The 116463-nt window shown below is 48.9% G+C and overlaps 1 protein-coding gene and 1 long non-coding RNA gene across 10 annotated transcripts; one reads left to right on the top strand and one right to left on the bottom strand.

The window, feature by feature from the left end:
• The first annotated feature begins 260 nt into the window (after window positions 1-260).
• LOC103349171 (uncharacterized) lies at window positions 261-61083 on the top strand. 8 transcript variants are annotated; one of them, XR_007921682.3, is made up of 5 exons: window positions 261-449; window positions 12870-12960; window positions 22534-22646; window positions 45690-45753; window positions 47717-61083. It is a non-coding gene; the product is annotated as an uncharacterized LOC103349171 (long non-coding RNA). The 8 variants fall into 8 exon arrangements; XR_016215044.1 differs by lacking the exons at window positions 45690-45753; window positions 47717-61083 and adding an exon at window positions 45490-45508 and having other exon boundaries at window positions 262-449; XR_007921680.3 differs by lacking the exons at window positions 45690-45753; window positions 47717-61083 and adding an exon at window positions 39834-43880 and having other exon boundaries at window positions 262-449.
• Window positions 18151-90814, bottom strand: RAB7A (RAB7A, member RAS oncogene family). 2 transcript variants are annotated; one of them, XM_008260198.5, is made up of 6 exons: window positions 90634-90814; window positions 36592-36652; window positions 35130-35256; window positions 23437-23655; window positions 23123-23251; window positions 18151-19589 (listed from the first exon to the last, which is right to left on the bottom strand). In XM_008260198.5, exons 2-6 carry the CDS (start codon window positions 36642-36644, stop codon window positions 19494-19496), a joined length of 624 nt encoding a protein of 207 aa, XP_008258420.1. In that variant the 5' UTR covers window positions 36645-36652; window positions 90634-90814; the 3' UTR covers window positions 18151-19493.
• Window positions 90815-116463: the final 25649 nt, after the last annotated feature.

Genomic DNA, 116463 nt, shown 5'->3' with positions numbered 1-116463 from the left:
GCAAATGGCGACTTAACCCACTGTGCCACAGCACCGACCCCTAAATCTCTACTTATCTGAGAGGCAGACAAGTATCTCTCCCCCGCCCCTCTCTCTCTCTCTCTCTCTCTCTGATTTTTCAAATGAATAAATTTTTTAAAAAGTTTAGCTGAGTTAAAACTCTCGTTTACCCACAAAGTGGTGCTGTTTCTTTAACTGTCGGGAGATACGCCCACCTTCCCAGAGCGACCTGTCCCATCCGGGACCCCCAAGCCCAGCTGCCTATCACATTGAGGTACCACCCCCTCCCTTATAAATAGAGGCGGAAGTCGGAGAGACGCGCTCTCTACGCGCAGTGGGCCGACGCTGCTCGCTTTGGTCTTTCCGCTGTGGGACACGAACTGGGGTGAGGCTCTCGTTTGCTCACCACCGACCCGGCTCGGACGGACCTCTTGCATTCTCGCTCAGAGGTACTATTTTCAGGTTTTTCGCTAAGATTTATGTATTTATTTAAAAGCATAGTTAGAGCGAGGTCTTCTATCCGTTGGTTCACTCCCCACATGGCCACTGGGGCTGGGCCAGGCCGGAGCCAGAACCAGAGCCAGGAGCTTCCCCGTAGGCCGTCCTACTCTGCTCTGCCCGGGCCGTTAGCAGGGAGCCGGGTCGGAAGCGGAGCAGCTGGGACTGCAATCCATGCCCGCGCGAAATGGCGGCGTCGCAGGCAGCGACAGCTTCACCTGCGCCGGCCGCCCTGTTGGCAGGTTTTTCTTCCTGGTGTTGACGACCACCCTTGGGCCCGCTCAAGTTGGTGGGGCAGCCCCCACCAGCACCTGTGGTTGTGTTTTATTCCCTCACTGTCAGCTAATTCCGTTCCTGTTGGCATTCAAGACTCGCCTCTGCTTGGTGTTCTGCGGAGACCAGAACCTGGCTTGGGAATTGCCCACGTCATATCCAGGTCTCCTGTGTGGGTGACAGGGACCCAGCGACTGGAGCCGTCCCCGGGGCCTCGCAGGGTGCACATGGGTGGGACGGAGCAGTCGGGAGCAGGAAGTGGTGCTGAGCCCACCTACTCCGGCGTGGAACGTGGGTGTCTTCCCTGCAGGGCACAACATAAGCACCAAGGTGTGAGTGTTTTTTGTTTATTTTTACCTGTTTGAAAGGCAGAGAGAGAAGCATCTGCCATCTCCTGTTTTACTTCCCAATGTGCATGACAGCCAGGGTTGGGCCGGGCCAAAGCCAAGAGCCAGGAACACAGCCCAGGCCTCCTGTGGGGGCGGCACATCTCCATGTGCTTGCGGGGTGCCCACCAGCAGGAGTGTGTATCGGAGGTAGGCCGGGCACGCTTGTCGCTGGCACTCTGATGTGGGGTGTGGATGGCCCAAGCAGCAGCTCACCCCACTTTGTCACAGCGTCCAACCCAGATTTTGTTTTTTAATTCTTACTCTGCTGGTGAGTGGAGGCGGCACTACAGCCTTGGGGCACACAGGGACAGTGCCTTGGCAGCTCAGTTCCCTGCAGCCAGCCAGAGAGGGAAGCTGGGATGCTGGCGGGGACCCCAGCACCCTAGTGTCTGGCCTGGCCGGGGAGCCACGGAATTCCCTGGGCCCTAGGGGTCGGTGTGTCTACCCGGTTTCTGAGTCTGCGTCAGGCAGCAGGGCTGGGCGGAGCTGCTGACAGGTGTTCTGAAAGCCACAGGATCGAGGAAATTGGTTCAGCCTGCTGCTGCTTCCCGCACCCGGTGAAATCCCCAGGCGCCCTCCTAACTCAGCCGTCTCAGACGTCCGAAGCACAAGGCTGAGTGCTCGGGACTCGGCAGCTGCTGCAAGGTGTCCGGCGCATAACAGATCTTCCCAGGCAGACGAATCAATTAATTCACAGGCTTTTATTGGGGTTCCGCTCCCGGGCGAGGTTCCACGGCCCCAACAGAGCAACAGAGCAGGGGCCGGGGAAGTCGCGTGTCAGAGGCTGGGAGGGCTCCTTTTATAGATTCAGGGCATGGGGGTTAAAGGTTAAGGCGGGTCTGATCCTCACTGGTTGACCTTTAGGCACCTGCAGGGACCCTGACAAGGACTTTTCTTCCCCAGAAATACAGGTAGGGACTCTCCATTCTGGGAAGTGTAGGCCTTCCCTCCATGCGGATCCCAAAGCTACCATCCTGACATTTTGATGATAGGAAAGGGGGCGACGATGAGTCTCTCTGGCTGCTTCCTGCTGACTGGGGACATCGTCTACAGGGGCCCGCTGTGGGTATCTTGGGGCTCCGCAGGGACAGGCATGTATGGATGGAGAAGCACCTGGTTGACTGCCTGGTTTCTGAAGGCCTTGGTTCATTCCATTATCACCTGCTGTAAACACTTAAACAGACACTGTAGTATACAAGTCAGGGTGAGAATAGCAACCAATGATCCTAAGAGTGGCATTAACCAGGTAATGAAAGGATTTCATAGAGAGGAAATGAGGGGGTCTCTGGACCCTTGTGAGGATTGTTTGATTGACGTGGTTTAAATCTGATCCCAGCCAAGACTGGGAGAAAGGCCACTCAACTTGTGCAGGTAGTGGGGTTTGTCTGTAGAGAAATTCTGAATAATCATACAAATTAAATGGAGGAGAGGACCGCCAGTACACACAGGTTGGGAGCAGAGCCTTGATGTTAGAGTAGAGGTTATGATTATAAAGGAACGAGACCCAAGCGGGCTAGACAGGGTCTAGAACAAAGGACAGAGTCATTATTAGAGGACCCAAGCAAGGTGCTGTCTAAGCCACCACTAAGTTTGCTGATTGAGAGGCAAATAGAACCTGACAGAAGGGGCTTGATAATAATCTGGTGGGCTTTAGGCCTTGTAAGTTAAGAGGTCCAGACCTGTCTCTTGATAGGGTACATCCTAAGGGAGGTGTGAACCTCCTTGGGGAAGGCACCCTGTTGACTTCCATTACCTGGCTGGCCTGGGAGGAGAGCTGGCCAGGTGAAGGCAGGTGGCAACTCCAGCAGGAAATTTACAGCTCTGCTTGCAGTGTTGCTGACCCTACTTGGCCTTCTTCTCTCAGCAGCGGTGGTCACCTCGGAAGCTGGGCTGAGTGAAGGGCTTTTCAGCTTGGAGCCAGCAAGGTCTGTGGCTCTGACCTGAAGTCTTTTGACTCCAGGGCAGTTCCATTTCCAGTGATCCAACTCTTGGCTGGCCGAGCTGCCAGGGCTCTTCACAAGCTGACTACTTCTGAAGCCCAGGCTTACCACACTGAAAGCCACTGCAGTAGACTGGCCTGTTGGGTCTCCTTGAGGGCAGATCACTGTGCAGAACAGCCATTAATAGGCTGCCACCTATCTTTCCATTTCTGATGCCCAGCTTTCTCTTTCTCCTGATTTTTGTTAAAGCAGACCAGAGGATGCAAGTCAAGGGGGTGCTCAAGTCCCATCTCTAATCTAAAAATCAAATTGTGCACCTTGGAGAGTCCTTCAGAATAGAATTAGTTTTCTACCTAGAAGAGAATAGAGACAAGAGAGAACACTTTGGACTTAGAATACAGAAATGGGGGTGCCAGTCCCATATCACTTACTGACAATAGTGATATCAAATGAAAACTTAGAAAGCAGTTTCAATCATTAGATAATATAGCAGTTTCAATTAAACTTTAACTGTTTTTTAATTTACCAATTGATTCAAATTACTTTCTGCTCTTAGTAACCTCAGCTAACCATACTTTCTCTCAGTTGGTACCTGTAATACATTATTGGCTTCATCTGTTTACAGTGCCATCCCAAAATACTGAATACAATAGATGTGGCTGGAAAAAGTCCATCGGAACCTGTAAGAGGACAGCTAAGCACAGAACCAACAACGCTTTAGTTTTATGAGCAGCAAATCTGATATATAAAACTGTGACGACAAAAGACTTTCAGTTGCCACGTTTAAAATTACGAACTCATTATAAACTCAGCAAGTGGCATTTGCTTACTTCACATAGCATTTTTGAAAGCACCTGTAAGATTTTACAGACCATTTAACTCTTTAGGCCTCTGTGGCTTTCTCATTAATATCCAAGATTTCTTTTGTAGCCTGTTGTGATTTCCACACACCTTCTTCAACTTACTTGAAACATTCCATCATTTCCATTCCAGTCTAGAGTAAACTAGCCATCAGGATGAAGTCAATCTTACAAACTTTGTCCTTCCTTAATTCAAAATAACTCTTTCCTTTTAACCTTCCTTACCAAATGCACATTTCTATAACATTTTTAACACAAATTTAACATGCTGAGTATACAAAGTTTACAATAAATTAGCAGTTACACCTAAATGACTTAAGATGCTGATATTAAATATCGCTCTCTGAATTCAATTAAAATTAAAATTGCATTCATTTAAAACAAATACTAATTACCCATTGTTGTTTCATTGAGTACTGATTACCAGGAAACCTGTTAAAATAAATTGCAAAATAAGTTCAGCAAGTTACAAAGCGATATTTTCAAAGGTAGTGATCTTCCTAGATTCAAAGAAATTCCTTCAAACTCAGTGTCTTTTTACAGTTACAGTTGCCTTTATCCTAAGAACACCTTAGGCCCATGATGTCATTTTCAGTTGGCCACGTGGGGCTTAGGCACTTGACCTAAAACCCAGCAGACCAGAGGGGTGGAATGAAGAAGGGAAAAAAAGGGAGGAGGAGAGTGTAAAAGATAAGAGAGGAGAGGAGCTAGTGAGGAGAGAAGAGAGATGAGAGGAGAGAGCCAGCAGGAGAGAAGAGAAAGGAGACCAGAGGAGGAGGCTAGAGAGCCATGTGTTTAGGAACAGGTCCTTTTAAAACTTTGTCGGAGGGCAGTCAGGGAAGCAGGAGCAGTGAATCCCATTAGGATGGGGGTGGGGAGGAGCTTGAGACCGGTGGTTGGGCCATGTGGCTACCTGGCTTCCTGCAATGGTGGCGGGGAGAGGCAGGACATGGCAGGACATGGCGTGGGGCGGAAGAATGCACATATGGGGGCGGGAGGATCCTGGCTAGCTGTGGGATCCCCAGGAACTCAGGAGGGTCCAAAAAGGTGGAGGGTGGAGAGTTTGGCAGTAACACAGAAGAGGCGTCCTTAAGAGGTGGGGGCCCGATCTTGGCCAGCAAGACCTGGGCTGTGGAGCAGACAGAGGAAAGTAGAGGAGAAGAGGGTAGGACGGGAGCAGAGGTCAACAGCCTGGACATAAGGGACCTCTGACCATTTTCTCTCCCTGCGACAGAAAATCTCAAGGTCATTAGGCCATGCCTGGGTGGAGTAGAAGATTAGGCGTTTACGCCGTAGGTCCTGGGCTAGTCCCAGTTTCTTCAAGTTCTTTAGGAGGCAGGCCGGGGGGCATTTTGAATCCCACCTTCGGAATTAGCCAGATCCCATGGTCTCCCTGGTAGCCCGGATCTACTGAAATTTGGTCAAGGCGTCCCCTGTCCTGGACTTCAGCAGACAGATTAGAGTCAGTCCTCTACGGGGCCAAGCCAGTGGTGGGACATCTCCACAGCCACTGGGAGGCTAAACAGCGGAGAACAGAGCCCATGTGTGCACTATTTGGAGGTCTCTGTCCAGATGGAGAGCTAGCCAGAGATCGCAGAGACTGGGCCAACCCAAAGGAGGGAGGGAGAGCAAGGGAGGAGTTACTAACAGTTGGTTGAGCGTGCTCCGTCCGTAGTCAGCCTGGGGCACCAGACAGGTTCAAGGAGCGAGGGGGCCTCGAACCCAGAAAGGGGAGGCATGAACCCTCAGATCCCGGGTTTCGGTACCATCTGCAAGGTGTCCGGCACGTAACAAATCTTCCCAGGCAGACGAATCAATTAATTCACAGGCTTTTATTGGGATTCCGCTCCCGGGCGAGGTTCCCCGTCCCAACAGAGCAACAGAGCGGGGGCCAGGGAAGTCACGCGTCAGAGATTGGGAGGGCTCCTTTTATAGATTCAGGGCATGGGGGTTAAAGTTTGGGGCGGGTCTGTTCCTCATTGGTTGACCTTTAGGCACCCGCGGGGACCTTGACAAGGACTTTTCTTCCCCGGAAGTGCGGGTAGGAACTCTGCGTTCCCGGAAGTGTAGGCCTTCCCTCCTTGCGGATCCCAAAGCTACCACTTGCAGCCTGGCTCGTGAGCCGGGGTTCTCTTCCTCTGCCTTGGATCTCTGGCTGGGAGCGGTGCCATCGTGGGCCACCAGGACTGCCGGGGGAGGCGCTGAGGTTTTGTGTGAAGAAGCCGCATTTTCAGGTTCCTTTCCTTCAGGCACTGATGTGTCTTTGAGTCAGTAGACTTTTTCATTTCAGAAAATCATGAAGTTGACCATTGGAACTGTGTCCAGTTCCATAGCACCGAGTGCATGCAGGGTTGTGCAGCCCCCACTGCTGTTTGTTTCAGGAGATCTGACAGTCTGAGGTGGGCATCCCAGGCGGTACGTGCCCCTCAAGTCAGTTTCTGGATATGCTGTGAGGTAGGGGTCCAGCTTCCTTCTCCTGCATATGAACATGCAGTTTTCCCAGCATGAGCTGATGGAAACACTGTTCTTCCTGGGCCAGTGCTGGGGCACAGCAGATAAAGCTGACACCTGCGATGCTGGCATCCCATATGGGCGCTGGTTTGAGTCCTGGCTGCTCTGCTTCCAGTCATGCTACCTGCCAATGTGCCTGGCAAAGCAATGGAGGATGGACCAAGTGTTTGGGCCCCCTCCACCCACGTGGGAGACCCAAATGAAGCCCCTGGCTCTTGTCTTTGGCTGGGCCCAGTGCTGGCTGTTGTGGCCATCTGGAGAGTGAACCAGAAGATGGAGGATCTCTGTCTCCCCCTCTCTGTTATCTGTTACTCTTTTTTTTTTTTTTTTTTTTTTAAGAATTGACCTTAGTTCTTTTTATTTTTTTAATTTATTTTTTAAAGATTTATTTATTTGAAAGTCAGAGTTACACAGAGAGAGGAGAGGCACAGAGAGGTCTTCGATCCTATGGTTCACTCTCTAATTGGCCTCAATGGCTAGAGCTGTGCTGATCCAAAGCCAGAAGCAGGTAATCTTCTGCTTTCCCAGGTTATAGCAGAGAGCTGGATTGGAAGTGGAGCAGCTGGGTCTCAAACCAGCACCCATATGGGATGCTGGCGCTTCAGACCAGGGTGTTAACCCGCTGTGCCACAGCGCTGGCCCCTCTCTGTGTTACTCTTTCAAAGTATATAAATAAATCTTGGAAAAAAAAACACTGTGCTTTTCCCATTGAATGGTCTTGGTGTTCTTGTTAAAAATCAGTTGACCAGAGATGTGAGGGTTTGTTTTGTGCTCCCCATTCAGTTTGATTGGTTTGTCTTTAGAAACAGTGACACAGCCCTTTGATTACTATCGCTTTGCAGTAAGTCTAGAATTAGGAAGTGCAAGTCCTCCAATGTTATTTGTTTATTTTTAAAACTTTTTAAAGATGTATTTGAGAGGCAGAGTTACAGAGAGAGGGAGGGAAACAGATCTTCTATTCTCTGGTTCACTCCCCAGATGGCTGCAATGGCCATAGCTGGCACAGGCTGAAGCCAAGAGCCAGGAATTCCACCAGGGTCTCCCATGTGGGTGACAGGGGCCCAGGCACTTGGGTCATTTTCTGCTGCTTTCCCAGGTGCTTTAGCAGGGGCCTGGTCCTGAGTGGAGCACCTGGGACTCAAACCAGAATCCATATGGGATGCCAGTATCACAGGCAGTGACTTAACCCTCTGTCCACAGCGCTGGTCCTGTCATCAAGATCGTATTGGCTGCTACTCAGGGTCCCCTGATTTTCCATATGACTTTTAGGATGAGTTTTCCTATTTCTGCAAGAAATGCTGCTGGGATTTTCATAGGGATTGCCTAGAATCTGAAAGTTGTTTTGGGTGGAACAGACATTTTAAAAATGCTAAGCCTTCCAATATGTAAATATAAGACTGTCTTTGCATTTGTTTAGGTTGTCTTTAATTTCTTTGAACCATACTCTTGTTAGCTTCCACTGTACAAGTGTTTGGGCCCCTTAGTTATATGTATCCTTGAGTATTTTTTGATGATGCTGTTGCCAATGGAATTTTTCATAATTCAGTTTTGGATTGCTCATTGTTTGTGTATAGAAATGCCACTCATGTTTCTGTATATGTATTTTGCTTCTTTCAACTTTGCTGAATAGTTGATTATTTTCAGCAGTTTGCTGTTTGGTTGGTTCTTCACGGTGTCCTATATGTTAACGTGTCATCTATAAAGATATTTTTATCTTTTTCTTGCCTGCCTGTACTTTTTTCTTTTTTCTTTTACAGATAGAGTTAGACAGTGAGAGAGACAGACGGAGAGAAAGGTCTTTGTTCTGTTGGTTCACCCCCGAAATGGCCAGTACGGCTGGCGCTGTGCCGATCTGAAGCCAGGAGCTGGGTGCTTCCTCCTGGTCTCCCGTGCGGGTGCAAGGCCCAAGCACTTGGCCATCCTCCACTGCCTTCCTGGGCCACAGAGAGCTGGACTGGAGGAGGAGCAATTGGGACTAGAACCCGGCACCCATATGGGATGCAGGTGCCGCAGGTGGAGGATTAACCAAATGAGCCACAGCGCCGGCCCCACCTACCTGTACTTTCAAGAACTTGCAGGACTGTATGGAAAGCAGGCCTCTTTGTCTTGTTCCTGATCTTGGATGCACAGCCTTTTACTTTCATCATTTGGAGTTTTTATGTATGGCCTGTATCAAGCTGAGGAAGTCCCCTTCTGTGACTGGCATACTGAGTGGTGTTTTGTTGTATTGTTGTTGTTGTTGGTTTTTTGCTGTGAAAGGGTGTTGAATTTTGTTAAATGCGTTTTCTGCCGTGAGGCTACCATGTGACCCCACTTTGATTCTCATAGCCCATTCCCTGGATTGGTTTGTGTTGAGCCATCCTTGCATTCCAGAAAGCCCAGCCACAGAATTGGTGACTCAGTAGAATTTTGGTGCTCTCCAAGACACTGTGAATTACTGTCAGAGTTGGAGTACCTATGCTGCAGCAAGGAATGACAGGTGACAAGCTTCCCTGGCCTCCACAACTCTTTTTTTTCTTTTTTAATATTTATTTATTTGAAAGGCAGAGTTATAGAGTCAGAGGCATAGAGTGAGAGATCTTCTATCCAATGGTTCACTCCCCAAATGGCTACAATGGGTGGAACTGGGCCCATTCGATGCCAGGAGCTTCTTCTGGGTTCCCATGGGGATACAGGGGACCAAATTCTTGGGCCATATTGTGCTGCTTCCCCAGGCCATAGCAGAGAGCTAGGTGGTAAGCAGAGCAGCCAGGACTCTAACCGGTGCCCATATGGGATGCCAGCACCATAGGCGGTAGCTTTACCCAATATGCCACAGTGCCGGCCTTAGGTAACTCTTTTTTTTTTTTTTTTAAAGATTTATTTTTTATTTGAAAGTCAGGTAACAGAGAGGCAGAAGCAGAGAGAGAGGGGTCTTCAATTCGCTGGTTCACTCCCCAGATGGCTGCAACAGCCAAAACTGCGCCAGTCCGAAGCCAGGAGCCAGGAGTTTCCTCTGGGCACTGTAGGCGGCGGCTTTACCTGTTATGCCACAGCGCCGGCCTTCGTTGACTCTTGAAGTAGCCACGACGGGGAGATCTGGGCCAGGCTGAAGCCAGGAACTCTTGTCTTGGTCTCCCAAATGGGTGGCAGCAGCCCGAACACTTGGGCATCTTTTTGCTGCCTTACCAGGTACATGAGCAGGATGCAAAATTGGAAGTAGAGCAGCTTGGATTCCATTGGGTGCTCTGACATGGGATGCTAGCATCAGAAGTGGTAGCTTAAACTCCTGTGCCGGGACACTGGCCCCTTTCCAATTTTTATGTTTTTTTTTTTTTTTTTTTTTTTTTTTTTTTTTTTTGAGAGAGAGACAGGTGTTCACTCCCTAAATTGCCACATACCACAATGCCAGACCCTCTTTTTCCAGTTTTTAAAAGGAAATCTAGAAAGCTGGTTTTTGTGTGATAGTTTCCCGTGTAAAAAACAGTGGTTGAGGGGCCAGTGCTGTGGCGTACCGGGTAAAGTCGCCATCTGCAATCCCAGTGTCTTATATGGGCACCAGTTCAAGTCCCAGTTGGTCTACTTCTGATCCAGCTCTCTGCTTATGATGGCCTGGGAAAGCAGTAGAAGATGGCCCAACAGCTTGTGCCCCTGCACCCGTGTGGGAGACCCTGAAGAAGCTCCTGACTCATGGCTTTGGATTGGTCCAGGAAGGGCAGTGCAACTCCGGCTGTTGCAGCCAACAGGGGAGTGAGCCAGGGGGTGGAAGACCTCTCTCTCTGCTTCTGCCTCTGCCTCTCTGTAACTCTGCCTTTCAAATAAATAATAAATCTTAAAAAAATAAAAACAAACAACAACAACAACAAAAAAAACAGTGGTTGCATGTAGGCAAAGTGGGTTCAGCAGTGTGTGTGCAGGGCTGCAGCTTGGTGGCAGTGGTAGGACGCTCAGAGTAACCACTGGTGATGTGTGTTCATCATTTTAAAGGCCAAACCTCCAGTGTCTTAGGAAGCAGCAATGGGCTTTCCATATTCAAAAGTCCAGTCCCTAAAATAGTTTTTATCAGCTAAACTCTGGCTGCCATCAGAATCAACTGGAGGGTTATTTTTTAAGATTTATTTATTTATTTGAAAGGTAGAGTTACAGAGAGGCAGAGAGAAAGATAGAGAGGTCTTCCATCTGCTGGTTCACTCCCCAGATGGCCGCTACAGCTGGCGCTGCGCTGATCCAAAGCCAGGAGCCAGGAGCTTCTTCCAGGTCTCCCACGTGGTTGCAGGGGCCGAAGGACTTAGGCCATCTTTTGCTGCTTTCCCAGGCCATATCAGAGAGCTGGATTGGAAGTGGAGCAGCTAGGATTCGAATCAGGGCCCATATGGGATGCTGGCACTGCAGGTGGTGGCTTTACCCACTATGCCACTGCACTGGCCCCCTGGACGGGTTTCAAAAGGCTATCTAGGCCCCACCACAGGTCTCTAAAGTCCAGTAAAGCAGCAGAGGCTCCCAGGTGACTGACACCCAGCCTGGCTTGGTAGACAAGACGTCTCCTGGCCAGTTGCAGGCAGCTGATGAACTCTCGATCAGTTTTCTTCTCTATAGAGGCTGTACCTCAGCAGGCTGATAAGAATTAAAATGAGTCATGAGAGGGGAACCCAGGGCACAGGAAAGAAAAGTTAGAGTGAGAATGACAGGGAGCGAACAGGTAGACAGGCTACAAGCTGCCTTGTGAACCCCCTGAAGTTCAGTGTTGAAGGCCCAGCCTCTATACCCCAGCACAGAACTGTCGTTGGAGATAGGGCCACTGAGTTTGTGATAAAGGTGAAGTGAGGTCTGTGGGTGTCCCCTAAAGTGACCAGTGTCCCGATGGGAGCTTGGGACAGACACAAGGGGAAGACATGAGGAGAGGCCTACGAAACAGCTCTGTTGATACCCACCCTGGCTCCCAAATTGTGAGAAAACAAATTTCTGCTGTTGAAGCACCATGCGGTCTAGTGTTTTTTACAGTAGTCCTGGCACAGGATCCAATCACAGGATGAGTCAATGAAAAAGTGGGATCTGGACGTGGTTTGGGACTTGGTCATGGTCAGTGTTAGGTTCAGGTTAATGACCATCAGAGTTACGGGGAAGGTAAGAGCCAGGGTCAAGATGGTGACAAGATCATTTAAGTGTTAGATGGGTTGAAGTGTGGATGGCAGCTTGTGTCCAAAGGATGATTACCAGCAGGGTTGAGGTACAGGTCAAGGTCAGATAGCAGCATCAGGACTACAGCAGCTATTTCAAGGTCAGGGAAACTGACATAGTCAAGGCAAAAATGTATTGCAGGGTAGAGGTCAGATTTAAAGTCAAGTTCAGAATGAAACCAACCGTAATCAGAATGAGTAAGGTTAGGGTCCGGGTCCGTTCAGAGTCAGTGGCAAGGAAAATCCGAAGTTCAGTGTCACTTCACTCTTGGGCCTTTAAAGGTAAGGGTGGCTCAAGGTCAAGCTTGAATCTTAATGTGCAACGTGGCAGAATGCTGGTCAGCACCACAGAGAAGACTAAGTCCAAAGTCACAAGGACAAGGCTGGGGTCAGGGTGAAGGTTATTTTAAGGCCGAAGCAGCTCAAGGGGCTGGCATTGTGGCACAGTGGGTTAAAGCCCTGGCCTGCAGTGCTAGCATCCCATATGGGCATCGGTTTGAGTCCTGACTGCTCTACTTCCTATTTGGCTCTTTTCTATGGCCTGGGAAAGCAGTAGAAGATGGCTCAAGTGCTTGGGCCTCTGCACCCATGTGGGAGACCAGGAAGAAGCTCCTGACTCCTGGCTTCGGATCAGCTCAGCTCCAGCTGTTGTGGCCAATTGGGGAGTGAACCAGCGGATGGACAACCTCTCTCTGTCTCTCTGGCTCTACCTCTTTCTGTAACTCTCAAATAAAATATATCTTTGAAAAACAAAATAACAAAGCAGCTCAAAAATAGGACTGTCATCTTATGACAGGATGACTAACAAGGTCAGGTTCAAGATCAAGAATACCATTGTAATCCATAAGTCGTACTTTGGAAATTTATATTCATTAAATAAAAGTTAAAAAAAAAAAAAAGATCAAGAATAAACTTAGGGTCTGACACAGCCAGGATAATGCTCAGGCTGTTTCAAATTCGAGGCCACGAAAAACATCAGGGTGTTGGGTTCAGTACGGCAGTTCAGGTTAGTCCTGTCGTTTGGATGCAGTTTGGCCTCCAAGGGCTCCTGTGTTGCAGACTCGGTCCTTAATGTGGTGACGTTGGGAGGAAGAGGTGGACCTGGAGTAGCTGTAGCCTCGCAGGTCACTGAGGTTCTCGTGGGCCTCGGGTTCGTTCTTGCAGGAGGGTTAGGAAGAGAGTAAGCCTGGCCTGGCCTCTCCTTGCCCTGGCTTCTTACCTGGTCCTGTTCTCTCCCTCTAGCATGTGTACCTGCCAATGTGATGCCATCTGCCGGGATGTCCTCACCAGAGCCAAACCAGTGCTGACACCGTGCTCTTGAACCTCCAAAACGGTAAGCAGAGTGAAGCTCTGTTCTTGAGAAAGTCACCCAGTTTTCAGGTGTCTGGTTTTAGTAATGAAAAATGGACTAATACACTTTGTATGGCAAGTTAGAAAATGAGGGCAAAACATGGTCAGGGGAATGCTGAGGGTGAGGACAGGGGTGTCCTCATTAGGGCCAGGATCAATTTCCAAGGCAGAATAATGTCTGTTTCAGGATGTCAGGATTAAGGTCCAGGATCATGGTTAACTCTTGTTCAAGACACGGAGGTCAGATGCTCATGACTCAGGTCCACGTCAGGACATGTGTGGATGTCTCAGGTGAGGGCCAAGGAGTGAGAGAGAGTCAGTCAGTGTGAGAGGTTGCCAAGATGTTCAGAGTTAGGATAAGGGTCAACTTCAAGATGATCAAGTTCAAGGTGAAACTAAGCACTGGCTGTAGTCAGCATGCCGGCCTCAGGTCAGTCTCAAGGTAAAGATCGTTAGTTGGCATTTAGTTTTAAAGTGTGAACAGTAACGAGAGATGGAGATAGATCTTCCATCCATTGGTTCATTCCCCAAATGACTACAATGGCCAAGGCTGGCCAGGCCAAAGCCAGAATCAGGAGCTTCTTCCAGGTCTCCCATATGGGAGGGGCCCAAGCACTTGGGTCATCTTCTACTGCTTTCCCAGGCCATTAGTGGGGAGCTGGATCAGAAGTGGAGCAGCTGGGATATGAATTGGCACCCATATGAAGTGGCAGCATCCTAGGTGGCAGCTTTATTGGGTACACACAATGCTGACCTGTGATGCTTAGTTTCAAATTCATGTCAAAGTCAAAATTGGAGAAATTCATGATTAGAAAGACAATCACAGGGTTAGAACTTGAATCATTTAGAATTTAAAAAAAAATATTTATTTATTTGAAAGAGTTACAGAGGCAGAGAGAGAGAGAGAGAGAGAGAAGTCTTCCATCAGCTGGTTCACTCCTCAGTTGGCTGCAACAGCCATAGCTGCGCGGCTCCGAAGCCAGGAGCCCGGAGCTTCTTCTGGGTCTCCCCCGTGGGTGCAGGGGCCCAAGGACTTGGGCCATCTTCTGCTGCTTTCCCAGGCCATAGCAGAGAGCTGGATCAGAAGAGGAGCAACTGGTATTAGAATTGGCACCCATATAGGATGCTGGCGCTTCAGGCCAGGGTGTTAACCCACTGCACCACAGCACTGGCCCCGAATCATTTAGAATTAAAGTCAATTTTGTTAAAAAATTTTTTCCTTAAATTATTTATTTAAAAGGCAGAGTTAGAGGGAGAGACAGAGATCTTCTGTCATCTGTGTCACACCCCAAATGGCCAGGACCCAGGAGATTCTTCTGTGTCTCCCATGTGGGTGGCAGGGCCCAAGCACTTGGGCTGTCCTCTGCAGAGAGCTGGATAGGATGTGGAGCAGCCTAGACTTGAACCGGTGCCAGATGGAAGATGGCCCAAGTCCTTGGGCCCCTGTACCTGCATGGGAGACCTGGAAGAAGCTCCTGCCTCTTGGCTTCCAATTGTTCAGCTCTGGCCGTTGCAGTCATCTAGGGAGTGAACCAGCAGATGGAAGACCTCTCTCTCTCTGTCTCTGCCTTTCTGTAACTCTGCCTTAAAAATAAAATAAATCTTTTTTAAAAAAGTGTAAGTTAACTTAAAATTTAGGAGACATGGTCAGAGTCATGCTGAAATTCAATTTTTTTTTTTCTTGACAGGCAGAGTGGACAGTGAGAGAGAGAGACAGAGAAAGGTCTTCCTTTGCCATTAGTTCACCCTCCAATGGCCACCGCGCTGATCCGAAGCCAGGAGCCAGGTACTTCTCCTGGTCTCCCATGGGGTGCAGGGCCCAAGCACTTGGGCCATCCTCCACTGCACTCCCGGGCCACAGCAGAGAGCTGGCCTGGAAGAGGGGCAACTGGGACAGAATCTGGTGCCCCGACCAGGACTAGAACCTGGTGTGCTGGCGCCGCTAGGCAGAGGATTAGCCTAGTGAGCCGCGGCGCCGGCTGAGATTTAATTTCAGGGTCAAAGTTGTTAGATGAGGTGGAAGATCATGGTGTAGATGAAGTTTTTTTTTTTTTTTTTTTAAACATGCTTAATGTTTATTTTCATCTGCTTGAAATGAAGAGCAATGGAGACATAGAGAGAGTGGGGGGTAGGGAAGAGAACGACACCTGCAGTTACCAGGGCTGGGTCAGGCTGAAGGCAGAAGGCACACCCCATCTGGGTTTCATGTGGGCGGCAAGGACCTAAGCACTTGAGTCATCGCTGCCTCCTAGGAGGCATTAGCAGGAAGCTGCACTGGGGGGCAGAGTTGCTGGGACCAGTATGGGATGCAGGTGTCCCAAGCAACTTAACCCACTGTACCACAGTGCACACCCCTCCCTCCAGAAAAATTGACAACACACACCGCCACCCTCCAAAAGGTTTTGTGTTTTTTTTTTTTTTTTTTTTTTTTCCCATTTTATTTGAAAGGCAGACAGAGAAAGATCTTCTATTTGCTGGTTCACTCGCCCAGTGCCCCCAGCAGCCAGGGCTGGGTCAGTGCAAAGCCAGGAGCCTGGAACTCAGTCGAGGTGTTCCCCATGAATGGCAGGGACCCGAGTACTGGAGCCATCCATCATTTGCTGCCTGCCAGGATGTCCATTAACAGAAAGCTGGATTGGAAGCAGAAGAGCCAGGACTTGAAGTGGATACTCTGAAATGCGTGTGAGCATCCCACGTGGTGGCTCTAACCCCTGTACCAAATGCCTGCCCCGTATGAAGTTCCAAGTCAGGATTAAACAAGGACAGGTTCAGGAGGGTGACCAAAAGGAGTTTCAAGGTTAATGTGATGTCCATGAAGATTTCCAGAGTTGTGATGGAGAGCTGGTTCAGTATCAAGGTCAGGTTCATGTTAAGGTAAGAGTCAGGGTGAAGCCATGGTCTTGGAGTGTGTGTGGTAGAGCATCAGGGTCTAGATCAGAATCAGTGACTCAGAGTGAACATAAATGCCCCCTGGCCAGTGCCGCGGCTCACTAGGCTAATCCTCCGCCTGCGGCACCGGCACCCCAGGTTCTAGTCCCGGTCTTGGCGCCGGATTCTGTCCCAGTTGCCCCTCTTCCAGTCCAGCTCTCTGCTGTGGCCCGGAAGTGCAGTGGAGGATGGCCCAGGTCCTTGGGCCCTGCACCCCATGGGAGACCAGGAGAAGCACCTGGCTTCTGGCTTCAGATCAGCGCGGTGCGCTGGCTGCAGTGGCCATTGGGGGATGAACCAATGGTAAAGGAAGACCTTTCTCTCTGTCTCTCTCTCTCACTGTCCACTGCCTGTAAACAAAAACAAAACAAAAACAAAACAAACATAAATGCCCCCACAGACATGGGCCTCAAAACAAGCTTACAGAGTTAGAGCCAGTTAGGATGAGACTAAGCGTTAGTACGGAAAAGAACTCGTACTAAATGCATGCGGGCTCCCCTGCTGCCATCTGACACTGGTAACCCCGCACGGCATGGTGGTACAAAGCGGGAGGCGCGTGGCACGTTCTTGCTGCGAGATGCATGGTGGGATACGAGGCACATCCTGCTGCACAGCCCTAGACTGTCATCAAAGGTCACCTCTGAGAACTGGGTGCTGTTAAGTGACAGCAGCTTAAGCAGTGTGGCCTTAACGCGAAGAGGAATTAGAAGGAATCTGAGGAAGAGTTTAGATGAGAATCCCTCTTAGTACGACGACTTGGGTATTCCCAAATCCAACTACTCCTAGCTTCCAGGGGCAAAGCAAAGTGAGAGTAAGCCCGGCGGCACAGTGCACGCTGGGCAGAGGGCCTTTGCGTCACCCAGGAGGACCACGGAAACACATCTGGACTCCTGCTGCTACTTCCAAAAAGTAGCTTTACTGCCTCTCAGCAAACTGAGCTGAGAAGGATGCAGCCGCAGCTACGCAGACTTACCTCGGTTCACATCCTCGCTCTGAGGAAAAACACTCTCCAAAGAAGCTAAACCAGTCTTAGAGCTGTCAAAAGCAGGGCTCATTATCACGGCCGACTTAACTTCCAAGTCATGATAAAAGTCCCATTCAAGGTCATTTCAACAGGAATCATGTTAGGATGATGGGGGTGAAGATCAGGGATGAGGCAAGTTTAAGGTTAAGGTTAAGACCAGAGTCAAACACGGTAATGATTGAGATCAGGGTCACTTAGAAGGTTTTGTTCAAGGTCACTTCTAAGTTAAGGCAGGTCCTTTTTAAAGTGATCATCAGTGTTAGGATGAGGGTAGACATCAGAAGTCCAGTCCATTTTAATGTCTCATTCTAAGTCAGGACCAGAGGAACGGTACCCTGATTCATGGCTGTGGGCATCACTGGGCCCTAAGCTGGAGGGGACTCTGCTCCCCTGGAGACCAGTAACAGCCGGTGCAGTCCAGCGTGAAACTTGGCCCTGGAGAGCACTGAGGCAGTGCATGGCAGCCAGCCTGCAGCTGTGCAGCTGTAGGTGTGCGTGGTCGCCTGTGGGGCAATGCTCACACGTGAGGTGTGCACCGTGAGGCATGAGCAAAGGCACTGAGGCACCTGAGGGAGGTGGAAATGGAGACAGACACAGCAGAGGAGAACCCAGGGTCTGAGGCAGTGAGGCACTTCTGCAAAGCCTCTGAGGTGGCTTACATGTGTCAGAACACAGGGCTTTGCCGCTGAAAAACACAGAAATATGTGGTATCTAAGTGTTGGTAACCAACTCAAGGAAAAGACACGCAGGGGCGAGTGGTGCAGCACTTGATGCCCGTGCCCTGTGTCAGCGCCCCTGTGGGTGTCTGGGTCTGCTCAGTGTGCATGCTGGGGGGCAGCAGGTGTTGGCCCAACCTCTGGGTCCCGGTACCCACGTGGAAGATCAGGACTGGGTTACTGGCTCTGAGCTCTGGGCCTGGGCCTGGGCCTGGGCCTGGCTGGCTGTTGTTGCCTTGAGAAGTCTGCTTTTTAAATAATGAAAACAGACACCACAGGGCTATGGTTGTAGCTACACCTGCAGGCTGTGCCTGCCTGTGGGTCAGCAGCAGTTCGCTGCTGCTCCATTCAGGGTTCCCACATCTCACTGCTAACACTGAACTAGGGACAGGTGTCAGGACTGGCCGCCTCAGGGCAGCCTGTGTGTCCCGCAGCACCCCAGTGCCTGGGAAAGCACTTGCTCTGTGAGCCAAGGCTCTGGCAGAAAGAAGGCAGAGGCAGATGGTCTTGTTCTGGTTAAATTTTATTGGCATCACGTTCATCTCTTTACAGAAGAACTCAGCCCACACCCTAGAATGTAGACCTTTGGAAAAGGGGGAAGTGCTCCGTTAAGCAAGCTACAACGCAGGGCAGGTCCTAGGAGGGGGACAGAACTGTCAGGTTCCAACCAAAGAAACAGGTGCATTAATGATGGGCAGTTGTACGGTGATGGGGAGGAGAGGAGAGGCATAAGAGGTCTGCTAACCTAAGGACACCACAACCCTGAAAGGAGCGCCTTCTAGAACAAAGGTAGAATCACCAGGACAGACGTTAGGGTTTCCCTTCCCTCCTGCAGCAGGATGCTTATATAACAGGGGCGTTGTAAAGGGTGGAGCAAGAAAGGAAACGAGAAAAAAGGGAAAATGAAAACTCCAATTTTTGCAGTAACAGCTGTTTATCCATTGCACACACCACTGTATTAGGCAAATCAACCTTTCAGAAAATTTAGACACAGAAGGGATCGAGACAGTTTCCCCCGGAGAGACGAAGAGCATTCTGGCTCTCCAGTCCTTGATAAAGGCGCCATCATTCGTGCATCTACTGTACAGAACACTGCCACGATTGGATGTCCAAGTCCCGAGGTGCTGACACTCTGTAATCCAGACAGGGTTCAACCCTCCATCTCACACACCTGCATTACAGGACTTAACACATAATCCAAGAATTTCTTACACTAATTTATACATTTTTAATTGGTTGCATATATTAACATGTACTATAAGATTTTTTTCTAAGAAGCATTACATAATAAATGGATACTGTAAAAAGATCTGATTAGTTAAAAGTAACAAGCATTAACAGATACATACAAAACTCAGCCTGATGAGACTGGGTGTGAGCCTGTAACGAAGCGCGGGGCACCAGCCTTCCCAAGGGGCAGCCTTCAAGGAGGGGGCGGGGTATAGGGTAAAAAGACCACAAGACCGTTAAAAAAATCAGATAACTAATTGGACAGATTAACTGTAAACAGTTCTCTCTCTCCAGTGGACACAAAGAATAAGCTTCCAATGCTGACTCCACGTGAGAACACGCTGTGCGGCCGGCCTGTCCTGCAGCCACACACGAGGGCTCATGTGGTGGGCGGGCAGGCCCCTAGGAGCTGCCCCAGGCATGGGCTGGAGTTTGCCTGCTCGCATCAGATCTGTGTGTGAGAGAGAGAGATGTGTTGGGCGTGGCTGTCTGGAGGGTTTCTTTTGGCAGCTGGAGGTGGGAGATGACCTGTTGGTTCAGGAGAGGAGAGGGGCTTGTGTCTGAAGGCCTAAGTGTGTTCTTGCTGTGAAGACTCTGTGCTCTGCTCTCGCTGCCTCTTCAGCAGCTGCAGCTTTCTGCGGAGGTCTTGGCCCGGTCGTTCTTGTCCAGTTTGATGGGTTCCGGAAATTCATTGTACAGTTCCACCTCCGTTTCCTGGGCAGAGAGAGAGGGGAAGGGGTTGATTACTTAAGACCCTTTCTATGCAGGAGTCTGCCCAGGGAGGGGAGGAGGGGGCACTCAGGGCGGCTGCCAAATGAGTGTGAAGAGGGAGACTGGGGCGGGAGCAGCACCACCGGCACAGGGCGCGCAGGCTGCCTGGGGTCACACGGTGCTTCCCGTATGGTCTGCAGAGTGTCTAACTCGCCAGGCAACCCTGGTGGATGTGCTGAGGCTGGGCGCTGGCTGCTCCTTTTGCTCCCGGAACCCCTCTGCACCTTGCCTTCCTGCACTCGGCTGTCAGACGGATGCCCGGTGGCTAGCATTGCCTTTTCTTACAAAGGCGTAACCGACGTGGGTGTCCTGAACGCCGCCGGCTGAGCGGCACGGCCGCGTGTTGGGTGGACCACGGCGCCGCGGCAGAGCTCTCGCTGAGTGAGCAGGTTTCCACGGAGGAGCAGCTTGCTACTCTGGGGTGCAGAGAATGCGCCCCGTCAACACCACGCACCAGTGTGAGTGGAGGTAGAGCTGGGCCGTGTCTATTCACGGCAGATTCTCTAGAAGAAATGACTGCAAGAAATGACTGCATGCACAGTAGCCATGGCAGTAGCAAGCCTCTAGGAACAGTTTTAAACTCCCACGCCCAGAGCTGTGCAGTTCCCTGGCTGCGCGTGTATTTGCGAAGCTGGCAGCCATCACACATCAGTACTCCTCAGTGGTCACTCCCAGTGCACCACCTACCTCGAGTCTCATAGCTTTACCTACTCTAGACATTTCACTTAAAAATGTTTTTAGAAACAATTAAAAAGAGTTGGGGCTGGCATCCCATAGGGACACCAATTGGGAGTCCCGGCTGCTGCTCTTCCTCTGCTGTGGCCTGGGAAAGCAGTGCAAGATGTCCCACGTGCTTGGTCCCTGCACCCACGTGGAGACCCAGAAGGTCCTGGCTTCGTTGTGGCCATCTGGGGAGTGAACCAGCAGATCGAAGACCTTTGTCTCTCCCTCTCAATGTCTAAAACTCTGCTCTTTCACTTCTCAGGCAGCCGAAACGGCTGGGGCTGGGCCAGGTCACAGCTAGGAGTTTTATCTAGGTCTCCCATGTGGGTGGTGCAGGGGCCCAAGTGCTTGGTGGTCCATTTTCCACTGCTCTTACCAGTTAGGCCCCAATGCTGGACTGTGATTTAAATTTTTAGTTATTTGGCAGGAAAAAAAATTGAGGCAGAGACAGATCCTATCTTCTGGTTTACCCCCACATGTTAGGATCACAGCGGGAGTGCACTCCAGATCTCCCACATGGGGGCAGGAACCCAGTTACGTGAGCCCTCACCACTTCCCACTGGCGGCAAAAAACCGTAGTAGTCAGGTCCAGAGCTGGCTTTTGAGCCCAGTAACTCCCACACACCACCCAGGTGAAGGGCCTAACCTGGAAAACCTCTGAAGTGTTATTTCTCATGAAGCAGAATCCTGCGAGACAGGCTGCTCACTTCCCTGAGCACGCACGCTACAGCAGGTGCTGGGCTGAACCCCATGGCAGGGGTTGGGGAACCCAGTTTTTTGTTTACTCATCAGCTGATGGACTTACACACAGTGACAACCACATGTCCTAGTCACCCAGTACCGCAGAAGAGCCAAACACTGAAAATCTTACTGTAGGCTATGAAACAAGACCTATAAGCTGTGAAGAAGAAATGTTTGTGTCTCCAGTTCTTACGTCCAGGGAACGCGCACAGCGAGGCTCAGCGTCCTCGCCACGAAGAGGGCTCTCAGGAAAACCCGACTCTGCCAGCACTGTCAGCCTGGATTCCAAAACCGAGCCAACAGCATGTGTGCGTCCCAGCCCTGCGCAGGGACCCTGGCACAGAGCCTGAGCGCACCAGTACAAGAGCCGAGACACAATTCCAGTCCAGCTCGCAACAGGGTTTTATTTGGGGATGAATATAAAGGAGAATGAAACGACTACTTTAAATGGAAAACCAGAAACAAGAGTGAGTGAGGGACAGTCTGTCTTCGGCACTACAGAGGCGGCCCGGGCCGGCACAGGAGACCAGAAATAGATCCCAACATCCACAAACACTGAGGACAGCAAAGGTCACGTTGTGATCCGTTTATGTAACAAGGGACTATTAATATCTGAAACAACCAGTTCTCTACCTCCGAGAAGAAAGCCGAGTCCCTTACTTCCTGTCCTAGGCAACGTGTAACCTCCAGGAAACCTAAGACGTTTAACACGACGTACCTGCCTGGAGACTCCCTCGATTCTTCACAATCAGCTGGCTTGTAATTATTTATCCTTATTTCACTGTTAATATGCCAGGAACGCACAAGAATGGCCGGGTGTCCAGCCAGGTGCTATGTACTGGGCCTCGGCACCACCCAGGTGACTGCTGGCATTGGACAGGGATGCCTGCTGGTAGAGATAGGGACTCGCAGGCAGAAATCAAGGAATCATAAGGTGACAGGGACACAGTCACCAAAACCAAAAACTGACAGTAACGCCGGGGAACAGGTGGAGAAATTTCTTAGCACACATTAGGATTCTCATGCGATTACATGAACATTACAGAAAATGCAAGTTATTAAGCGAGGTGTGGGGTGTGGGGTGCCCTGATCTTCATTACTGCAGAGCCTGCTGCGCATCTGGGGGAGTGCAGCCCTCAGGGATGCCAAGATTCTCCCAGGAAGGACAATCTCCCTACCCACACAGCTGGTGGTGTGGCACAGTGGGTTAAGTCGCCACTTGGAATTCCGGCATCTGGGACAGCAGCCAAGGATGGACTGAGTGTGTGGGCCCCTGCACCAGTGTGGCAGACCCAGAGCCGTTCCAGGCTCTTGGCTCACCCCAGCCATGGCAACCATTTGGGGACTACCTTTCAAAAAAACTTTTTTTAAAAAAAGTTACCCAACAGCTATGAATAAAGTTTTTCCGCCTTTTCTTTCTTAGGTGCCTGTTTCCAGGCAGAAAAGTTACTTATTGACAGCTAGTCACTCTGAGCCCCGGGAGTCCACCTCATTTAACCTTCGCAGTCACCTGGTCAAGCAGCTGTCATTTTACAGGTAAGGTGACGGAGGCTCAGATGGGCGGCAGAGTGAACTAAAGTTTATCTCCTCAAAAACAAGCAGCAGGGGCTGGTGCCAGGGTGCAGCGGGTTAAAGCCCCAGCCTATGGGTGCCGGTTCGAGTCCCCATTCCTCCACTTCCGATGCAGCTCCCTGGTAACGTGTCTTGGAAAACATTGGAAGATGGCCCAGGAAGAAGCTCCAGGCTTCGGATCAGCTCAGCTCTGGCCTTTGTTTGCAGCCATTTGGGAGTGAACCAGCAGAGAGAAGACCTCTTTCTCTTGTCTCTACCTCTCTTCAAATAAATAAAATCTTTAGCAGCCCAATCAGGAGCCTCCTAGCAAGATGGCGTCAGACTAAGGCTTCACTGCCCTTTCATTTCTAGAAGCTTAAGTAGAACCTTCCCAGATAAACACAGAGGTTCTGCTGGCTACACAGGTGGAGGCCGGGCTGGGCTGGGCCCGGGGCACCCACCTGTTTAAGTGCATTCCGTGCAATCGTCTGGAAGGCCTGCTCCACGTTGATGGCCTCCTTGGCACTGGTTTCGAAGTAGGGAATGTTGTTTTTGCTGTAGCACCAGGCCTGTGCCCTCTTTGTGGCCACCTGGAATAGGAAGCATGGCATGTAACATTCTGCCTCCAACCTGCAGCCATTTTTCAAGGACTGAGTCAATGACTAAATCACTTAGGAAGGGGAGATCAATGGTCAGAACACACACTAGTTAGAACTAACAAACGTGCCTAACATCCAAGAGAGCCCTCCAAATTGGCCCCACCTTTAGCACTTACTTGTCTGTTTTCGAGGTCGATCTTATTTCCCAACACAACAAAGGGGAAGTTTTCCGGATCCCGGGGACTGGCCTGGATGAGAAACTCATCTCTCCAGCTATCAAGCGTTTTGAAGGTGTTGGGGGCGGTCACGTCGAATACCAGAACGCAGCAGTCTGCACCTCTGTAGAAGGCTACACCGAGAGACTGGAACCGTTCCTGTCCTGCTGTGTCCCAGATCTACAGAGACAAAACAGGCACTCCTTGGGAGATGCTGGGCAGAGCAGCAAACGCGCATGTCTGTGTTTTGCCAGATAATGGCCTGGACTATAGGGCTACCCGCAAAGACAAGTGACTTCTGAACCAGAGCACCCCCACAACTCCCACTGTGTGTCTGGGGGGGGGGGGTCGTCACACTTGAGTGCAAACACTAGGGTGCTAGAAACATTTTGTCACGTGAACAGACAGGTAATTTTTTAAGAACTTACTTGAAAGAATTACAGATAGAGGAACGCATATATACACACACAGGCACACACACAGATCATCTATCCACTGGTTCACTCCCCTATTGGGCAGGGACAGGCTGCAGCCAGGAGCTTCACTGAGGTCTTCCCACAGGGGTGGCAGGGGCCCAAACACTTGAGCCATCTTCCACTGCTTTTCCCTGGCCATTCGGCAAGAGCTGGATTGAAGTGGAGTGACTGGGACATGTACTGGTACCCATATGGGATGCTGACATCACATTCACCTGCTATGCCACAATGTCAATTCCCATGGACAGAGATGTGAAATTCAAACTTAAGATTCACAGATTCCAGGAACCTTCAGGAGTTGATGGAAATAAAGGGAGGCGATTACTTGAAAGGTACATGTGTCATGTATGAAAAGCTCAGTATGTTTTATTTATATAGTGCAATTAAAAAAACAACTAGGGCTCAGCATTGTGGTCCAGATTAAGCCACTGCTTGTGATGATGGCACCCTGTATCAGAGCACCAGTTCAAGTCCCAGCTGCTCCACTTCTGATACAGTTCCCTGCTAATAATGCACGCGGGAAAACAACAGATGATGGCCTGGGTAACTACGGCCCTGCCACCTAAATGGGAGAACTGGATGTATTTGTTGGCTCGTGGCTTAGCCCTGCCTATTTTGGCCATCTGGGGAGTGAACCAGTAGATGAAAATTTCTGTCACTCTGCCTTTCAAATAAACCAGTAAGTGTTAAAACAACAACAGGGGCCGGTGCTGTGGCGCAGCAGGTAAAGCTACCACCTGCAGTGCCAGCATCACATACGGCTGCCAGTTCAAGTCCCGTCTGCTCCATTTCCAATCCAGCGCTCTGCTATGGCCTGGGAAAGCAGAAAATGGCCCAAGTGCTTGGACCCCTGCACCCACGTGGGAGACCCAGAAGAAGCTCCTAGTTTCAGACTGGCCCAGCTCTGGTTTTTGTGAACATTTGGGGAATGAACCAGCAGATAAAAGACCTCTGTCTGTCTGTCTCTATAACTCTGCCTTTCAAATAAACAAACAACAACAAAATACCCTGTTAGAGATCAAGAAAACAGTGACAAGAACATAAATAATGGAGTAAAACTGGCCAAAGACCAGCACCTCGCTTGGTACCATGCTAGGTTCCAGAAAAGCCTAGATCTCCTCACTGCTGCAGATCCTTCGTGGTGTAAGGATAAAGTGCTATCAAGACAAACTAGCCCTTTTTTTTCCTGACAGGCAGAGGGGACAGTGAAAGAGAAAGGTCTTCCTTTTCCGCTGGTTCACCCCCCAATGGCCGCTACGACCGGCACACTGCACTGATCTGAAGCCAGGAGCCAGGTGCTTCTCCTGGTCTCCCATGCAGGAGCAGGGCCCAAGCACTTGGGCCATCCTCCACTGCACTCCCGGGCCACAGCAGAGAGCTGGCCTGGAAGAGGCCACAGCGGCCTTTGGTGGGAGAACCAATGGAAAAAGGAAGACCTTTCTCTCTGTCTCTCACTGTTTCTCTATCTGTCAAATAAATGATAATAATAAAAATAGGGGCTGGTGCTGTGGCGTAGTGGGTAAAGTTGCCACCTGCAGTGCCAGCATCTCATATGGGCACCGGTTTGAGTCCCAGCTGCTCCATTTCCGATCCAGCTCTCTGCTATGGCCTGGGAAAGCAGTAGAAGATAGCCCACATCCTTGGGCCCCTGCACCTGCGTGGGAGACCTGGAAGAAGCGCCAACCATTGTGTTCATTTGGGGAATGAACCAGTGGACGGAAGATTGCTCTCTGTCTCTCCCCCTCTGCCTTTCAAATAAATATTTAAAAAATACACACACAACCAGGACCTAAATCCAGGCTTTGACAAGTTAGAAAACGGGCCAACACTGGCATAGCAGGTTCCGCTGCCACTTAAAATGCCAGCATCCCATATAAGAATGCTGGGAATACCCACTGCTTCACTTCTGTATTTTTTTTGAAAGATTTATTTGAGAGGCAGAGTTACAGAGAGGGTTCTTCCACCTACTTCGCCACACTTCAGTCCCAGCTTCCTGCTAAGGCACCTAGAAAGGCAGCAGGTGATGGCCAAAGTCCTGGGGCCCTGCACCACGTGGGAGAACTGGAAGCAGCTCCTGGCTTCGACCTGGCTCAGCCCTGGCTGTTGTGGCCATCCGGGGAGTAAACCATTAGATGGAAGACTTCTCTCTCTCTCTCTCTCTTGATCTCTGCCTTTCAAGTAAATAAGTAAGTAAATCTTAAGATTTATTTGAAAAGCATAATGAGAGAGAGAGAGAGAGAGAGAGAGGTGTCAAGATCTGTCTGCTGGTTTACTCCCCAGATGGTCACTGCAGCCGGAGCTGGACCAGGCTGAAGTCAGGAGCCAGGAGCTCCTCCTGGGTCTCCCAGGCAGGTGCAAGACCATCTTTTGCAGCTTTCCAGGCCATCAGCACGGAGCTGGATCGGAAGTGGAGCAGCCAGGACACAAATGGCATCCCTGTGGGATAAATGCAGGCCTCGAATCTGTTGCCGTTAGTGAACTACATGGTTATTTGGAATTCTGTTACAAAAAGATGACAACCAAATCACATTAAAAAGCTGGAAAATTTAAAAATGTTTCAAAACTGTGTCTTACATAAAAGGCAGAGAAAGGAGGAACACAGCTCCCACTTACTGGTTCACTCCCCAAATGCCCTGAGGAGTGGGCACTGGGCCAAGGCCCAACCAGGAAATGGGTGCAGCTCAGGCCTCCCATGGGTGCAGAGTAACAATTCTTTGAGCCATCACTGCTGCCCCCTCGGGTCTGCACTGGCAAGAAGATACAGTCAGGACCTGGAGCCAGGAGTCAAACCCAGGCAGTGTGGATGTGCAACAGGGCACCTTAACCAACAGGCCAGACGTGACTCACTGAACACCGTCATTTTAATTTCAGTTTCTCTTCCTTCTTCCAGTAAATGACTCCTGAAGAAACGTCAACTACTTCTACCCTCTACTATCTTTAAGTTCATTTCCAAAAGCTATTTATATATCTATACAGGATAGTCCCTGTCTTAATAGTTTGACTTAAATTTCTGACTTCAGGATGGTATGGAACATATGCATACAATCACTCCCATTTTGGGGGCCGGTGCTGTGGCGCAGTGGGTAAAGCCACTGCCTGCAGTGCCGGCATCACATACGGGCACCAGTTCAAGACCCGACTGCTCCATTTCTGATCCAGCTCTCTGCTCTGGGCTGGGAAAGCAGTGGAGGATGGCCCAAATCCTTGGGTCCCTGTAGCCATGTGGGAGACCTGGAAGAAGCTCCTGGCTCTGGATCAGCTCAGCTCCAGCTGTTGTGGCCATCTGGGGAGTGAATCAGCTGATGGAAGACCTGTGTCTCTCTCTGCCTCTCATTCTCTGTGTAACCCTGACTTTCAAATGAACATTTTTTTTTAAAAAAATCACTCCCATTTTCAGTGCAGTATTCATGAATTACATGAGATATTAAACACTTAAAATAAGATTTGTGGGACCAGGGTTGTGGCATAGGGGTTAAATTGCTGCCTGTTGAGGCCGGCACTGTGGTGTAGTGGGTAAAGTGGCTACCTGCAATGCCAGCATCACACACAGGCGCTGGCTCATGTCCTGGCTGCTCCATTTCAGACTGAGGTCCCTGCTAACGGCTTGGGAAAACCAGTGAGAGATGGTCTGAGTGACTGGGTCCCTCCCACCCACATAGAAGACCTAGAAGCAGCAGCTCCTGGCTCCTGGTTTTTGGCTTGGCCCAGCCACAGCTGTTCTAACCATTTGGGAAGCAAACCAGTGGATGTAAAACGTCTTTCTCCCTCTAACTCATACAAATAAATAAATAAATAAAATTTTTAATAAAATAAACTGCCGTTTCCAATGCCAGCCTCCCATATGAGCGTCAGTTTGAGTCCCAGGTACTCCACTTCCCACCCAGCTCCCTGCTGCCTTGAGTTCATGCCCACCTATGTGAAAAGTTCAACTGAGTTCCAGGCTCCTGGCTTCAGCCTGGCCCAGCTCAGCTGTTTCTATACCACTGGGGAGTGATCTAGCAAATGGAACAGAGTCGTCTTTCTCGCAAACATTTTAGGGGCTGGTACTGTGGCTAAGTGGGTAAAGCTCCCGCCGGCAACACCAGCATCGCACACGGGCACTGGGTCAACTCCCGGCCGCTCTACTTCTATTCCAGCTCCCTGCTAACGTGCCTGGGCAAGCAACCGAAGATGGCCCAAGTACTTGGGTCTCTGTGCCCACAGGGGAGACCAGGAAGATGCTCCTGGTTTTGGCCTAGCTCAGCCCTAGCTGTGTGGCCATCTAGGGAGTGAACCAGTGGATACAAGATTGTTTTCTCTTTCTCTCCCTTTACCTTTCTGTAACTCCACTTTTCAAGTAAATAAATATTAAAATTTTCTTTTAAAAAAATAAAGTGTATGAGAGAAAGTACAGAGGATGCTGGTTTACAAGACCACATCCCACACTCGAGTGCTTGGGTTCCCCTCCTGCTTGTGGCTTCTGGTCCCAGCTTCCTGTATGCGGATCCTCGGAGGCAGCATGGATGCCTCACGTTGGGTCCCTGGCACTCACAGTGGGAGAGCTAGACTGAGTTTTTTTAAGATTTTTTTCTTCTTTTTTTATATTTCAGAGTGGCAGAGAGAGAGAGAGACAGAGACAGACGGACAATCTTCCATCTGCTGGTTCACTCCCAGATGGCTGCAATGGCCGGAGCTGTGCTGATCCAAGGCCAGGAACCAGGATCCTCCTCCAGGTCTCCCATGTGGGTGCAGAGGCCCAAGGACATGGCCATTCTCTGCTGCTTTCGCAGGAGCATTAGCAAGCAGCTGGATAGGAGTGGAGCAGCTGGGACTTGAACTGGCGCCCACACGGGATATTGGCCCTTCAGGCAGCTACGCCACAGCACCAGCACTGGCTCCTGGACTGAGTTTTTGTCTGCTGGCTTTGGCCTGGCCCAGCCCTGGCTACTGGAGAATAGACTAGCGGACAACCGCTCTTTCAGATTCTCAGAGAAACAAATAAAATATATGGGAGAAGCCTGGGCAGGGGAGACAGCACTTAAGACATTGTTTGGGACACCCACATTTCCTATGGGGTCCCTGGGTTCAAATCCTGAGCCCAGCTTGGGAGGCAGCAGCTGATGGCTCACGTGGATAGGGGAGTGAACCAAGAGAGGTAGATCTGGCTCTCAAATAGTTTTAAGAGATACAGTAGGATGTGCACAGACCATATGTAAATACTATTCCATTCTATGTAAGCAGCAGATTTTAGTATCTGAAGGGATCCTGGAACATCACCCATGACGCTGAGGAAGATTCAGCCAGGGAGTTCTGTCCTCTTAGTATCACAGTCACAATTATAAAACAGGTACGTACATACGCCAGAGCGCACTCCCCCCGCAGCCCTCGAGGTTCACCCTGTGGCACTCGGGCACCCCCAGGCCTGTGGAGGGTCAGTGCAGTAGGGACTGCTACGCTGCCTGCTGCTTTTGGAACCTGTGCTGCCTGGATCACTGAAAGGTGGCTGTAGTCAAGGCTGTTCTTTCAAATTCGGCTTTCTCCACTGGCTGCCTCTCCTCAGAACCTATTTAAATGTTTCATTATCATCATATAGACTTCTATTTATCCCTCTTTAGAATCTGGGCTTCCTGAAACTGTGGATTGGTGCCACAGCAGTTCTGGAAACGTCTTGACAAATCTCATCTTTAATCTCTCTCTTCCCTCTGAGAGGGATTAAAAGTAGGTCTCTCCTACTCAATGAATCTTGTTTTTACCTTAGCCAGCATCCCATGAGTGCCAGTTTGAGTCTTTCAAATAAAAACTATTTTGTAGAGATCTTAATTCCCCGGGTTGCAGGTTTCTGCCTATGCCTTTCCTCCCCAGATCGCTGTAGCTTGTTTCCTCGGCAGATTTAAGGCTGTCTTATTTTCTTGAGGCGAATTGACAGAACATTGTTCACACATGATCTATACACTTGTTAAGTTAGAATCACATCCCTCTGAAATCCCTACAATCCATGACACAAACCTGCGCATCAGGAAGTTCCTTCCTTCCCTTTTGCTTGTTATTTGTGTGATAAAAACACTCGACGTAAGATCTAAGCTCCCAGCAAACTGTGACGCTTACAGTATAATTACAGGCGCTAGTCTGCACACATGTGTCACTCAAACAGCCTCCTGACTTCCTTACACATAAACAAAATACTCAGAAAAAGTAGGAAAACTCCTTGTCACGATGCCTTGTTTTCTCATTTTGAGCACCTGCTGCTAAAAGCTTTTGAAAATTCCTCAAGAAGTACAGTGACAAAGCCTTTGTCCAGACAGTGGCTTTCACGTACATCCAGTCTTGGAAACCAGCGGGGGAAAGCCCAAGACCCAGTTCGTCCACTTTCCAGACGTCACTTACACCCCCTGGGGCTCCAGCCACGGTCTCTTCAGGAGTGAAGCAGTCAAGGGTCCCAGTGTCCTGGGCATGTGGGGACTGACCATAATGACCCTGACCCAGCAGGGGTTGGGCCCTGACCTCTGACCCCCTAGCCTGCATGGCTACTAAGCCAGGGTTCAGTCTGGCAGACTGTTAACTGGGGACAGCTTTGAGCTCTCTAGGTTACGTCCTTTCCCAACGTCACTTCTCCCAGAACCCTGCAGTTGCCGTATGCCCTTCTGTTGCTACGGAAGACTGTGTCAGTCTAACTGCTGTTCCTTTTCAGGTCATCTGGCTTTTCTCTATAGTTGCTTTCAGGATTTTATCTTTTGCTCTTATGCAGTTTTATGTTTTGTTTAGTAAATCTGCTCAATTCTTAAAGTTGACCACTTTCTTGAGCTGTTTAATCTGCAGCTTAGCTGTTCATTTAGTTTATTTCTATGTGATTTTTTTCACTTCTTCAAGATCTACTTTTCCATATCCTCATTTTCTTTAGTGTCCCTTTCCATCGTGGTTTCTGTTCCTTTCTGAAATGTTTCTAATCATTGCAAACATTACTTGTGGTCCATCATTTCCTCATGTGCTTCTAAGTGTCCCCATGGTTGCCTGCATGTTATCTTTGTTTCTGCCAGGAGTGACAGGGGTTCGTGTCAGATTACTTATTTTTAAAGATCTATTTATCTGAAAGAGTTACAAAATGAGAGGTAGAGGACAGATCTTCTGTTGTTTCACTCCCCAGATGGCCAAAATGGCCAGGGCTGGGCCAGGTCAAAGCCAGGAGTTTCTTGTGGGTCTCCCATATGAGTGGCAGGGGCCCAAACACTTGAGTCATCTTCCGTTGCTTTTCACAGGCCATTAGCAGGGAGCCTGATCAGAAGCAGAACAGCTGGGACCCGAACCAGTGCCCATACAGGATGCCAGTGTCACAGGTGGCAGCTTGACCAGCCACACCACCACGCTAACCCCTCCTGTTAGATTGTTTAAGACAAAGATTCTGTGCCACATGGAGTAGAAACTTAGAATCCACACATGTGGATCGCAGGACTGAGATTTTCCAGCCATGAAGCAAAAAAATCCCAGTCCACACTTCAGTCACAGTTCCACCACTTCCTTAGCCTGCTTTCATTTCCTTCCCAAGTCCTAGACTGTGTGTGTGCACGCACGTACATGTGTGTGCAAGGAGCTTCCCAATGCCAGTGCCTCTACCCTGTGTACATACCCTGCCCCTACGTAACTGGTAAAATTCCCTTCTGTCTACAAACTCCAGTGCACCATGGCAGGAGCCTCCGAACTTCCCATTCCCTCCAGTCCCCTTTGTTCTTGTAAGCTGCAAACTCCTTTTCTCTCAAGCTGGACCAACCAACTGGCTGGCTTATTTAATTATTTATCCTTATTTATTCACTTACATTTATTTGTTTATATTTCAAAGAGAGAGGGAGAGACACAGATATGTCTTCCACCTGTTGGTTCACTCAGCAAATATCCACACAAATAGGGCTAGGCCAGGCGGAAGCCAGGCGTCAGGAACTCAGGCTGGGCCATCCTCTGCTGCCTCCCAGGCACATTAGCAGGAGCTAGATTGGGAGTAGAGTAGCCAGGACTCAAACGAAACTCCGATATGGAATGTGGCCGTCCCAGCTTAAGCCCCTGTGCCACAATGCCTGCTTTCTGCAAGTTGCCTTAAGTTTTAGTTATATTTTTTTCCTTCCAAATATTTTATTTATTTGAAAGGCAGACTTACAGAGAGAGGAGAGGCAGAGAGAGGTCTTCCATCCACCGGTTCACTCCCCAGATGGCTACAACAGCAGGAGCTGCACTGATCAGGAGCCAGGAGCCTCCTCAGGATCTCCCAAGTGGGTGCAGGGGCCCAAGGACTTGGGCCATCCTCCACTGCCCTCCCAGGCTATAGCAGAAAGCTGGATCGGAAGAGAAGCAGCTGGGACTAGAACCGGCGCCCATATGGGATGCCGGCACTTCAGGCCAGGGCTTTAACCCGCTGTTCCTCAGCGCCGGCCCCAAGTTTTAGTTATATTTTTAAGCTCTTTCAGTGTACGTGTGATTGAAGTGGGGAAAAACTGTCATGGAAAAATTTCAAAATGCAAGCTCTGGGGGCTGGTGCTGTGGCGTAGGGATAAAGCTGCCGCCTGCTGTGCCAGCGTCACATATGGGCGCCGCTTTGAGTCCTGGCTGCTCCACTTCCAATCCAGTTCTCTGCTATGGCCTGGGAAAGCAGTAGAAGATGGATCAAGTCCTTGGGCCCCTGCACCCCTGTGGGAGACCAGGAAGAAGTTCCTGGCTCCTGGCCTCAAATCAGCGCAGCTCCAGCTGTTGCAGCCAACCGAGGAGTGAGCCAGCGGTTGGAGGACCCTCCCTCCTCTCTCTGTGCCTCTCCTTCTCTGTGTAACTCTTTCAAATAAATAAATAAATCTTAAAATCAAAATGCAACCTCTGAGCTAAAGTTGGGGGACATCTCAATGGAAGGAGACGTGACAGCAGGGCTTTGCTGGAAGCAAGGGCGCAGGCAGGAAACGGTGAGCAGTAGCTCTTCCTGCCGTTTTTCTGTGGCCATAATGGTACACGTGAATGTCCTGGATCAACTCTCAAGAGCATCAAAAGTGATGGAAAAAGAGGCAAACGCCAGGTTCTCATGAGGCCACACTCCAAAGTCACGGTCAGTTTCTAACTGTGATGATGACGCATCATTACACTGGCGGACTTGAAGTCACTATGATCACACAACTGGGAAAATCATTCTGAACCTCACAGGCAGGTTAAACAAACGTGGAGTAAGTGGCTGAAATTTTAAATTAATTAACTTAGTCTTATTTTAAAGATAGAGCGAGACAAACGCATGCATGTACACACAAAGAGATCCTCCATCTTTTGGTTTGTTCCTCAAATGCCTACTACAGCTGGAGCTAGGACAGGCCACAGTCAGGAGCCCAGAACAATCTGGGTCTCATGTAGACAGCAGGGATCCCAGGACCTGAGACATCACCTGCAGCCTCCCAGGAGCGGCATTACCAGGAAGCTGAAATCACAGAGAGCTGGGTCGTGAACTCGGGTGCTCCCAAGCAGTGTCCTGACTTCTGTGTCAAACGTCCCTGCTCGGCCCTCGCCAAGACTGGATGTGTAACTCAAAGACTGAACCAGCTGACAGCATGGCCACACAGGCATTCAGGATGAAAATACAGCACAGGGGCAATCTTGGGATTCTTTTCCAAAGGATATTAAGCGTATTTAAAAATAAAATACCTTAACAGAAGAGGGGAAAACCACTCAGAAGTGAATAGTTTATAACCGGAGTGAAGGCTTTCAGAAAGTCATACAGGGGTGGGTTAAGCCTCAGCTTGGGACACTGGCATCCCGTATCAGACTGCAGGTTTCAAGTCTGAGTCCTGACTACTGCACTTCTAATCTAGTTCCCTGCCAATGCGCCTGGGAAAGCAATGGATGATGCCCCAAGTGCTTGGGTCCCTGCCACCTTCGTGGGCAACGCCATGGCCCAGCCCAGACATTGTGGGCACCTGGGGTGTGAGTCAGCTGTTCTCTCCCCCATCACTCTGCTTTTCAAATCTATTCATCTGTCTGCCTGCCTACCTACCTACGTACTTAGTTGAAAAGCCATACAAAGGGATTTGTTCAGAAAGATTCAAGGGCAACCCTTGCGGCATTAGGCTGATACACGAAAAAACCAGCCAAGCTTCTGAGGAACACACCTTGTGGGGTCAGACAGGCTAGATTAAAATTAGAAAAATAAGGCAACAACTTTCATGAGTCCTATAAGAACACAGAAAGGATGCAAAGATTTTTTGACTTAAAACACTGGACAAGTACATTAAAAAAGGGACAAGTTATAAATTCTAGACACAAAACAAGGACCTGCAGGTGGCCAAACTTAGCAAAAACCAAAACCTTAAAGAGCAACAACAACAACCCAGGGAGTTCACTTAAATCTGAATTTTGGAGAGGTAAGAGCCCCTGCGATGCTGGCGTCCCATGTGCACGGCGTGGTTCATGTTCTAGGTGCTCCACTTGGGAACCAACTCCCTGGTGATGGCCTGGGAGGGCAGTGGAGATGCCCAGGTGCTTGGGCCCCTGCACCCACATGGAGACCTGGAAGAAGCTCCTGGCTCTGGTCTGGCCCAGCCCTGGAAGCTCTCTCTCTTTGAGTCTTCCTCTAACTATGCCTTTCAAATAAATAAATCCTTAAAAAATTCAATTTCACAAAAACCATGAAATACTTTTGGAATGTATTATCATGCAATATTTGCGACACACTTATACTAAAAAAGTATTCCCTGTTTATCTGAAACTGAAATTTAATTGGGTGTCTTGTATTTTTTTAAAGCTTTATTTTATTTGAAAGGCACAGTGAAGGGGAGGGGGGTGCAGATCTTCCATATGCTGGTTCACTCAAATGGCTGCAATGGCTAGCGCTTGGCCAGACTGAAGCCAAGAGTTTCTTCCAAGTTTCCCATGTGGGTGCAAGAAACCCAAACACTTGGGCCATCTTCGGCTGCTTTCCCAAGTGCATTAGCAGGGAAAGGGAACAGCTAGGACTTGAACTGGCGTCCACAAGGGATGCTAGTGTTAAGAGACAGTGGCTTTACCAGTTACGGCACAATGCTGGCCCCAGTATCTTGTCTTTTATCTCACAATCCTCCCTCTTACCAATTATCCATGAATACAATAGTGGGATTTGAAGACCAAGAAAGGAAAATTGCTAGGCATGAAAAAAGGATGTAAACTAAATAAACTGGCAAAGCCTGGTTGCCTCAGTTAGAAAGTGCTTACCTGCATCGTAACTAGCCTGTCATCCACCATCACCTCCTTGGTCAGAAAGTCTGCTCCTATTGTGGCTTTGTACTGGTTACTGAATTTCTTGTTCACGTACTGGTTCATGAGTGATGTCTTACCAACTCTGAAATTTGAGAAAAACCACGGTATAAATTCAAATGAAAGAGAATGAAGCCAACTTTGACATTTGCAGTTTTGGTAAAAGGAATCTGCCTGTGTTGAAGGAGAACAAACAGCCCTCAAAGCAAAGGCCGGCGGGAATCACCCATCGAGACCTTCTCCTGGGATAAAACATGGGTCCAGATGCGGTCTGATGCTAAACAACCTTTTGTCAGTTTTGGTAGAGGCAACTCAGATGGCAAAACCTAGTATTATTTCTCTCCTTCCAGGAGAATGCCAGCCCTCGCTTCTAAAAGGAGCTTCAGTAATAAGATCATTTCACTCTTCCAAAAATATCACTGCAGTCCTGGGTGTTTCTCCATTTAGCGGTTGTTATTCAGTTGGATGAAGTAATACAAGGCGGAAGCAACTGGCTCCGAGCAGACACACGCTGCGCAGCCAACTTGCTGCTTTACAGCTTCAGGTCTGAAGCAGAGGAAGAGCCAGCAAACCACCAAGCCAGAGTCCACCTGAAGTATGTTCTTCCAATGATGTTTTTCAGCAAGAACACACTGTTACAGGACGCCATCCTCGCACAGCCGGGAGCAATGCTAACCAGCCCACACCGCCTCAGCCAGGACTGCCAGAGGCGGGGAGGTGGAATCTGTAATGGAACAAGGTCTGGTGATTCGTTTTAGACAAGTATGGGTAAGGCAAGCCTAGGAACACCTCTCCATGGAGACAGCAGGCGGGGACAGGGGAGTGACCATGCACCTTGGCCCTACCTTACTGGCCTCTGACATGGCAAGCGGTAGCTTATAAAAGGTTCCTTGGTGATTTAACTAAGCCAGCCACACCAGGAACGTCACCAGCTTTTTAAAGGAGTGGCAGGAAGCTTTGAAATAGAGGCCCACACACCTGCATCTCCTGTTGTTGCTTTAATACGGGCGTCTTCAGTGAGACAAGGCATCAGAGGTCACTGCAGATGCCAATTCTGCAAAGCTCCCAGACACTGCCGTTAGTTACCTGGTGAGCAGCACACCTAGAACCAGGGGCTCAGGCTTTCACACACAGATCTGAGCCAAACACACCAAAAGGAGGCACAGTGGGCACAAAACCACAGATGCAAAGCAAGATGCCAAATCTATGGAAGCAGGACTCCCTGCCTGCCGACTTGGGAGTTCCATGAAAACGATGCTCTTTGTAGAGCTCAAGCAGTCATCCTCCCCCAAATCATGATGAAATCAGAGAACGGGGGTTACAGAAGATGCCCCGATTCACAGGGCCTGACACCCCGTGTGGTAGCACAGAGGGCTGAGCTCCAAGTCAGTCTTAGTTCCAATCCAGGAGAAACACTTACCCAGAATCTCCCAAGATGATCACCTTCAGCAACACTTTCTTCCGAGAGGTCATCTTTCAAACTAAGTGAGGAAAGGAGAAAGCACCGTGAGTATGACGACAGTAACAAGAAGCCCCTCCTATGGCCCAAGTGCTTGGGCCCTGCACCCGCATGGGAGACCAGGAGGAAGCACCTGGCTCCTGGCTTCGGATGGGTGTAGTTCCAGCCGTGGTAGCCATTTAGGGGGTGAACCAACGCAAGGAAGACCTTTCTCTCTAACTCTGTCAAAAAAAAAAAAAAAAAAAGGAAGCCCCTGCTTTGGCGCGGACAGCACAGGTGTAGGCCTTGCTCGCCTCTTTCCCAGCAGCTAGAGGGCCAGGAAAGCACAGCCCAGTTAGGAGAGGTCAAGGCTGAAGCTACTGGATCAGCATTTGGATTAATGCTCCAAACGGACTCAACAGCCTGTTCCTTGCTTCACTCAAGTCCCTGTGGGAATGCTGAGAACACTTCCACCCTCACCTCTGCTCTCCATCCCATTACCTTGCTTTATTTTTCTTCAGAGCAATCATTTTTATGTACTGTATTTGTCATCTGTCTACCTTCTCTTTTCCAATAATCTCCATGAAGACAGGTTTGTTTTGTTTGTTTTTTAAATGATGGGGATGGTGGGGAGGGGGTGGGAGAGGCAAGGAAGGGGAGAGAGATGTAGAGCAAGAGACCCTCCACCCCTGGTTCACTACACAGACAGGTGTTTGGGCCACCACCACCTTCCCAGGTGAATTAGCAGGAAGCAGAATTGGAAGCAGAGGGGCCAAGACTTCAGGCAGGCACTTGAACCCACAGTGACTTAACACCCACCCCAAAGACAGTTTGGTCCCGCATTGTACACTTGGTGTCAAGCAGAGAATTACTGTCAGCTTTTGTGATGGCGTGTGAGTACTGCTCCACTCTGCAGCTCCAGGGACCACCTTTTTTCCGGAAGACCTTTCGGGCAGGCTTCACTGCCTCTGATCAGGCAATATGGTGATACCTATCTGGGCTCAGTCCTCTTACAGCACTTGCCACACCATGCTCCAAGCACTTGTCAAGGCCCTCTTTTTTTTTTTTTTTTTTTTTGGACAGGCAGAGTGGACAGTGAGAGAGAAAGACAGAGAGAAAGGTCTTCCTTTCCCGTTGGTTCACCCTCCAGTGGCCGCTGCGGCTGGCGCACTGCGCGCGGCGCATCGCGCTGCTCCGATGGCAGGAGCCAGGTACTTATCCTGGTCTCCCATGGGGTGCAGGGCCCAAGCACTTGGGCCATCCTCCACTGCACTCCCTGGGCACAGCAGAGAGCTGGCCTGGAAGAGGGGCAACCGGGACAGAATCCGGCACCCCGACCGGGACTAGAACCCGGTGTGCCGGCACCGCAAGGTGGAGGATTAGCCTAGTGAGCCGCGGCGCCGGCCGAGGGCCCTCTGTCTTAACTACCTCTCAGCTGACCCAGCGACCTTTAGGGAAGGAGCAGGTGTCAGAAGCACTGCTTGCTCCTCTCAGCACTGACCACCCAGCTTCTTCAACATTAGACTGATGGTGTCTACAGCACACTGATGCTGAACCCAGACTGCTGGGATTTGTATTCTGGCTTTGCCAACTACCTTAGGCGATTTTTTTGCTGGGGAGGAATAGAGACGTAAGACTGTTTCCGTCCTAATGATGTGGTGGAGACTGAATGAGCAACACGCTCAAGTCAATGACTAGAATACACTAAGTGGTTAGTCCACATTGACCGCTAGCTACTGTTTCAATGGGAGCCAAATACAGAAATGAATAAATAACTGAACAGAGTCCAAAAGGGAATGAGAGAAGCAGAGGATGGTCAAGGACGAGGTAATTAAGCCACACCCTCCTTCCAACTCTCCTTGTTCAACTGCACGCAAGACCACAACTAAAAGGAAACATTTGTCTTGACTACCATGCCACAGGGCGCGACAAGATGGAGAACCCCATGCTCCCGAAAGTGCCCATCTTCCACAGCTGCAAGGACAGTGGGTGTGGGCATGGGGCTCGGCCCCACCACCCACCCCTCGGGGGCAAGGCCCCCTGCCCATGCCGGGTCTATGAGGACTCCGCATCCCAGTACAACAGCAGTTGTCTAGAAAGCTCCTACTAGCTAGTGCTGGTTACAGGGCAGTGGGGGAGCACTGGAGTTCCAATAGCTGGCTTCCTTCAGTCTTCTGTTTTGTTAGTTTGTCTTATTCATCAATGGGGTTAATTCCCCAAACTATCCATTATATGCAGAGAGCACTGGGCCCTACCTTCCTTCTCAGGGACTACCATGACTGACCAAACGTTCAGTCTCAGCTAAGGTCTAGTATTACATTTCAAGCCAGAAATCACATTATGACAGCTGGGGCAAGTTTCAAACCCAAAGAAGGGACGCAGAAGTGTTGAGGAGGCTGGCATTGTGCTGTACGGGGTAAGCTGCTGCCTGTGATGCTGGCATCTCATATGGACACTGGTTCAAGTTCCTACTGCTCCACTTCCCATCCAGCTCCCTGCTAATGAGTCTGGGAAAGAAACAGAGGATGGGCCAAGTGCTTGGGCCACAGTACCCACATGGGAGACCTGGAAGAAGCTCCTGGCTCCCAGCTTTGGCCTGGTCCTGCCCCAGGCAATGTGGTCATTTGAGGAGTGAACCAACATATGGAAGATATCTCTGTAACTCTTTCAAATAAATAAATCTTCAAAAAAAAAAAAAAAAAAAGGAAGAAAAAGGTTTGCTAAGTTTTTTTTTTTTTTTTTTTTAAGATTTATTTATGTATTTGAAAGGCAGAATTAGAGAAAGCAAAACACAAGATAAATCTTCCATCTACTGGTTCACTTCCCAAATGGCTGCCAATAGCCAGGGTTGGGCCAGGCTGAAGCCAGGAGCTTCTTCTGGGTCTTCCCTTGGGTGCAAGGACCCAAGCCTTGGGCCATCCTCCACAGCTTTCTCAGGCACATTAGCAGGAAGCTGGATGGGAGGTGGAGCAGCCAGGTCTCGAACTAGTACCTATGTCAGATGCCAGCGCACTGGCAGTGTCTTTACCCACTATGCCAAAGTGCCAGCCCTGCAAAGACATTTGTAACGAAAATATATTAAAGTCAGTAATTTTGAGATTGGGAAAAAGGATTTGGATAACATGATTTGTTAATAAGCTTTTCATGACTAAACCAATGTTAGTTAATACTATTTTAAAAAATGAACAGAAATACACTTTTGCATCCATGTTTCCACACAACAGGTTTCATGTTGCTTTTCTGTGCCGTGTGTTTCTGCCCCACGGAGGCCTCCAGGAAGTGCCCATGTGGCCACCTTACATGGGATGCAGAGTACGACAACCCAGAGTCGCTTCCTTCATTTTTAGTCCCTGTCACAGTAAGCCCAGAAACCACCGAAGGACGAAGCCCTGAAGCCACCTAAATCAGCACTACAACAGGCGCACATCCTAAGCATACAGTTTGGCATTTTGTTCTTCCTACATTATCATTCATCTTTGTTTCTAGCGCTTGTTTTCCATTATAATCTTAAAGTCTAATGTTCCTTTGAGTGAATTAAGCATTCAAACAGCCATTCTTGTTCTTCAGTGTATCAAAAATACAGAAAAACTGTCTATAATAAATAGAAAAAAATTTCTTCCAATTCATCTACCTGTTAATGCACCTGGGAAGCAGTGGAGGATGGCTCAACTGCTTGGGCCCTGCCACCAATGTGGGAGACTTAGATGGAGTTCAGGCGCCTGGCTTTGGCCTGGTCCAGCCTAAGATGTATTTGTGGAGTAAAACAGTGGATGCAAAACCATTCTGTCTCTCCCCCTCTGTCACTCTGTTCTTCAAATAAATATAAAGAAATCATCTTTTTTTTATTTTTTTTAAATAGGGAAACATTTGGCCTAGCAGTTAAGAGGCTGGTTAAGATAACTGTGTTCTACACCAGAGAGCCAGGTAGAAACCTCTCTGCTCCTGACTCCAGTTTGTTAACGCAGACCCTGGGAGGCTACAGTGATGGCTCAGGTGACTGGGTTCCTGAAACCCACACAGATCTGGATTGAGTTCCTGGCTCTCAGCTTCAGGTCCCAAATCAGGGCACGGCAGGCATTTGGTGAAGCAGTGATGGGAGCTCTCTCCGCCTCTCAAATAAATAAATAAATATTTTTGAAAACATACAGAAAACACTAACTATGGACTTATTTCCTTGGGATACAGCAGTATCTGGGGGATGAAGTGGGGAGATCTTCCCAGACTGCGACTCCTAAGACTGTCACTGCAGCACCCTGCTGATAAGCACTGGCAGAGGGTCACAGACGGCAGGCAGGGTAGCAGTGCCAGCTCTTGCACAAGACCACAGAGCCAAGGGCTCAGGCACAGGGAGACTGATGGCCTCACACGTGACGCGGAGCCCCGCTTCCACAGGTAGCCACTATCCCTTCTGCAGCTCCTCAGGCTCCCCACGAGGAATTTGTTTTTTAAAGATTTATTTATTTATTTGAAAGTCAGAGACCCAGAGGAAGTTCCTAGCTCCTGGCTTCGGATTGGCTCAGCTCCAGCCACTGCTGCTGTTTGGGGAGTTCACTGGCAGATGGAGGATTTCTCTGTCTGTAACTGCCTTTCAAGTGAAATGAATAATAATAATAATAATAATAATAATAATAAAATACCCGATGCCTGCTCAGTGGAGGTGAAGACTATGCTGCTGCTGCACTTGGTCTGAAAGCACAGTGTCTGTGAAGCCATCAAGCCAACAACGTAAATGCAGAGGACAATACTGAAACAGGAATTTATCACATCCAGGCTCACAGAGCACAAGTGGCAGAACTGGAATTATCACTTAGTCACCACACCGTTCTGCAACACCAGCTCCTACCACAAAGACTAATTCGCAGAGGAACACACCTCAGGTTTGGAAACCACTCCTGTCTATACCACCGTTTCCGTTTATACGTTGTATCTGATACAAAGCTACAATGATGGCAGATTATATGAACAAGTATTCAAAGCTCACAAGGCTGAAACCATTAAATCAGTTAATATTCCATAACTCAGTAACTTTTTGAAAACATTTATTTATTTGAAATGCAGAGTAATGGGGAAAGCAAGACGGAGAGAGAGATGGATCCATCTTCCATCCTCTGACTCTGCCCCAAACGGCTGCAACAGTCACGGCTGGGCCAGGCCAACCCAAGAGCCTGGAACTTCACCTGGGTCTCCCACAGTGGTGGCAGGGGCCCAAAGACCTGGGCCATCCTCTGTTGTTTTCCTAGGAGCATCGGGGAGCAGGATCTGAACTGGAGCAGCTGGGACTGGAACCGGCACCCATATGGGATGCTGGTGTCAGGGGTGGGTGGCTCAACACCAATCCCCTGCTTGATGTTTCCAAGCTGCCCATCTAGAACAGTTGGGCCCTACCCAGAAAGTTGACTCTTCCTTTTTCCCTGGACCTTCAAAAAGGTACAAAAAGAAGACAAAAAGCTGCTGATAATCCTATCTACTGGCAGCAGTCAGTATTAGTATCAGGGTATATGTCTTTCGATTTTCCCTCAAATGGTTCAGGTTAGACTGTATATTAACTTTCCACCCTATTTTTCTACATTAAATAAGCATATGGATATTCTCAGTCCTTCCCTTGTTTAGAGTACAGGTGTTGGAGCCGGCGCTGTGGTGCAGTGGGTTAACGCCCTGGCCTGAAGCGCCAGCATCCTATATAGGTGTCAGTTCAAGACCTGGCTGCTCCACTTTCTATCTAGCTCTCTGCTATGGCCTGGGATAGCAGTGGGGGATGGCTCAAGTCCTTGGGGCCCTGCACCCATGTAGGAGACCCAGAGTAGGCTACTGGCTTCAGATCAGCGCAGCTCCAGCCATTATGGCCAATTGGGGAGTAAACCAGTGGAAGGAAGACCTCTCTCTGTCTCTACTAAACTCTGTAACTGTCTTTCAAATAAATAAAATATATTTTTTAAGAGTACAGGTGTCTTCAATTATGAAATAAGCCTATGCATACATGGGTACTTCATAAAGTTTGGAAAATGAAATTAAAAGGTAACTTGGGTGGGGTGGCTGGTGTGGCAGCTGGGACACCACATGTGACACCTGCATCCTACGCCGCAGTGCCTGGGTTCAGTCCCAGCTCCTCAGCTTCTGATCCCGTTTCCTGGTGACGTGCACCCCAGGCGGCAGCAAATGCTGCTTCAAGAACTTGGTCACTGCACCCACGTGGGAGACCTGGATTGAGTTCAGGCTCCTGTCTTTGACCTGGTCCTGTCCTGGCTGTTGTGGGCATTTGAGGAGTGAACCGCAGAAGGGAGATTTCTCTCCATCTCAGTCTTCTGAACAGAACAAAAATCAAAATCATAGATGCTTATTTTTGTGAAAAAATTTTTTTGAAATCCATGAGCAGTTTAAAGAAAGCATCATGGGAACACCGATTTGGGCAGGATTTAAGTAAATTCAAAAGGACCACTGTAGACGTTAGCCAGTTATTGATAAATATCTCTCCATCCTGTTTTCTTCCAAGACTACAGGCTGTGTACCTGACCACAGAAGTCAGTCATTCTGCCCTCAAAACAGACAGAGGTCACAGCGCAGAGGGAGGGAGGCAGGCAACAGCTGCTCATGAGGTTCTGGCCAAGCTCATGGGGAAGCGACCAGAATGCGTTCCAGATCACAAAACGCTACTGCCCTGGTCTTCCAGCTGAACAGAAGGGTCTGCTGTGCACAGAGACTTGCCAATGAAGAATCAAATGAGGGCCTCTACTGTGGAACAGTACAGCCCTCAAAACAATGACCATTACTGAACTTACTGAACATGCTCTGGGCCAGACACTCAAGACTTTACTGAGGCAATAATTTAATTCTCACAACAAAGCCTGTAAGGTAGACGCTAAAAATCCCCATTCAACAGATGAAACAACAGACAAACATACAAACGTGAAGCTGGAGCCTAGAAGTCCTTACAAAAGCTTGCATCTCAGAGGGCCGCACTGTGGCGTAGCTGGCGGTGCCCACAACCCTTGTGGTGCCAGTCTGAGTCCCGGTTGCTCCACTTCTCATCCAGGTCTCTTGCTGTGGGATGGGAAAGCAGAAGATGACCCAAGTGCATGGGCCCTGCACCCATATGGGAGACCTGGAGGAAACTCCTAGCTCCTGGCTTTGGATGGGGGCAAACTCCATGTGTTGCAGCCATTTGGGGAGTGAACCAGTGGATGGAAGACCTCTCTCTCTCTCTCTGCCTCTGCCTGTAACTCTGGCTTTCAAATAAATAAATAAATCTTTAAAAAGAAAACTCAAAAAACAAACCTACATCTCAGCCAATACATTGGGTTTACTGCCACGACCAAAGAGGCACTCTGTGCTTCAAAATAATTCAAAGGCTGAGAGGCAGAAAAGACACAGAAGGACTGGCACCACTGACAGCTGAGGCTGAGCAATGGTGTCTGGGAGTGTAACTCTGTTCCCACTCCTTCCGTACGTATTACAGATTTCTATGGTAACAAATTTAAATGCCATCTATGTATTAATAAAATAACTGGTTAGAAAAATCTAGCAAATACCTTCTAAAAAGGTGTAAATAAAAGATCATGTTATGGTTCTGACAAGCACAGGTAGCTTGGAACTGAACTGGCTAGGTGCTGTCATTTGTTTAAAGATCTGCTCTTGCTCTGACCTTCCTATTTCCATCTTAGGCGGGAATCCAGATTGATCTTTTCTCTCCATTCTCTCTCAGACTGATCTTAGAAGCAGCTACTTTTTTTTTTTTTTTTTTAAAGATTTATTTATTTGACAGGCAGAGCTACAGAGAGGCAGAGAAGGGAGGGAGGGAGAGGGAGAGAGAGAGGAAGAGAGGTCTTCCACCCGCTGGTTCACTCCCCAGATGATAGCAATGGCCAGAGCTGTGCCGATCTGACGCCAGGAGCTTCTTCCAGGTCTCCCACATGGGTGCAGGGACCATAGCACTTGGGCCATCTTCCACTGCTTTCCCAGGCCATTAGCAGAGAGCGCAACTGAAGTGGAGCAGCTGGGACTCGAACTGGTGCCCATATGGGATGCCCGCACTGCAGGCAGTGGCTTTACCTGCTATGCCACAACGCTGGCCCCTGAAGGGAACTCTATTAGTGAATCGTGGTCCTCTAACAGAGTTCCATTTCTACCCAAGTGATTCTATGAGGTTATAAAAAATAATTCTTTGAGATGCTGAAATTTATAGGACTTGAAATACACAGTACATTAATAATGCTTAATGGGGCCAGCGCTGTGATGCAGCAGGTTAACACCCTGGCCTGAAGTGCCAGCATCCCATATGGGTGCCGGTTCGAGACCTGGCTGCTCCACTTCCGATCCAGCTCTCTGCTATGGCCTGGGAAAGCAGCAGCAGATGGCCCAAGTCCTTGGGCCCCTGCACCCGGGTGGGAGACCCAGAAGAAGCTCCTGACTCCTGGCTTCGGATCAGCACAGCTCCAGCCACTGCGACCAACTGGGGAGTGAACCATGGGATGGAAGACCTTTCTGACTCTCTCTGCCTCTCCTCTGTGTAACTCTGACTTTCAAATAAATAAATAAATCTTTTTAAAAAATGCATAACTTGTATGTGATTTTACTTATTTGAAAGTCAGATGCATGCGCGAGAGGGAGAAAGAGAGATAATGAATGCGAATCTCCCATCTGTTCTTGGCCATGGCCAGGGCTGACATCCAGCTGCTCTCTGGAGCTGACCCTTTGCAGACTTGCGCTTTCCCATGTTAGTCCCTTAGCATCTTTACCATGCCTTCTGGGAACTTCTCTGGAGTTTGTTAAGTGACCAATAACAAGTAAAACTTCCTGACCAGTTATTTTTGATATGCTAAATGTTTTCCTTAGGCATTACACCTATAGCTGTCTGGTCTTTCTTTTGAAAATGTTCACTACCAGGGCCCGCGTGTGGGACACACAGAAGAAGCTCCTGGCTTTGGATTGACCCAGCTCCAGCCATTGAGACCATTTGGGGAGTGAACCAGTGGATGGAGGATCTCTCTCTCTGCCTCTCTGTAACTCTGCCTTTCAAATAAACAAACAAATCTTAAAAAAGAAAATGTTCCCTATTTCTGTAGGTGTTATTCTCTCTCTTGCAGCACTGTATTTATCCTGCCCTGTGTCATGATGTCATCTGGCCTACAGACAGCAAACCTTTAGAAGGTAGGTCTGGCCATCTGTTATCTTTGGGATTGCCTTTTGTTTCTGGTGAATGCTGACATTCTCAATTTAGCACAGACATGTAGATTTAAGTCATAAAATCCTAGCACGAATGAGCTTTCCTTTAATTAATGTGGATGTTAAGATGTAACTGAACACAGCTGTATCTTCAGAAACAGATGTGGCTGCCAGATTACCCCATGACTCCTAGTGTTAGAGGACAGGGCACTATGATCAAATTTACCAGAGCTGGTATTTTTCTTAAGCCTTGGAAATCTCCATAAAATACTGCATCAAAGCAGTTGAATGTGAATTTCAGCTAAATGTTCCTTATCGGTCCTTGAGCCTGTTGGCGCAGTAGCTCTTGAACTGTCCAAGGAGCAAACTGCTTCAGCAGGACAAGAAATTCTGTAGGCCTTGTTCAGCCTCAGTACAGGCTCCCTCTTTTGCCAGATTCTACTCCAGATTTGAAACACAGCATCATCCCACCAGTAACATCTCTCTCTGCTTTCACGGAGCTTTTTGTAGACCATCTTTATGTTGAGCCACCTCACACTTAGCATGTCTAAAATCAAGGCAAGCAGCCCGTGCCACAAGGCAGAATTATTGGCGTATGCAGTGTTTGCCCAACCAGCTAGGGCTCAAATGTCAGTTTCTGCCTTTGAATTCCAAGCTTCTACAAAGAAAAGGGAGGTGGTAACTTTTCTGAAGCCGCTCAAACCAGTCATTTGCAGGGCCCAGTTCTGAACTCAGGCAATCAAGCTCCAGAGCTCCTGCTCTTAAAGTTAGATGTTTCTGTAACAGTCATTCTCCAACGCTCAGGTGCTGTTCACTGGGTGTCTGTCTGCCAAACGCTATTTGTAGTTCTGCTTTGTCCTAAAGAAGATGCTTAAGGAACTGGAATCAAAGCTCTCAACGTAGGAAAGCTCAGATCCTCAGAGATGTTACACTGAACACAGGGAAGAACAATGGCCAGAAACTGCCTAGACAAGGTCACTTAAAGCCCACCCTCTACACAGGAGGCACCCACAGCAGTGGGAACGTCACCACAGGTTAAATTCTATCTCCAACACGTCTGCCATGTGAACTTAAATATGCCTGTTTTCATATGAAAATTAGGAACCTTATACAAGTGAATCAGTGTATATATAAGTTCCTAGCCTTCTGTTTGGCACATGAAATATATTAAATGGATGGCGTTTTTATATGAGGGCTTTCCTAACTTAGATGAAAACATGTGCACAACCAAATACTTCTCCACCTTCTAAATGTCTCTCATACTAAATTTATGATTGTTGTTATATCCACCAATTCACTGAAATATGTCTGATGTCCTTGCTACATTTCTAATGTATATATTCCATTCACTCATGTACTACCTAAAATCATGTCATCATGTGATCAGCTGATCATGTGATCAGCAAAGGTATGTTCCATCCTGGGTTAGCAATCACAGTTGTGCAGTCATAGTATAAGAAGATACATGTAAGGAAGCTACATGGAAACCTTTGTGAACCCCTAACACTCTTTTTTTTAAAGATATGTGTGAGGGGTTGGCACTGTGGCATAGTGGGTAAAGCTACCATCTGCAGTGCCAGCATCCCATAGGGGCACTAGTTCAAGGGTTGGCTGCTCCACTTCTGACCCAGCTCTCTGCTGATGCACCTGGGAAAGCAGCAGAAGGTAGCCCAGGTGCTTGGGCCCTGCACCCAAGTGGGGGACCCAGAAGAAGCTCCTAGGTCCTGGCTTTGGATCAGCCTAGTGCTAGCCATTGTGGCCATTTGGGGAGTGAACCAGCGGATGCAAGATCTCTCTCTCTCTCTCTCTCTCTCTCTTTCCTCCTTTCTTTGTAACTCTGCCTTTCAAATAAATTAAAAATAAATCAAAAAACTTCAGCAGTTGCACAGTGGTTAAGACAGTCACCCACACTGGAGTGCCCGAGTTTAAGTCCCAGCTATGGTTCTAGTTCCAGATTCCTGCCAATGTGCAACCCAGGAGGCATCAGGAGACAGCTCAAGTACCCGAGTCCCTGTTACCCAGGTGGAAGACCCAAATGGACATCTAGCTCCTGGCGTCTGCCTCCTGCTTTTGCCTGCAGTTGCTGTGGGCATTTGGGGAATGAATCAACAACTGGAAGATCTCTATCTCTCCAAATGTAAAAATAAATTAAATTTTTTTAATTCCATCAGACCAGAGAATATCCTCTTTAGAATTCTATGCAACTTCATAAAGAATTCACATTTCATTCTCAAGTACACATTCTTTTTTTTTTTTTTTTTTAAGATTTATTTTATTTATTTGAAAGAGTCACAGAGAGAGGTAGCGACAGAGAGAGAGAGGTCTTCCATCTGCTGGTTCACTCCCCAACAGCCGGAACTGCACCTATCTGGAGCAAGAAGCAAGGAGCCAGGAGCCTCTTCCAGGTCTCCCACTTGGGTGCAGGGCCCTCAAGTATGCATTCTTACAAGAACTGTGATGTTGGGGTCTGAGCTGTGGTGCAGCGGGTTAAAGCCTTGGCCTGAAGCGCCGGCATCCCTTGTGGGCGCCAGTTCTGGTCCCAGCTGTGGCCTGGGAAAGCAGTGGAAGGTGCCTGGGTGCCTGGGCCCCTGCACCCACTGTGGGAGATCTGAAAGAAGCTCCTGGCTCCTGGCTTCAGATCAGCTCAGCTCCAGCTGTTGCAGCCATTTGGGGAGTGAACCAGCAGATGGAGGACCTCACTCTGTCTCTGCTTCTCTAACTCTTTCAAATAAATAAAATAAAAACAAACAAAAAAAAACAAACTGTGATGTTCAGAAACAAAGAACAGTGTGAAAAGATAATCTACAAAATGAGAAAATATAATTAAAACATAGGAAATCCCACTCATAGCAAGATAACAATTTAAAAACAGGAAAAAACTTGAATAAACACTTCAAAAGAAGATAAAGAAATGGATTATTACTGAAAAATACTTAACATTAATTATCAGGGAAATGTAAAGTAAAACCTAGCACCTCACATGTGCTACAATGGCTATTACCAAAAAGTTTAACAAGTGTTGGAGCGAATTAAGAAAATGGAATGTTATGGGAAACAGTAGGAAGTTTTTTTTTTTTTTAATTAAAAATAGAAGATACATATAATTCCATGTTCATGGCAGCATTCTTCACTATAGGCATATAATTTTTTTTTTTTTGACAGACAGAGTGGACAGTAAGAGAGAGAGAGACAGAGAGAAAGGTCTTCCTTTGCCGTTGGTTCACCCTCCAATGGCCGCCGCAGCCGGTGCGCTGCAGCCGGCGCACCGCGCTGATCCAATGGCAGAAGCCAGGTGCTTATCCTGGGGTGCAGGGCCCAAGCACTTGGGCCATCCTCCACTGCACTCCCTGGCCACAGCAGAGAGCTGGCCTGGAAGAGGGGCAACCGGGACAGAATCCGGCACCCCGACCAGGACTAGAACTTGGTGTGCTGGCGCTGCAAGGCGGAGGATTAGCCTATTGAGCCGCGGCGCCAGCCTAGGCATATAATTAACCTACCTATCCATCAGTGGATGAATGAATAAATAAAATATGGAACATCGTCACAATGGAATACTATTCAGCCTTTAGGAAGAAGGAAATCCTACCATTTGCAACAACACGGATAAACCTGGAGGGCAGGCACCCAAGGACAATGATCTCACATAAATGTGGAAGCTAAAGAAGTGAAAGTCATTTACGCAGGCATCCCAAGAGACGGCTTAACCACTGCATAGGACACTGCCTCCCACAGCCCTTTAAAGACTACCACCGCTCAGATCTGTCCACTGGGTTGCCATACCTGACATTCCCTTCTACCTTATCCTGCCTTTCCACATGTTTTCAACCCTCAGCTCCTAGGAGAATCTCTGTTGAACTACAAGACTCAAACCCAGCAGCTTCTGATTAAACTAGCAGTAAGCCTCTGGGCTGAGCGGACATCAGTTCAGAACAGGGGCTGAGCTACTTAGATTTTAAATCAAATCTAAATGGCAACACTCAGTGTGGTGACATGGTGTTTGGTACCAGGCATGAAGCTATGCAGCAAGAGAGGGTTATCAGGGCAAGCCAGACCCAAATGTTCATCAAAAGAAAAAGAGAGCCATTTCAGACCCCCATGATAATGACACGCTGTGTAGACTGACAAATGTGGAAAAATCAGAACCCTTATATGCTGCTGGTAGGAATGTAAAATGTTACTGTCATTCAACATTCTGGCAGTGCCTCAAAAAGTTAAACATATGACACACCAATCCAATTAGTATGTTTACACATGAGAAGGGGACTGAAACGTTTGTTCACACAAAAAACTGGCACACCAAGACTCACAGCAGCATTATTCATAATAGCCACAAAGTGGAAAAAATCCAGTGTCCGCCAATGTATGACTGGAGAAGAAGCTATGAGGAAACAGCATAATCTGCGCAGGTACAGGACTAAAGAGGCTGAAAAGGGGAGAGCAGTAACAAATTCTAGATGTTCCACAGGACGGACAACCCCCTCGCCTCCCGTTAGCTGTACTGAAATCCATTTCCCAAGATTTCCTCATTCCTCTCCCCACCCAAGGCAACGTGAATGCTGAGCAGCACAGGGGACAGCCTGGACCACACCCACCTCTGCCCTGTAAGAGCTTCGCTAGCGCACCACTCTCTCAGTGCTGGCAGATCTGTCCCTCCCAGTGTCGCGGGTTCTCTACTTCTCACTCTGTCGGTGACACTATTTGAACTGGAATGACCTTCCTTCCCTTCCTCATGCATCATCTCTGCTCATATACTTAACAATCTTTCTCAGCCCTATTCAAGTAACACCTCTTAAAATGAACAAATACCCTGAGTCTTTAGTTGGTCCCTTAGTCCCTTTGGGTTGCCATAACAACATACCTTACTTACTGTAAACTATAAACAAAAGAGATTTATTGCTCACAGTTCTGGAGGGTAAAAGTCAGGCTCAAGGTGCCAGCAGAGTCTGGGTCTGGTGAGGGCCATGCCTCACAGACAGGGCAAGGCAGCTCCCTTCCACTTCCTCCCTAAGTATATGAATCCCACTCATCAAGGCAGAGTCCTCAAGACTTACACACTCCCCTAAGGCACTATCTACTACCACATGGTATTAGGGTCCACTAATATCCACTAGGGGATACAGCTCCTCTATACAAGCATAAATAAAAATCAAGGGCAGGCATTTGGCTTAGCAGCTAAAACACAGGTTAGGACACCCACATCCCATATCAGAGTAACCGGGTTCAAGTTCCGGTTCTGCTCCTGATTCTAGCCTTTTGCTAAGCCACATTTCTCTCTAAAACTCTTTCAAATAAATAAATCTTAATAAAAGACTTATTTGAAAGGCAGAGCAGGGAGAAGGACGGTAAGAGAGAGAGGAAGGCAGGGAGGGAGAGACGGAGAGAGCACACGAAATAGATCATCCATCTGTTGGTTCACTCCTCAAATGGCTTCAATAGTCAGGTCTGGGCCAGGCTGAAGCCAGGACCCAGGAATTCCATCCTGGTCTCCCATATGGGTACCAGGGACCAAAGCACTTGGGCCATCTTCCACTGCTTTCCAAGAAATTGGAAGGAAATTGGTCTGGGGCTGGCCTCTGCCTGTGGTGCCTGCCGAGTCCAAGCTACTCCATTTCTGATCCAGAAATGGTGGCCTCAGGAAGCAGTGGAAGATGGCCCAAGTGCTTGGGGCCCTGCAACCACATGGGAGACCCAGAAGAAGCTCCTGGATCCTGGCTTTGGATCATCCCAGCTCCAGCTGTTGCAGCCATTTGGGGAATGAACCAGTGGATGGAAGATCTCTCAGTTTCTGTCTCCTTCTCTATAATTCTGCCTTGCAAATAAAATAAATTTTTTAAAAACAGCGAGAGAGGCTGGTGCCGCAGCTCACTTGGCTAATCCTCCACCTGTGGCGCCAGCACCCCGGGGTTCTAGTCCTGGTTGGGGCGCTAGATTCTGTCCCGGTCTTCCTTCCATTGGTTCACCCCCCAGATGGCTGCTACAGCCAGCGTGCTGCGCTGACCTGAAGCCAGAAGCCAGAAGCCAGGTGCTTTTTCTTGCTCTCCCACGTGGGTGCAGGCGCCCGAGCACTTGGGCCATCCTCCACTGCCCTCCTGGGCCACAGCAGAGAGCTGGACTGGAAGAGGAGCAACCAGGACTAGAACCTGGTGCCCATATGCGATGCTGGTGCCGCAGGCGGAGGATTAACCAAGTGAGTCACAGCGCCAGCCCCTGGTCCCTTTTCTTAACCATTTTATAGTGTACAATTCACTGGCATTAAGTAGCACGAGATGTATTTTTATTCTACAACAAATTTAAATGTTTACTTTAAGGTAACTCACAAAACAAAGGTCTGAGTAGTGCCAAGTCCCGAAAGGACCCTGCGAAGGCAGAGGCTGCCCCTGTCCTGCATGGGAGGCACACCAACACCATCCGCTGACCGGGGTGACGCCACAGGGCAGCGGGCACAGACACAAAGGAAAACACTAAATGCCCCTGCCTCTCAGCAATGCCTAAAACAGACCATCAAGTTAGTAACCAAATTCTATACAAATAGTTCATGTTCTGATAATTTTACTGTAACGCCAACTATTTTTAATAGTTAACAGCTGTTGCTGTAGTGTATACATGCCTTACATTTTCAGAGAAAGAATCCATTTTATAGAACTCAGTATTAAAGACCTAAATAAAGGACTCCTAGCTTTGAGGTCATGCCAATTTGGGGAGAGAGTCCTTGATCTGTAAGACCTACTCAAGGATGATGATCTTAGAATTATAACAGATTAATTTTAAGCACCTACACTGGGCCAACCATTAGAGATGTGAAGAGAGCAACCACAGTGTTCTGCCTGCTTCAAGTTAGGCATAATGAGACACTGGATAAGCAGATGAGAAGATGAAGACAGACATGAAACTTTTGACATTTTGAGACATTCGAAACTTTAAAATAATCAGATTGTATTACTCTGCAATCAATGGAGACTTTTAACACAAAGAAAGGGGTTGAAGGTGACCAGGCATCTAACCCACCCTAGAAACTGCTTTCCAAAAAAAGAGGACGTCTACATGCTGCATCTTCAACCAGCACAGAGACGTCTCCTGAGGAATGAAAAGTCTGAATTCTAATGTTTAAGATTTAAGATTTAAGCACAAGGTAAGAAACCTCAGAAACATCTGTGTTTACGTGTTATACATTCACTTAGGTAACGCATTACTGGAGGCTGGCAAATTATGACCCTGGGATTCTCTACAGGCTCTTTACACAGGGCAGCCATTTTACACAGTGCTGAAGACACCGCCTGGGACACCCACAGCCTGTCCTGGGTAGCTGGCTTCAGGACCTTTCTCTTGATTATGTGCAGCAGAACATGGTGGCTAAGACAGTCAGGTCTCCATAAAGAAAGCCTTATAAACAATCCAACCCTGTACATAGAGCCACACCTTTTGTGCCATCACTGTGGTGCTGGCATTAGACAATGACATGATTTGCCGGGCTCCCTCTGAAGTAGGCAGGCATACAGGTTAAAATTGATCAGATTTGTGAACTGGAAGACCACGCCTTCGCCACGCCCCTGTGTGACCTCATGCCCCTACCTGGCCACACCAGGGTGCCCACCAGCCAATCAGGTTAATTAACCACTCCCCTTTGGAAGTGGGTTAAAAGCTGGGACATGGTGTGGCCTGGCCTGCTCTTTTTCCCTGGCCTCTTGCTAGGAGGGGGCTTTGCTGTAGCCCCTCACCTCCACGGCGCATTCGGGCCATGTGCTCCAGGCTTCCTGGGCCAGATACAGGCCTAGATGCTCTTCCATGTGGCTGGTTCCTGGCACTGGGTATGAACCCCTATTCACCTCTCTCTCTTAAATAAAGCTCTCACTCTCCTATGCATCTTTCTCACTAAATAAAAGCTTAAAACGTACCATGCTGCCTCGTTTATCTGTGCCGGTATTTAGAATTCTTCTCTAAATATTAGAGAAGAATTAATTAGAACCCTTTTGGGCTTATTAATATTGGGGATTTAGTAATACGCCCGTGGTGAAATTGTAAGGCACCCTAAATTCCGGTAACGCATGTGGCACCCCGGGTAGCATTTCTAGGGAACTTTAAGGGGCCACATTTTAGTGTAAATTTTAGGGGGTCTTCTCCGATTTCACCTCTACAAAGAGGACTAGGCCAGAGAAAACTTCATGATTATAACTAAGTCAGGCTAACCTATAGGCTGCAGTATTGATCTGAAGGTCTCCTTAGCCAAAAACCTTTCATGTCCACATTTCTCCTGTTATGGCAGCTAGACCCACTACTTCACTTCCACACAAAGTCTTCATTAACAAAAGATAAATGTTAGATAAATGAACTGACTTTTCTGCCTATTTGAGTACATCTGGGTACTCACAAACCAGATACTCTAACGGGTAGGAAGTAGAATTAGAGAGAGACAGAGAGAGAGATATATTCAAAGATCAATACAAGGATGCTGATGGACAAACCCTTGTTAGGTAGGAAGACAGATATGAGCTCCTGTGTGTGTGACAAAGGCCTAAAGAGAAGACGTCTATGTCCAGCATCAGCATCTGCATCTGCATCTCAAAGTCATCCCGACAATGTTTCAGGGGCAGCCCAGTATTCGTATCCTGCCCTGCCCCCTTCTACCTGATAACCTGCCAGGTGTGTGTGTGGGGGGGGGGGGGGTCCCGCCCTTTCTGCCTGACAAATCTTCCACAATCTCCCAGATGCAGCCCAGTATCTGCATTTCAAACACCCTGCTCTGGGGGTCTTGCTCACCCTTCCTCTAAACTCAGGATGGAGCCAGCTAGCCTTCCTCCTGTCTGGTACCTTCAGGGGAAAACTCAGATAGGAGCTTCTTAAAATTTACATCCATAAAATCCTTTGTTTCGGGAGGAGATGTGTCAAGACAAAGACCCATCTCCTTAACACCCCCGCCCCCCAAACCAGACTGCAGACTGCGTGCTCAGCCCTGTGCCTCTCTGCTGAGCCGCCCACCTGGCCTGGTCAGGTGTAATCTCTCCACTCAACCATGTAGCCTTGCTCCCCACCCCCCAAGTCCAAGCGACTGGGCGCTCTCTCAGGCTCTGTCTGGAGAGGTGCCCATCCGTCCTTACGGATGTCCCTTCCCTAATAAACCTTGCTATTTTGCTTTCCACTGCTCTCTGTCTCACGCCTGAATTCTTTCTTGCGTGAAGACAAGAACCCTGCCATTCACCAGTAACACCCTTTCAGAAACTTTTTTAAAATAAAATCTGTTTATTTAAAAGGCAGAGTTACAGAGGGAAAGTAAGGGGAGGGGGGGAAAAAGAGAGAGAATTATCTTCCATCTGGTGGTTCACTCCCCAAATGGCTGCGATGGCCAGAGGTGGGCGAGGCTGATGCCAGGAGCTTCTTCTGGGTCTCCCATGTGCGCGCATGGGCCCAAGCACTTGGGCCATCATCTGCTGCTTTCCCTGGCACATTAGCAGGAAGCTAGATCGGAAGTAGAGCAGCTGGGACTTGAATCAGCACCCATATGGGATGCCGGGGTCACAGGTGGCAGCTTTACTGGCTACACCATAATGCCAGCCCCAAAACACTGACTCTTAACTAATGCTGAATGTATTAAGGCTCCCCAGAGAAACAGAACAGGTGATTTTATGTAAGTGGTTTTAAAAATACACTTATTTATGTGAAAGAGAGCTCCCACCTAGGGGTTCACTCCCCACATACTCACAACAGCTGGGGCTTAGAAGGCCTAAAGCCAGGAGCTTGGAACTCAATCTGTGTCTCCCATGGGGGCGACAGGATTCCATCAGGCTACTCCTCCTCCCAAGGTGCACACTGAGAGTAAGGTGGGGTCTGTGTCTCCCATGGGGGCGACAGGATTCCATCAGGCTACTGCCTCCTCCCAAGGTGCACACTGAAGAGTAAGGTGGGGTCTGGATCACAGCCAGGATCAAACCCAGGTGCTCCAGTGTGGGGTGCTGGTGTCCCAAGCAGAGTCAGCCACTAGTCCAAATACCCGTCTGTTAGCGACTTTATCACAAGGAATTTACCCAAGTGACTATCCAGGCAGAGCGGTCCCACGATCTGCTGTCCAAAGTCTGACAGCCAGAAGAAGCAGCAGTGCGAGTTCCAGTACAAGTTCAGAGTCCAAAGGCAAGAGAACACTGATGCTTCAGCTCAGACTATCAGGAAAAAAACATGAATTGTTTCTTGCTCAACCTTTTCGCTGTCCAGGTCTCCACTGCACAAGGCCTGCTCACTTGAGGAAGAGCAAGCGCCCATCTTGAAACCAAGACCCCACTCGTGTGAATGTAGATGCCAGATACCATTAAGATCCTGGTCCTAGTCCCTCAGCCTCCCGACCTTACCTTAAATTCCCTTGCCCTGCCCCTGTGATTGCAAACAAAGCTGTTACCCAGACTAGCTCACAGAACCGAGGAGCGGCAGGCTCTCTTCAAAAGGGCTCCTTATCAGCGGACTCCTGAGATCATTATGTCTCCTGCAGATTACTTTTTTTAAAGGCAGAGTTACATAGAGACAGAGATAGATACATAGATAGATTTCTTCCATCTGCTGGTTCACGTCCCAAATGGCCACAATGGCCAGGGGTGGGCCGGGGGGAGCCAGGAGCCTGGAGCTTCTTCCAGGTCTCCCACCTGTGTGGGTGTGTTAGGAGGAAGTTGGAAATCAGCCTGTGCCTGTGAGAGGGGCCTGAAAAGAATGAAGTTATCTGCAGAAGCCCAGAAGCATACCAGGGAAGCAGCCCAGTATTTTGCACTACAAAGCCCTGCCTCCGCTCCAGTAACTTCACAGGTGGTCTCAGCCTTCCCCTCCAAGGAAAGCTCCCCAGGAGAACCCTCTCTCCTCAGTACCAAGCTGATTGCCTCGGCTGATAACACTGGGCAGCAAAACCTTCCAAACCTTCCCCCAAGGGGAAGCTCCTCTGGTGGCACCAGAGGGCGACCCAGTCTGATGGCACTAAGTAGTGAAACTCTGGGAGGAATTTTACCTAATTCACACTCAGCAAACTTTTTGTCCTGGAGGAGGATGAGGACGGGAATGAAAAACGGCAGGAAGAACTGGACCCCTTTCCCTCATAAGCCCTGGTCTGAATATAGCTCAGCTCTCAGTTCTTTCCTGAAACACTCACAGCCTGTGAGGTGTACTCTCTCCATCAAAATGTTAGGGAAGAAGTTAGAAATTAGCCTATGTGTGTGTGAGGGAGGCCTGCGGACACAGACATCTACAAAAGCCCAACATCTGTACTTCAAAGTCCTGCCCAGACTCTGAAAACCTTCAAGGTGGTCCCAAACTTTCCCCCACGGGAAAGCGCTCTCCTGAGCACCAAATGGGCTACCTGGCCTGATAAACATCCTTCCTCCAAGGCAGGCACCCTAGGGGGAAGCCCCTCGGGCAACAGCCAGCAAGACTCCCCCTGTCTGATAACAAACTTGGGAAGAAATTCTTCATATTACCCTTTGTCCTGGAGGAGGAGGAGGGGAAGGACCCTTTTCCCTTCTAAGCCCGTGTCTAAACAGAGGCTGCACTCAAGCTCTCGGCGCTCTGCTGAGCCCCCGCCCTGCAAGGTGTACTCTCTCCATCCAACCATGTAACCTTGCTTTCCCGCAGTGACTGGGCACTCTCTCTCTGTCTCTTCCATTCTGACGGATGCCCTGTCCCCAATAAAACCGTGCTACTTTGCTCTGTCTCATGCCTGAATTCTTTCTTGCACGAACACAAGACCCCCAGGACTTCTCTGTGGTGACAGAACCATGCGATCTTCTCTCCCCAGACGGAGTCACTGGGTGCTCTCTCTCAGATCCTACCTGGAGAGGCGCCCACTGTTCTGACAGATGCCCTATCCCACTAAACCTTGCCACTCTGCTCACCACTCCTCTGTCGCACATCTGAATTCTTTCTTGCGTGAGGACAACAACTATCCCGCCTACCTCCAGCAACAGGTGAAGGAGATCATGCACTTGTGAGGTAAGCAGGCACGCAGGGTAAAATTGATTAGGTTTATGAGCTGTGACACCACGCCTTCACCACGCCCCTGTGTGACCTCATGCTCCTACCTGGCCACACCTGAGCACCCACTGGCCTTCAGGTTAATTAACCACTCCCCTTTGAAGTGGATTAAAAGCCCACCCCTTTTTTTGTTTGGCTTTTTGCCAGTACAGGAGCGTGGCCCATGCTTCCTGGCCTAGATGCTCCTCCACATGGCTGGTTGCTGGTACTTGGTATGAATCCGGATATATCCCTCTCTTTTAGATAAAGCCCTCACTCCCCTATGCATTTCTCTCACTGAATAAAAGCTTAAAAATGTACCAAGCTGCCTTGTTCATTTATGACGATATTCAAAATTCTTCTCCGAATATTAATAAGAACCCACACAGGCTTATTAATACTGGGAATTTATTAATAAGCACATGGTGATATCATATGGCACCCCAAATTCCAGTTTCACTTGGGCCATCTTCTGCTTTCCCAGGCATATTAGCAGGGAGGTAGATCAGAAGTTGAGCAGCAGGGACTCGAACCAGTGCCCATATGGGATGCCCGCATCTCAGGTGGAGGTTTAACCTCCTACACCACAGCGCTGGCCCCTATAGCTAACATCTTGATGTCCAGTTTTGTCTTCAGGGATCTTTTCAGCAACCCAGGGTCATGAGCAACAAGTAACCAGCACCTGCATACAACCCCTAGACTGATGGGAACCCACTCTGCAATCAAAACCCCCCTAAAGGACATGATCCAGCCAATCAAAGGAGAGCTACAGCACGCACACCAACCAGGGACTTCAACATGAATCCAGTATGCTCCCCTCAACCCCAACTTCAATCTATAACAAGTTTTACTTCTTTTTTTTTTTTTTTTTTTTTTTTTTTTGACAGGCAGAGTGGACAGTGAGAGAGAGAGAGACAGAGAGAAAGGTCTTCCTTTGCCATTGGTTCACCCTCCAATGGCCGCCGTGGCTGGCGTGCTACGGCCAGCGCACCACGCTGATCCCGATGGCAGGAGCCAGGTACTTCTCCTGGTCTCCCATGGGGTGCAGGGCCCAAGCACTTGGGCCATCCTCCACTGCACTCCTGGGCCACAGCAGAGAGCTGGCCTGGAAGAGGGGTAACCAGGAAAGAATCTGGCGCCCCGACCGGGACTAGAACCCGGTGTGCCGGCGCCGCTAGGCGGAGGATTAGCCCGTTGAGCCGCGGCGCCGGCCCAACAAGTTTTACTTCTAATCCTTTGAGGAACCCAAGAATTAACTGATAGCTGATGGAACAAAGACATAAGCCTCAGCCATTCTCCAGAAGAGAGATAATATTGGAATTTATTCCTTGCCCTTGCATCTCAATTCGGTCTTATACTTCATTGTCTTTGTACCTCACCCCCACATTCTTCCCTATGAGACCCAGTGGCCACATGAAAGACTTAGTGTGTAGGAATTCACCTCTACCTGTAGCCCTCCACCCCCACCCTCCTGCAGACTTATTTTCTCTGAATAAATTCGGTCTGGCTATAGATTCCTATTCTGCCTCCTCTCTGTTGTATGCCTCTTTTCCCAACATTTTGGTGTCCTGTTTGAGAAGGCACCAATCTGCACTCTTTTCCTAACAATAGCTACCTGGGTTTTTGCTCTGTGCTTTGCAGTAATTATCTACTTTCTTTCACCAGCCCGCTGTCAGGAATTGACTTGCTGCACCAGGTGAATGGACCTAGTTTTGGGGGTGTTCCATAACGAGCTCATCAAAAACACCGTCACCCACACAGCCAGAGAATAATGTTTAACCAAATTATCTGGACATCTGAGGCATAGTCAAAGTTGACACAAAAATCAGTCGACACATAGGGACAGATATGAAAACCTAACAGAAGTCAGCTGAGGCTTCAGGTAACACAGGGTACTGTGATGCACAAGCACAAACATGAAAACCAAGTGCTGAAGCCATGCCCCTACTTCTGATGCCTTTGATGTAGACTTTATCCCACCCCAGTACCTCTCGGTCAACTTGCAGTTCCTCTGTAAAAGAGAAACACTCGCAAATTAAGGGAGTGACGCAAGGGTAAAGACAAGCCAAGACCCTGAATCAAGACTCAAATTGCTCCTATAGTTAACATCTAAAAGCAGCCTCTATTCTGAGAGCTTTGCAGAACGCACAGGCCCTGGTCAAAGGTAATACCAATCTAATCATAGACCTAGACAGAATGGAGCCCACTTTTACTATTATCAGAGACCAAGCAAAGAAAAGCCACACTCCAGGTAATCAACCAGAGGCCCACAGGAGCTCAACATGCACTGGCGAACCCCCACTTTAACCTGTAAGATTTACTGCCTGTAACCCCTCCGGAGTTTGCAGAGTGAGACAGAACTGCCTGACTTCTTGCTCTGTGCATTGCAAATAGACTCCTAATCCTTTCCACCATCCCAGCGTCAATGACCTGCTGGTGTGGGCCAAGCACATGCTGTCTGAGGTTCTACAGCAGTTCCTCCAACTGATGTGGGGGGACCAGACAAGAACATTAGGTATAATAGCCGAGCTGGAATTTCTGCCAGTCCTACATTGTAGCTCTATCACCTTATGTGTCAATTTAATATGCCCACCTTCCTAGAATATCCCTGTGTCTCCTCTGGGACCAGGAAGGAGATGCCACGATGGCCATGTGGATGGATGGAAGCTACACTCCATGTGGAGGTGCCGTGAAAATCCCAGACAGCTTCATGCACACTAACCTCCGCCTCCACCCTACTCTGTATGTTCAGTTTTTAAGTCCCCACCCTAAATCTCACCAAAGAGGCTGATAATATGGAAGGGTCCCTTCTGCTCCTGACCATGCTTAAGGATCCCTCTACTGCCTCCTTCCCCCTCCTCTCCACACAGGCAGCCCTCTGGTCACTCGTGAGGAGTACTGCTCCATGTGGGGTGGCTCATACTCACAAATCAATGTATATTCATTCTGTTTTAAATAAATCCTGTCCTCACTGTGCACTGTATTGATGCCTCTGTTTTTTTTTTTTTGTTTTTTTTTTTTTTTTTAATTTTTTTTGACAGGCAGAGTGGACAGTGAGAGAGACAGAGAGAAAGGTCTTCCTTTGCCGTTGGTTCACCCTCCAATGGCCGCCGCGGCCGGTGCGCTGCAGCCGGCGCACCGCGCTGATCCAATGGCAGGAGCCAGGTGCTTCTCCTGGTCTCCCATGGGGTGCAGGGCCCAAGCACTTGGGCCATCCTCCACTGCACTCCCTGGCCACAGCAGAGAGCTGGCCTGGAAGAGGGGCAACCGGGACAGAATCCGGCGCCCCGACCTTTAGGATTCTTCAAAGGATTTACCTGAACTCACTCTGTCTCTCCCCCTCTCTAGAACTCATCTTATTTGCAAGAATGACATAGATACATCTTCCATTCACTGTTTCACTCACTTAATGCCCACAACAGCTAGGACTGGCCAGGAGGGGCCAGAAGCTCAGAACTCAATCTGGTTGGACCACAGTCTGCAAAGATCTACACACACAGGAGGGGTAGGTTCTGAGATCTATGGCACAGCAGGGAGCTCCTAGTCTTTATTATATTAATGTATCTTTCAAAAGAGCTCAGAGTCCATTGTCAGTGTAGAACAAGGAGACCCAGAAGTCCACGGGCCCTGGCATCATGGTGTGCACGATCAGCCCGATGTGAACCTAAACAGCTGTAGAAGGGAGCAGGGAGTCCAGACTCCTGTGTATTGGGCATGCCCAGTCAGAGGCCTTGGTTCTGCAGAGGACAGAAGTGGGCCAAGTACCTGGGGGTGCCCCTCTGGGAGGCATTCAGGTCAACAGGACACCTGGAAGCACCCTAGCCTTCCAAAGACTCCTGTGCAAGAGCATGGGGTGAGCTGAAAGGAAGGCTGGAGGCCACCTGGAGTGCACGGTCCTCTGGCCCCCACCTGGGGAAGCTGCAGGGATGGGGCCCTCTGCCCACCCTGCTCTTTCCTTTCTTCCCTGTTCACGGGGGAGGAGAGATGGTTCTTAGTGACTGATTCCGTCTTCCAACTCTGCTGGTAAAGTGGATGCTCCCCCAAGACAATCCAACTCTTGCTGTCCATCCTCCTGTCATATGTGCTCCAGTTTGAACAAGTAGTCAGGTAGTGCCTGCAAAGCATCAGAAAAGGTAAAAGGAATGGGCCGGCATGTAAAAACGCTGCTTGCAACCCAGCATCCCATATGGCTGCTCCATTTTTGATCCAGCTCCCTGCTAATGTGCCTAGGAAAATAGAAGATGGCCCAAGTCCTTGCTTGGGACTTTGCCATTTAGATGGGAGACATGAATGGAGTTCCAGGCTCCTGGCTTCCACCTGGCCCAGTCATGGCCATTGGGGGAGTGAAGCAGCAGATGGAAGATCTTCCTCCCCCTGTCTGTATAACTGTCTTTTTCAAATAAATATATAAACTTTAAAAAAAAAAAAAAAAGTTTGGGGCCAGCACCGTAGCGCAGCGGGTAAAGCTAACGCCTACAGTGCCAGCAGCCCATATCGGTATTGGCTCGAGTCCCAGCTGCTCCACTTCTGATCCAACTCTCTGCTATGGCCTGGGAAAGCAGTAAAAGATGGACCAAGTCCTTAGGCTCCTGGCTTTGGATTGGCCCAATTCTGGCTGTTACAGCCATTTGGGGAGTGTACCAGAGGATGGAAGATATGTCTGTGTGTGTGTGTGTGTGTGCACATGTGGGTTTCCGTCTGCCTATTAACTCTGCCTTTCAAATAAATAAATAAATCCTTTAAAAAAAAAAAAAAAAGCTGGGGCTGGCACTGTGGAGTAGTGGGTAAAGCCTCTGCCTGCAGTGTTGTCATCCCATATGGGTGTCAGTTCGGTCTGAGTCCCAGCTGCTCCAGCTCTCTGCTATGGCCTGGGAAAGCAGAAGATGGCCCAAGTACTTGGGCACCTGCACCCATGTTGGAGACCTGGAAGAAGTTCCTGTTCCTGGCTTCAGAACAGATCAGCTCAGTTCCAGCTGTTGCAGCCATTTGGGGATTGAACCAGCAAATGGAATACCTCCCTCTCTGTCTCTCTCTCTCTCCCTCTGTAACTCTGCCTTTCAAATAAATAAATAATTTTAAAAAAAAGTTACATGGAAAAGTGACTTCAGAAAATTACCAAAGTTAACCCCAACCAGTCACAGCAGTCCTGAAGGGCTAAGGCTCCAAACAGTACACGAGGCAAAAATGCATACTCTGGGTCTGAGCTCCAGACAGACACATCACCTAGACACATGAGGTCCTGCTGGCATATAGCCACTCTGCCCTGAGGCCTGCACACAAGGACAAAGTCCCAGGACCAGACAAGGCTGAGCATCAGAGACGGCCTAGGTACGGCCCCCAGTAGTATCAGGGTTCTTCTGTCTGTGCTGCTGAGTTTCCATATTGTATTATGCAGGTCTTGGGCCTGTCCATGCTGATGTTTTCTCTTTTTGGTTGCCGAGACACAGAGCTGTGTCTCTCGTCCGCCCAAGGGCCAAGGGGTACTCAGCAGTGGGCCAGAAGTCCTGGGTGGGGCGTGTCAGAGGGAGGATTTATGGCCAGAAACAACAGTCTGGAGGGGCTTGGAGAGCTGATGGGAAGGGGGTCTTTCCCAAGGCAAGTTCTAGAGTGCCAGTTACCAGGTATTTCTAAGCAAAGCAGTGACTGTGTAGTCTGAGAGCCCAGCGGGCTTCCTCAGGAGCCACAGTATCCAGCACGGCCTGTGGCACTTGCGCGTGGACTGGCTTCACTGTGTGCACTGACTCGGCCCGCTAGTGATCATGGGCAGGAACAAGGTGGCAGGCTTGTCATTCCCCCTCCGCCCCCCAGTATGCATTTCCTTTATACACAGCAACGCAATGCGCAAGCAACTAGTGTTGCTGTCTCTTACATTTTTAACTGGCTCCAAACCTTTCAGGGCAGGCCCCAGTTTCTCCTACTCTCAAGCCCCTCCCCTTCCTGTCCCCATGCAGCTCTTTTCAACTCCCACCTGCTGGAGCATTTCCACTTTGAGCTAACTGGTTTGCAGTACATACTGTATCACTCCAGGCCTCTGCATGTGCTCTTTCCTCTCCGTAAAGCCGACACATGCAGGGCACCCCGCTGAGCTCCCCTGGGCTCCCAGAGATGCATCACAGGTAGATCGTGCCGTGAAGACCTTTAAGTCCAGCTGGGGCTGTGATACAGAGACCTAACGCCTACGGAGCAGGCTCACCTGTTCACAGGTACAAAGGAAGGACAAGCGTATAGCACTGCCTGACCCACCAGCTACTGAAGCTGAAAGGACAGCTTCTACAGGAGGTGGGTCTGGCAGACCTCTGCGGGGTGTGGCTGACACATGGAGAGGAGGCCTTTCAGGCAGTGAGTGGCCAGCCAGTGGTCAGAGCACACACCTCAGATGCAGAACCAGGTCAGGGAATGGTGGAGAGACCGCCCCCTTATTTCCAGGGCAAACTGCCCCACCCACTCCCACTGGTGCATTTTACTCTAGGTCTCCTAACTGAAACATATGGCCCTATAACTGATAATGGAACATTCTCCTAATCAGACATTACGTAGCTCTGACAGCAGCTCCTTCTCATCTCCTTCATTAGTCCAGGCTACAGTAGGAGAGTTTAACTCACTTATACTCTTCTTTCCTTTTCTGCATATGTCTTATTAGTATTCCTTGGTGGTTATCCAGGGACTACAATTAATAGCTTAAATTTACAAACTAGTTTGGGTGATTACAATTTCATCTTAACAGTATACAAATATTCTGTTCCTATACAAGTAAGGATGCTCCTAAATTTTCATAGAAAAATGGGATTTACAGGTAAGTTTATTTTGGTGCAAAAGGCTTTGAAATCTATGCATAGATTTTTCATAATACACATTTTCATAAGCTTTCTGAAGACCCCTCATATTCGTGCTTCATCTGTCTTTCCCCTTTTACACTGTTATTGCCACAGATGACATATTTATATGTCAAGTGCTCACTAAGACAAATCCCTTTATGCTTTTGTCTTTTCCAGACAAACAAAATAACAGCAAAACCGGCTTTTGTAATTACGTCTGTGGCTCCTTTTACCAGTATTCCCAACTTCTTTTTCTGGCTTCAAGGATCTAGTGTCTTCATTTCAGCCTGAGAAACTTCTGTCTATCCAGAAATATCGCAATTTCTCCTTCCCTCATGAAGGAGAGTTTGCTAGCTACAGAATTATTAGCTGGTAGTGTTTCTTCCTTCCGACTCTGGACATGTCGTCCTACGTCTTCTAGCCTCCGTGAGCTCTAGAGGAATCAGCCATCAGAACCTTACTAGGGACACTTCACACAGACAGTCCGCAGCTTAGGACGGCTCAACTTAGGGTTCTTGACTTTACAACAGGACAAAAGTGATACAAAGGCAGCAGGTTTTGATTTTTAATCAAATTTGAATTTTTATCTTTTCTCCATACAGCAACATGCATTATGACACTCTTGGAATGCTAGGCAGCGGTGGTGAGCCACAGCTGTCAGGTGGCCGAGAGATCACAAGGGGGAAACAAGAGGCACACTACAGTGGACCGGGTTGCTAAGGTGGAATGGTTAGTAGGTGAAGTGTGTTACATGTATTTTTGACACTATTTTCAACTTAGAGCAGGTTTTTTGGGCTATGAGGTGAGGAGCATCTGTGTGTCGCAAGTCAATTATCTTTCTGACTTCACAACTTGACTACATTGTGTCTCACAGCTGATTTCTGAACTCCCTGGAGTTCTTCCAGCTTACTGGATTGTATAAATTTATGTTTTTCATCAGATATGGGATATTTCAGTCATTAATTCTTCCCCAAAAAAACTTTTGTTCCTTTCTCTACTCTTCCGGAATTCCTCTAAGATATATGTTGGCTCACAGGCATTCAGGCTGTGTTAATTTTTCTTCACTCTTTTTTCTATCCCCAGACTAAATAATTTCAATGGTTATAAGACAGAAGAGAGAGAGGACACACAAAAATCAAGCCTCTCCCAAATTCACATAGAATCATTCCCAGCTCCCAGGCACTGAGAAGCAAAGTGTACCAAAACCCTGAGCACAAAAGACCCTGTACTGCCTATTAAGACTCCCCAACCAACATGCACACGCTCAGAACAGAACAGCTCAACCCACACGTCACCTTCCCGGGGAGATGGCAGTGTCAACCCACATGTCACCTTCCCGGGGAGATGGCAGTGTCAACCCACACGTCACCTTCCCGGGGAGATGGCAGTGTCAACCCACACGTCACCTTCCCGGGGAGATGGCAGTGTCAACCCACACGTCACCTTCCCGGGGAGATGGCAGTGTCAACCCACACGTCACCTTCCCGGGGAGATGGCAGTGTCAACCCACACGTCACCTTCCCGGGGAGATGGCAGTGTCAACCCACACGTCACCTTCCCGGGGAGATGGCAGTGTCAACCCACACGTCACCTTCCCGGGGAGATGGCAGTGTCAACCCACACGTCACCTTCCCGGGGAGATGGCAGTGAGCAACACTGCCATTTGGAGTGTGTTCTTTGCAAAAGAAGCAATCACACCTGCAAAGAACACTTAGCCAGGTCAAACCGAAGAACCACGTGCTGAGGGGGATGGACCACAGAAGCAGGCAGTGCGGCTAACCCTCCCTCTCCAACCCAATAAAAACTCCGGTTAAGCCTCTACTGGGGAGCGAGTCGAGGCCCTGCTGTATCCTTGTACTGGAGCATAAGCCACAAAAAACCTGGTCTGAGTTGAATGCAGACTTACTGACAAGTTCTATTTGCAAGTGAACCAAAGAACATCCCTTTTACCCTCAAGTCCATAGTTATGCTTTCTGAAGTTTATTACTTGCAGTCAGCCACAATATGAGATAGAAAATTCCAGAAATAAGCAAACTATAAGTTTTAAACTGTACTGAGTAGCATTTTGAAATCTTTCACCATTTCACATACCAGAACATCAACCATCTTTTTGTCTAGTGTGTGTACACTTACACACTAACTGTCCACACTAATCATTCAGTAGCTGCTTTGGTTATCACATCTACTGCTTCATGTGTTACTGATCACATGTGTTCAAGTAAGCCTTATTTTAGATACTAACGGCCCCAAAGCATAAGAGGAGTGATGCAGCCGGCGCCGCGGCTCACTAGGCTAATCCTCCACCTTGCGGCGCCAGCACACCGGGTTCTAGTCCCGGTCGGGGCGCCGGATACTGTCCCGGTTGCCCCTCTTCCAGGCCAGCTCTCTGCTGTGGCCAGGGAGTGCAGTGGAGGATGGCCCAAGTGCTTGGGCCCTGCACCCCATGGGAGACCAGGATAAGTACCTGGCTCCTGCCATCAGATCGGCGCGGTGCGCTGGTTGCAGCGCGCCGGCCGCGGCGGCCATTGGAGGGTGAACCAACGGCAAAGGAAGACCTTTCTCTCTGTCTCTCTCTCTCACTGTCCACTCCTGCCTGTCAAAAAAAAAAAAAAAAAAAAAAAAAAAAAGAGAGAGTGATGCTGGCAATGCAGACATGCCAAAAAGAAACCGTAAAAGTGCTCACGTTAAGACGATGAAAAGAAGGGCCAGGCTGTGGCATAGCTAGTAAAGCCATGGCATGAGGTGCTGGCACCCCAAGTGGGCACCAGTTTGAATCCCAGCAGCTCCACTTCCAATCCAGTTCCTCACTAATGTGCTTGGGAAGGCAGTAGAGGCTGGTCCAGGTGCTTGGGCCCCTGTACCCATGTGGGAGACCTGGAAGCAATCCTGGTTTCAAACTGGCCTGGCTCCAGCCACTGCAGCCACTTGGGGAATGAACCAGCAAATGGAAAGTCAGTCAGTCTCTCTCTCTCTCTCTCTCTCCACTCCCACCACCCATCTCTAACTCTGCCTTTCAAGTAAACTAATCTTAAAAAAAAAAAAAAAAAAAGAAATCATATGGTGAAGTTGCTAAGAATCAATCTTCTATGAAATCACGGAGGAGAAAGAGATTCATGCTGGTTATGTTGTTGCACTTCAAGTTGTAGCCACAGTACAAGATCAAGTGCTTAGTTAAGACAGAAAGGGTTAGGGCCAACGCTGTGGCGCAGCGGGTACAGCCACGCCTGCAGAGCCAGCTCCCACATGGGTGCCGAATCAAGAACTGGCTGCTCCACTTCTGATCCAGCTCTCTGCTATAGCTGGGAAAGGAATAGAAGATGAAGATGGCCCAAGTCCTTGGGTCCCTGCATCCATGTGGGAAACCTGGAGGAGGCTCCGGGCTTCCCGGCTACAGATAGGTGCAGCTTCAGCCGTTGCAGCCAACTAGGGAGTAAACCAGCGGATGGAAGACCTCTCTCTCTCTCTCTCTCTGCCTTTCAAATAAATCAATAAATCTTTAAGATAAAAAAGGGGATTAAATTTGTGGGGAACAGACAGGAACAGAAAATGTGTTGACTGATGGCAGCATGCCTTGCCAGAGAGCACTGTATACAGCCATGCGTTGCTTAACAATGACTATGTTATAAGAAGTGCACAATTAGGCAATTCTGTCATTGTGCAAACATCATAGATCATAGTGACACAAATATGGACGCCTGTGCAGTCACTAGGCGATACAATTTTATGGGACTATTCTTGTACATGCAGTCCACTGGTCAAAATATTGTTTTGTGGCACAAGGCTATATATATGGTTCAGTGCTACCCACCATCTCAGGCATCCCCTGGGGAACTCGGAATACATCCCCTAGTGAAAAGGGAGGGCTACAGCATTCTATCTCTGCCCTACATTTTTCTTTTTGGTTCTTTTTTGTAACTTACTTTTTATTCTCATTTTGTTCAGAGACTATATTCCTGATCTTGATCCCATTAGCTCACTGAACATTCTGAAGCTGGTTATTCAGTATCTTTGATCAGTAATTCCAGTATCTGAGCTTCCTAGGGGATGCGTTCTGTTAACTTGTGTGGCTTGTGATGTTTGTTGTGAAATGGGCATTTTGCGTATAATGTGACACTGTGGAAATCGGAGCATCCTTTCTTCACAGACAGCTGATTCTCGGTCATTAAGAGCCACAATAGTTAGTATCTCAGTACAGCGCTCACACAAGACAGCAGCCTTGCCTTCTCGGACTTCCCAAGAGTCCATTAGGTTCCAGAGGTTCAAAATAGTAGATTCCAATTCTCTTTCCAGCTGAACGTGGTACAGGAATCCACCTTCAGGTATCCCTTCTCCATCAGTTTGACTAACAACCATGCCCAATCTGTAGTCTTTTAATTTAATGAAGATCAGTGACCCAGTCCAATTTTTAGAACTTAACAGAACGCTCATTCAGAGCCTGAATCACTGCTATTTCTCTCAGTAGAAAGGCCAGGGTATTGGGCAGGCAGGTTTGATCTGGTCACTGTTATGCAAAAGGATCCTGTTGAGTCATCCACATAAACACCTTCTGCAAACCTCCCGTAACCAGAGAACACTACCACAGCAAAGGATCCGGTGAGTGGCTGAAGTAAAAATAGTTTAATAGAAAAGCAGATGTTAAGACATAAAACTAGTGGATGCTGGGTTGCAGCACTGTTCAAAACAAAAGAGAAATGTAGTAAGAGGTTGCAGAGGGGCTGCTGCTGTGGCGTGGTGGGCTAAGCCTCCACCTGCGGCGCAGGCATCCCATATGGGTCCTGGTTTGTGTCTGGGTTGCTCCTCTTAAAATCCAGCTCTCTGCTCAGGAAAGCAGTGGAAGAGGGCCCAAGTGCGTGGGCCCCTGCACCTGCACGGGATACCCAGAATAAGCTCCTGGCTTCTGACTGCCCTGGCTGCTGCTGTTGGAGCATTTGGGAAGTGAACTAGCAAATCAAAGACCTTTCTCTCCATCTGCTTCTCTCTAACTCTCTCTTAAAAAAATAAAATCTTAAAAGGCGCCGCGGCTCACTAGGCTGATCCTCCGCCTTGCGGCGCTGGCACACCAGGTTCTGGTCCCAGTCAGGGCGCCGGATTCTTTCCCGGTTGCCCCTCTTCCAGGCCAGCTCTCTGCTGTGACCAGGGAGTGCAGTGGAGGATGGCCCAAGTCCTTGGGCCCTGCACCCCATGGGAGACCAGGAGAAGCACCTGGCTCCTGCCATCGGATCAGTGCGGTGCGCCGGCCACAGCGCGCCAGCTGCGGCGGCCATTGGAGGGTGAACCAACGGCAAAAGGAGGAACTTTCTCTCTGTCTCTCTCTCACTGTCCACTCTGTCAAAAAAAAAAAGGTAGAGAAAGAACATGAAATATAACTTACACTGAGGGCCTTTATTACGGAAGCCACTATCCAGCGCTCTGAAGCACTAACTCACTGTATGAAGCACACATCAGAACTTGAATAATTGGCTGAAATATTTATCTTGCTTTGTTTTATTGAAAGCATCTTTCTGGAAACATAAACAAGAAAGGATAAAAAGAACGATCCACACAGATAAAGTATTTAGCTTTCACTGCAGCAATCTTCTCTAAGTCGCCATTTAAAAAAATATTTTATTTATCCATTTTTATTTGTTTGAAAGGCAGAGAAACAGAGAGAGATCGATCTTCCATCAGCTGGTTCACTCCCCAGATGGCAGGACTGGCTAGCTAGCACTGGGCCAGGCCAAAGCCAAGAGCCTGGAACTCCATCCAGGTCTGCCACACCAGTGGCAGAGGTTCAAGCACTTGGACCATCTTTAGCTGCTTCCCCAGGCACATTAGCAGGAAGTTAGATCGGAAGTGAAGCAGCTGGGACTCAAACTGGCACGCATATGGGATGCCAGTGCTCACAGGCAGTGGCTTAACCCACTGTGCCACAAAGCTGTGCCACTAAATCTTTAAAAATCTTTTTTAGAAGATTTAGTTTGTTTATTTTAAAGAGTTACACAGGGAGAGAAGGGGTGGGGGCCTCTTCCATACACTGGTTCACTCCCCAATTGGCAGCAATGGCTAGAGCTACACCAATCCAAAACCAGGAGCCAAGAGCCTCCATTGCTTTCCCAGGCCATAGTGGAGCTGGATCAGAAGTGGAGCAGCCAGGACTTGAACCAGCGCCCATATGGGATTCCAGCACCGCAGGCAGCAGCCTGCTACACCACAGTGCTGGTCCCTCCTCAGTGACTATTTTGTATCAGTAGTATAAGCCAGGACTTACAGTGCCTGGAAGCTAATGCTCTAATAAAAGGAGGTCTTCAGAAACAGCAGGAACTACCAGCAACTGACCAGTGAGTGGCTATGCACCTGGATGTGCTCACTGGTGAACAACAAAGGAAGCCGAGAGCTTGTGTCCTGCGGCACCAGGGGCACGTTGGTCCTGTTGTTCAGCAACTCTGTGTGCTTGTGTGTGCTTCCTCGTCCGTGCAAAGCCTGTACAGAAGGCTCTCCTGGCTTTACAGCCACAGCCACCATCTAGGTAAATATGACCCCATCATGTCTTGGCTGTTTTAATTAACAGTTTAATCCTTTCGACCACAATTTCCCTCAGATATCACTGTTTGTCACTCTTCCATATATGAAATGATGACAAAAATGTGAAAAATGAACACAAAACCTTTTGCTTTTAACTAGCCACATCCCAGTCCTTCCTAGCTGGGCCCTTGCACAGCAACGTACTCAAGTATCACAAAGCCCAACTGCAATCATCGGTGTGGTGCTTGCTTTCCTACTGCTTTCAGTCCAATTCTTTCCCCTCATTTTCAGGCCATCCCCGTCTCAAATCACCTCCCAAGAATGCCTGCCTTCCCAGACAGCCTGTTTCCCAGTTCTGCCACACTGACACATCACAAAGTCGCAAGTGCGCTTTCCCTCCCCTCTCCATGTGTCCCTCTTAGTCAAGAAAACCCAAATGGAGAAAAGAACTCTGCCCCAAGTTCAATCTACAATACAGATTCTAGGGTGTGGGTGTGGGTGTTTGGCACTGCTGTAAATATGTCACTTAGGATTTCTGCATCCCGTATTAAAGTAACTGGGTTTTGATGCCAGCCCTGCTCTCGATCCCAGCTCCATGCTAATGCACACCATTGGAGAGGCTTAGGTACTTGGGTCCCTGGTATCCACATGGGAGACAGAGATAGTGATGAGGGCGGGAGGGAGGGAGGGAGGGAGGGAGGGAGGGAGGGAGGGAAGGAGGGTTATTCCATCTGCTGATTGACACCCCAAATGGTTGCAATGGCCAGGGTTGGGCCAAGTCAAAGTGAGGAGCCAAGAGCTTCATCCAGGTCTCCAATGTGAACAGCAGGGGTCCAAGTACTTAGGCTCTCTTCCACTGCTTTTCCCAGGCATATTAACAGGTAGCTGGACTGGAAGTGGGATGCTGGCACTGGAGGCGGTGGCTTAACCTGCTACACCAACACCAGCCAGAAGTTGTTTTTCTTTACTGGACTGTTTCTTTAAACCCTAATTTTTAATTTAAAAGGCAGAGACAGAGGGAGGGAGGGAACGAGAAGCAGAGAGATATGGAGAAACAGATCTTCTATCCACTCATGGGCTCCCCAGATGCCTACTACAGAGGCAGGGCTAGGCCAGACAAAAGCCAGGAGTCCAGAACTCAATCCGCATTTCCCACGTGGGTGACAGGGACCCGAGCATCATCCTCTGCTGTCTCTCTATAATCCTATGGCTTCTCACGCACTGCTTCCGAACCATGTGAGGACTTCACAAGTCCTTCACAGCCAAGGATAACAACATGTGTATACATGTATATATACACCTACCAAAAGCCACTTGGGGAACATTGTTTAGTTCTTTCAGATGGTTAACCACTGGAGAAAGATAAATTCATCGGTGACCCATCTTTCAAGCCCTCTCTACTAGGGTACGTAAGCACATATATAAAATCCAGTTACAAAATAAGCTGTGACTAATCCCAGAGATCCCATAAAATGTAAGAACAGTAGGGGATGAAGTAGTTAGGTACAGCTTCAAAAGTGCAGCTAGTACCCGAGTCTGGCATGAGGCCGACAGGTAGAGCACTAGAGAGGGGACACAGAGACAAAGTCAAGTGTCAGGAATCAAGATGAAGGAAGAGAGGGCACAGTATGAGGATGCAGAGGTGAGTGAAGCAACTCCGGGCAACACGAAGCCTGTGGGAGAAGAGGCAAAGCCAGTAAGGCAGGATGGCGTCAGTTTGTGGGGAGTGCCAATGAGGGGCAACAGGAAAACACAGCGTTCTAAAGACAGGTGAGGGGCTGGCTTTGTGTCTCAGCCGGCTAAGCTGTCACTTGGGACGCCAGCATCCCTTTTTAGAGCCACTGGTTGGTTCACCTGTGTCCCATATCAGAATGCCTGGTTTGAGTCCTGGCTACTGCACTTCCAACACAGCTCCCTGCAGTAATGTCCTGGGAGGCAGAGGGTGATGGCTCCTCTACTTGAGTCGCTGACATCCATGTGGGAGACCTAGATGACGTTTCAGGCTCCTGACCTCATCCTGGCTCAGCCCCCACTGCTGTGGGCAACTGAGGAGTGAACCAGCAGATGGAAGATCTCTACATCTCCCTCGGCCTTTATTAAAAATAAACAAGGAAGGCCGGCGCCCCGGCTCAATAGGCTAATCCTCCGCCTTGTGGCGCCAGCACACCGGGTTCTAGTCCCGGTCGGGGTGCCGGATTCTGTCCTGGTTGCCCCTCTTCCAGGCCAGCTCTCTGCTGTGGCCCGGGAAGGCAGTGGAGGATGGCCCAAGTCCTTGGGCCCTGCACCCCATGGGAGACTAGGAAAAGCACCTGGCTCCTGCCATCGGATCAGCACAGTGCGCCGGCCACGGCGGCCACTGGAGGGTGAACCAACGGCAAAGGAAGACCTTTCTCTCTGTCTCTCTCATTGTCCACTCTGCCTGTCAAAAAAAAAAAAATAAATAAACAAGGGGCTGGTGCTGTGGTACAGCGGGTTAAAGCCCCAGCCTGCAGCGCTAGCATCCCATACTGGAACCACTTCGAGTCCTGACTGCTCCAATTCCAATCCAGCTCTCTGCTATGGCCTGGGAAAGCAATGGAAGATGGCCCAAGTCTTTGGGCCCCCTGCACACATGTGGGAGACCCAGAAGAAGCTCCTGGCTCCTGGCTTTGGATCAGCCCGGTTCTGGCCGTTGCAGCCATATGGGGAGTGAACCAACAGATTGAGGGCCTCTTTCTCTCTGTCTCTCTCTCTGTCTCTGTAACTCTTTCAAATAAATAAAATACATCTTTTAAAAAAAAATTTCTACCTGCTGGTTAACTCCCAAAATGGCCTCAACAGCTACAGCTGGGCCAGGCTGAAACCAGGAGCCAGGAATGCATCTGGATCTCCCATGTGGGTAACTGGAGCCCATGTATCTGCTTCCTTCCCAGGCACATCAGCAGGAAGCTGGAGAGAAAGTGGAGCAACGGGAATCAGCACTCCAGCAGGGTGCACTGTCTCAAGCAGTGGCTTAACTTGCTGTACCACAATACTGGACTCACCACTTGGAAATTTTTACTTCAAAAGAAACAGAGGGGGTCGGCGCTGTAGTGCAGCGGGTTAACACCCTGGTCTGAAGTGCCGGCATACCATATGGGCGCTGGTTCAAGACCCAGCTGCTCTACTTCCGATCCAGCTTTCTGCTATGGCCTGGGAAAGCAGTGGAAGATGGCCCAAGTCCTTGGGCCCCTGCATCCCCATGGGAGACCTGGAAGAAGTTCCTGACTCTTGGCTTCGGATCAACACAGCTCTAGCCATTGCAGCCATCTGTGGAGTGAACCATCAGAGGGAAGACCTTTCTCTCTCTCTGTGTAACTCTGACTTTCAAATAAATAAATACATTTTTTAAAAGAAACAGAATAGTCAAAGTATCCCTCTTTCAAAATCATTTAACTAAAACTGGACAACAAAATTTACAAAGGAAGGGACTGGTATTGTGGCACAGTAAATTAGGCAATCTTTCAAATACATAAGTAAATCCTTCAAAAATCTTATTTATTATTTTTTTAACAAACACTATTGTTGGGTCGTTGTCGTGGCGCAGCAGTTAGAGCTGCCGCCTGCGACACCGGCATCATATATAGGCGCCAGTTCAAGTCCCAGGTGCTCCATATCCAATCCAGCTCCCTGCTAATGCTCTGGGAAAAGCAGCAGCAGATGGCCCAAGTGTTTGGGCCCTTGCAACCCATATGGGAAAACTTTAAGAAGCTCCTAGCTTTGGTCTGGACCAACACTAGCTGTTGCAGCCATCTGGGGAGTAAACCAGAGTATGGAAGATCTCTCTCTTTCTCTCTTTCAAAGAATATAGGTCTTTAAAAAGAAGGGAGGGAGCCGGCGCCGCGGCTCAATAGGCTAATCCTCCGCCTGCAGCACCAGCACACCAGGTTCTTGTCCCGGTCGGGGCACAGGATTCTGTCCGGTTGCTCCTCTTCCAGTCCAGCTCTCTGCTATGGCCCAGGAGTACAGTGGAGGATGGCCCAAGTCCTTGGGCCCTGCTCCCACATGGGAGACCAGGAGCAGCACCTGGCTCCTGCCTTCAGATCAGCGCGATGTGCCGGCCACAGCGGCCATTGGGGGTGAACAAACGGAAAAAGGAAGACCTTTCTCTCTGTCTACCCTGCCTGTCAAAAAAAAAAAAAAAAAAAAGAAGAAGAAGAAGAAGGGAGGGTGAGAGGGAGAGAGAAAACAAGGAAGGAGGGAAGGAAGGAAGCAAGCCAACAGTTAATTCTGTGTCTCAAAATACTAGTAGGGAGGCTGGCATTGTGGTGCAGTGGGTAAACCCTCTAGCTGTAACACGAGCACTCCATATGGGTGCCCATTCAAGGTTCAGCTGCTCCATTTCCAATGCAGCATGCTGCTAATGGCTTGGAAATAGTAGCTGAAGATGGCCCAAGTACTTGGGGCCCTGCCACCCACCACACCACACACAGGAGACCTAGATGAAACCCGTGGCTCCTGGCTTCTGCTGGCTCAGTCCTGGCCACTGGAGTCACTTGGGGAGTAAACCAGGGGGTGGAAGATCAGTCTCTGTCTCACCCCTTCTCTGTTAACTCTACCTTTCAAATCAATCAATCAATCAATTTTTAAAAAAATAGCTAGTAGAGAGGATTCTGAATGTTCCCAACACACATGATCATGTTTGCAGTTAATCTGATCATCACGTGTTTTACATATATACACATGCACACTTATTTATCAATTACGAATAAATATATACACAATTCTTTCTAAGCACTGAAAAAAAAAAAGATACTACTGGTCTTGCCATCATCAGGATTAAAGAGTCTTGTGTTCAGGCGTCTATTAGGGTCTTGTTGAGCACTTAGGGTCCCACACATCAGAGTGCTAGGATTCGATTCATGGCTCTGACTCCTGACTCCGGCTTCTAGCTAATGCACACACTGGGAGACAGCAGGGATGGCTCAGGTATTGGGTTCCTGCCACTCCTGAGGGGGACCTGGACTGAGTTCCTGGCTTCCGGCTTCAGCCTGGCCTAGCCATGACTGCTGCAGGCATTTTGGGGCAGATCAGCAGATGCGCGCCCTGCAAGCATGTGTGTGTGATTCGGAAATAGTTTTTTTTTTCCTTAAATGACCCATCTATCAATTTGGATTACCAGGTGCTAATTCCAGTCTCACTACTCTGGATACTAAGCATGTCCTATTATCTGTTTCCTCATTCAATGAAGGCAAATCAAATGCCACTTAGCTTGAATTTGTGAAGGTTAAGCAAAGTAACAGCTAAGCTCTATAAAGAGTCTGTTTCAATACAAACCTGGTTCCAGGTATTCAATTTCCAAGGGGAGGGAAAACCCAAAAGCAGTTTTCACAAAGAAGCTAAGTTCTTTGGAAAGCAATTCTGGTTAAGGGGACTTTGGTTCCCAGAATCAGCAGTTTCTTGAGTATGATGCTCCCACTGTTCAAGCTTTCTAAACTCAGGTACCAAACCAAAAGTTAAAGAGTTTTTAACAGGAGTCCAGAATAATGTCTTTTTCTTTTCTTCTCAGAGAAACTGGAAAGCAGACAGCTAGTAAAACAGTTACATAACAACTATTTTCAACAGCTCAAAGCTGTTGATATCAACCTAGATTATCTCAGGCATTTAATCAGTAAAACAGAACGCCCATAAACTGCTAGAGAAACCCACAAGGAGCTGCCTGGCTAACTACTTTCCTCCTTCCCTCCATACTCCACCTCCCTTTAACCCTTTGTTAAAGACACTGCTGAGGAAGCGCAGCAATTATATTCCAGTCTGATCTCTCAACATGTGTTTCTTCAGGCAAATTACAACACCAAAGTCATTCCTCATCCATGACTGGGTATCATCTGCCTTTCTCAACTTCACAGTTGTGAGGTTCAAGGGGGAGCATGCTCTGCCCAATCCAGCATTATGAAAGGACGCCCTGCTCTGTTAAACAGATTCTCCGACATGGCATTGCATGCCTGCCTTCCTCACTAGGAACTGGTCCCCATATATGTGAAGATACTTCCAAAGTTTGTGGGAAACTATAATTAAAAGTATATTACTGTGCAAAAAATTATTTCTAACAATAGAAAATGTGAAAAAAGTATGCACAGATTTGAAAAACTGCACGAAAATAAACATCTTTCATTTCCATTTTTCAATAGTCACACACTGGAGATACTACAATCCCTGCCTCCATTCATTTGCTGAGGTCATTTTCCCTCCCAGTATAATGGTTTTTCCCTCAGTATTAATTTTCCAAAAATCCACTAAGCACCTCCCTAACCAACCTAGTCTTCTAGCAACTCTAGTATTTTTAAAAAATACTTATTTATTTGTTTGAAAGTCAGAGTTAACACAGAGAGAAGGAGAGGCAGAGAGAGAGAGGTCTTCCATCTGCTGGTTCAATCCCCAATTGGCCCTGACAGTCAAAGCTGTGCCGATCCGAAACCAGGAACCAGAAGCTTCTTCTGGGTCTCCCATCAGGGTACAGGGGCTCAAGGACTTGGACCATCTTCCAATGCTTTCCCAGGCCACAGCAGAGAGCTGGATTGTAAGTGGAGCAGCCAGGACTCAAAGTGGTGCCCAAATGGGATGCCAGCACTGCCAGCGGTGGCTTTCCCTGCTACGCCACAGCGCCAGCCCCAGCTCTAGCATTTTCTTCAAGCTACTTTTTAAAAAATTTTATTTGAGGCCAGCGCCGCGGCTCAATAGGCTAATCCTCCGCCCGCAGCACTGGCACACTGGGTTCTAGTCCCGGTCGGGGGGGCCGGATTCTGTCCCAGTTGCCCCTCTTCCAGGCCAGCTCTCTGCTGTGGCCAGGGAAGGCAGTGGAGGATGGCCCAAGTCCTTGGGCCCTGCACCCCATGGGAGACCAGGATAAGTACCTGGCTCCTGCCATCAGATCAGTGCGGTGCGCTAGCCACAGCGCACTGGCCGCGGCGGTCATTGGAGGGTGAACCAACGGCAAAGGAAGACCTTTCTCTCTCTGTCTCTCTCTCACTGTCCACTCTGCCTGTCAAAAAAAAATTTTTTTTTATTTGAAAGCCAGAGAGACAGAGACAAACAGAAAGGGGTCTTCAATTTGTTGATTCACTTCCCAAATGCCCCCGACAGCTAGGGCTGGGCTGGAGACCCGACCATGCCCAAGCCAGAAGCCCACAACTCTATCCAGGTCTCCCACATGGACAGGCATCCACATACTTTAACCATCAACTACTGCCCCCACAGTGCACCTGAGCAGGAAACTAGACTTGGAAGTATAGCCAGGACTCATACCCAGGAGTTCCCATAAAGAATACAGGTGTCTCAAGCAGTGTCTTAGCCACTGTACCAAATGCCAACCCCAAAACTATTTTTATGATTCTCATCTGCCCTATTCTCATTTCTAAACCCCCAAGGCCCTTATTTTACATTCCTCAGCTGCCAGCACGTTTCCTTATAGCACACAATAAAAATCTGTCAACTGAACACAGATCATATAGTTTATCATTCAACAGAACTGGAAAATTTTTAAACAAAATTTAATTAATATTTCAAGATCTGCTCTAGACTAATGATTCATTATGCCTTTAAAGGGCTTTGTGCTGTGAGAAGCAACATCATATAATATTATTTCAACCAAACTGAGCCCTAAATTGAAAAAATTCAAGGTCACTCAGCCAATATCTTAGCACAAAACTGAGATGACCTAACATTCTAAGGACTCACGTTATCAAAGCAAAAATTGAATAAATAAATTTGATATGCCTAGATTTATCCCTCAGGTTTGTTTGTTTGTTTGTTTGTTTTTTAAGGAATTCTACCATCAGGAACAGATCCAGATTATAAGAGCAAACTAATCGACAAGGGCAACGATGTATGGATAACTGCTCACTCAATACACTGAAGCCACTCAGCTTTTCTAATCCCAATGGATGTAAACAGCATTTAAAAGAGGCAATTGCGGCTGGCTGGCGCCACAGCTCACTTAGCTAGTCCTCCACTTTAGGCGCCGGTACCCCGGGTTCTAGTCCCGGTTGGGGCACCGGATTCTGTCCCGGTTGCTCCTCTTCCAGTCCAGCTCTCTGCTGTGGCCCAGGAAGGCAGTGGAGGATGGCCTAAGTCCTTGGGCACTGCACCCGCATGGGAGACCAGGAGGAAGCACCAGGCTCTTGGCTTCGGATCAGCTCAGTGCGCCGGCCATAGCAGCCTTTTGGGGGGTGAACCAACAGAAAGAAAACCTTTCTCTCTCTCACTAACTCTGCCTTAAAAAAAAAAAAGGCAACTGCAAACTATCACATATTTTGCTCCAAGTATAATTTCTGCCATTCCCTCAAGACTTCCCTCCACTATTAAGGAAACAAACTGTACTACAGGGCCACAAAGAAATAAGCAGGGCCGGCTCTGTGATGTAGCAGGTAAAGCCACTACCACCTACATGGCAGACAAGGACAGAGCTCATGGTTTAGGGCTGGCCCAGACCTAGCTGCTACGGCCATCTGAAATCTGTCTCTCTCTCTGAGCTTTAATAAATAAATCTGGGGGGCGGGGACAGACTTCTACTAGAGAGGTTAAAATAAAGACAGAAAATAACAAGAGTCAGTAACAAAGTAGATTATTTGTAACTCACTTACTTTTGGAAGGAGCCTAAACAGAAACAACTTTGGCCAGCAAGACTTTTAGCCTAGAGGTTAAGATGTCCCTTGGGTGTGGGGTGGGGCTGGTCTGTGAGCAATTAAGTTGCAGCTGGGAAATCCACATCCCATACAGGAGCACCTGGTACAAGTCCTGGATACTCTGCTTCCTATCTAGCTTCCTGCGATCCTGTTAATGTGTACCCTGGCAGCAGGAAAATGGATGAAGTAATTGAGTCACTCACCAGGGAGACCTGGAATAAGAATTTTGGGCTCCTAGCTTTGGCCCCACCTAGCCCTGGCTGTAACTAGCATTTAGGGAGTAAAGTAACAGATGGAGGATCTCCCTCCATCTCTGAAATAAAATGAAAATTTTAAATATATATTTTTTAAAAATGCCAGTTAAGATCCTGGCATCATGCCCCACACTGCTCCGCCTGAGTTCGATGCCTAACTTTGGCTCCTAACTTCAGTCTCCTGCTTTCCAGACCCTGGGAGGCAGTGGTGATTACCGCAAGGGAAACCGGGTTCCTGCCGCTCACACAGGAGATTGAATTCCAGCTCCAAGCTTGGGCCTGCCCAACCATTTTTGGCATCTGGTGAGTGACCAGCAGATGGAAACTCTGCCTCTGCGCCTCTCAAATAAATAAATTAAAATAAAAAGTTTATAGTAGGGGCTGGTGCTGTGGTACAGCAGGTTAAAGCCACAGCCTGCAGCACCAGCATCCCATATAGGTGCTGCTTCGAGTCCCGGCTGCTCCATTTCCGATCCAGATCTCTGCTATGGCCTGGGAAAGCAGTAGAAGAGGGCCCAAGTCCTCAGGCCCCTGCACCCATGTGGGAGACCCAGAAGAAGCTCCTGGCTTCTGATCAACTCAGCTCTGGCCATTGCGGTCATTTGGGGAGTGAACCAGCACATGGAAGACCAATATCTCTCTTTCTCTGTCTCTCTCTTTCTCTCTGGCTCTACCTCTTTCAAACAGATAAATCTAAGAAAAAAAAAAAATTAAATGTTCTTTTAAAAAAATTGTGTATGCGAGGGAAGTGCATGGAAAACATAGTAGGAAACTTTGTGAAGATTCAAAAATATTTTGCACCAAAATAAACTTATTTTCATTTTATGTTTCCACAAATCTTTCAAAGTTCAAGGAGGTCATAGGAGTGGGCCCTAACTCAATATAACTGATGTCTATGAGGAAAGGAAAACAGGACACTGACACCGGGAAGAAAAGGCAGCCTAACAAGCCAAGCGGAGGCTTCTGAAGAAGGCACACCTCCCAATACATGAGTCTCAGACTTTCAGCCTCCAGACTATGAAAAAACAGGTTTCAGATGGGTAGCCCATTCAGGGGATGCCATTTGTTGAAGCAGTCCTAGCAAATGAACACAGACACATACCCTACAACTCAGCCTTTCTACCTAACACACACCTGATCTATCGCATAATGGAACCAGGCTACTGATAAACAGACTTTAAAAAAATCTATTTGAGAGGCCAGCACTAAGGCACAGCGGGTAAAGCTGCTTCCTACAGACAGTACCAGCATCCCATATGGCCGTTCTACTTCCAATCCAACTCCCTGCTAACACGCCTGGGAAAGCAGAAGATGGCCAAAGAATTTGGGCCCCTACACCAAAGTGGGAGACCTGGAAGAAGCTCCTGGCTCCTGACTTTGATTCCGTCTAGCTCTGGCAGCCATTTGGGGAGTGAACCAACGGATCAAGTATACTCTCTCACCCCCTCTCTTCTAACTGTTGCTTTCAAATAAATAAATAATTTTTTAAAAACCTACTTAAGAGAGAACAAGCTTCCTTCTGCTAGTTCATTCCCCCAAATGCCCATGATGGCTGGAGCTGGGCCAGGCCAAAGCCAGGACCTCAATTTAGGTCTCCCGCAACAGTGGCAGGGAACCAACTACTTGAGTCATTACTTGCTGCCCCCCAGGGTCTACATTAGGAAGAAGCCGAAGCTAAGACTGGGATCCAGGTACTCCAATATGGGACATGGGCATCTTAACTAGGCTAAGCTCCCACCCCTGAGCAAGGAAAATGGAATTACAACTGCAGACAGCAACACAAAGTCTCACAACCAACAGTGAGTCAAAGAAACCAGTAAATCTTTTCACACAAAGTCGAATCAGGGAAAAATTAGCCTATAGCACTGTAAGTCATCACATTGATTACCCAGGGGTAGGGGGACAATAATGACTTGGAGACACATTGGGCTTCTGAGTTTAGAAAAGTTCTACAAACTTCACTTTTTTGTGCACCTGTCTGCATGCATGTTTACAAAAATACAGAAACGACAAATTACTTAAAAATAAGACAACACTTGTACAGTGTTACCATGTCAAATAAATCTTATTCTGGAGCTGGATGCACCCCATTTTTCACAAAACATTTAAAACAGAAACCTAGTTCAGGGGCCGGCACTGCAGCCTAGTGGGTAAAGCCCCAGCCTGCTGCACCAGCATCCCATATGGACACCAATTCGAGTCCCGGCTGCTCTACTTCCAAACCAGTTCTCTCCTATGGCCTCGGCGAGCAAGAGAAAATGGCCCAATTCCTTGGGCCCCTGCACCCATGTGGGAGACCCAGAAGCTCCAGGCTCCTGGCTTCTGATCAACTCAGCTCTGGCCACTGCAGTCATTTGGGGAGTGAACCAGCACATGGAAGACCTCCCTCTCTTTCTCTCTCCTTGCCTGCAACTCTTTCAAATAAGTACATCTTAAAAATGTAAATAAATAAAAGCTAGTGCCATGACCCAATGTTTCCTATCATGAACTATCCACTGGGGAAGGCATCTCAAGGCAAAGAATCAAGAGTGTCCTATCAACTACAAGGTTCAATTTTCACACCACTTCTAGAGAGGATCACATTTCATTAAAGAAAGGTATTTAACTATAATCCAGGGCCACACTGTGTCACAGTGGGCTAAGCTGCCACTTGCAATGCCCAAGAGCATTCCATCTGGTGCCGGTTCAAGTCTCGGCTGCTCCACTTCCTATCGTGCTCCCTACTAACGTGCCTGAGAAAGTAGCAGATGGCCCAAGCCAAGAGCTTGGGCCCCTGCCATCCACTTGGGAGACCCATATGAAATTTCAGGCTCCTGGCTTTGCCCTGGCCCAACCTTGGCTGTTGCAGTCATCTGGGGAGTAAACCATTGGATTAAGATATTCTCTCATATTCATTCTCTCTCTCAACTGTGTCTTTCCAATAAATAAGTCATTTAAAAAAATGCAGGGCTAGGGCCAGTGCTATAGCATAGCAGATAAAGCCACCACCTACAGAGCCAGTATCCCATATGGGCTCCAGTTTGAGTCCCAGCGGCTCTACTTCCAATCCAGCTCTCTGCTATGGCCTGGGAAAGCAGAGGAAGATGGCCTACCCTGAACCCAAGTGGGAGACCTGGAAGAAGCTCCTGGCTCCTAGCTTCAGATCAGCGCTGCTCTGGCCATTGCAGCCATATGGGGAGCAAACCAGCAGATGGAAGACCTCTCTCTGTCTCTCTGCCTTTCTGTAACTCTGCCTTTCAAATAAATAAATAAATAAATCTTAAAAATATGTAATAATAATAAAGTATACATTCAAAGAAAGAAAATGATCAGTTAAATATCTGAGTGGTAAATCACAAATTTTTCCTCCTTATACTTTATTTTCCTAGCTTTTATTTTTTAATTGCTATTAAAGAACCAGTTTAATAATCAGTGGGAGATTTGTTATCAATTTTTACAAGGGGGCTAATGCTGAAGCCTTCAGGGCAGTCTTTTATTTTTTAGGGTATTCTTACATAAGGGAAAGAGCAGGATGGTGCATCAGTAAAACCACTGAGCTGGATTTCTGCAGAGTAAATTCGCATCCTGGTCAGGCCACTGGGCACCCAGTCTCAGCTAATCTTAGGCAGTCAGTCGCTGTGAGCACCAAATGAAACCATGTGTCTGTTAAGTGGAAGCACTACACAAATACTTAAAAGCAACTGGAGGAAAATGTTGTAGAGGAAGGTTTCTACCCAATGTTTTAACAACCATCAAAATGAATGGTACAGGTTAGACGATTCAAGCGTGGCTCTAAACCTGTGGGTTGCTTAGGTGGCCCAGAATTCTATAGAGGTCCCCAGATATTTGGAAGCACAAACTAAATACCATATGGAAGAGGCACTGTTTTTCATAAAGTATATGCTGGGTTTTTACAGGCTAATTAATGGTTTTGTCATTAAGTACTGTCAAATAACTCAAACTAAAAAGTTTATCAAATAAAAGAGCAGCTGTTCAATCATTTGGGGTGCCAGTGCTGTGGCTCAGCAGGTTAAAGCCAGGGCCTGCAGTGCCGGCATCTCATATGCACACCAGTTCGAGTCCTGGCTGCTCCACTTCCAATCTAGCTCCCTGCTAAGATGCCTGGGAAAGCCGTGGAAGACAGCCCAAGTGCTTGGGCCCTTGCACCCATGTGGGAGACCCAGTAGAAGCTCCTGGCTCCTAGTTTTGGCCTGGGCCATTCCTGGCTGCTGTGGTCTTTTGGGGAGTGAACCAGCAGATGGAAGAAATAAATCTTAAAAAAAAAAAAAAAATCACTTGGGACATTTGTATCCCTTTTAGAGTTCCTGGTTTTCAGTTCCGGCTCTGCTCCCAATTCCAGCTTTCTGCTAACGTGCACGTTGGATGGCAGCAAGTGATCGCTTAAGTACAAGAGGAGATCCAGACAGAACTCCTGGCTTCAGCCTGGCCTGGCCCCGGCTGTTGTACACATCTGACAAAATTTGAGATGTGATGGGGCCAGCGCTGTGGTGCAGTGGGCTAACGCCCTGGCCTGAAGCGCTAGCATCCCATATGGGTGCCGGGTTCTAGTCCCGGTTGCTCCTCTTCCAGTCGCTCCCCTTCCAGTCCGGCTCTCTGCTGTGGCCCGGGAAGGCAGTGGAGGATGGCCCAAGTGCTTGGGCCCTGCACTCGCGTGGGAGACCAGGAGGAAGCACCTGGCTCCTGGCTTCGAATCAGCGCAGCGCACTGACCACAGCGGCCATTTGGGGAGGGAACCAGCGGGTGGAAGACCTCTCAATCTGTCTCTCTGGCTCTGCTTCGCTCTGTAACTCTGTCTTTCAAATAAATAAAATAAATCTTAAAAAAATTTTTTTTTAATTTGAGGTGTGAACCAGCAGATGGAAAAATCCATCTCTCTGCCTTTCAACAGCAAAAAGTAAATGGAAATCAACTTTTTTATTATATTTACAAAGACTGGAAAATAGTAGCACAGCTATTTACTTCACTCAGTAATTTTTTTTTTTTTTTTTGACAGGCAGAGTGGACAGTTAGAGAGAGAGACAGAGAGAAAGGTCTTCCTTTTGCCATTGGTTCACCCTCCAATGGCCACCACGGCTGGCACGCTGCGGCCAGCGCACCGTGCTGATCCGAAGGCAGGAGCCAGGTGCTTCTCCTGGTCTCCCATGCGGGTGCAGGGCCCAAGCACTTGGGCCATCCTCCACTGCCTTCCCGGGCCACAACAGAGAGCTGGCCTGGAAGAGGGGCAACTGGGAAAGAATCCGGCGCCCTGACCGGGACTAGAACCCGGTGTGCCGGCGCTGCTAGGTGGAGGATTAGCCTATTGAGCCGCGGCGCCGGCCCATACTCAGTAATTTTTAAAAGACTCCTGAACTGAGATGGCTAAGCTTCCTGAACACCAACAGGAAGCAGCACACCTTCTTCACTTAAAAGGCTGATGGCAAACAGAACAGAGGCCCTCCTTCACTCTCTGGGACCAGCCACACAAACAAGACCATTTGAGAGCCAAGCAAGGCTACAGGACTCCTCATACACGCCCAGGGCCCCAGGCTGCCCATCAGATGCTTCTTTAGATTTGCTCTGTCCCAACAGCAGGAAGTTCAAGGAAATGGACAACACAATCAGGCATCCTGATTGCCACAGCAAATGTGACATCACCAACACAGAGAGCCCCAGGCAGGGCTCCTGGCCTCAAGCTCTTTCGCATATCATCTTCAGGCAAACAAACTGCCTGTCACCACTGGAACCAACTCACAAGCTTTCTTCTTCCCTCAGCGAGACATTTTGTAAGCAGCTTTTCTCAAAACTGGTTCTGAAATTACAACGTGGGATACTAAAACTGAAACCAGTCAGGTATTGCTAAAAAGCCTGCTTTGATTTCACCACTTCATGTCTACCTTTCATTCACAAATCACACTACCATATCACCCTTAAGAGTTAAAAAAAAAAAAGTTTTAAAAACAAAAATGGAAACCATTTTTCTGTATTTAATGCTGCATGTGTGAAGGCAAAAACAGAACACAGGGAAAATGTGACAGCAAACTACTGAACAGACCAACACGCTGCAAAATATTTTGCAGCAAATTACAACAAAACAGAGATCTATTAGATGGCATTAACAGATGAGTATTTAATAACACATAGGAATGGATGCCTGAGAATACAACGGCAACTTTATATGGGAGACGGGAATTAGCAGAAAGCCAACAGCCAAAACAGGGTGGGGGAGGAGCACCTCATTTCTAGAGCTTCAGTCCGCATCAGATGACATCAGTGCCAACGAGAACCACAGTTGCAGCCTTAATCAGGAAGACTCCTCCTCCTCCTCAAGTCCCCAAGAACACCTTGACTACAGCTCCCAGTCCAATGTCTGGTCAACTCTATCTCAGCCACAGGAGTATTTATTGAATTATATGGAGAGTCAGACAATTTATCATTGGGAAAATGGTTAAATATCTATATGCCAAACCTCAGAGAGAAACTCTGCACAAGATGATTGTCATACATGTGTGAACTGGATTTGTTAAATCTGTGCATGGAAAGGTAACTGCTAAACGTAAGAGCAAAAAAGCTCCAATTTCTTTGAACGCTCATTAAAAGCTAATCAACCAAAACATCCGCTTCGCTAGGTGGCAGGGCAGAGAGGGGATTGCCAGCCACCCCTCACAATAAAGTATTGCTCTTTGATTATGGATTTCGAAGCCTTAGGCAGAGTAGGCACAGAAAGAACAAGGAAAAATAATGCCCCAAGTGTTTGCTAACAATAACCCAGAGGGACATGCTAATAAAACTTCTTAGGGTGCCTTCCCGTCCACTCCACCCTATTTGTTAACTTTGGTAGTTCCAGCACAAACAGAAAAGCCACTTCCCACTCTCCGCTTTAAAGGCACGAGGAACAGGGTGGCATGGGGCTCTGATTTAGAGTGGGTACATCACTACGACTGCTAGGAGCTGTATTAAGTAAGCCTCCTTGTTAACTAAGGAAAAACTCCACTGTGTCCAAAGTGCCTGTGCTTAAAGTCACTGCAGTGCAATGTAATGACACTATCACGGACGTCCATGACAGTGAACAAAAAAAGGTCACAAGAGCAAAATGAGAGACAAGTTTAATGTTGAAGGTCTCTTCAAAAGACATGATAAATTCAAAAACATAATACTACCTTCTACAGCCTTTCAAAATCAAACCATACAAACGCTACTGTTAAAATGAACCGTCTCCGTGCCGGTGCTGTGTGCAGCACATAAAGCTGCTGCCTGCAGTGCCAGCAACCCACATGGACGCCGGTTCAAGTCCCCCCAGCTCCACTTCTGATCTAGCTCCCTGCTGATGGCCTGGGAAACCAGCGGAGGCTGTCCCAAGTGTTTGGGCCCCTGCACCCACATGGGAGATCTGAAAGAAGCTCCTGGTTCCTGGCTTTTGATCAGCCTAGCTCCAGTCAATAGGGGAGTGAGCCAAGTGGACAGAAGATCTCTCCCTCTAACTCTGCCTTTCGAATAAATAAATCTTTAAAAATAAAGTTTCAGGGACAAGTGGTATCGTGGTGTACCGGGTTAAGCCTCTGCTTAGCATATCCACATCCCATAATGGAGTGCCTGGTTCATCTGTCTCCAACTGCTTCTGATTCGGCTTCCTGTTAACGTACCTGACAGGCAGCAGAGAACAGCTGATGTATTGAGTCCCTGCCACAGGAGGTGCAGGTGGATTCCCCGGCTCCTAGCTTTAGCTTGGCCCAGACCTGGCTTCGGCAGGTAGTGACTCAACGAACGGAAGATCAACCTCTGTCTTTGTCACTGTGCCATTTTTTTAAATATGCTTTTTAAAATTTCATTTATTTGAAAGGCAGAGTTACAGAGAGAGAGAGAGAGAGATCTTAGATCTGCTGGTTCATTCCCTAAATAGCAGCAATGGCTGGAGGCTGCCAAGCTGAAGCCAGGAGCCAGGAGCTTCTTGGTCTCCCACATGGGTGGCAGGGGCCCAAACATCTGGGCCATCTTCCACTGCTTTTCCAGGTGCATTACCAGGAAGCTAGGTCAGAAGTGGAGCAGCTGGACTTGAATCAGCACTCACATGGTATGCTGGAGTCAAAGGTGGCAGCTTAACCCACTGTGTCACACAATGAGAAGTCCATCATTCCACCTTTAAATAAATCAACAAACTTCTTTTTAAAAAAACAAACGCCTTAAATTTAGCTAGAACACTAGACTGCTTGGATCACAAGTTCATACGCAGAAATGAGAACTCTCTTCCCAAAAGCCTCAAGTTCTACTGCCAAGGTACTCCACAGCAGAATTCCATTTAAAATTCCTTGAGAACCAGAACCTTGCCCATCCACCTGTGTCAATGTCCAGCAATATGCTGATACAGGGTAGATACTCAAAACATTTGATGAATGAATGAAAAAGTGCTTATCCTTACTCTCCATTTTATTTTATTTTATTTTTTAAATTTATTTGACAGGTAGAGTTATGGACAGTGAGAGAGAGACAGAGAGAAAGGTCCTCCTTCTGTTGGTTCACTCCCCAAATGGCCACCATGGCCGGCGCTGGGCTGATTCCAAGCCAGGAGCCTCCTCCTGGTCTCCCATGCGGGTGCAGGGGCCCAAGCACTTGGGCCAGCCTCCACTGCCCTCCCAGGTCACAGCAGGGAACTGGACTGGAAGAGGAGCAACTGGGACTAGAAGCCGGAGCCCATATGGGATGCCGGCGCCACAGGCAGAGGATTAACAAAGTGAGCCACGGTGCCAGCCCCCCTTACTCTCTTCTAAACTCAAAACATTGTACAAGGCTACAGCACTTACTACTCACCTAAATATATCAGCCTGGGGAGCAAAGTTTTTTGTTTTTTGTTTGTAAAAAAAAAAAAAAAAAAAAAAAAAAAAAAAAAACAAAAAAACAAAGGACAAATTCGAATCCTTGGAGGTTGTGAGCACTACCCTTTAGCTTGGACTGTATCTTCAGAGAGGTAATCCTAACTCGCTTCCCAGTTCTTGGACTCCAATCTGAACAAACCCTCCCAAGTCTGAAGAGAGAAATACACTAAGAGGAGACTTTATTAATCCATGGAGAGAAGTCATGCGTCTCATCAGCTGCTTGTCACAAGGAAGAGACAAGAGCCTGTTCTTTTGGGATCCAAAGATGCAATATTTTCAACAGAAAAGAACCAACGAGATGGACACCCACCAACTAAGGTCCTAAGAGAGGTCCACACGGCAGGTTTGACACCTCAATCAACCTAAGATGTAAGTCACAAAATTTTCCAAACCTCAGGTAAGTACACTGCCAGAATTCAAGAGCTCCTAATTTAATGACACAATCTTAACTAGTCTCAACTGCAACAGAATGTGACCTAAGGTAGTAAGGCTACCAGACACGCGTTCAAACGGCATCGCCAGAAAGGAGGTGGAGGGAGACAGAGCAGACACCAGGTGGCAAAAAGTAAAAATCGCAAGCTTTCGGGGCACTGGACCGCGCCGCAACTCTAAAACGGAGGAGAGCCTTAAGGGGCCTGAAGGCTGGGGCTTGCATCTCTGCTCGGCAACTTGCTAGCCCCATGATCGACAACAAACTACCTAGCGTCTGTGTTCTTCGAGCTTCCTGACCCTCACCACGGCGGTCGCGATTCAGAGGCCCGCTCAGGGGCCAGGGCTGCGGCTCAGCGGGTCAAGAGCTGCCTCCACCCGAGCGCCAGTTCCGTGCCAACGCGCCTGGGAACGCAGATGACCACCCAAGCACTTGCGCCCCTGCCACCCAGGGAGGAGACCAGGACGGAGTTTCTGGCTCCTGGCTTCACCCCGGCTGCTGCAGGCATCTGGGGAGCGAACCAGACGATGGGAGCTGGCGCGCGCTCTCCCCTCCGCCTCCGTCACTCTTTCAAATAAATACATTTTTTAAAAAGAAGACTGCTGAGAGAATTAAACATAATCCGTGCCAAGGCCGTGCCACCCAGCCCAACGCACGGTCAACGCTCAGATGTCCGCCGTGTACTCAACAACCCCACTCCACCGCCCGCCGGGAGACGGGCTAAACAGAGCACCTGGCCGGCCGGACACCGCCGCAATTCAACACTTCTACTGCCAACCACCGCCTTTTCGCCGGCAGGTTTTCAAACTTTCGGCATTTACGTGACAGCTTCGGACGCGTCCTGGAGCCAGAGGCGTCTCACATGCACACGAGTGTCAGCGAGCCCCGCGCACGGGCCCTGACTCACGGCCTGACTCAGTGGCCGTCAGGGCACCTGCCCCACTACCAGGGGCGCACGGAACAGGGCTCGGCCCTGGCGCCCGCCCCCGAGGCCCGCGCGGTCCGCGGCGCCGGCCCTGCGTCCCGGGACACGGCCGCGGGCGGGGTCCGCTCCGACACCGGCCAGTGCGCCGCTCCAGGAACTCCACCGGCCGCGGGGCCGCCGCGCCGCAGGACGCCTTCCCGGTCTCCGGTCTCGGCGCGAACCAGTAAACAAGGAGTCCGCGAACGGCGGTCCGGGGTCGGCAGCCCAGCCAGAGGTCACACCCGGCGACCTCTGACCTCTCCCCGGCCGGGCGCGGCCCGGGCCAGCTCCTGGGGGACTAAGCAACTTCGACATCGCCCGCGAGGTCCGGCCCGGGACCGGGCCCGCCCCGGGCAGGGAGGACGAGAGGCCCTGGTGACTGCCGGGGCTGAGGAGGGGGATGGGGCCAGGCAGCCGGCCGGGCTGGGCCCGCTGCTTACCGCGGCCGCTGCGCTGGGAGCTCCGGGCCGGGCGCGTCTCGAAAGCTCCAGACGACGAGGAGACGCAACGGAGTACAAAGGCACGCAAGTCCAGGTTCCGGTACACCGCACGCTCGGGCGCTCTCCAAGCCTCCAACCCCGCCGCTGCTGCCGCCGCCGCCTCGGGCTTTATGGCCAAGACTCCGGCCCCGCTCCCACTTCCGCCACTGCCGCCGCCCCGAGCGGAAGTACCTGTCACGAGACACTCGACGCCCTGGCTGCGGGGGCGGAGCCCCGCCTCACCCCTGCGTCACGTTCCGGCCGCCCCGGGCCGAGCCTGGAGTGCGTGGTGCAAACATGTCTGCTCTCCTATGGTTGTCGCCATCTTTGAGGCCCGTGCAGGGAGCAGGACGACGCCAGGCTCGACCCACAAACGAATTTCTCAGCCGTCCCTCGTTACCCCAAAATAAAGAATGCCGGGGAAAGAGGGCGAGGGCAAACTAGCCCTTACAGTAGTGTCTTTGTCCAGAAGACACTGAACCAGCCAAGTAGTCCTGTGCGCTGAGTGCCCTAAGGTTTATAAAGCCAAGGCTGGAGAACATGGAGTAGTGAGACAAGCTGGTGTGCCTTGACGGGCTCAGCAAAGACAGGCAGTCACATTTACTAAGCACCGACTGAGCACGTGTACTACACTTTTATTTTTATTTGAGTGACACGAACAAAGGGGTCCCATCTCCTGGTTCACTCCCCAAATGCCCACGAGGGCCAGGGCTGAAAGCCAGGACGCAGTCCTCAAGGACACAATCCATGCCTCCTATGTGGGTGGCAAGAACCCAGCCATTGAAGCCATCACCTCTGCCTCCCAGGGTCTTCATTGGCAGCAAGCTGCAGCCAGGAATGGAACTCTGGTACTCTGATAGAGGAGGTGGTATCTTTTTTAAAAATCTATTTATATGAAGGACAAAGTGACAGAGAGAGAGAGATGTCTTTCATCCACTGGTTCACTCCCCAAATGGTTGCAATAGCCAGGTCTGAGGCAGAGTGAGGCTGGCAGCCAGGAGCCCCATCCTAGTCTCCCACATTGGTGGCAAGAGCCCCAGTACTTGTACCCCATCTTCCACTGTCTGCACAGGAAGCTGGATGGGAAACAGGGCAGTTGGGATTCAAATCAGCATTCTGATATGAGATGCTGGCAATACAAGCAAGAGGTGGCTTAACCAGATACACAACACCCACCAACTCTGGGATACGGACATCGCAACTACAGGCTAAACTGTTCCCTGTACTACACCTTTGAGTTCTCTGCATTTGTCTCTACTTTAACCATTTAATGAAAATTATCACCATGTCAATGGGAAAAGGCTGTGTAAAAAGGTTAATGTAAGGTGTAGTCATGGCAGAATATGGCTGACCTAAAACAGGGAGACAACCCCAGTGACCTTACTGAGTCTTGGGAAGTGTTTCAAAGTGGTCAAATGCCAGTATGAATTTATGTACTCATAACAATAATTTTTTATTTATCACTACACAGTGAAATGTCACTGGACACAGTGACATGACCTGAAAAGGTAAGCAGGGGAGAGATGGGCAAATTTCTTACAGATTAGAGATTACTTTCTTTAGAACATGATTGATTACAAACATCATTTCGAAAAAAAAGAGGCTATTGATTAATTGTTTAATGTTTATTTTTATTTACTGGAAAGGCAGAGCATTAGAAAGAAAGATTAAAAGGGAGAGATCTTCCATCTGCTGGTTCATTCTCAAATGCCACAGCAGCTGGGCTGAAGCCAGGAGCAGAGAACTTCATTCAGGTCTCCCACATGGGTGGAAGAGCCTCAAGCACTTAAGCCATCTTCTGTTGCCTCCCAGAATGTATTAGCAGGAAACTGGATCAGAAGCAGAGTAGCTGGGACTCAAACCAGCACTCTGATATGTGATGCAGCATCCCAAGCAGCTGTATAACCCTGCAGCACCACAATGTCCACCCTGGTTAATTTTTAAAAGGAAATTTCTGGTGGCTGGCATTGTGGTATAGCAGGTAAAGCCACTGCTTGCAGTGCCAGTATCCCATATGGGTGCTGGTTTGAGTCCCAGCTGTTCCATTTCTGATCCAGCTCTCTGCTATGGCCTGGGAAAGCAGTGGAATATGGCCTAAATCCTTGGGCCCCTGCACGCACATGGGAGACCCAGAAGAAGCTCCTGGCTCCTGGCTTCAGATCAGCTCAGCTCTGGCCGCTGGGGAGTGAACCAGCAGAGGGAAGACCTCTCTCTGCATCTCTGTAACTCTGCCTTTCAAATAAATAAATAAATCTCTCTCTAAAAAAAAAAGAAATTTCTGGGAATAGATGAGATAGATGAGGAATGTATAGTTAAAAAACTAAGAATTACGCAAGGTTGTCCCAGATGGTTAAGACAAAACACAGTCTGTGTGCACATCACCCAAGTCAAACTGACCTGGTGAGTAAGATTAAAAGCCTTGTCCAGACACTCCTCTGTAGGAGTTTCTCTAGCATACTTCGCAGGCTTTTTAGAGTCAGCTTATTCTCACTGTTTTACAAAGAAGGAACCAAGATCCAGCGCTGAAAGCTAGCTCACATAATAAATGGTTAAGCCAGGAGATGAACCAAGGTCTGTATGATATCAATGTGTGTGTGACCTTTCTACTAGACTGCAAATGACTGCACCAATTATCCAGCTGAATGATAGTGACACAGAAGCAAATTAGACATTACCGGATTGCTTTGCCTGGTGGAAGACATAATCCAACGAAAAGTAAAAGAGCTAAAGGCTCCCTGAACTTACTATTACAAGAGACACAATAAAGATAGATTTGACACAGGTCCCACAAGTGTGGCTCAGCCTCCAGATACCAGTCCCATCTGAACATATCAAGATCCACTCAGAAATTTTTATCTCCATCTTCAACAATACCCTCTTAGAATATTTTTCTTATTTGACTCATGAAAACTCCATTGGTTCCACTGTTCCATCCAAACAGCTTTGGAATCATTCTGAACTCCTGTAGTAGGTTGAACAGTGACCACAGAAAATATATGTCCCAGGCCGGCGCCGCGGCTCACTAGGCTAATGCTCCGCCTTGCGGCGCCGGCACACCAGGTTCTAGTCCCGGTCGGGGCGCCGGATTCTGTCCCGGTTGCCCCTCTTCCAGGCCAGCCTTCTGCTGTGGCCAGGGAGTGCAGTGGAGGATGGCCCAGGTGCTTGGGCCCTGCACCCCATGGGAGACCAGGATAAGCACCTGGCTCCTGGCTCCTGCCATCGGATCAGCGCGGTGCGCTGGCCGCAGCGCACCGGCCGCGGCGGCCATTGGAGGGTGAACCAACGGCAAAGGAAGACCTTTCTCTCTGTCTCTCTCTCTCACTGTCCACTCTGCCTGTCAAAAAAATAAATAAATAAATAAAAAATTAAAAAAAAATTAAAAGAAAAAAAAAGAAAATATATGTCCCATATCTCAGAAGCTGCATGTGACTTGGTTTGGGAAAAGGGTTTTGGCAGGTGTAAAGATCTCAAGATGAGATCATTCTGGATTATTTAGGTGGGCCTAAATCCAATGACAAGCATCCTTATAAGAGACCCAGAGAAGAGACTCATTGAAAAATCTATGTGCAGATGGAGTCAGAGCAGATTCAGTAGCGAAAAGCCCAAGAATGCCAACAGCTGGAAGAGGGAAAAGAAAGAAAAATCAAAGCTTGATAAAGGCTAGTAGTCTCCAGAATGCGAGAGAACACATTTCTGTAGTCTTCTTTTTTAAAAAAGATTCTTATTTTTATTTATTTGAAAGACAGTTACAGAGAGAGGTAGAGATAGATGGAGAGGTCTTCCATCCACTGGTTCACTCCCCAAATGGCTGCAACAGCTGGAGCTGACCGATCTGAAGACGGGAGCCAGGAGCTTCTTCTGGGTCTCCCACGTGGGTTCAGGGGCCCAAGAACTTGGGCCATCTTCTACTGCTTTACCAGGCCATAGCAGAAAGCTAGATAGGAAGTGGAGCAGCTGGGACTAGAACTGGTGCCCATATGGGATGCTGGCACTTTAGGCTGGGGCTTTAACCCGCTGTGCCACAGTGCCGACCCCTGTAGTTTTCTTTTTTAAAGATTTATTCTATCTATTTAAAAGGAAGAGTTGGGAGAGGGGTAGATACATGTTCCATCTGCAGGTTCTCTCCCCAAAAGACAGCAGTCAATGGCCAGGCTGGGCCAGAATGAAGCCAGGAGCCTAGAATTTCTTCTGGTCTCCCACATGGGTGGCAGGGGCCCAAGCACTTGGTCCATCTTCTGCTGCTTTCCCGAGCACTTTATCAGGGAGCTGGATGGGAAGTGGAGCAGCCAGGACTTGAACCAGCGCCCATATGGGATGCTGGCACTGTAGATGGTGGCTTAACCCACTGCACCACAATGCCAGCCTGTAGTTTTTTTTAAAAGATAAATCTAGTTAGATATTTAGATACATGAAATACCTACACTCTATAATCCAAGACAATGTGTTTTTATCAGGGCTTTAAATTTATTTCTCACATACTGCAGTGTTTTCTTTATCCATTTTTTCTCCCTTCTTAGGTCGTTCTAGCATGCATGCTCCATCAATTCACGTGAGGCTTTTAGGTTACATGTACATGCACATACAATGACTTGTACACATAAAATTTCACACATGTACACTTATACTCTCAAATGCCTTATTAATGTTAATCACAAGATTAGTTCATGCATTAATTTCTACAAGCAAAACAAGAAAAAGAAGAAAACAGATTTCTACAAACAAGGCAGACGTGTAATACACTGGATGCCTAACCTCTTGATTGTGCTCCACAACGGAACCTCTTGTGTCAGCTACCGCTGGCGTCACTGTCAGTTCTCTGAGGAAGCTGCAAATGCTGCTGGCAATGTAATTAAAGGTTCATAGATGGCTGCCAGTGTCACAGGTTTGCATCGTCATGTCTTAAGTCAGTGAGAGATGGACTGGAGAGGATGACCAGATATCCAGTCTTCTGAAGATGACAAACCAGAGGGCAGTCCGAATGCTAAGTAGTCTAAGCATCCTTCACTCTTCTCACAACGGGGCAGGAGGTAAAATCTGAACCAGCAGTTCTTAGAAACCCAGCCCCGCTCTGGCCCACCACGGACCTGGGACCTCACTCCACCCCAGCTTAGAACCGCCACTCTTCTCCTCAGATGGCTCTGCACTTGGGTTGCCCGACAGTTACTGGGAAACCAAGGGCTGCAAAAAATCCTAGCCCAGGCTAGGTAAGGGGTGGAGGTACCACATTTATGTACCTTTTAAAAAGACTTATTTATTTATTTGAAAGGCAGAGTTACAGAGAAGCAGAGGCAGAGGCAGAGGGAAAGGGGGAGAGAGAGAGAGAGAGAGAGACAGAGAGAGAGAGAGAGAGAGAGAGAATCTTCCATCTGCTGGTTCACTCCCCAAATGGCCAGGGCTAGGCCAGGCCAGGAGCTTCTTCTGAGTCTCCCACATGGATGCAGGGGCCCATGCACTTGGATCATCTTCGGCTGCTTTCCCAGGTGCAGGAACAGAGAACTGGATCAGAAGTGAGGCAGGTGCTGGTACTCTGGTGCAGCAGGTTAAAGCCCCAGGCAGCAACGCCGGCATCACATATGGATGCCGCTTTGAGTCCCGGAGGCTCCACTTCTTTTTTTTTTTTTTTTTTGACAGGCAGAGTGGACAGTGAGAGAGAGAGAGAGACAGAGAGAAAGGTCTTCCTTTGCCGTTGGTTCACCCTCCAATGGCCGCCGCGGCCGGCGCGCTGCGGCCGGCGCACCGCGCTGATCCGATGGCAGGAGCCAGGAGCCAGGTGCTTTTCCTGGTCTCCCATGGGGTGCAGGGCCCAAGCACCTGGGCCATCCTCCACTGCACTCCCGGGCCACAGCAGAGGGCTGGCCTGGAAGAGGGGCAACCGGGACAGAATCCGGCGCCCCGACCGGGACTAGAACCCGGTGTGCCGGCGCCGCTAGGCGGAGGATTAGCCTAGTAAGCCGCGGCGCCGGCCCCGGATGCTCCACTTCTGATCCAGCTCTCTGCTCTGGCCTGGGAAAGCAGTAGAAGATGACCCAAGTTCTTGGGTCCCTGCACCCATGTGAGGGACCTGGAAGAAGCTCCTAGCTCCTGGCTTCAGATCAGCTCAGCTCTGGCTGTTGTAGTCATTTGGGGAGTGAACCAGTGGATGAAAGACCTCTCTCTCCCTCTGGCTCTACCTCTCTCTGCATAACTCTGACTTTCAAATCAATAAATAAATCTTTTTTTTTTTTTTTGACAGGCAGAGTGGACAGTGAGAGAGACAGAGAGACAGAGAGAAAGGTCTTCCTTTGCCGTTGGTTCACCCTCCAATGGCCGCCGCGGCCGGCGCACCACGCTAATCCGAAGGCAGGAGCCAGGTGCCTCTCCTGGTCTCCCATAGGGTGCAGGGCCCAAGCACTTGGGCCATCCTCCACTGCACTCCTGGCCCATAGCAGAGAGCTGGCCTGGAAGAGGGGCAACTGGGACAGAATCCGGCGCCCCGACCGGGACTAGAACCTGGTGTGCCAGCGCCGCAAGGCGGAGGATTAGCCTAGTGAGCCGCGGCGCCAGCCTATAAATAAATCTTTTTAAAAAATGATTAAATGTTAACAAGATCATATAAATAGGATCAAGTGTCTGGCAATAATAATAGATAGAATTAAAAAGGAGATAATGTTCCAACATGGGAACAATAAAATAAATCTTTAAAAGAAATAAAAAATAAAAATAAAAAAGCAGTGAGGCAGCTGGGACTTGAACCAGTACCTATATGGAATGGCAGTGTCACAGGCAGCAGGTTTACCAGCTATGCCACAGCACCAGCCCCTATTTCTGTACTTTTAAAGCCACCAAATTTTTTTTTTTATTTTTTTTTTTTTTGACAGGCAGAGTGGACAGTGAGAGAGAGAGACAGAGAGAAAGGTCTTCCTTTTGCCGTTGGTTCACCCTCCAATGGCCGCCGCTGCAGCCGGCGCACCGCGCTGATCCTGGCAGGAGCCAGGAGCCAGGTGCTTTTTCCTGGTCTCCCATGGGGTGCAGGGCCCAAGCACCTGGGCCATCCTCCACTGCACTCCCTGGCCATAGCAGAGAGCTGGCCTGGAAGAGGGGCAACCGGGACAGAATCCGGCGCCTCAACCGGGACTAGAACCCGGTGTGCCGGCGCCGCAAGGTGGAGGATTAGCCTATTGAGCCACGGCGCCGGCTTAAAGCCACCAAATTTATGACAAATTGTTACAGAAGTCCTAGGAAATTAATTCAGCTCTCCTCTCTCGTATCCTTCATCCACAGCCTTCAAAACACATCTAGAACATAATCACTTCTTAATAACTTCACCAACACAACTTGATCTGATCAGGATTTATTGCAACAATTTATTTATTGATTTCCTATTTTCCCTCTTTGTTTTTATTTTTTAAGGTTTTACTTACTTACTTGAGAGGCAGTTACAGACAGAAGGAGAGACAGACAGAAAGGTCCTGCATCCATTGGTTCACTCCCCAGATAGCAGGAATGGCTGGAACTGCACCGATCTGAAGTGAAGAGCCAGGAGCTGCTTCCAGGTCTCCTGCACGGGTGCAGGGGCCCAAGCACTTGGGCCATTTGCTATTGCTTACACAGGCCATATCAGAGAGCTGGATCAGAAGAGGAGCCGCTGGACATGAACCGTGCCCATATGGGATTCTGGTGCCACAGACGGAGGTCTAGTCCACTGTGCCACAGCGTCAGCTCTCTCACTCTTTGTTGTTGTTGTTGTTGTTTTAAGATTTATTTATTTGGAAGGCACAGTTACAGAAAGGCAGAGGCACAGAGAGAGAGAGAGAGGTCTTCCATCTGTTGGTTCACTCCCCAAATGGCCGCAATGGTCCTCCACACAAGTGCAGGGGCCCAAGGACTTGGGCTACCTTCTACTGCTTTCCCAGGCCATAGCAGAGCTGGATCAGAGGTGAGCAGCCAGGACTCGAACCGGCACCCGTATGGGCTGCTGGCACTTAGGTGGCGGCTTTACCCGCTACACCATAGTGCCAGCCCCATCACTCTTTGTTTTTAATGCTTACTTATTTATGCTCATCTGTTTGAAAGGTGGAGTGATACGAGGCGGAGGGAAATCTTCCATCTGCTGGTTCACTCCCTAAATGACAGCAAAAACCAAGTCTGGGCCAGGCAGTAGCCAGGAGCCAGGAACACCACGTGGGAGCACATGGGTGGCAGGGATCCAAGTATTTGAGCTATTTTCTGCTTCTTCCCAGGCATAGTAGCCGGAAGCTGGATCAGAAGCAGAGTAGATAGGACTCACATACCTACTCTGAAATGGGATGTCAGCATTGCAAGCAGTAGCTCAACCTGTTACACCAAGATGTCAGGCCCTGCCTATTTTTTATACTATCTTTAACTTTTAACCAGGAGACTATTAACTATAAAATATTCAAATTTGAAAACAAGTCCATAAGTGATCATTGGAATGCAGATGATAAAACGGTGTTCTGAACAGTGATGGAAGGTTAGGAGAGAGGTGATATTTGACACAGGTGGTCTTTTGAACAGAGACCTAGTGACACAGGGAGCCAACTTGTTGAGAACACCTGAACAAGAAATGTTACAGGTGGAATGAAGAGGAAGGGCAAAACTATGCAGAAACAACGTGTCCTGTTTAAGGACAACCAAGAGGCCAATGTGGTTGGAGGCGAATGAACAAGGAAGTGAGTGGAAACACGTGAGGTGGGAGTATTAGCAGGAAGCTAAATAAAAAATGGAAAGAGGCCGGCACTGTGGCATAGCTGGTGAAGCTGCCACCTGCAGTGCTGGCATCCCATATGGGCACGGGTTTGAGTCCTGACTGCTCCACTTCCGATCCAGCTCTCTGCCATGGCCTGGGAAAGCAGTAGAAGGAGGTCCAAGTCCTTGGGCCCCTGCATCCACATGGGAGACCCAGAAGCAGCTCGTGGCTCCTGGCTTCTTCGGGCCTTCCAAGTGAGTAAAGAATGGCAGCAGCCTTGTGGAACCTGAGGCAGAGACAGAAAATAAAGCATGTAAATAAGGGAAATCTATGTTGTATCAGAGTGGTACGTGTGATGAGGGATGTGGGATGGGGAATGGCCCTGCCTTCTGGTCTCCCTCCCCCACGTCACGCCTCCCACCACGCTGGCCCTCTTCCTGCTCCCTCCCTGGGGACCTCCACCCTTCTAGCTCCTCTGTCCAGAACAGTCCCTTCTCCTTGCCACCCTCGGCAAAGCATGCCACCTGGCTGGATTCTCCTCCCCCATCTCAGTTTCAGCTCGATCCACAGGGCAGGGAAGCCCTCCTGGATACTCCTGTCAAATGCCATTTTCCAGTTACTCTAAAAAAATAATTTTTTAATTTTCCACTAACACTTGCTAACTGTGCATATTTACGGAGTGCTGTGTGATAACCCAACACATGAACACAGCGTGTCACGATCAAGTCAGGGCGGAGAGCATTTCCAACTCTTCAACCATTTATTATATCTTTGTGGTGGGAAACATCAAATTGGTCGCTTCCAGTTCTTTATGAAATACACAGTAATCAGCCTGCGGTGCCGTAGAGAATGGTAGATCCTCCTCCCTGTCTAGCCATCCATGCACTTCCGGGCACCCACCACCAGCCCTGCCCACCTTCCCCACACCCTGTTCCTCGTTAGCTCACGGCCTGTCGCAGTGACGTTTCTCCCTACCCCCCTCTCAGAAGTGATCCTGTGTGTTTCTGGGTTTACACATCTCGCACTTCCCTGTGGAGTTTCAGCTCCGTGACAGCAAGCACCTTGTCTGATTTGCTGTTACAGTGCTAGCGCCTGGACAGGACCTGGACCACCCTGGGGACTCAGTGAGTATTTATTGAACTACGGATGCATTCATTGCTCTTGCACCTTGTCCTCACCTTTCTACCTGAAGAACTCCCATTTTCCCCGGAAGACTTGTCTAGCAAGCAGCAATGAGCAGACGTGACACTGCAGCACCGAGTTAAGCAAGGGAATGCCGACTGCTACGTAACAAGCAGGCCTCCTAAAGGAAGTGTAGCTCAGACGAAGCAGAAGCAGGACGCTCTCCTCCATGCGCTGATCCAGGCTGGGTTTTTCCTACCGCGGCAGCACCGTTCCCAGGGATCCCATCAGTGCCTACAGACGCTGGTGGCATGGCAACAGCGCTGTGCAGATGGCACGCCCTTGCTGTGGAGGTGACACACATGCATCAGCTCACATTTCTGTGAGAGGAGCTAGCTGTATGACCACACCTAGAGGCAAGAGGGGTGGGAACAGGCCATCCGTGTGGGCAGCCACTGGCCAGCTGCGAGAGGGGGAGTAAGTTCTGGTGGACGGCTTTCTGCCTCTGCCACAAGCACACTGTGAGGCATGCTAGATGAAGGAAGCAAAGGAGCCAGAGTGAGCCAGGAGAGACCTCAGGTAGCCCATGAGACAGGGTAGTCAAGGAGGGCCTCCCAGAGGAGGCGGTGCTGCGGTGACTCATGAAAGCTGAGTAGGCACCTGCTGGGCAAAGGAAGGGGATGGTTCCTGCCTTCAGACGGACAGCGTGCACAGAAGTCTGGAGCAAACAGCGCACGTCCTCACTCACTCCAGAAACCATGGACATATGCACTGCTGAGGGACAGTGCTGGGGAAAGGAAACTGGCAGCGTGACGTCACAGGGTCCTGAAGCCCTCAGTGTGCATGTCGACACAGGCTTCTCCCATCTTCCTGGTCCTGGCACTCGAGATCAAACACTGAGCATAGAGACTGTGCAGACGTGAACTGCAAGGACGTGTGCTACTAGCAGGGCAAGAACAGGCCCAGGAGCACAGAGCGCCGGCAGAACCTGCCCTACCACAATCACTCATCCCTCCTCCTCCAACCCCCCATGGGCAGCCAAAGTGCAAGAGGAAGTGAGAAGGAAGCCAGTGCCACTGGAGGCAGCGGTGTTTCCCCTTCCCCACTACTGACAACCGAGGGGGTTCTGCAAGACTCTGAGGGTGCTGCGTGCAGGGCGGGAGAGCATCTCGTTCTTGTAGGCCACCGATGAGCTGCTCCCGCCGTCTGCCCCCTGGAGCGTCAGTGAGGAGGGGAGGAAGAGAGGAGGCCGCGGGGCAGCACCTGCACACCCTCCTGGGGAGGCTAAAGTGTGGGGTTTTCCCAGAGTCCAGGCATCGGTCACAGGGCACTGGCGTTAGGCCACTATATCAGTTCTCCATTGCTGTAAAATGAAACACTCAAAACCTCAGTGTCATAAAACAATAGTCACTTGTTTTATCAAGATTTCTCTTGGCCAGGAGTTCAGATGGAGCATGACGTGACTGATCTCTAACCCATGTTATCTGGGGCTTCCTCAACTGAAAGAGTCAGGGCTGGGGCTGACACCTGCTGCGAAGGTGGCTCACCCGCACAGCTGGCAGCTGTATCACTTCAGTGTCCTCCTAAGAGGGCTGCTGACTTCTCCCTGGGAGAACAATCCACAGGGCCAATGCAGAAGCTCTTAGCGCCTAACAGCACCCAGCCCAGGAAGTCACACACTGCCGTGTCCACAGCTCAGCTGGGATGAGTTCAAGAAGAGACTACAAATGCAGATGTAAACCAGGGGGTAAGGATCGCTGGGGCCAACTGTAACAGTGGAGACCACATCCCTGGGGTGAGTGTCTTAGCCAGGAGGGCTGGAGAGTAGAAGGGGAGACCTTGAGAGGAGCTGTGGGAGTGGGAACGCTTCAAACCCAAGGCCGATCACCCTCATCATGGCTCTGAGCTATGGGAACCCTATGTATTTTTTTTCTATACTTTTTCCTAGTGTACTTGAAAGACACAAAAAGAGATGAGAGAGAGAATCTTCCACCTGCTGGTTCACACTCCAAATGTCCACAACAGTCAGGACTGGACCAGCCTGAAGAGCCTGGAGCTCCATCCAGGTCTCCCACATGGTTGGCAGGGGCCCAGGCACCTGAGGCATCACAGAGTGGCCTCCCAGGACGCATCGGCAGGGAACTGGATTGGAAGTGGATATGCCTGGATTCAAACCAACACACTGCCGTGGAATGCAGGTGTCCCAAGTGGCAGCAAACCCGCTGTGCCACAGCGCGTGCCCCAAGCCGCAGGGGTTCTGCAGGTGACTCCTGTATGCCCTGTGCAGGTCTGCAGGCTGCACGCAGGATGCTGGTGAGCAGTAAGCAGTCAGAGAGGCAGCAATGACACTGTGCTGTTACTAAAAGATCCTCCTTTCCCAATGCCCTCCAATGTCACCTTGGTCATATATCAGATGGCTGTGCATTTATCAGTCTATTTTTAGACTCTGTCCTGTTCCATTGATCTAGCTGCCTTTCCTTACGTCAATACCACACTGTATAATATACTTACATAGTAATAACTAATACATAGTGGTGTTAAGTCCTCCAGCCTTCTTCCTCTGCCACGCTGCGTCGGATATTGTTAGATTCTTGTACTTCTCTAAACACATTAGAATCAGCCTGTCAGGGCTGGCATTGTGCTGTAGCAGGTGAGGCCTCTGCCTGCAATAACACCAGCATCCCACATGGGCACCAACCAGTTCAAGACCCGCTTGCTCCACAACCAGTTTAACTCCCAGCAAATGTGCCTGGGAAAGCAGAAGACAGTCCAAGCAAATGGGCTCCTACACTCATGGGGGAGACCCAGAAGCAGTTCTGGGCTCCTGACTTTGGCCTGGCCCAGCCCTGGTCATCGAAACTATTTGGGGAGAGATCCAGCAGATAGAAAATCGCTGTCTCCCTGTCTCTCCTCCTCTCTCTGTGACTCTGCCTTTCAAGTAAATAAAAAAGAAATCTTTAAAAAATTTTAAACAAATGATCAACTTTTCAAATTCTACAAAAAAAATTTTTTGCTAGAATACTGACCGGAATAGCATAGTATTCATGGATCCATTTAGAGGAAATGTTATCAAGCCATACACTTAAGAATTAAATATTTTTATTTTTTAAAAATATTTATTTATTTATTCGAAAGGCAGAGTTGCAGAGAAGCAGAGGCAGAGAGAGAGAGAGGTCTTCCATCTGCTGGTTCACTCCCTAAATGGCCACAACACCAGAGCCGGCCTGATCCAAAACCAGGAGTCAGGAGCTTCTTTCAGGTCTCCCACGTGGCTGCAGGGGCCCAAGGACTTGGGCCATCTTCTACTGCTTTACCAGGACATAGCAGAGAGCTGGATAGGAAGTGGAGCAGCTGGGACTCGAATCAGCACCCATACGGAATCCCAGCACTGCAGAAGGTGGCTTTACCCACTAAGCCACAGTGCTGGCCCCAATATTTTTCTTTATGTATGTTATGACTCGAAAAATAATTTAAAGATTTTTTAAAAATTTATTTGAAAGGCAGAGTTACAGAGAGAGTAGCAGAGAGAAAGAGAGAGATCTTGCATCCACTGGTTCACTTCCCAAATGGCTGTAACAGCCAGGGCTGGGCTGGGCTGAAGTCAGGTGCCCAGAGCTTCTTGCAGGTCTCTCACATGGGTGCAGGGGACAAGCACTTGGGCCATTTTCCGCTGCTTTCCCAGGCACGTCAGCAGAGAGCTGGATTGGAAGTAGAGCAGCTGGGACTCGAACTGATGCCCATATGGGATGCTATTGTAGGCATCTGGAGAGTGAACAAGCCATGAAAGATCTTTCTCTTTCTCTCTGTCTCTGTCACTCTGCCTTTCAAACAGTAAAAATAAATATACATTTAAAAAAGACTAACACAATGAGGGTTAGACCTTTGGTGCAACAGTTGGGTTGCACTTGGGACACCTGCATTCCACATCAGAATGCCCGGGTTGAATCCTGACTCCACTTCTGATTCCAACTTCCTGATAATGTGGACCCTCAAGGGAAGCAGATGATGGCTCAAGCAGTTGGGTGTCTACCATCCATGTGGGCGAGAGACCTGGATTGAGGTCAGGTTCCTGAATTTGGCCTGGCCCTGTCCCAGCTGTTGCTAGCGTTTAGGAGATCCCTCTGTTTCTGCTTCTGTCTGACTTTCAAATAAAGAAAAAATATTTTTTAAAATAAGAAAGTAATTTTAAAAACAGGAAAGGATATTTTCAGGTTTCACAGAGGTGTTAAAGCACAGTGTGGTCCACTGGGAGGTAGCAGGTGTTGGCTCACGGTGTTGGGTCTCTGCCAGCCCTGTGAGAGACCAGGATTAACTTCCCAGCTTCTGGTTAGGCCTGGACCACCCCTGCCCACTGTGAGCATTTGAAGACTGAACTAGCAGACAGGTGCCCTGTCAATCTGTCTCTGTCTCACAAATAAAACTGAGTTAAAAACTACTGGGGCTAGAGTTACGGTATAACAGAGTAAGCTTTCACATGCGATGCCGGCATCCCTATCCCGCTCCCTGGCTGTTTCACTTCCAATCCAGCTCCCTGCTAATGCACCTGGGAAAGCAGCAGAGCTGGCCCAAGTACGTGGGCCCTTGCCATCCATATTGGAGACCCAGAGGAAGCTCTGGGCTTCTGGCTTTGGTCTGGCTCTGGCTATTGTGGCCATTTGGAGAATGAAGCAGCGGATAGAATATCTCTCTAACTATGCCTTTCAAATAAGTTTTGAAAACTCTTTTTAAAAGTACATGGCTGGCTGGCACCACGGCTCACTAGGCTAATCCTTCGCCTTGCTGCGCCGGCACACCGGGTTCTAGTCCCGGTCAGGGCACCGGATTCTGTCCCGGTTGCCCCTCTTCCAGGCCAGCTCTCTGCTGTGGCCAGGGAGTGCAGTGGAAGATGGCCCAAGTGCTTGGGCCCTGCACCCCATGGGAGACCAGGAAAAGCACCTGGCTCCTGCCTTCGGATCAGCGCAGTGTGCCGGCCGCAGTGCGCCAGCCGTGGTAGCCATTGGAGGGTGAACCAACGGCAAAGGAAGACCTTTCTCTCTGTCTCTCTCTCTCTCTCACTGTCCACTCTGCCTGTCAAAAAAAAAAAAAAAAAAAAAAAAGTACATGGCTATCACATTTAGACTTTGTCCCTGAAGTAGTCAGAAATACTGGGAAATAGCTAAAATAGGGATACTTTTCTCAATTTTTTGGAGATAATGGTAGATTAACATGCAGTTGTAAGAAATAGAGATTTCACGTCCACTTTGTTCGGTTTCTCTCAAGGGTGACATTTCGCAAAACTTGAGTATCTTATCAGCACCAGGATATTAACATTGGTACAATCCAGTGTCTGTGTGTACACGTGTGTGTGCGTGTCCTAAGTTCTACACAATTTTCTCACCGTGTAGGTCTGAGCAGCCACCACAGATTCCGGGGTTCTTGATGCTTTGCCTTGCTCCCTGTCGTCCTCACTCGGGAACCTGGGCCGCAGGAGCCAGTCTTCAGCACCTGGCAGACATGTGCTACCGTGTCACGGGAGTGTGAGCACAGAAAGTCATGTTCTGGCTCTTCAGGGCCTCCACCCAGATGGAGGCACGTCACCTCCACTCATGTTTTATTAGACAAAGGCCGCCACGCCTAACTCCGTGCGGCAGGGAAGCATGATCCCAGCACGCCCCTGGAAGGAAGAGAACGTGGGTAGTGATGAGCAGCTCGGATGACCACCATCTCACTCTTTACACATTTGCCTCCCTCCACGTGCACTGGGAGATTCTCTGCAAGGCCCATTCTCTGATCCATTTCTTGGGGAAAACGAGGAAAGCAGAACACAAAGAGCCATGTAAAACTTCCAAAATAACCTAAGACAAGGGCACTTAAAAAGGTTCATGGAAAGGCAGGCATTTAGCCAAACAGTGCAGACATTCTCAACCCTCACCGGCACACTCGGGTTTGAATCCTGGCTCCAGTTCCTTTATTTTTTTTAATTAATTTATTTGAAAGGCAGTTACATAGAGCAAGAGAGAGACAGAGAGACAGACAGACAGACACACACACACACACACAGAGATCTTTCATCTGCTGTTTCACTCTCCCAATGGCCACAACAGTCAGAACAGAACCAGACCAAAGCCAGAAGCCCAGAGTTTCCTCTGGGTCTCCAATATGGGTGGCAAGGGCCCACGTACTTGGGCCAGCTCTGCTGCTTTCCCAGGTGCATTAGCAGGGAGCTGGATTGGAAGTGGAGCAGCCAGGACTCAACTAGTGCTCATATGGGAGCTTCACCTGCTGCCCCACAACACCAGCCAGGGATCCACACTCCTGACACCCCACCCCACCACTACAGACCATGGAAGCAGCAGGTGATGGCTCAGGTAGTTCAGTTCCTGCCACCCACGTGGGACACCTGGACTGCATTCCTAGCTCCTGTTCCAGCCCTGGCCATTATGGACATTTGAGGTGTGAATCAGATCACAGAGCTCTCTCTCCTATCTTTCTCTGCCTCTTGAATTAAAAAAAAAATCATAGAAAATGGAATTAAAAGATAAGTTTATTTTTGTGCAAAACTTTTGAAATCCATGCATATAAGAAGTCTTTGAAAAGTTCACGGAAATGCACTTTATAAAAAAATTACATATGGATTTCGGGCCGGCGCCGTGGCTCACTAGGCTAATCCTCCGCCTAGCGGCGCCGGCACACCGGGTTCTAGTCCCGGTTGGGGCGCCGGATTCTGTCCCGGTTGCCCCTCTTCCAGGCCAGCTCTCTGCTGTGGCCAGGGAGTGCAGTGGAGGATGGCCCAGGTGCTTGGGCCCTGCACCCCATGGGAGACCAGGAAAAGCACCTGGCTCCTGGCTCCTGCCATCGGATCAGTGCGGTGCACCGGCCGCAGCGCGCCGGCCGCGGCGGCCATTGGAGGGTGAACCAACGGCAAAGGAAGACCTTTCTCTCTGTCTCTCTCTCACTGTCCACTCTGCCTGTCAAAAAATAAAAAAAATAAATAAATAAAAAAAAATTACATATGGATTTCAAAATATTGTTTGCACTTACTGATTAACTCTTTACTTAATATATACTAAATCGATCTTCTGTATATAAAGATAATTGAAAATGAATCTTGATGTAAATGGAATGGGAGAGGGAGTGGAGATGGGAGGGGTGCAGGTGGGAGGGAAGTTATGGGGGGGAAGCCATTGTAATCCATAAATTTTACTTTGGAAAATTATATTTACTAAATAAAAGTTAAAAAAAAAAAAAACAAAATACTGTTTGCACCAAAGTAAATTCATCTTTTAATTCTGTTTTTCCAAGAACTTTATTTATTTATTTTTTTGACAGGCAGAGTGGACAGTGAGAGAGAGAGACATACAGAAAGGTCTTCCTTTTTCTGTTGGTTCACCCCCCAATGACCGCTACAGCCGGCGTGCTGCGCTGATCCAAAGCCAGGAGCCAGGTGCTTCTCCTGGTCTCCCATGCGGGTGCAGGGCCCAAGGACTTGGGCCATCCTCCACTGCACTCCCTGGCCACAGCAGAGAGCTGGCCTGGAAGAGGAGCAACCGGGACAGAATCCGGTGCCCCAACCGGGACTAGAACCCAAGGTGCTGGCGCCGGAGCCGCAGGTGGAGGATTAGCCTATTGAGCCGTGGCGCTGGACGCCCAATTTTCTTTTTTAAGGTTTTTGTGGAGACTGTCTCAAGTGTAGAACAGTTATTTTGGTCATTTCTTAAATCTTAAAGAAGATTGTTTTTCTGAGAGGCAGACATTGAGGGCGAGCAAGCGAGAGTGAGAGGCAGAGAGAGAGAGATCCCATCCACTGGTTCGCTTCTGAAAATGTTGGCAATGGTTGGAGGTGGCCAGGACCACAGTCAGGATCTGGGGACTCAGTTCAGGCTCCCATGTGGATGTCAGGAACCCATTACTTGAGTTATCACCTCCGTCTCTCCCGGGGTCTGCATCACCAGTAATCTCAAGTCAAGAGTTGGAGTCAGGACTTAAGCCTAGGTACTCTAACACGGGGAGTGAGTGTCCTAACTGCTAGGCCAAAGCTTGCCCTTTCTTAAACATGAAAAAAAAATTTTTTAAACAAACTTATTTATACGAGAGGCAGAGAGACAGAGAGAAGGAATACGAGGAGGAGAAGGGCAGAAAGAGGATCAGAGGGGAGGGAGGGGGAGGAAGGGACAAAGTCCTATTTGCTGGTTCACTTCCCAATGCCTGCCACAGCCAAGCTGAGCCAGCCTGAATCAGGAGCTGGGGACTCAGTTTCAGTCTCCCATGTGATCCCAGTCATCTGAACCCTCACTTGCTGCCTCCTAGGGTCAAAACAGCAGGCAGCAGGAGCCAGAGCCGGACACTAAGCCCAGCTACTCCATTCAAGATGAGGCTGTATTAACTCCCAGGTCAAATACTCACCTCTCAACCTTAAAACAACAAAAAAAAGTTTTTTCATTAACACTATGTAACTATACAGGATTTTTCATCCTTTTTGTATACATACTTCTTAACATAATTGGATTCCTAATCTAAGCACCATTTTACAATCTTTCTTGATTAAACATGACTTCAAAGCTTATTATAGGGGCCAGTGCTGTGGTGTAGTGGGTAAAGCCGCTGCCTGCAATAAATAAATCTTTTTACAACATAAAACTAGGGGCCGCCGCGGCTCACTAGGCTAATCCTCCGCCTTGCGGCGCCAGCACACCGGGTTCTGGTCCTGGTCAGGGTGCCGGATTCTGTCCCGGTTGCCCCTCTTCCAGGCCAGCTCTCTGCTGTGGCCCGGGAGTGCAGTGGAGGATGGCCCAAGTCCTTGGGCCCTGCACCCCATGGGAGACCAGGAGAAGCACCTGGCTCCTGGCTCCTGCCATCGGATCAGCGCGGTGCGCCGGCCACAGCCCGCCAGCCGCGGCGGCCATTGGAGGGTGAACCAACGGCAAAGGGAGGACCTTTCTCTCTGTCTCTCTCTCACACTGTCCACTCTGCCTGTCAAAAAAAAAAAAAAACACATAAAAATAGGGGCCGGCGCTGTGGCATAGTGGGTAAAGCTGCCACCTGCAGTGCCAGCATCTCATATGGGCACTGGTTTGAGTCCCAGATGCTCCATTTCTGATGCAGCTCTCTGCTGTGGCCTGGGAAAGCAGTAGAAGATGGCCCAAGTCTTTGGGCCCCCGCTTCCACGTGGGAGACCTGGAAGAAGCTTCTGGCTCCTGGCTTCAGACTGGTGCAGCTTTGGCTGTTGCAGCCAGTTGGGGAGTGAACCAGTGGATCAAAGATTTCTCTCTCTCTCTGCCTCTCCTCCTCTCTCTCTGTTTAATTCTGACTTTTAAATAAATAAATAAATCTTTATACAAAATTTAAAAAATAAATGAAATAAAATAAATAAATATGAGGCTGGCACTGCGGCATAGCAGATAAAGTCACTGCCAGCAATGCTGGCGTCCTATGTGGGCGCCAGTTTGAGTCCCAGCTACTCTTCTTCAGGTCCGGCTCCCTGCTGTGGCCTGGGAAAGCAGTGAAAGATGGTCCAAGTCTTTGGGCCCCTGCACCTGTGTGGGAGACTGGGAAAAAGTTCCTGGCTCCTGGCTTCAGATCAGCCCAGCTCCAGCTGTTGTGGCCACTTGTGGAGTGACCAGCAGATGGAAGACCTCTCTCTCCCTCTCTCTCTCTCTCTGTCTGTCTCTCCTCTCTCTGTATAAATCTTTCAAATAAATAAATAAAATCTTTTTTAAAAAAGTTTTTTAAAAAAGCTTCCAGGTCTCCTACACAGGTGCAAGGGCACAAAGACCTGGGCCAAAACCCCACTTCTTTTTTTTTTTTTTTTTTTTTTTTTTTTTTTTTTTTACAGGCAGAGTGGACAGTGAGAGAGAGAGACAGAGAGAGAAAGGTCTTCCTTTTGCCGTTGGTTCACCCTCCAATGGCCGCCGCTGCAGCCGGCGCACCGCGCTGATCCGATGGCAGGAGCCAGGAGCCAGGTGCTTTTCCTGGTCTCCCATGGGGTGCAGGGCCCAAGCACCTGGGCCATCCTCCACTGCACTCCCTGGCCATAGCAGAGAGCTGGCCTGGAAGAGGGGCAACCGGGACAGAATCCGGCGCCCCGACCGGGACTAGAACCCGGTGTGCCGGCGCCGCAAGGTGGAGGATTAGCCTATTGAGCCACGGCGCCGGCCAACCCCACTTCTTAATACACTCACATTAGCCATTACATTTCTTTTTTTTTTTTCTTTTTTTTTTTGACGGGCAGAGTGGACAGTGAGAGAGAGACATAGAGAAAGGTCTTCCTTTTGCCGTTGGTTCACCCTCCAATGGCTGCTGCGCTGATCTGAAGGCAGGAGCCAGGTGCTTCTCCTGGTCTCCCATGGGGTGCAGGGCCCAAGCACTTGGGCCATCCTCCACTGCACTCCCTGGCCACAGCAGAGAGCTGGCCTGGAAGAGGGGCAACCAGGACAGAATCCGGCACCCCGACCGGGACTAGAACCCGGTGTGCCGGCGCCACAAGGCAGAGGATTAGCCTATTGAGCCACGGCGCCAGCCTAGCCATTACATTTCAAAATTGGAATTACGCAACTCAAATAAACACAGGATGCTTATGAGTTGGGTGAGCAGCTGGAGATGTGGGCTGGGCCTGGGTGTTGGAGAGCAAGATGCTTCATTTTCAGACTTTCGTGGGTATGCTGAATTGGCTTTTTTTTTTTTTTTTTTTTTTTTTAACAGGCAGAGTGGACAGAGAGAGAGACAGAGAGAAAGGTCTTCCTTTGCCGTTGGTTCACCCTCCAATGGCCGCCGCGGCCGGCGCACCGCGCTGATCCGATGGCAGGAGCCAGGTACTTATCCTGGTCTCCCATGGGGTACAGGGCCCAAGGACTTGGGCCATCCTCCACTGCACTCCCTGGCCACAGCAGAGAGCTGGCCTGGAAGAGGGGCAACCGGGACAGAATCCGGTGCCCCGACCATGACTAGAACCCGGTGTGCCGGCGCCGCAAGGCGGAAGATTAGCCTAGTGAGCCGCGGCGCCGGCCCCTCCCAGGTTTTCCAAGTACTTAACTGTCTGTATTAATTCTTCTTCTGATTAAAATTCCCTAGAATAGCTTCTGTTTGCTGTAATGCATCCCTGACTGGTCTAGATGCTACACAGTCCAAACTTACTGCCCGGCTGTATTCCCACTAAAATGTGGCTCTAATTCAGACACGCACTCTCTGTCCACGGGCATGGACAGGCGTGCTGCTGTTAGGCCCGTGATCGTAATCCGACATGGATACCTCCACCAGCTCTCCTGGCCTGGCCTGCCACAGGTAGAGAGCAAGTTAGGGAAGCAGGATCCCAGCCTTCTTTGCAGGGATTTTGCTTCTGTGACACACTAGTTCTCCTTTCTACACCTAAAAATGAGGGTGATACAATACTCAGCACAACTCAGGTTGTCGGAGCATCTTTAGACCATACTGAGTAGCCTAGAGACGCAGCGGTTAAGCTGCTGCTTGCAATACTGACATTCCATGCTGGAGTACTAGTTCAGTCCCCATTGCTTTGCTTCCAATCCAGCTCCTGCCAATGTGACTGGGAAGGCAGAGGATATTGGCCCAAGCATTTGGACCCTACCACCTACAAGGGAGACCAGGATGGAGTTCCTAGCTCTTGTCTTCAGCTTGGCCCCGAACTGCCTGTTGTGGGCATTTGGTGAGTAAACCAGCACATGGAACATATCTGTCACTCTGCTTTTCAAATAAATAAACGTATCTTTAAAAAAAGAGCATATTGAGTGAGTTGAAATAGCCACCCTCAGAGATTTGGGGCCTTCCCTTTTCCTACAATCAAAGCCATGTGAGGGGGTGTCAGTGAGAGGTTCTAGGGGAGGGACAAGGGTAATGTGGGAGTGGGGAAGCAGGCAGGAGGCAGTGATCACTTTGCACCTGCTATCCCACTGGGATACAAAGACAAAGAGCTTATTTTAAATGTTTATTTTAAGGTAAAGTAGGAAACTATGACCTATGAAATGATTTTGTGAACAGCTGCTTCAGTGTACCAATTAGGGGAGACATATTAGGCCAATAATGGCACCGGCATTAAGACATAGCCAAAGATGGCAGGTGGCATGCCAATTGCTGACATGTGGACAGCCCACCGAGGGTTCACAACTTGTCCTGGTGACAACCACAGGAACTGCTTATTTCCACTTTAGAAGCTGGGCGCTGAGTTTGAAATGACTTGTTAGGGTCAGACTGTGCCTGTGGTCACTGACAAGATTGGGATTCAGTCTTAGCCAATGTCTTTTTCACTCCCTTTCCACCCCACTTCTTTGTCTTATATACAGACTCAAAAAGCTATCAATGTCTTTAGAGGGTTGGGCAACGTGGCTGAGTGGGTTCAGCTGCCTTAACACTTCAGATGCCTGCATCTCTTGTCAGAGTGGCCGGGACTGAGTGGCACTTGGCTCGGGTTCAGCTGCCTGCTAATGTGCCTGGAAGGCAGCAGATGCGGGTCCAAGTGCTTGAGTCCCTGCCACCATGTGAGAAACCTGGATGGAGCTCCTGGCTTCTGGCCTCATGCTGGCCCAGCCCTGGCTGTTAAGGGCATCTGGGGAGTGAACCTGTGGATGGAAGACCTCTCTCTCTTTCCGTGACTCTGCCTTTCAAACAAATAAAATGGAAAAAAAAAAACAAAAAAAAAACCTTTGGAGAAGTGAAAAACTCCCCAGTCCACTTCCTCCTCATGGCTGTGGTCATTCACCAGCCCATGGTTTCCCTCTGCCACGCAGACAGCACTCGGGAAACTGCCATGCCCTTAGCCTGGGAATCCAACATGGCTGCTTCCTCTAGGGTCCAGGCTGGAGGGGAAGAGCAGTCTTCAGGTTTAAGCTCTGAGAGGCGTGATGTGGCTGGCTGGGTCTCTGCTGCTGTTTCTCCTTGCTTTTCTATCTCATTCTGGGCTAAAGTCTACATCCCAGAAAAACAGAAGTGAAAGTGTAGCTGGGATGGTACACGGCTGGGATCCTATCTGCACACAAGCTGAGTTTCCTTCTCAAAAGCCAGTGGCTCACAAGGCGCCAGGCCCAGGGCCAGGGCCAGGGCTGTGGGAAGAAGTAAAAGGGAGAGGGGTAAGGTCCAAGTCTGCCTCCTGGAGCAGCTGCACCTGTTGGGTCAGTGAGTTCCACACTGCTCTAGGGCATGAGATGGGCCAATCAGCAGGGAAGGACATGATCTTCTGGCTGGGGCTGCAGACTACTGCTCTTTTTTAAAAAAATTAATTTATTTATTTGAAAGGCAGAGTTACAGAGAGAGAGGTCTTCCACCTGCTGGTTCACTCCCCAAATGGCTGTTTTTAGATACTAGAACCATTGTCTAACATCTCTTTAGGGCCCAGGTTCAAAGAAACACTAGTCCCAGTGCCTCATTCAGCCACTGGCCCTGAAGATAGCCAGGGAAGAAATGGGTGGGATGGAGAGGAGCGCCACAGTGAGTACGACAGGGAACCAGGCCGGTGAATGAAGTGGAGAGTGAGTCCCAGAGCAGGCCTTCACCAATGTGGCCCTTTTTAATTCACCTAACCTACTTAAAAAAAAACAAAGATATACTTTGGTCTTAAAGTACCCCTCTATAGTTATTTATTAACCATGAAATAAAATGTTACAGTGGAAAACAAACACCACAATTAACTTTAGTAGTACAGGTTGAGCATCCCTAATCTGAAAATCTGAAATGCTCCAAAATCAAACTTTTTGAGCACCAACATCAACACAAGCTGAAAATTCCACATCTGGCTTCATGTGACCGGTTGCAGGGAAAACACTGGTGAACTAAAATATCGTAAAGTCACCTTCAGGAGCCAGCACTGTGGTACAATGGGTAAGCTCGTACCTGCAATGCCAGCATCCCGTATGGGAGCTGGTGAGAGTCCCAGCTGCTCCACTTCCAATCCAGCTGCCTGCTAGTACGGCTGGGAAAGCAGCAGAAGATGGTCCAAGTACTTGAGTCTCTGCCCTCATGTGAGAGACCTGGATGAAACTCATGGCTCCTGGCATGGCCCAGTCCTGGCCATTACAGCCATTTGGAGAGTGAACCAGCAGATGGCAACTCTTTATCTTTCCTCTCTCTTATTTAATTAATAAATCTTTTTTTAATTACCTTCAAGCTATATATATGAAATATAAATGAATTTCTTATCTAGATTGTATACCAACCCCAAGATATCTCATTGTGTATATGGAAAAACAAACCCCCTCTCCCATCCCCAAAATCCAAAATCTGAAACGCTGCTGGTGCCAGGCATTGTGAGTCAGGGAGACTCTGACATTAACCTGCATCTAGTTCATATAACACCACAAACCTCCTGAAAGATGCACTGAGAAGGATACATTACCATGCAAGTATTTCTGCTGAAAATGCACAGCTTGGTTCTAATAAGGAAACATCCGGTAGACCCAAACTGATGGAGGGAGATAGACAAAAAACAGCTTGTCTATGTTCTTAAAAATGTCAAGGATGCGGCAGGAACTTGGCCTAGCAGCTAAGATGCCAGTTATGATGCTCATGTCCCACATGGCCGTACCCGGGTTCAAGACCTGGCTCTGGCTCCTGACTCCTGCTTCTTGCTAATGTAGACATGGGAAGGCAGTGGTGATGGCTCAACTAATTGGATGCACCCATGTGGGAAACCTAGATTGACTTCTCAGCTCCCAGCTTCAGACTGGCCCAATCCAGCCCTGGCCATTGTGGGCATTCGGGAAGTGAACCAGTTTTTTTTTTTTTTTTACAAAAATAAAAACAAAAACAGGTGCCAAAATTTGACACAGTAGTTAAGATGCAACTTAGGATACCTGTGTCACATATTAGGGTGCCTGGTCAAATGCTGGTTATTTTTTATTTGCCTTACTAAAAGAAAGAAAGATGCACTTTGATCTCACTGGGAGGCAGTAGGTGATGGCCCAAGTACTTGGATCCTTGCCACCACATGGGAGACCTTGATTGAGTTCTGACTCCTGGCTTGCTCCTGGCTGTTGCAAGCACTTGGGGAGTAAAATAGCAGCTATCTGTCTGTCTGTCTCTCTGCTTTTCAAATAAAGAAAAGAAAAATAATTTTAAGTAAAAAATATTAGAAAGACTAAAGAGAAATGACAACAAAATCAATGAACGGTCCTGGCTTGGAACTTGGACCAGGAAAAAAAAAAGCCACAAAGGACATTACTGAGACAAATGAAGAAATCTAAATATGCACGGTGAGTTAGACAATAGTATTATATCAATGTTAAATTTTCTGATTTTTATAATTGTGACAGAATATCTTTTTTTTTCTTTAAGAAATAAACCATGACATTAGAAGTGAGGCAAAAAGATGTCTTTAACTTACTCTAAAGTTGTTCAGAAACACAGGGAGTGATAAAGAAAAAAATATTTTTTACATAGGGACCAGCATTGTGGCACAGCAGGTTAAGCCTCTACTTGCAACACTGACATCCAGTATTGGAGTGCTAATTCCAGCCCCAGTTGCTTCCCGCCCAGCTTCCTGCGAATGCGCCTGCAAAGGCAGTGATGATGGGCCAAGTACGGGCCTCTGACACCCAAGCTGGAGACCCGGATGGAGTTCCTGGTCCCAGCCTCAGTCTGACCCAGACCTGGCTGTTGTGGCCATTCGGGGAGTGAGCCAGCAACTGGAAGGTTTTTCTCTTGTCTCTCCATCTCTCTCTCTCTTACCTTGCTTTTCACACAAATAAATAAATCTTAAAAAAAAAAAAAAAACTGTACACAGATAAATCATGCTCATGTCAAACAACAGAGAGGAGTCAGGCATTTGTAGTAGTAGTTGACACTACTTGGGACCCACATCTCTTATGAGTGCTTGGTTTTCAGTCCTGGCTCTGCTTCTGATCCAGCTTCCTGCTAGCGCATACCCTGTGAGGCAGGAGGTGATGACTCAACTACGTGGGTCCCTGATAGCCTTGGGCAAGAACTGGATAGAGTTCTGGGTTCCAGGCTTTAGCCTGGCCCCTCCTTGGCTTTAGGGGACAAGTGGGGAGTGACCCACAGAA

The sequence above is a fragment of the Oryctolagus cuniculus genome, chromosome 10 (genome assembly GCF_051225735.1).
Source record: "Oryctolagus cuniculus isolate XC-2025 breed Fujian yellow rabbit chromosome 10, ASM5122573v1, whole genome shotgun sequence".
In the NCBI taxonomy this organism is placed as follows: Eukaryota; Metazoa; Chordata; class Mammalia; order Lagomorpha; family Leporidae; genus Oryctolagus; species Oryctolagus cuniculus.
This window is presented reverse-complemented; position numbering and strand designations above follow the sequence as displayed.

Excerpts from the sequence above, each read along its gene's own strand:
- RAB7A (XM_008260198.5), bottom strand. The coding sequence starts at position 36,644 with ATGACCTCTCGGAAGAAAGTGTTGCTGAAGGTGATCATCTTGGGAGAT. Across the intron at positions 23,656-35,129 it reads ACAGGCTAGTTACGATGCAG|ATCTGGGACACAGCAGGACA; the intron begins GTAAGCACTTTC and ends TTGTCTCTGTAG. Across the intron at positions 23,252-23,436 it reads TCGACCTCGAAAACAGACAA|GTGGCCACAAAGAGGGCACA; the intron begins GTAAGTGCTAAA and ends TTCCTATTCCAG.